The sequence below is a fragment of the Syngnathoides biaculeatus genome, chromosome 5, assembly GCF_019802595.1.
Source record: "Syngnathoides biaculeatus isolate LvHL_M chromosome 5, ASM1980259v1, whole genome shotgun sequence".
Taxonomy (NCBI): domain Eukaryota; kingdom Metazoa; phylum Chordata; class Actinopteri; order Syngnathiformes; family Syngnathidae; genus Syngnathoides; species Syngnathoides biaculeatus.
Genome location: NC_084644.1, coordinates 9,154,847 through 9,299,025, shown reverse-complemented (window position 1 = coordinate 9,299,025; position 144,179 = coordinate 9,154,847). Strand labels below are relative to the sequence as shown.

Sequence of the window (144,179 nt, the reverse complement as noted above, 5' to 3'; positions counted from 1 at the left end):
CAACAAGCGACCGTCTCAATTCATCTGAAAGGGGTTTAAGATTACGAAATAACCTGGTTGCGGATGAGAATAGCGGTTAGCCTTTCAAGCGTTGGTTATTCCCATCACCACTCGTCTTAAATATCGGGACACTTGTGTAACTAACCACCCTATGAATGCTACAAGCATGTAAAAACATGTTGCTAAAAATGAGACTGACTGGATAAAACCACAAATGCAACTTAAACAGTGAAACTGAGAAATGCTTACCATAATTCCCGGCCTACAGAGCGCACCTGGTTATAAGCCTCACCCAGTACATTTGTAAAGGAAATACCATTTGGTACATACTATGGCCGCAGCCGTGAAAAGCCGAAACAGTCATTGAAACACGGGATATTTACAAAGAAAGACAGTAAACAGCGAGTTTAACGCGAGCACCGCTGTGCTAATTCTAGTGCCGCCGCGCTAACAGGGCCAGTTAAAAAAAGCATACTGGTAAAAATCACAGAGACACGGCAGTAACAGGCTAGCGCAGCGTGAACAGTGCCGGGCCGGTAAAAGTCACTTCCTCGGCACACATAGGTCTCACTCTTACCTTTTCCCCTCGTGTGTCCCTTTGCGGCCGTTAGAAAAAACGCACAAATTAGCCGCATCACCGTATAATTCACAGGGTTGAAAGCATGTGAAAAAAGTCGCGCCTTATAGGCCGGAAATTTTGGGTGATTTTTTTTTTCTACGATGTCCCCCCCCTTACAACAAGCTATGCTATGGAACGCAAGATGAGACCGGCCTGTTTGTTGATGAGAAAAACGCGCATGGTGTCCACAAGGTACAACTACATTCAGCATAATAGTGAGTTGCATTTTTAATCTTTTGTTTTTGTTTATTTCAATGTCGGTATGTCAAAATATGTATGTAATTGAAACTGTTCCATGGCGCACAAAATGTTTGGGAGCAGTGCACTGGAAAAGGATCAACACTGTAATCTACTTTAACTCGACTTTCATAAAATTATATAGTTGACTACAAACGTCTTCAGTTATTCAAGCCTTAGTAAGTAGTAGAAAGTGCAGGCATCTGTTTTCAAACGCAGGGAGTAAAATTAAAAAGTCATCAGAAAAATAATGAAGTCCACAAATTATGAAAATTCTGCTTAAGTCCAGACACAAATTATACGCTTTGCCATAATTTATCCTCTTGTTTCCAAATGGCTGGACCAATGCAAGCTCTCTGTGTACATATGGTGCTTCAATGGCAAAGCGCGGGGTATGGCGTCACGGCAACAGATGGATGGAAAGCAGTGGAGGACAACAAACATGCGCCTTAATGCTCCCTATATTAGAAAAGTGGCGGCTGGGATCTGACGGCGAGTGGCACCCGTCAAGGCCCAGGCGCCTGTACCAGAGCAGCCATTAGCATGCGCCGCATAGCCCAGGCGGGCGCCCACCGGTCTCTGACAACCCCCCACCCGCCCGTGGCGGCACTCGTGGGGCCCTCGCCTGTCTCGGCGAACAGATGTGCCACCCACTCGCAACAGTTGTACGCTCTCCACGGTGGCCTTGTGGGAGCCGGAGGCCCCGAAGACGATAGCGCGCCATGTTGTTGGCGGCGACGGCGGTGCACATTTACGGGATCAATATTTACCCAAAATGCTGCACCTGCTGCATGTTTGCAGGAAGTTGGCGGAAGGAAATCTGTCGGAGTTTTCATTAACAAGCACCAACTTCTTCTTATCATACTTCATTTTCCATTTTTTGATTTTTCACATTTCATTATTAAAACACAATGCGATGAGTGGTAGTCCTTACCGGCTGTCACTTTTGTCACTCCCAATTGATGTTCATTGTAGAATTGACACATAAAACAAAACAAACAAAAAAAAATATGTATTTTAAGGTCAAGTGTCATCCCTATAAACTAAAATAGTGAAATGAAAAATAGGTGTAACATTATTCACTTCAATGTCTATGCGAAAAAATGAATATGAGCGGAGAGTCCGTCATCCATGCGCAAAGTTGCGGAAGTGTCATTCGATGACATCCAAGTGGTCGCCATACTGGCTGCATTTACTGTCCGTGACGTCACACTGGGACATTCGCCATTGAAAACGCGCCGTGGCCCCTACTGCGGGAGACCAACACGCCCCTTCTGACACGGAAGCTCTTTTCGAAGAAGAGAACATCTCGCAACCGAATGAAGTGACCGGGGCAATATTATTGTATCATTTCGAGCCATATTTAGATTATATGCGGATCATTTCAAACTAACAACAGACTCCCCGACAGTATGACTGTATGGAGCGTACTCGGCCGCGAGTGATGACAACAACGTAAAGCGGTCCGGCTCAGCACTGTGATAAGCCACCGCGGCGCCGAAGATGAGCCACCCCACCCGAAGCCGTGACCGGTGGACGCGGCGCCGAAGCTGACGGAGGCTGCTGCGTCGTGCCTCGCCGACGAGCTATGAGCCAGCCTGGCCGAAGCCGTGCTCGTCGGTGAGGCACGATGTGGCAGCCTTCGCTGGTGAGCCGACGCAGGCTAGCCCGACGCGGAAGCCGTCCGACGTGCACATTGACACATTTAGCACCCCTGTCATATGTACGCGGATCTTTTATTATGAGAGACGGATTACGTGGTCCGCCCCAAACTATTGTTTTTTTTTAGTAGCTCTATACAAATCTACCTGTCATTTGGAACCCACAAAGCTCTCGCCCTTTGCACCCGTGCAATCAATTTTTTCACGACGAACCGGGTCTCTTGCAAACTTATGAAGAGTAAATCCATCCTCCCGAGCGTTCAAGCAATGTCCAGCAATGCAACGAGCCGGCATTTCGGCTAACACGAAGGAAGAACGAGCTTCCTTCCCGGAGGTAAAACTAATAGAAACAAACGAGTCCACTTGAGGGCGGTGCTGCCATGTACGTTACTTTCTACTTCTTTTCAAAAACGAATCCCTTGAGAGGATTTTCATGGGTGGAGTTACAAAAAGCTGTATACGTCAAAATCATGTTTTGTGGTGAAAAAACGCATGGGTATGTTGGCTGCCGTTCTTTTCATTAACAACATACTAAAAATCATGCATTTCACGACAGTGGCACTTTAAACACCAAAATGTTCACCCAAACTATAATATCTTGTCTAATCAACGTCCACTTACTAGCCTAACGCTAGGATAAACGTGAAATGAACATATATCTATCAGTAATTCTCCCCCTTCATTTAATCAGTTTTGGGTACCACTTATCGTACTCGTGTCACAGGTGTGCTGGCGTCAATCCCAGCTGACTGAGAGAGTGGTTGAAAATGAGCGGGTATGTCTCGGTTTTGATTTTTGATTGTCACTTGGAAATGGAATGAATGGTACATGGACTCTTCTATTCCTTCTGTTAATTTAAGAAGCTAATGATAACCGTTAACGCGCAGGCACTAATAACGCTTAATGAAGAACTCTGTGCGCTCACCGAACAAAACACAGCCCGCTTGGTTCATTGTCAGCTAATGCAATAGTTCATTTTAATTGCTTTTTAATGCACTGCCTCCACTATAATGTCGCACAACTTTCATTGATTTTTTTTTAATCCACTATATTGTCTTGATAAAATAAGATGAAAGTTTATTAATCTCGCATGGGAAGGAATTTACTATTTGGAGCGGCGGATCGAAAAGGAAGAAGCGCAATCTGAGAAAATGCTTGAAAACAAATATATACGGTAATTACATAAATTCTTATCAAACCTATTATTTTGAGAAGATGACAAATTACATTTAAAAAATAATATTTAGTAATAAAAAATTAAAGATCTATATTTGTTTAATGTAAATCTTAAAATGTGAGAATATTTAATAGATTTCATTAACAATAAACCATATATATATATATATATATATATATATGTTGTATTTATTACATTGTTTTAATTGTAGTAAAAAAAGAAAATATAACATTTGTGTTTTGTGTTGTAACATTTAATAGATGTTTTTTTAATTCTTAATAATGAACCAGAAATATGTAATTAGTGAAAAAAAGGAAGAGCCACAATCTGAGAAAATGCTTGAAAATAAATATATACAGTAATTACATAAATTCTCATCAAAGCTATTATTTTGAGATGACAAATTACATTGGATTGAAAAAAATAACATTTAGTAATAAAAAAAGACATTTGTTTAAAATAAACGTTTGAATATTTAATATATTTCATTCATCAATAATAACCCATATATATATATATATATATATATATGTGTGTGTGTAGCTATATTTATATAGATAAGTTGTATTTATTAAATTATTTTAATTGTAATAAAAAAATAAATTATTACATTTGTGTTAAATTAAATGGATGTTTTTAATTCTTAATAATGAACCAGAAATATGTAATTAGTGGGGAAAAAACAAAAAAATACGGATTACAGATAATACTAATACTGTATCAGTAATAATAGACCATATACCTAATTTATGGGTTAACGGGTTAGACCAAAAGGAAACTATGTACCTTGCACAGTATTGTGCTTTTTACTGCTGTTGAGCTGTCTTGCTTACATCACCTTAATAAATTTAAATTTATTTGCTGGTGCGGATGTAGAATAGGACCTGTATGGGGTGGACATGAGTTGATTGTCGCATGGAGTAAGGCCACAATAAACATCAGAGTGAGTGGCATCCCATAATAGTGTGAAAAGGAGTCCATTTGAACTCACAGCTTGCCTCCAGATCAAAAATCAACATCTCGCATGAGGACTTTGGCCCCAAATTCTCGTGTCAATACGTTGAGTCAACAGCAGCTGATCTGGGAGCAGCTCGGTTGCCGTCTGGACAAAAAAAAAAAAAAAAAAGTACGCAGAGCAGAAAAAAGAAAACTGGCAGTGCCATCTTTGGGTTGCCTTTTTTATTTTGTCTGTCTGCTGCTGTGAGGAACTGAAAATGTTCTTAGTCTGCTCTTACAAAACTGCTTTTGTCAGAAAATCAGGAGGCAAGACTCCCCCAAACATGACATAGTGTATGTTTGTTTTGTTGTTGTGTACGTCTTAACATCTACTGTATAGACGAGTGTGGTATTGTGGGCCCCTTCCATGGGTATGCGAACGAATCCCTGAATTCAATATTCAGTGCACATCATGTTACAGTGCCGTAATGTTTTTTTGGACTCCAGTAAAGTACATTAAAGTAGTGTTTAAGTTTAAAGTACAAAACCTATTTCCATTTCATGTTTAGAAGTTTGTTTTTTAAAGCTTTTTAAAAATGTATTTACGGGAAATTTGTATTTCACTCAGGTGCGATGCATTTTAAGTGCGGTGAGTTCAAAGAGTTCAGACGTTTGCAACTTCTTTGACTCAAACTTAAATTATTTAATTTAATTTATTTAATGTTTTTCTTTTTTTGGATACGGATATTTTATTTTTCATTTGTTTTAGTTTTTGTTTTAAAATTCAATACGGACATTAGAATTTGCTACCAACTGTTTCTCTTGCCACCTAGGAATCATGTCAACTAATTCCACCAGGGAGACGGATGACAGATCATCTCATATTCTCCCTTCAAGTTCTTCCAAAGTTCTTGCCATGGTACACGGTAGACTTGTGCCTTTAACCAACCCGAGAGAAAGATATCAAAGGGTGTCAAGTCAGAACACCTGGCTGGCTACGACCCGTTCATCTCGCGAGGATGTGGGCATCCGGCCATCCCCGAGAACGAGGTGAAAAATGGTAAAATGCGATGGGGCCCCATCTTGTGTGAAAATCAAATCTTCAACGGTCTCCCATGCACTGATAAGTGGCCAGCTCTCCTCCGCGAGTAGGAAGGTGTCAGCCCGAGGGCGTGCTCTGCGTCAGCCGATAGTGCGGCGGGTGGGCCCCAGGGGGGAGGCCCGGGTTGGTGCGTCGGGGGCCGGCCGCCGCTGCCGACGGTCTCTTGGCATTTTGGCAGCGTCGGGCGGGCGAAAGCGTGCCTAAGCTGGTTTAGGATATTCAAATATGGCCATGCTTGGCGCCATCTTGATCGCCAGTTGGCCCCCAGAGGTGGAAAAGGGATTCGACGGAGGAGTGGAGCGTCTTCTCTGAGTGCTGTTCCAAAATTGCGTTCGCTACCTTCTCTCCCTCCAGATTGCCACAATATGACACGGTGGCGCCTTGAGGTACGGGTTTAATTCCTTCCGTGACCACATTCTCACGCTTCATTCACTCAAAACACTCTCGAATCATCTTTCCCCGTTGAAATGAATGGAAATGCCATGAATCCGTTCCAGCCTTCCCACAAAATCCCACAAAAAAAAAAAATCAAAAGAGTAATCTTTGATTTAGGAAAACAGCACTCAATAATATTTTACAGTAAGAAAGAAAGAATTTTTTTCCATCGTAACTCATTCATTACTGCTCCTTCTTGTGTGTGTAGCTTGCCCACCATGGGGTAGTAGAATTATAGTCATCCAGACACAAACGGATAAGAGTTTCTTAACTACTATAAGTGACTCAGTAAACTGCAGTAATATTAGTAGTTTTTACATTAGGAGAACATGTGCTCGTGAGTACTGTTAAATTTTCCTTTTATGTGTTGCTCCACCGTTTGTGTTCTGTGTTCTGTAGATATACTACATTAAGAAACCGCAACATCGATCCTAATCATGTACTTGTCAATGGGGTTTTGCGTTGCTTTGTGAGGATCAGATTTGGAGGAAATCAAACAAAGTTATGCATGTCACATGATGTGATTTATATACACAGTGTAATTATCAATGTTCTATTTATTATTTGGAACAGGGGCGGGGGGATAGAAACTTTCAACGAGCAGTGGAGATAAACACCTAGAACAAGTGGAAAAGCAAAAATTATAGACTAGTATATGCCCCCTAAAAACTTATGTCATTTAAAATTACATTATCAACTACTGAAAAAAATTTTGTTTTTCACAATATTCTAATTCATCTAGATTTACCTTTAGATCCTGGCCAATGTGTACAGGTAACAAAAAATAAATACATTAAAATATGAACATCCATTCCAGTACATTTTAGTTCCATTTTTATTACTTGTTTTTTAATTTTATTATGATTAATCCAGTCCCAATTAATTTACGAATTGTATAATAAACTTGAAAAATAACTATTTGTAAAAATCTGTTCTGTACTTTTTACAATAGATCAATGAAATAAAGAGAAATTTGTTTTAAAAATAGACAAATATGAATTAGTTTTCGCATGTAACTACAGAAAAAAATGAAGTTTTTACACTAATCTTTTACAATACGCCTTTACTGAGAGGTACTGATTCAAACATTTCTACACTATGCATTTTTTTTTATTATCATTGTTTTGTTTTTCTTTGTGTAAAGTGACTGTGAGGGCCAGGAAATCATTATTAGCAGTACAAGTAGTTTTCATAGTAGTGCTAGTGCCTCACTGATAAGTGGAACATACTTTTATTCCCAAGGTTTTTTATTTAGGGGATGCGTTGAATGAATTGACTTTTAAAACAACAGCACGCTGATTATCGGCGGCGATAGGTTTGATGGCGTGACCTGATCTGGTCCCAAACACACAATATGGGCATTATGTGATTATTTGAGGCTCAACAAAGTCTATTGACATCGTCACAATAAAAGTCCCTGTGGGCCGCTGATGGAATTCTATGATAATAAAAATTCCCCATATTTCCCCCCAAAATGGCGTTAAAAAGAATTCATGAGGTCACGGCGAAGGAAGCTCGGCTTTCGCTGACCGTGGCAGCAAAAGGGCAACAGATGGCACCGAGATTACGACATAGTCTGTCCGTACGTAGAGGTTCAGTTGTGAAATTAAAGCAGCTACTGTATTTCTGTCATTTTGTCCACAAATTCCAGGCCTTACTGGGTGGCATGAAGGCTAACGGGACATTTGTCTACCTCTAAAAGATGGTTGAAATCAAATCATATGTTGAAGTGACGTGTGTATGTATGTATGTTGAGGGAGAGCTACGTTTAGCCTGGGTTGTTAGTGGAAGTGTCCCCTTTAAGCGGCTGTGAATGGATCTTTCAGTACTTGGGCCCTCAGTGGGGACTTACCCTGATTTAATTATTTAATAGCGCCTCTATTATGAAAAACATTATAGAAAACATCAACACTATGCCGAAAAAATATGTAATTTGACAGCATGCAACTTTGACACATACTGTACATCAGGGCGACGTAACCTTTTTGCGGCAAATTTCAGACTCAGTTCATTACACGCACATAAAATATTTTCGTTTTAATTTATTGTAGTAAATGACATTACGGGTATTTTAAAATTTTAATTCACGTAAACAAGTCAGATTCAGAATTTAAAACACAAATAATAGTCACAATTTCTGGCCTATGGTATTTTTAGAACATACCTCGCGGGCTACAATTCGCCCGCGGGCACCGCGTTGGTGACCCCTCCTGTACATCATCTGGTCAAATTCAAAATCAATATTTAATTGTTCAAATTAAAAGCGTGATTGCAGTTTTTTTTTTTTCGAGAGTATGCTGAAATCTATTTTATTTTATCTTTTGGGGTTTCCAGGTGAGTATTATTTCTTCAGGGTATTTTAATCGCAAAAAAAAATTGATTGAAAACGTATTTGATATTCTTCTATAGAAAAATCCGACAACTCCAATAACATGACTTACAAATACATCATAGTCCCCAGAGATGCTGATTATTAAATGTGTCAATATGTGCACACGGCTACAGACATGCCTCACTGGAACAGTGACCAACCAATCAGAGAACGGTAAAGCGCTGACATCATCGTGGGTCGCCTCCCTGGCCTTGTGAGGATCGATTTGAAACCTCATTAGTCAAAAAAAAAAAAAAAAAAAAAACAGTCATATAGACTCCAGACTGTTGTTATAGTTTTATTTTTATTTACTTCAAAGCGTTAAAACAACTTGTTGAACGCTCACGTTTTCCATCTTCACAAACACGCGAGAGCGTTCCCAAGGTGATGTCCAAGCTCCGGCATCAGCTCACCCTAATTTCATTGCGGCGAGCGCGGTCTCATGGAGGAGGCCCATTTATTAGAGATTGCTTTTAGTCTAATTCAATCAGAGCCTTTTTTTTTTTGTACTCGTTTATTTCCGCGGTGAAAGTCCGGCTGAGGAAAAGCAGGGCCGTATTTCCCTCATTAGCCGTAATAATGGGCGTAATAGCAATAATGGCATTTAATGCAATCAAAGGCAGAGATGCGGCCCATCAATGTCGAAGGCAAAATATACAAGCGACTCTGAACATTATATTGGAACACTCAAAGTGGAGGGGCGGGGGTTGGGTGCGGATCGGTATCGCTCGCACAGTAAAAACTGGATTTGATTTCCCCCATTCAACGTCATCAGCCATTTGTAAACATCATTTCAAAAAAGAAAAAAGAAAAAAAACGCCAGCCGTGACTTTCCGCCACTTCATATTCGTCTGGATTGAGCACGTCTTCAATCACGGCGCTGCTATTAGTAGTCAGGAAGGTCCACGCCTCTTCTTGTTAGCTTTTGACCCTCACTCACTCGTCACTTGCCTTTTAACTTCAGTTAATATCGAGACACTTTACAAGTTACAGTTTATCAGGGCACGTAGTTTTGTTTGAATAAAATACGTACACAGTGAACCGGTTTATTGCGGAGGATACATGCTAGACCAGATATATAAAGTTTTTTTTACAGTCTCAGCCCTGTACTGTAAATATCTGACAGCTAATGAAGTTATTTTTAAATAAAGTAAGCATCATGGTAGAGAATGTAGCTGAGACAAAATGACACAAAATGGCAAATTTGCTCTTTCACCACTGCAATAAAATCTTGTATTCCGATTCCACCACATCCCGTTTTTTTTTTTTTTTTTAAACGATCGTAGGGCATTATCTTGTCAACTCAAATGCAACCGGATAAGCTCGGCACTGTGAGGATAGCGCCGACTGTATTATATGAAGAAAATGGTGGGGTGTTGGTAGTCACTGGTGCCGTTGGTGTGTCAGAAGAATTTAAGGTGGAGGTGGGACTGCATCAGGGATCTGCGCTGAGCCCCTTCCTGTTTGCAGTAGTAATGGATAGGCTGACAGATGAGGTTAGACTGGATTCCCCTTGGACCATGATTTTCGCAGATGATATTGTGATCTGCAGTGAAAGCGGGGAACAGGCAGAGGAACAATTAGAAAGATGGAGGTACCCACTGGAAAGGAGAGGACTGAAGATTAGCCGAAGTAAAACAGAATATATGTGCGTGAATGAGAGGGGGGGGGGGGGAGTGAAGATCCAGGGAGAAGAGATTTCGAGGGTGGACGACTTCAAATACTTGGGATCAACAATACAGAGCAATGGAGAGTGTGGTAAGGAAGTCAAGAAACGGGTCCAAGTGTGGTGGAACAGTTGGCGGAAGGTGTCTGGTGTTCTGTGTGACAGAAGAGTATCCGCCAGGTTGAAGGGCAAAGTTCACAAAACAGTGGTGAGGCCGGCCGTGATGTACGGATAAGAGACGGTGGCACTGAAGAGACAAAATGAAGCAGAGCTGGAGGGGGCAGAGATGAAGATGTTGAGGTTCTCGCTCGGAGTGAGCAGGTTGGATAGGATGAGAAATGAGCTCATTAGAGGGACAGCCAAAGTTGGATGTTTTGGAGACAAGGTCCGAGAGAGCAGACTTCGATGGTTTGGACGTGTTCAGAGGCGAGAGTGAGTAAATTGGTAGAAGGGTGCTGAGGATGGAGCTGCCAGGCAAAAGAAAGGAAAGGAAGGACAAAAAAAAAAAAGGTTGATGGTTGTTGTGAAGGAGGACATGAGGACTGTGGCTGTGAGAGAGGAAGATGCACGAGATTGGCTTAGATGGAAAAAGATGATGGTGTGGCGACCCCTAATGGGACAAGCAGAAAGAAAAAGAAGAAGAAGCTAGTACGAGCCCTCGTGGTTGTGTGTAAACATGCTGCTGTTCTGTTGAACAGATTATCCGACCAGAGCAGCGAATTCAAACCTTTTTGGAGCCGAGGCACATATTTTACAATTAAAAAATCTCACAGCAGACCTATAAACAAAAATGTCTAAAAAAAAAAAAAAAGTAGATACACGAATTGCTCTGTGCACTTACTGTCTTCTAATAAAAGACCATTCATTTGTTCTGTCTGTCACTATGCCTCAGTGGAGTAAATTCTCACAATGAACAAAGATACATTATTTATTGTAAATATATCCTTTTTTGACCAATTAAGTGCACAAGTTTATACAGTAAAGCAACACGTCATTCATTGCTCAATCTTGTTATCGGATCGGTGATAGCCCATCGTTTTTCTGTACTTACTTTTATACTTTTACACTCCATCCGTGATCGTCCCAAAAAATCCTGACCGTGTAGTCAGAACAGAGCGTTTCAATTCTCAAAAATGGCTGCCAGTCATTGTCATGAGCCAACGGTGCGGGGGCGGACTCAAATGCAGGTCTCTCTGGCAATGTTTGCTGTGGTTTTATTTCGGAAATAGGTCGGTAACAAAAAGCAGTCCAAAACAAGGCAGAGGTACAGATACGCTAGGCTAGGCGGGATCCAAAAGACGTAAAGCGAGGTCCGATGGCTATGGGGCAAACTAATGAACATTACAGGACGTGATTAACCAAAGGACACAGAATCGCTCGAACTTGCTCATGACAGTTATCTTTAGAATGTATTTTATAGTTGGACTGGACTGGACCTTACTTACTGTATGTATATAGTTCTACTACTGGCTTACAAATCACTAAATGGTTTAAATCCTGAATTTGTTAAAATCTGGAAAGTATCTCGCTGCCATAACTGAGCGTGCACTGTGTTTAGAAAAAAAAAAAACACATCTTCCCAGAAACTTTTGGTCATGTTCCTTCACAAAATCAAGCGTGTTAGCGATGCACTAAGGATCCATGTGCTAGCCACGAGACTCCCGCCTCCTATCTTGTAGTCAAACCGGCTAACGATGAAAGATGATATCGATCCATCATGATATTGGTGCTCTTGACATGCAGACACACCTGGACTCTTGTATTCTTTTCGTTCTGTTTTTGTTTTTCTTGGGGGGGGGGGGGCAGTTTGTGGATGGCTAGCGAAAGAAGTGTGAGTGCTGCTTTAATTACTGCTGCTGCTGCTTCTGCTGGTTAAAATATTAATGGGGCACGGAGTGTTGCATGCTCATTTCTGTTGATTTTTAATTAGCGGTAATTCATTTCGCACAAAGCATGTTGATGCCTGCGCCACTGACATTAGTAGAGAGGCTGCAGAAACATGTTTTGCAACAGGGGTTATTTAGGCAGCCAGCATAACCACTTGTTTTTTTTTTCCCAGAGCCAGATGACCAAACCCCCATCCCCAAAAAGGACGGCCAGTCAAAAACAATCACGTGTGACAGACGTCAGGCCTATTAGCGTACTAGTCATTAGCACCTTGGCAATTAGCTCAGTCGCCATTAACGCATGCTCAGCGATTAGCGGTCTAGGAACAAAAGCGGCATCATCAGGTAGAATTTGCCGGCCTGGCACGCCACCAGACATCTCCATTAGCCCGCTTTTGTTACCCAGAATGCCTTGCTTTGGCCGCCGCCATTCCCAGTGTGCGTGCTACGCCAGAGTCGTTGCTGGCATCTGGGCGGCTCCTGATTGAGTAGCATAAATAAATAATAATCGCTGGAAAGGCGAGTGGCACGTCAGCATCTGCTGGCTTCGCTGGCTAATAGTTTTTAGCGCCGCATGATGCCAGATAACGCGTTTGTATTCGGGTCAAAGGAGGGCGCATCAACAACAAAAAAAAAAGACTATCTTATTGTCACCTTAAAAAGCATCAATAGAAACAAAGATTTTATGTGCAATTGAGACAGAAAAGAAAGGAGACTATTTCGTGTCTTGCTGAAATTAGGCCGCTTTGAGATTGTGGTTCTATTTCCCATCAAAGAGCACCACAGATGCATTATTTGTCTTGGGGATGCTCGTGGAAAAGTCCAGAGAAGGTCAGGAGGAGCTACATTGTGTCTTTGTAGACCGAGAGAAAGCCCATGACTGTGTAAGAGAGGAACTCTGGTTCTGCATGCGCAAGTCCGGTGTGGCAGAGAAGTATGTTAAAATAGTACAGGACATGTATGAGGACAACAGAACAGCGGTGAGATGTGCCGTCGGTGTGTCAGAAGGATTTAAGGTGTAGGTGAGACTGCATCAGGGATCCCCCCTGAGCCCCTTCCTGTTTGCGGTAGTAATGGATAGGCTAACAGATGAGGTTAGACTGGATTTCCCTTGGACCATGATTTTCACAGATGATATTGTGATCTGCAGTGAAAGCAGGGAGCAGCCGGAGGAACAATTAGAAAGATGGAGGCACACACTGGAAAGGAGAGGAATGAAGATTTGCCGAAGTAAAACAGAGGAAAACAGGAGTGAAGCGCCAGGGAGAAGCGATAGCGAGGGTTGACGGCTTCAAATACTTGGGGTCAACAATACAGAGGAATGGAGGGTGCAGTAGGGAAGTGAAGAAACGGGTCCAAGTGTGGTGGAACAGTTGGCGGAAGGTGTCTGGTGTTCTGTGTGACAGAAGAGTCTCTGCTAGGATGAAGGGGAACGTCTGTAAAACAGCGGTGAGGCTGGCCATGATGTACGGATTAGAGACGGTGGCACTGGAGAAACAACAGGAAGCCGAACTTGAGGATGGAACTGACAGGCAAAAGAGTGAGAGGAAGACCAAAGAAACGGTTGATGGATGTGGTGAGGGAGGACATGAAGACTGTGGGTGTTTGTGAGGAAGATGCACGAGATAGGCTTGGATGGAAAATGATGACACTGTGGCGACCCCTAATCAGGTCAAGCTGAAAGGGAAAGAAGAAGAAGAAGAAGTTCTATCTCCCATCAACAGTCCGGCAAATAGAGAACAATAATCCCTCACATATTCGCAGTTGACTGCAGTGTTCAGATGCATATTTGCAATTTGCTGTTTACATTTATGGGGGGACCTGTTGTCTTTTAATTGGCAAAAAAAACCCACATGTAACATGTTGATCAGGTTTCAGTTTTTGCTGATTTTGTACTCAGACCCGACCCCTGTCTAGTTTGGCGCTGGCACTGTGGGCGACTGTTTATCACAACTGCCTCACAGTTCTGAGAACTGAAGTTCAAATTGCCTGTGTGAAGTTTGCATGTTCTCTCTGTGTTTCCTCCCACATCCCAAAAAATGTGTGGTAGATTGATCGAAGACTTTAAATTGCCTGTGACTGGCAGTGCGAATTGTTGTTTGTTTATGCTTTGCTTTATGTTGTTTATCGCTCGAAGATAGGCTCCAGCACACATGTGACCTCGTGTGAAGCTAAGCAGTACAGCAAATGGATGGATGGTTCGGCGCCATATTGTGGCACCTTGGTGCAAAAAAAAAAAACTTTTAGTGAGGGGAGGAGCTTCATTTTTAAACAAGACATAGCCCTGTCAAATAAAAAAATTGTGCTTAGCTGCCCTCCTCGCTCTCACTTCACTCTGTCCGGCCATGCCCATTAAAGTTCACACCAACAAAGTGCAAAAAGAATATAAATACTACAGTCTTCTTCTTTTTCTTTCGGCTTGTCCCATCGTAGCCTATCTCGTGCATCTTCCTCTCGAACACCATCAACCCTTTCTTTGGTTTTCCTCTCGCTCGTTAGCCTGGCAGCTCCATCCTCAGCATCCTTCTACCAATTTACTCACTCTCTCGCCTCTGAACATGTCCAAACCATCGAAGTCTGCTCTCTCGAAACTGGTCTCCAAAACATCCATCTTTGGCTGTTCCTCTCATGAGCTCGTTTCTGATCACTCCGAGCGAGAACCTCAACATCTTCATTCTGCTACCTCCAGTTCTGCTTCCTGTTGTTTCTAATCCGTACATCGTGGGCCGGCCTCACCACTGTTTTAGAAACTTTGCCCTTCATCCTAGCGTAGACTCTTCTGTCACATAACGCACCAGACACCTTTTGCCAACTGTTCCATCCCGCTTGTACCCAAGTCTGGGAGAGATTAATCTGATTAAAACATTAATACAGTGGAATCTTGGTTTTCACTCAATTTGGTTTGCAACCAAATTTTTCATTGGAATTCGGTCCCAGTTTTCGTAATCCACTCTGTTTTCACGCCAAAACCACGTGACTTGGCCGCTTATTTCCCGGCATCGAGGCCACTTGCACCAGGCCATGAGCTTCCGACTGTGTGCATTTGCCTTGCTTGGGATGGGTGCTATAAAAACTCTCAACTTGCCTTGCCAATCCTCGTCAGGCCTTGCTTATTTTTGTTTTGGGTGCAAAAAAAAAAATGGTCAAAAGATGTTTTGCGGACGCGACGACGGCGAGCTGACGGCCGCATAAATAAGGCATGTGGCAACATCTGGTCTTTGTAGTGCGGCGAGCGTTTTAATGCGACACATCGGCGGTGAGCACTCCCGCTCCCGCTTCCTTTTAGCACGGAATAATCAACCATCTTTGGGGAATTCAAAAGCCTCCCGTCCCCCGTCTAGCTCTTCATTTGGCGTCTTCCCTGCCTCCCTTCACGCCATCACCCCATTTAAGGAGACTTTCTTTCTTACTTAGTTGATTTAAAATTTTTATACCTTAGGGAACACCTCCGTGTATGTGTGTGTCAACATCCGGCGCAATTAAAATTCACAGACAGTCTCTTCCTCGCGCGAGATGGAAAAAGTTGTACATTTGTTATTATATGCACACCAGCACAATTAAACACACCGGAAACACATCAATTAAACACATACGGACTCAGCACCAGGCATACAAGACCCCATTTGTATTTTAGGAGTCCTGAACATGCCACCCCAAAAACTCACTCAGTAGAAAGGGGGGGGAAATAGCCCCCACATACCAGTGTCACCATTGGACACAAAATTGTGTCAATTGTAACAGGTAGCACCGAAATGTCTCAAGGACTCACAACCAGTCAAACAGGTATTTGGTCATTTTGGGTTGGCGCAGCCATTAAGTGGCAAATTCCAGGACTTGTGCTAACTTTAGAACAGGGGTGCCCAGACATTTTTACCCTAAGATCTACTTTTCAAGCAGCCAGTTTCTCCTGAGCTACCGACGACGGGGTTGATGATGATGAGGATGATGCTCCCAAACCATTTTAAGGTTAATGTTATGTTGTAAAAAACACGCAGACACGGGGAGAACATGTAAATTCCACATAGGCGGGTCTCGAATTGAACCCGGCACCTCAGAACTGTGAGGCCAACGTGCAAACCCCCCAGTCTAACTTTCTTTTGTAATGGGATGCACAGAAAAGTCTAAAGGAGCCATGCCAGAAATGAAACTGGTCAACAAATTCCATAGCTCGTACTCTTGACGGTATCCAAGATGGATGGTTGATGTTAAATTGGCGATCTTGGTTGCCTCCAACATGTAAGAGGAAGAAGCATGGCGCCAAAGTTTGATGGTCATTACGAGAATTTGCCCCGAAAAAGGAGGCGTGAGGTCTTGTTTGTCAGGTCCGCTTTGTAGAAACATTTTAAAAGTCGTTTCTCAATTTCAGTACGACGCGCCTATTTTTGGGAGTAAGTGATGACGTAGGGCCGGCCTCCGGGATGGTGGAGAAAACGATCATTCTGTCCAGATTTCAATGTCAGGAAGTGGCGAGGGACAAAAGGCATTCTTTGGAGGTGCCGGGTTCTGAAAGTCGCGGCCGGGTCACGGCTTAAGCTCAAATGGTGTCGGAAGACTCGCTTTGACGGCTTTTATTCCGTTAAATCCAAATCTCATGCTATGTTGCGTTCTAACTTCATGAATTACATTAGATTAACTTCAATTTAGATAAGGTTGAATTTAAGTTTTATTTTTCTGTACTCGAAGCATTGCCCATGCTTCGAGTACAGAAAACAAAACATTGTCAGCATGCCAAACGCGGTCATATGACCAAATCACCAGGACTAGTCAACTTTGCTGAAACCGACAAATTCACTTGAAATGTGGGTTGCAACATTTTTGAGGCCGAGGATAATTCATGATTGCCGATCGTATGACCTACTTGACCCGCTTGCGACAAACTTCCAAAATCAGAAAACTCCTTATACTTTACAAATATATAAATACTTTATATTACACGACATTTGAAATATTTCATTGAAGTAAGCAAGGCGGATGCAAAATTTAAAGCACAAATAATCCATCCATCCATTTTCTTTGCCGCTTATCCTCACGAGGGTCGCGGGGAGTGCTGGAGCCTATCCCAGCTGTCAACGCGGAAGAAGCGGGGTACACCCTGAACTGGTTGCCAGCCAATCGCAGGGCACATAGAGACAGACAAACAGCCGCATTCACAATCACACCTAGGGGCAATTTAGAGTGTCCAATAATGTTGCATGTTTTTGGGATGTGCCCAGAGAAAACCCACGCAGGCACGGGGAGAACTTGCAAACTCCACACAGGCAAGTTTGGGATCGAACCCGAGTCCTCAGAACTGTGAGGCCTGCGCTTTACCAGCTGATCCCACCGTGCCGCCCAGCACAAATAATGTTAAGAATAATTTTCGACCTGTGCAATTTTTTAGAAAATGCATCGCATACGCCTTAAGTGGTCCTCGTGGGCAACCATGCGCCCCCGGGCACCGAGTCGGTGGACTGTAGACCACTTTTAGTGTTTGAACATAAAGGGTCTGAAAATGTACAGAAACCATTGAAAGGCAAATATTGTTCTGGAAAAAATTAAAAGGCCCAAAAAGTACTTTGTCTGTTCGATTTTGGCTGGGGCTCTTTTCTACTGTTTTGTTTTGAAATGCAATTTGTGGAGTTAATAATATTTAATTATCACACTTATCATCTACTAGGACACATGTCAATAATCTAGATTCATTCATTGCAAAGATTAGATAATTTTTTTTGAATGAAGTCCCACCTTGAATATATATGTGTGTGTGCTTGTGTGTGCATGCGCCACGATCCAAGGACATATATCCCAAACGAAAACGCATGACAGAACATAATTGTGTATGGATATTTTGTAGCCAACGTTTTTTTGTTTTTTTTTTCCTCAAACTCGTGTTTTTGATGTGGCTTGAAAACGTGCATTCATTTTCCCGGTATGTGGAAACGAATTCGCTTCTATCAGCCATCTGTCAGTGCGTCGTCGCGATCCCAGAATCCGACGGCCGCGCCGCGACTTCCCTCGGCTCGGCATCTCGCCGACTCCCAGGTGCAAAATCCCGCTCGCTTTCCGTTCAATAAGGTTCAAATGCTGCGGAGGTTCAGCTCGGTTTAACCACGTTTAGGAAAATCAAAGATGGAGGCTGAGGGGGGATTGCAGGGGTTTTGCGGGCAAAGTCAAGTCGAAGCTTCTGCCGCGCACGTTTTAAAAGTGCCGACGATCCAAAGGAAAGATCCAATTTTACCAGATGGCGCCACGGCCGCCTTCCCAAAATGTTTTCGATATTGTGTCTGTCTCGTGGAAATTTCTCGTCAGTGTTTATCTGACTTTAGTTGGCCTTGGGGCAAAACATATTATGCCCACGTGAATTCTGCCTAGCAACCATTTCAACAATTGCAGTAGCTGGAGTTGATGTTATTGGCTGTTGCCTCAATAATCAGAAAATAAAGAAAATAAATACAACTCAAACAGCGTTGTAATTTACAGTCTGAATTTCAATGTAAAATTTTCCCCCTCTTGAAAAAATAGATAAGCAGAAATTACAGGGACAAAGTCATATTTAGAAATAAAAATGGAATTCATAATTGAAAGAAAAAGAGCAGTTTTGGAGTGTTTACAAGAGCAAATCTGAGAATTAAGTGAGTTTGTTGGTGTTTTAATGAAAAATGTCCAAGTTATTTTCTGAGATTAATCTGTTTTTTCCCAGAGGAGTATTTTTTTTTTTTTTTTTAGAAAAAGTAGTATTTTTTGAAAAGTAAGTAAAATTGTTCAGTAATTTTAGTGTTTATATAAGTCATAGCAATAAATCTATAAACGTAATTATAAAATACATTTCAACTTGAGTGGCAGTCAAGTAGTTTTCCATGTCCGATGCGTACCTGAGTCCATGTGTGAAAAAGTAAAATTGTAATTTTAACAGTTTATTAATTTTTATGATTTCATTATTTTTTAAAACATTTTCTTCTGAAAATGACTTTGGTGCGGGCAGCGTGGGATCGATTCCCACTCAGTGACGCGACCAGTTCAGGGTGTATCGCCCCAAGTTAACTGGGATCGGCCCTGGCTTTCCCGTGACCCTTGGGAGGATAAGCGGCTCGGATGATGAATGGATGGAAAAGCTTTTTTAAGATTTTTCAAGATTTTTTTAGTAGGAATTTGTGAGAAAAAAACAACAACAACAGCTAGGATAAAAACAAAAAACACCCAAAGAGTGAAAAGAGTAAATCAGAAAACGAGAGGCAGTCGAGTAGTTTTGCGAAATGCTTTTGACTTATTTATTTTTCAAATCAAAACGTTATTGCACGGTCGAGTGGCACCTCAGCGCGACGAGGTCGTCGCGTCTGTTTTGGTGAGCGCGGCGACGAGTGGCGTCGGCGCTTTTTCGCCCAGGAAGTGAAAAAGCGGCGAGGACGAGCGTGACGAGGACCTCGGGGGAGGTGGGGGCTGGGGGGGTCAACGAGTGACGAGAGGACGCTCGAGATGACAACAGCGGCGAGCTGCCGGTCGTGTGTGGCGCGAGAGTTTTATTAATAGCGCGATTCCTGCTTGCTGAAGGACTTTGACTGACTTGTTGCCAGCGAAATGTTCAAACGGAGGATGGACGAGACCGTCCAAAGGCCGATGTGAGATTTGCTTAGTGAAATCTTAATTTATACCCTACATATTTTTTTATTATTTTATCCATTTATGTATTTATTTATTTATGTATTTATCTGTATATTTATTGATTCATCTATTTATTTATTATTATTATATTTTCTTCATTTCAGAGTTTCTCTTGCCTGGACTACTTCCAGTACATATTTTTTGGATGTTAGATTTTTTTTTTTTTTTTAATTTATCAGCCAATCACAGAATTCGTTCTCACCTTTTTGAAAGTATGAAATCATATTTTGGGAGAAAACGATCATTCCTTCATGAAGTCATATCTTTATGAGAAGTGATAAGAAAATGTTTTATTTTTTTATGCAAAAAAAGTCAAGAATAAGTTTTTTTTTCTAAAATTACCATTTTGACAAATTATATTAAAAAATTTTTAAACTACTTTTTTTTAAATATCTTTTAAGAATATGTTTTAAAAAGTTATAATCTTAAAAAACGATAAGAAAATTACCAGAATATTAACATTTTCAAATAACTTTTTGATTTTTTTTCATTAAAGGTCCTACGCTTTTTTGGGGGGGAGGGCTCTACCTTTGAAGAAAAATAACCCTCCACTCTTACAAATTGATATATTCAGATTTTTCAGGGAAATTGATTTTTTGGGGGGTTTAAAATGTCCTACACTGAGTAATTGGAATCTTATAAAAGTACAGCTTTTAATATTATATTTTAATATTATGTTATGCAAATTTTTTATTTGAGTGAAGTTGTATTTTTATCGAAAAAATATGTACTCTTACTAGAATAAATAATATTTTTTTAGAACAAAAAAGTCCTACTTTCCGAAAATGATTTTCTTCTCAAATTAATTTTTCCTAATTTTTTTTTTTAGGATATTATCTTAAATATTGGTGGTAAATAATAAAACTCTTCTGTTTTCATTAAAAAAAGCTTTTTTGATAGGGGAAGTAAGTCAATATTACAAGAGCAGTCACATTTTTCAGGAGTAGACATTGTTCTGGGGAAAAAAAAAAAAAAAGTAGTAGTTGCCCAAAAATAAACTTGTATTTTTTCTAAAAAAAATTGCAGTGTAGTTGTAGTTTGAGAATCATAATTCAATCAAAAGATCTAAAATTACAAATTTTTTTTTAAAGAAAATCTTACAAGACTTTTTTTTAAAGACAGAATTCATGAAGAAAATTTCAGAGAATTTTTCTTTTTAAAATGTCATACTCCATGGATTGGTTTTTGTTTTCTAAATAAGGAAAAAACATGTAATCTTAGAAGAATAAAGTCGTTTTTTAAACAGGACACTATTTCTAGTTAAGTCATATGTCCTCAATTTTTTATGTATTAATTTATATGAATTAATATTACCATGTTGAGGGTGTACCCCGCTTCCTGGCCGATGGCAGCTGGGATTGGCTCCTCTCGTGAGGATAAGCGGCTCATAAAATGGATGGAGAAATGGATATTATGCAAGAAACAAAAAAAGAAAAGAAAAAACAATTTCCATTTCACTTTGAAATTCATAGTCCTGCCATCTAGAGGGCTGGGGTGGAATAGTATCTGCGTCGCGGTTGCTACTAGGACGAGGACTGTTTGGCCTTGTTGGAGGTCACCCCCGTGCATGAGTCATGATGGAGCGCAGGCCCGCCAGAACCTGCAGCAGATACACTTCCTGAGGCTTTTATCTCCAGATCAAATCAAATAATGCAGGTAAATGCGACGTCTGCCGGTCTGCTCCTGGCCGCACCACCGACAAGCCCTCGAGGCTGCGCCGTAAATCCAAAAGAGAAGCTCCGTGTCGTTATGATAGACATCGTTGTCCGAGGGAGGGACCGCTCAAGCCACGCGTGGGAATTACCGCTAAACACTTAACGTACTGTCAGTACTTCACTTGGAAGCTTTGACCGCAACAACAAAAATTACACCTTCCTCTATATGAAATGAAAACAAAAAAAAAGATCTATTTATTTACAAAATAACATAATATATGTGTGTGTGTACAGTTAGCCAGAAGTTTACGTACACTGTGCAAAAACACGCATTTCATTTTTTTGTCTTACTGTCTGAAGTCAAATGAGACTAAATCTCTACTGTCTCAGGTCAGGTCACGGAGTTTCAGCAAAGATTTTTCTATTGGGTTTAGGTCTGGAGAGTGGCAAGGCCACGCCAGAACCTCGATAAGCTTCTTACGGAGCCACGCCTTGGTTTTCCTGGCTGTGTGCTTCGGGTCATTGTCATGTTGAAAGACCCGGTCACGACCCATCTTCAGGGAAAGAGGTTGTTCCCCAAAATCTCACAATACATGGCCACCGCGGTCATCCTCTCCTTAATACGGTGCAGTCGTCCCGTCCCACGTGCTGAAAAACACCCCCAAAGCATGATGCTCCTGCCCCCATGCTTCACAGTAGGGATGGAACTCATCATTCGTCTTCTCCCAAACTTCGTTAGTGGAATCATGACCAAAAAAGAAGTTCCATTTTGGTCTCATCTGACCACAAAACTTTCTCCCACGACTCCTCTGTATCATCCAAAAAGTCATTGGCAAACTTAAGACTGGCCTTGACATGTGGCGGGAACCTTCCGTGCCATGCATGATTTCAAACCATGACGTCTTAGTGTACTACCAAGAGTCACCCTGGAAACGGTGGTCCCAGCTCTTTTCAAGTCATTGACCAAGTCCTGTCGTGTAGTACTCGGCTGATTCCTCACCTTTCTAAGGATCATTGAGACCCCACGAGGTGAGATCTTGCATGGGGCTCCACTCCGTCATGTTTAGCTTCTTCCATTTTCTAATGATTGCTCCAACAGTGGACCTTTTTTTTCACCAAACTGCTTGGCAATTTCTCCGTAGTCCTTTCCAGCCGTGTGAAGTTGTACAATTTTGTCTCTGGTGTCTTTGGACAGCTCTTTGGTTGTGGCCATGTTACAAGTTTGAGTTTTACTGATTGTACGGGGATCAGAATTCTAGCTGTCCAAATACTTATTTGCAGCTGTATCACACACATAATATGCCGCCCACTATGGAAAGCTGTCAGCCCGCGTCTGACTTTTTCTTTCAAAGAATAAAATGGGTTTGTGAACTCTCACCTGGTTTAGTTTGATTGATTTATTTATTTTTATGTTTATGTTGATACTGTTAAAGAATTTTTTTTTCATTCCCGCAGTCAATCATCATTACGGTGTGCTCTCAAGGACCAGAAAGGAAGATGGTGATCAAACCAGTTTTGCGGTTGAAGCGCATTGTTCACAGGCACATCGTAACGTACTCAAATTACACAAGTAATAATAGCCTCAATTGTCCTATTAATAACCTTTTTTCTTTTTAATTATATGTCTGAAGTGGTGACAATGGGCTGAGGGAATTTGCATAAGTGATACTCAGTGGAATGCAATTTTTTTTTTTTTCCAAAAAACTCAAACTCAACAGACAAGTTTGGCTGCACTCTTCGTCAACAAGTCCAGAAATGACACATTGTTGACAGAAAAAAAAAAAGTTTTTCACTTTAAAGGATACTTTATCATTTTAAATAAATAAATAAACCCTCCAGATTTTACCAAAATAAACTTGTAATTTTAATAGGATAAGCATCTAATTTTCTGACACTAAAATGGCAATTGTTAGGAAAGAAGATGGATTTTTTTCAATAAAGTTGAAAATCCTGTAAATTATTTTTTCATGGTTGACATTTGGGAGAATTTTGCGTCATTTCACAAGAATGACAGCATATTCTTTTGGAAATGTTTTTTCTGAAAAAATATTTTGAGAGTAAAAGTTTTTCAAGAATAAAATCATGTCTTTTTTGGACCAAAATAATTTTGGGGGGACAAAGTTTTGTATTAAAATGATCATAAAAATATTTTGTAATAACTTTTTTTTCTTAATGTCTGTGTAATAATTTTTTTTTTTCAGGAAAACAAATGAACTCAAACAAATTGTATTTTTTTTTTTTTAGAAGTCATATTTCTGTCCTATTCTGAAGTGTTTGTAAATATTCCTGACGGAAGTTTCACTGTCAAACAAGACAAAGTTTGATAACTGTATATGAAAAAAGATCGATTTTTGTGAGGATTTTTTTATGAAATTGTTTAATTTTGCAAAAGAATTTGAAAAACAATATTTCAGAAAATAATCAGACTTATTTTGGGGGAGTTGGCTTCCCCCCCTCCCTCCAAAAAGACCAAAATCAAGTAAATTTAAATGAAGAATGTTTTGAGTGGAAAAATGTATTTATTTTTTAATCTAAAATGGGACAGAATTAACATTTTTGGGTTGAAAAGGAAAATGCCCAGCTTCTTTTTAGATTTTTAAGAAAATAAATGGATGGATGATGAAAATATAATGATTTTTATTTCACTCATGATATCATTATTCACGTGTATTATGTTTGATTCGTCGCTATTGTTTTACGTTGAGTCATTTCACATTTTATGCGTCGATGCTCCGCAGTTATTTGCGCTTTGCACTTTGACCTCCGGCCCGCTTTGTCATGCGCTTGATAAAAAAAGAAAGTTGCACGGCGCCAATTGCGCAAGCCTCCCCGAGATAATGACGAGCTTCCCAGGCCGTTATTAAAATGTCAGTTACGCAAGCGTGCAGGTGTGTGTGATTATTTGGCACTTTGCTAACCCCGCCGTAACCCGCCGAGAAGGACGGCAGGGACAAAACACCCGCTAGCTTCTTTTCCGGCTTTCGGCGAGCTCCCGTTTTCAATTAGTGAACGGCTCTCTCGCCGGCAAACAAATATCAGGAAATATCTGTCAATATGAAGAAAGCGACGAGAAGACGCCACCAAACAAGCCGAGCGGCGCCGAGGCGCTCGTGCTCATTAAGTCTGTTTTCCCTGGGATCGCTCGTGTTTGCTTGGGCGCCGAAGGTTTAAGACGCGCAGATGGCTCCCGACCGCCGCCGTCGATTGCGGTGGCGGGAGGGGGGGGGCACTTCTTCAAACACATTTTGCATTCCTCAAAGAAGAAAAGCGGAGCTTTTTTTTCCACGAAAATGGGGATAGTAGTGGCAGAAAAGGGGTTCAATTGGCCTTTTTCTGATTTAAAAAAAAAAAAAAGGTTAAAAAAAAGTTTTATGAGTATTTAAAAAAAAACATTTGAATTTCAAGAAATTGTCATAGATTTAGTGTGGATTTTTCAGATTATGGGGGAGTTGTGAGATGATAAAATAGATGAAAGTTTTAAAATGTTTTTTTTTTTTTTCAGGAAATGGCATTATTTAATAAAATATTAAAAGTGGCATTTGAAAAAAAAAAAAAAAAAAAAAAACATTTTAGTTTCAATAAAGGCCAATTTTGTATACATTTTCAAAAAGTCAGTCTCCAAAACGTTTTCTGTTTTAGGGAAAAAAAAAAGAAAATTCAGTAAGTCATATTTCTGGGATTGTTTTAGTTATAGTTGTATGTCTTTACATGGAAGTTTTTGCAGAACGTTAATAAAATTGCATTTTCTGTCCATCCATTTCTAACTAACTGAGGTCGGTCGAAGGAGGGAAAGCCAGACCTCCCTCTGCCCGTCCAGTTGGTCCAGCTTTTCCGAGGGGATCCCCAGGCGTTCCCAGGGTAGCCGGTAGACGTCGTCTCTCTGGCCGGTCCTTGGTTGTCCTCGGGGTCTCCTCCCGATGGGAACGTGCCCGGAACACCTCACCAGGGAGGCGTCCGGGAGGCATCCGAATCTGATGCCCCAGCTACCTCATCTGGCTCCTGTCAATGTGGAGAAGTCCGGGCAAGTCCGTATCCAGGAACTTGTTCTTTCTTCCAATGGCCACCACCCACAGTTCTTGACCATAGGTGAGGGTAGGAACGTAGATCGACCGGTAAATTGAGAGTTTCGGCTTTCGGCTTAGCTCCCTCTTTACCAGAACGTATCGATACAAAGTCCACATCACACCAGATGCTGCGCTTGTCGATCTCTCGTTCCAGTCTTCCCTCACTTGTGAACAAGACCCCAATATATTTGAACTCCTCCACTTGAGGAAGAATATCATCCCTGACCTGGAGAGGGCACCACACCCTTTTCCAATTGAGGACCTCGGTCTCAGATTTGGAGGTGCTGATTCTCATCCCAGCCGCTTCACACACTGTTGCGAATCGTTCTTGTGAGAGTTGGAGATTACGGCTTGATGAAGCCAACAGAACCACTTCGTCTGCGAAAAGCAGAGATACGATACCGAGGCCACCAAACTGGACCACCTCTATGCCTCGGCTGCGCCTAGAAATTCTGTCCATAAAAATTATGAACAAAATCGGTTACAAAGGGCAGCCTTGGAGGGGTCCAATCCTCACCAGAAATGACTCCGACTTACTGTCGGCAATGCGGACCAAACTTTGACACCAGTTGTATAGGGACCGTACTGCCTTGATAAGGCAAGGGGTTCCGTACCCCATACTCCTGAAGCACCTCCCGCAGGACTCCATGAGGGACACGGTCAAATGCCTTCTCCAAGTCCAGAAAACAAGGCTCCAGTTACCCGAGATAAATTCCTTGTGTGTTTGACATACTTGGCAAATCCAGATGATTTGAAGAACCTGCTGAGTTTGCAAAGCGAGTCCACTGTTCCACGGCCAGAACCAAAACCGCAGTCCTCCTCTTGCATCAGAGTATTGACTTCCACACGGACCTTCCTCTCCAGAACCCCAGCAAAGACCTGACCCAGGAGGCTGAGCAGTGCAATCTCGTATTGTTGGAGCACAACCATCCCCCCGCAATTCAGTCAAGATTTTTATTCAAAATTCATCATAAAATTGAAGTTGCATTTTTTTCTTTCCTGATGAAAACGTCCAGAATGTTTTACTTTTCAATAAAATATTTTACAGTGGAAAGAAAAAAAAGCGCTGTTTATTTATGTTTTAAATCTATCTCTCTCTCTCTCTCTATATATATATATATTGGGGGGGGGGACTTAGACACTTTTTGGTAGAAAATGTTTTATTAATTTTGAAAAATCTTTTTCAGAAACAAATCATTTTTTAATTAATTTTGAAAAAGTTTAATTTGTTTTTCTAGAAAAAAATATTTTTAAAAGTATTTTTCTAAAAAAGTTTTTTATTGCTATATTAATATATATATTTTTTGATAAAAGCTAACAAAAAAGTCACTTTTATTTTTTTTATTTAAATAAAAAATTCCAAAGAAAAAAATTGACTAAAAATATAGTTTCCTTCTTTCTAAGAAAAATGCCATGACCTATTTGTGTAAGTTGCATCATTCAAAAATAGCATACCTGTATTTCAAGTGAAATAATATTTTTCAGGAGAATTTTATTTTAATATTTTCAAGAAAAACATTAGCAAAACAATGTGTCACTGTGGCTTTTTGTTTATTCATGAAAAAAAAAAACAAAGAAAAAAACTGCAGAACATCAAGAGAAGGCCAGCCCAGCCCGACCCAACGGGTACACACGGCGACGGCTACTAAACAGCTGAAGGGTGCGGGCATATCTGTTGACCCGCGAACTATCCAAACGCCGTTTCCCGGGCACAAAAAGATGCAGAAGAAGAAGCTGAGTGAAAACGAGGCACCACAGACTTTCTTTCTTTTTTGTTGTTGTTTTTTGCACTCTATTTACATCAATGAGAAGACACGCACGTCTTTTGTCTATGTGCTATGTACACTTTTACAAACATCAAAAGTCTGTTGGCCAGCTAGAAGAGCGACGAGTGCGTCGCAAAACAATCGGTCAGAATAAAACGACGACAAAAACTCAATTGTTGTACGCAATTAGCCTGTTAACCAAACAAGGAAGACAGACATGATTTCCACACAGATTGCATAATGTTTTCTTTTGTTCTCTTTCTCTCTCTCTCTCTCTCTCTCTCTCTCTCTCTCCCTACACGCTATTTAAGCTTATTTGCATGATCCTTGTAAAAATTGCATACAACATGAAATCTTGCGCTATTATTATTTTTTTTTTTTCTTTCAGGGATTAGAGGCCACCTTTAAAGCACATTTCTCCACGGAAAACGTTTTAAGACACTTTTTGTTGTTGTCTGTCTGTCCATTTATAAATAAAAAATAAATGAGGCGGCGTGGGGGGAATATGTAAATGTAAAAAAAAAAAAAAAAAGTTGTATCGTCAACACTGCAAATAAATAAGAAAGATGGCATCATTCACATTTCTCATTGTGTGTTCCAGTGGCAAAAGGAACCGTGTGGTACAAGGCATTGTTGGCATAGTTTGATCAGAATATATCACAGATATTTATTTATACACATAAAAGTAGAGAGAAATTTTTCCATAGATTCGATTCCCTCCCCGACAGGACACGGGCAGCTTGTTGATCGTCGTCGTCGTAAGATTGAGAAGAAGAGCACGTGGCCTTGTGGTCTTTTAAGGCCTTGTCAAACAACTTGGTCCTTGATTTTTGTTTCAACAATTAAAAAAAAAAAAAAAAAAAAAAATCACGCCCGTGAAAAACACACAAAGGTCCTCCACGGGAATTAAAAAAGTAAAATAAAATAAAAGACCCACATGGATTTTTATACGTTCTGACCGAATCAGGACCTCCAAGATCAGTGAGAGGGCGTGTCCACACGTACGCGTTTATCTTCTAATAGGGATTTTTTAAAAACATTTTTAGATGCCTTTGGTCCGAATAAAAATTCTGATTTCTAATTCATTAGAAAAAGGAAAAACTTGGCAAGGGTGAATACTATCCATAATTTCGTCCTCGGTATTTGGAAAAAAAAAATCTGAATCTTGCATGAATAAAAGATTTAGAGGAACAAAAGACAATTTTATGAAAAAAAAATTAAATTCTTATTGATTCCAGAATAACTATAATTTGCAGATTTAAAAAAAGTGTCTCATGTTAAAAAAAAAAAAGAAAAAAAGGGCAAAATGTTGAGGAAAAAAGTATCTTGTGTTTTAAAACAAATTGGTTATTTTTTCAAATATATATCCCAAAAGTATTTAATTCAAGGAAAAGTATTTGGATTTTTGGCCCATCTTTTAAGTGATTAAAATCACAATCTTAAAAGATTTTTTTTTTTCCAGAGCCAAAAGAAAAACAATCTTGTGGGAGAAAAAAATAATTTAAATATAGTTATAGTATTCAAGAACTTAAAATGTAGTTTTACCACAACAGCATAGTTTTCAGAAAAAAATGTATTGTGTGGAAAAAAAATATTGGAAATCTTTTGAAACCCTCCTCTAAAAAAGTTATTTAGAATAACTTCATCTTTTTGAGGGGAAAATGTTACTTTTACAATAGCCATATTCAAGAAAATGTCCTTGGAATGAGAAAATCGGCAACAAGTCATAATGTTGTGACATTTTGTTTTCTTACAGTAAAATTCAAAATCTTACAAAAATAAAGTCACATCTTGGGAATGGGAATCTTGAAAGTAGTGACGTCTTCCACAAAATATGTTTTTACAGAAGAAAAAAAACTTTGTATTTTTGGGGGGTAAATAGTATTTTCTTTTCTTGGAAATGTTATCATCCTACAAGAATAAATTTTTTTTTTTTTTCCGCAAAGGAATCCTTTGGAGAGAGAAAGGGATTTTTAGAAAAAACACAATTTTGTTATGAGAATATTTTATCTATAACCTGTATGAAAACTTTATTTTTCGACGATGTTCAAACCTCACGAGAATAGTATTTTTTTTTGAGAAAAAAAATTATTTTATGAGTCCAATTTTCCTAAAAAAGCTCGACATGTACAAATTAGTTGTATATTTTTTGTAAATCGATTTCTCAATATTGAATAATATTCTTTTGAATTGAAGAACTAATTTTGCATTTTTGAGAGGAAAAAAAAATCACTAGAATTATGGCTCTATGTGGACAGATTAAAAAAAAAAATCCTGTTATATATTGACGATATTTTTAATGGTGTGAAAGAGTTTTTTGAAACAACTGCAGTACGTGTGAACATGTCCTTAAAGCAAATTGTTAGCCTGATAGCATCATTGCTGTTGTCATTTTGAAGCCACAAAAAAATTAACGACGTGCTTGCTCAAAAAAAATGCGTATTATTTTCCTTTGTCTATGAAGATTGTCAGTCATTCAGGTCACGGGAATCCACAAAGGTTGAATTGTAAAATCGAGGGCAGGACGAAAAAAAAAAAAAAAAAAAGAGGGATTGAATTTATTATTTATTTATTTTTTTTTTAATATGACTGGCGATTATGCTGTTAGGCTAACGATTTCCACTTGTTTTGATTCTTTGTGCAGGTTATGAATCGATGCAGGAAGAGTCTTTACAGTGAATCATCATCATCATAATACAAGACTTTTACAAAATGCAAAACTGGAGAGTCCAGGCCAGTATCATATTTTTTTTTTGTTCCTTTTAGTCATCGGCCTGCTCCGTGAGGGACGCGGGGCCCCCGCCGCTTCGCCCCACCTGCTCCTCCGTCTTGACGGCGAAGGCGCTGCCGTTGGTCTGCGTGCTCTGGTCCGTCTCCTTGAGGGCGTCGCCGCCCTCCCCGGGCTCCGAGGGTTCCTCGTCGAAGGCGGCGGGGCTGCCGCCGCTGCCGCAGCTGCTGCCGCTGCTCCTGGCGCTGCGGGCGGGGGGCGGCGTCTCCTTGGGCGCTTTGGCGGGGTGGTTGACGTAGAAGCGCTGGTTCTGGAAGAACTTGATGATGGTGAGCTTGGGGAGGTCCAGCTGGGCGGACAGCGTGTGGACGGCCTCCTCGTCCGGGTACGGCCCCACGTCCTGGATGAAGCTCTGCAGGATGCCCAGGGCCTCCAGGGAGATCTTGCCTCCCCCCGTGCGCGACTTGACCAGGCTGCGCACGACGTCGTCCTCCGTCTCGGCCGGGGAGGCGGTGGAGGGCTGGCGGGGCGGCAGGCGGGGGCCCGAGGGGGGCTGCTGGGACGGGAGGGGCTGGGACGGGTGATGCAGCGTCAGGGCCGACTGGTGCTGCTGAGGCTGTAAACGAGACGTGCAAAAATGGCAGAAGTTCACGCGCGGAAATTCTAATTTAGCCCGTTTAAGCGTCGCATGCACACAAAATTTCCTCAAGAACGGAGACAAACGCAAATTGACGCCGGGGAATAAATAAGATTCCCATCTCACATCCATGTTTTGATACACCCTTTATCGATCCTGTCAAGATTAGTGGCGTTTGGGAGTGTGTGTGTATAAAATAAAATTGGTATAAAATCTCATTTTGAAGAAAAAATTTGTTTTTTCAAGAATAATATTTTTTGTAGATGAGAATTTGTATTTAGAATCTTTTTTGTTACAATGGGGAAAAACATTTGGTGTTGGAAAAAAGTATTTTCTTTTCAGAAAAAAAATCATATATTTAAAACAAAAGTGTATTTTTTTTTATCAAGGAGAAAAAAAATTCTCAAAATATTCTTGGGGAGAAAATATTTTTTTTCTTGAAAATCCAAATAATTATACCTATTTTAAGTTGTTGAAAAACATTTTTTTAAATTTTTTTATGGCGGAAAATGCAGGGATTTTTTAATTAAATCATATTTATATGAGAGAAATTGTATTGTAAATAAATAATTTAGTTTCCAGAATTATGTTTATTTGGTTCATAAGCTTTAGAGGTTTTTTTTTTTGAGAAATTTTCAGAATTTTTTTTTGCAAGAATAAAGTGGTCATCGTCCCCAAATCGAGAAAAATATTAATTTTCCCTCAAGCGAAGACCTAACTTTGTTAATTGTTGCCTTTCTTGTCAGCCGTCCTCGTTATTGCCGAGTTTTACCCCCGGCCGATGAGCCGGCATCGTGCGCGTTTGTTCCTGAGCGTAAACAAACGCCACTCGAAAAAAAGTCCTTTCGCGAGCGAGTGGGCGAGCGGGCGAGCGGGGTTGCCTGTTGACCCGGCAAAACACGCCCGCTGTGATCTTCATGAGTGGAAGGACATGAGGAGATGATCCACAAGAGCGCGTTTGCACAACAACACTTGACAAGCGCACGCACGCAACACAACAAGCCCAAAATGCTGCCTTTGTCATGTTAATAATGGGATTTTTTTTTTTTAGGGCTTCAATAACTTTTAAATGTAATACCTAAATTTTAGGTAAAGGGTATTAAAGAATTTTTTAAAAATATTTTGGAATAAAAAAGTTTTTTCTAAATCTAAATAAAATTATATTTATTAATCCCCCCCAAAATTGAGGAGAAAATGTAGCCTTTTTCTTGAATATAGTTTGATTTTCATGTTGTTTCCCAGAGTAAAAAAAAAAAAAAAAACTTTCCTCCTCATCATAAAGTGATATTTGTCAATAATTATCTGTAAAAAAAAAATTTTATTCTTTTTTTCAATGCAGCTGAGTGACTGGCCCTGGGAGTAGACATTTTTCTCCCTTTAGTTTTAAGTTGTAACAAGTGAGCCTTTATGGAGTCTAGCGCAGTCGCATCAGTTAATAATCGCAACAGAGCACCTGGCACCAGGACGTCAGGTGGCACCGGTGGGCGGCACCCATTTATCGGAATATTACTGAATATGTAAATATGAATAATAGTTGACACCTTTTTCACAACCCCTTGGGGTATAAATCTACACAACGTGAAATATTTTTGGTTGATTTTCATTATACCTATGTATAATGCTCGTTATTGATTTTGGGTGATTTTTTTAGGAGGGGGGGTGCACATTACATAAAACAAATGACAGTAAATGAATCATTAAACAATGATTTATTTAATATTTTTTGAGAATTTTAAATGTTAATGAATATTTAAAAATTCAAACAAAATTGCAGATTTTTTTAAAAGTTCAGTTTTGTTTTGTTTTTTCCAGAGAATTTTTTAGAACAAAGTTTTCGATTTATTTCCACCAATATTGACCATTAAAATAAATGTATTCTTTTCAAGAAATAAGTTATAGTTAGAAAATAGCATTTTTCAATATAATATCCATTAATTTTCAATTAATTTCCTGGTTTGGGGCACCGGGCTCTGGAGCCGAAAGGCATCCCTGAACTGGTCGCCAGTTAGTCTGTCTTGTCAGGGGAGTGTACCACTGCACCATCAGTGCCTGAAAATAATATCCATCCATCCATTTTCTTAGCCGCTTATCCTCACGAGCGTCTGGAGCCTATCCCAGCTGTCAACGGGCAGGAGGTGGGGTACACCCTGAACTGGTTGCCAGCCAATCGCAGGGCACATTGAGACAGACAACAGTCGCACTCACAATCACACCTAGGGAAAATTGAGAGTGACCACTTAATGTTGCATGTTTTTTGGGATGTGGGAGGAAACGAGAGTGCCCGGAGAAATCCCACGCAGGCACGGGGAAAACATGCAAACTCCACACAGGCGGGTCCGGAATTGAACCTGGGACCTCAGAACTGTGAGGCCAATGCTTTCCAGCTGACCCACCGTGCCGCCCCTCACAAAACAATAGATTTGGGAAAAAAAAGTTGTATTTATCCAGAGTGAAGTAATTTCCCAAGAAAAAAATGATTCTGTCCCACGAAAAACACTCAATTAAACAAAACACGGCCTCGAACTACAGTTTTTTTTCCCCCCGTGCGACAGTTTTTACCTGCAGCTGCTCGGCGGAGACGTGCGAGAAGTGTGACGGCCTGTCGGCGGCGTTGCCGTGGTGCTGCTGCCCGCTGCTGCTCTCCTGCTCGTAGATGGCGTCGCGCTCGGCCTGCGACAGGCTGAGGAAGCGACGGATCATCGACAGATTCTCCCACAGCGTCCGGTTCTCCGGAGACGGGTCTTCCTTCCAGCGGAGGAGCTCGCACAGCCAACCCTGGGGAATGAAAAAAAAAAAAAAACACGCAAAGGTCATACAAAAGGTACTGGGACTCTATGATGGAGGTAAATTGTAACTAAAACTCACAATAGATGTGAAGTACTTGTGCTGGAAAGATATTTTATACACACACACTGTATATGTTAAGGTTGGGACTTGAGGGCATGTTGTGCATTTCGACCTACAAGGACCCGTTTGAGTCCGATGGCAACTTCTCTTCCACTATGCGCCTTAAGAAAACGCAGGGCGGGTTCCGCCACGGTCGTAATCTGGCGTCCGGTGTTAGTCACCATCAGATTACACGGCCCGCTCGCCGGCTCGCTCGCTCATTGGCTGGCTGGCCCGTGCCCGCACGCACGCGCGGTGCGCGCGCCCGACCGTGGCAGCCGAGCGCACACGCTGCACGCGGGAGATAACTCAGCACTTTGCGCGTCCCATTCCAGATCCTCCCGTAAGCCTCATCAAACCGTAGAAAAAAGGGAGGAGGAGGAGGCGGGAGAAAGGAAGAGAAAGAGAGAAAGAGGGGCCATAAAGCCTGCGTGCCCACCTTGTTCCTTTGCCACATTTATTGTTGCCTTCTTAATTTGCATGCAGAGGGATTTGGACCGTGCTCCAGTTGGGCCGTCTGTGCTTTCAGCTGATTCGGCAGGGAGGGAGGACACACACACACACACACACTCTTGTCTTGTCCAACGCGAGGCTGCAACAGCGTAATCCAACTCAAACACTCTGCAAAGCAGCAGGATTAAACCCAAAGTAGCAGAGCCAATCAAAGCCCACACGGTGGGAACTCCCCTTCCCTGCCAGGAAGTCCATTTTCATTAAACACAAAGTCCAGGTTACATTTAGTAGCGTGCCGCTAGTCACGGTAAATGTGTTTTTTTTTTTTGTTTTTTTTTTAGCTCTTGTTGATTGTACTTCCTGGAACCGCGATAGGTTTACAGCCTACCCCGAAAGTTCCTGGCCCGCTTCTCGCCAGTCTTTAGGCCTCACTGACATTTGGGCTATTTGTCCCGACTGTCCCAAACAAGGTCCTTGAAAATTTTTAGGTTTAAATTTGCCCCTTCAATTCCAGAAAATTTGAATTTTTCTTATGTTGTATTTCCTGAAGCGTTGGCGTCACAGTTCTGAGGAACCGGCTTTGATTCCGGACCCGCCTGTGCGGAGTTGGCATGTTCTCCCCGTGCCTGCGTGGGTTTTCACCGGGCACTCCGGTTTCCTCTCACATCCCCAAAAACATATATTAACTGGAGACTTTAAATTGCCCATAGGTGTGATTGCGAGTGTGATTGGCTGTTTGTCTCCATGTGCCCTGCAATTGGCTAGCAACCAGTTCAGGGTGTACCCCGCCTCCTACCTGTTCACAGCTGGGATAGGCTCCGGCACTCCCTGTGACCCTTGTGAGGATAAGCGGCAAAGAAAACGGATAGATGGATGTATTTCCTGGAACTAAAATAGGTCTCCAAGTCATGTGGAGACCCTACTCTTAAGCAGTGATGGCCGGTCAACAGAGGGCGCTAGGGGACTGCCCCACCAGGCATGGCTGTCACCACATTATATTCATTAAAGTTCCAGGAAATATAATAATATCTTGAGGTTTCTACTGCATTTGGAAAAAAAGTAGATTCTGAAGGATGTGCAGACCCTTTTTCAAAGGTTGCACTACAAAGTACCATCTCACAATAAATTATGAATAAATTACGATCATTGACCGCAGTACTAAAAGTTAGACAATACTTGTAGTTCTTGCCATCCACATGTGGTCCTCCAAAAGTCCTTGTATCAAGATCAAATTCCCACCTTAGGTTTTAGGATGTTTTTTTTTGTTGTTGTTGTTGCCATTAGCTTGTTTTGCAGATCGATTTCTGGAATGCTATTGAGAAAAAAAAAAAAAAATTCTCCAGAAAAAAATAAAATGAAAAAGACGGATGGGACAGATGTTTTCAAAACATAAAAGTAGATTTAAGTTGAAAGAGCGGAACTTGATTTTGGGAATAGTGAATGTCGTGAATTTGGAATTATTTTAATCATTGAGAAATTGTGCATTTGTATAAATAAATATCCATCCATCTATTTTCTGAGCCTTTCTTAGCATTTTCTTAAATTAAATTAAATAATATAATCTAATCATTTAATGTTGGAACAAAGAATTCTAATCATAAAAATGTCAAATTTTGAAAACTAAGGATAAATTTAAAATCACAGTAATATGAACATAAAGGTGTATTATTACAAGAAAACTCTTATTTATAGTTACAGACATCATACAATTAAAGTCATCCATCTACACATTTTCTTAGTCGCTTATCCTAACAAGGGTCGCGGGAGTGTCGGACCCTATCTTAGCGGGAAGGTTTTTTTTTTTTTTTTTAACTTCAATAAAAGAGTTCAAATGCAAAAGTTGAGATCTTCATTTTTGTGAATTGTTTGTGTCTAAGTGCCCTGCGATTGGCCCGCAACCAGTTTGGGGGTGTACCTCGCATCCTCCCTGAAGATAGCTAGGATAGGCTCCGGCACTCCTCCGACACTTGTGAGGATATGCGGCTCAGAAAGATGGATAAGATGAAATAAAATGAGTTTTGTATTCTCTAGTCTTGTTTCAAATTAAAACTAATAATTTTAATTTATGGTATTCTCAGCTAATATCCATTCATCCATTTTCTTAGCCGCATATCCTCACAAGGGTCGCGGGGAGTTCCAGAGCCTATCCCAGCCGTCAACGGGCACATTAGCCGATTTTCCCCAGCCTGCCTCCCTCCTTTCCCAGTCGTGGTCGATTTCAAAGTCCTCTCTCACTCCGCAAACGTTGTCATGTACCAGCGGTAAACGCCGTCCCCGGCAGCAGTTGAGTAGCTCAAAGCCCCCCCCCAGGTGACATCCCAAGGTATGAAATCCTCCCCCTATAGCCGAGCGCCCAGATGCTGTAAACAGGTTCGTCCGAAGCAATAATCAGCGACAGCTCGGGATTATCGCGCAATCTTGCCGCGCACCTGCCAAAATATTAGACTTTAATCCCCTGCCTCTGGGTCACCGGCACCTAATTAATAACCGAGAGAATCAACGTGGGCTGTTTCGGCGGCGGAAAAGCAAGAATGGAGATTTCCGTGGGACGCGGGAGCGAGAAGCGGCGAACTCGCTCGGTCGTAAAGCCATCAGTGGCTCTTTTGTGGTTCACATGGCACAATAGTGCAATTCATGGTGTTGATGTGCTGTGCGAGAGGTGAAGTCACAAGCTGGCCAATCACGCACGCACCTTCCCATCTAATCTCATTTGGTCGTTATCGTGCCCATCCTGCTGACCCCGGCCGGCGGATAAATGAGAAAAAAAAGTCAACAGATGTCCATCGGTTTGCCCTTTTCTGCTGCTAAAGTGAGTCCTAAAAATAAAGACAAAGTCCTCTGGTCATTTGGGTCACAGGCCCAAATAATGATGTCACACATTAAAAAAAAAAAAAAAAGTATTCGAAGGCCAAGATATCACAATGATAAGACGATAACAAAGAATTATTTGAACTTAGTGGCTAACCAAAACATAAGACAAACATAAACAATAAACAAATAAGAGAAGATGCTCATTAGATTGTCTTTTTGACTGCTCGAGAAAAATCCGAGGAAAAAAACCCCACAATCGTCGAACGTGTTCTCTTTTTTAAAAATTTATCTTCAGTTTTCAAAATGTTACATTTTTATGATTAGAATTCTTTTTTCCAACATTATATGAATATATTATTTAATTTAATTGATATTATAATAATATATTATATAGTTATATAATAATAATAATAATAATACTATATATATATATATGTAGTATGATTATCATATAACCATACAATATATATATTATTATAATTTAAATTAAATTAAACAATATAATCAACCATAAAAATATCATATTTTGAAAACAAACTGAGGATAAATAAAAATAAATAAATACTATATATATATATATATATATATATATATATATGTAGTATGATTATTATTTAACCATACAATATATTATTATAATTTAAATTAAATTAAACAATACAATCAATCAGAAAAATATTTTGAAAACAAACGGAGGATAAATTTATAAAAAAAAAATCTGAATTTTTAGTATCACGGTAATATGAATGTAAAGGTGTAATATTACAAGAAAACTCTTATTTATAGTTACAGTCACCATACAGTTAAACTCACCCATCCATCCATTTTCTTTGCTGCTTATCCTCACGAGAGTCGCGGGGAGCGCTGGAGCCTATCCCAGCTGTCAACGGGCAGGAGGCGGGGCACACCCTAAACTGGTTGCCAGCCAATTGCAGGGCACGTAGAAACAAATATCCGCACTCACAATCACACCTCACAATCACACTTGCATGTTTTTGGGATGTGAGAGGAAGCCAGAGTCCCCGGAGAAAACCACGCAAGCATGCGGAGAACATGCAATCTCCACACAGGGAGGGCCGGGATTGAACCCGGGTACTCAAAACTGTGAGGCCAACGCTTTCCAGCTGCCCCAACGCGCAGCATGACCAAAGTCAAGGCCAGAAAAGCTTCTTGAAGCTATAAACTGAAATGAAACCAGTTTGCTTTCTTATGCTGCTACAGCGAGTCCTCGGAAGAATAAAAAAAAAAAAACCACACAGCCTTCCGTTCCCAGACTCAAAGGATGACGAAACGCAAGGTCCGGACGAGCTTCTCCGAGGAGAAAACTGAAATGAAATGAGCCCATCGTCACTTTGTCTTTCTTTGGTTCCCAGGTTCAAAGAATGAGGAAAGGAAAGATGAGCCTCCTCCAAGGTACACCGACAAAAAAAAAAAAAAAAAAAAAAAAAAAACAAGATGAGGACAAAGACAAAGCGCTCCATTGTCTCCCCAGACCTGGCCGGGCTCCAAGCGGAGCTCAGTCAAGATAAAGCCGTTTGATTCGATAAAAAAAAAAAAAAAAAAAAAATGCGTGAACCGGTCGGTCCTGCTCCGGCGCGAGCTTACGTGCGCTGCTTTGGAAATAGATTCCGCCACAGTGGACGCCCATCTGCCGAGGATGACCGCCGCGTACGCGGCGCACCATATGCCAATCTCCCGCCACAATAAGCAATAATTGTGGAGGAACGAGGGGGGCGTTGGGGGTGCATTTTCATCTTGCTACATGAACGTCGGTTCCGCTGGCCACAGAAGGAGGAGGGCGGTGGGAGGGTTGGGGGGGGCATGAAAATAGAATCGAGTTGGCCTTAAATGAACTGCAGAGGCAGCAGCAGTACAATATGATATGCCATAAATAACAAATTGTTTCTGGACCGAGACCCCGATTAGAGCCAAACCAAACCCACCAGCGATACCCAAAAATCTGCAACACGGAGAAGAGAAACTATAAAAACTTGGGTTTTTTTTTCTTCAAATTTTACATTCCCATGCTTCTCCTGTATTCTTGGCCAGCAAATGTTTTACATGCAAATATTTAATGTATTTATAATTTTATTCTCAATCTAGAATGTACCATAACTGTGGACTTCAGCACAGGACAAAAACATTTTCTGAAAATAATATCATATAATAATATAAATTTAATCTAATAATAAAATGTATGTGGAATGTGGGGAAAAAGAATTCTAATCATAAAAATATACAATTTTATATAATATAAAATAAATACATGTATATATAAATTAAATAATTTAAATGTTAATTTAAAACTTTTTTTAATTTGAATTTTCAGTATCACGGTAATATTATGAACATAAAGGTGTAATATTACGAGAAAAGTCTTATTTATAGTTACAGATGAAAAGTGTTATTCATAGAGATATTTACAGTAATTATTACTTCACCACAGCGACTGCGGTACGTAGAAATTGTGAACCCTTTGCAAATGGAAACACGGTGGAACTCCATCACACCCACATTTCGAGGGGGTACGAAATACCCTAGCGAAGTTGTCCAATAAAGGGATTCTGCTGAGTTTTTAAAATTGTGCAAATAGTCGTAAATATTATTTGGGATTTACTAGTGCATTAGTGTGGGTTCGCGATAGATTACGACGCGTACACCATCGAGAGGTCGTGAACTTGAAGCCAGGGTGGGAATATAAAAAAAGACGTGTAAATAAAATCTTGCGGTTGCTTGTAAAGAAGCACCAAGGACGAGCGGAAAATAACATTGAGCGTCGGAATCCTGACTCATGACAGGGTTAAACCGTGAATCATTCCAATCAACTTATGGTATTTATGTACAATATGTCTACATAGTGATCTAACACTGAGTCAAGAGGTGGACAGACTTGCGCCTCGCTGCGCGGCGTGACAAACCATCCTCCCCCTCGACCGTTCTCGGCCGTCCTCGAGGGGGGAAGATGGTTGGGCGGGGGGGACAATGGGCTGACTTGACAACAATGACGCCACGGCGTGACTGCGCAGGAAAGTGCGACCTCCACGTGTCACCGCTTGCTCCCGGGAAAACAATGGCGCGCCGATTCGACCGGGCCAACGCAACACATGCGCGCGTGCGTTTGTGCAAGGGAGTTTGGGTTGGGGGGGGGGAGAAGGGGGGCGGGGGTTGCGAGGTTTAGGCAAGCAAACAGAGGCAGATGGAGCATAAAGAATAACCAAAGGCAAATGACCAGTTCATCTTAAATGGAGCACATTAAACATCTGCGTGGCTCCGCTTATTTTGAAGCACATCTTTTTATTCCTGTGCAGCTCACACAAATGTTCGCAAGACTGTCACCTTCAAACCTGAAGATGAGCAATGGAATTTGGATTAAAATCACAGAAGTAGACACATGATCATTTTTTGACCGATTACAGAGACAGGGGTGTCTTGAGATATGAGTGACCGGACTAACGTTGTTACAAAGATCTGAGCTGTCATTTGGCCAATATTTATCTCTGACTTTCAAGCAGAAATTTGAGATATAACAGTAAACTCAAACGAACTTTTCTCACAGGAAGCAACAGTTTAAACAACTTAAAAAAAGAGACTTCAAACTGTTTTTTGCCATTCCATTCCAGTTTAAGTTTAGCTTAAGGCTAACATACAATTCAAAATTCCATAGACAGGCTAATGAATAGCATAGATAATTGTGGTGCTATGGTGCTAAATATTTGAAATAACAGTACATTAACACATCAGACGTATAACACAACAATACTCTAGCACAGTGGTGGCCAAATATTTTTACCCCCATATATTTAAAATACAGAAGTAGCTTTCATCCACACCATCTCATGCTGCACTTTCTACTTTGGCTTCAGACCAGACCCTTCCCACTCGGAAAAGAGAAACTCTCGTCCAGTTTAAACACTTTTTCTTTGGTTATTCACATACTCTGACAGTCATTGCATCTTAAAACAACAGCATTTCCTCTTTAACTTTCCCCATTAATATCAAAAGTAAATATAAGATGCATGTCTAACTCGTCTTTGCTCTATGTTGGACAGACTGTGTTGCTAACTAAAGCAGTGGTGCTGGTGGACGCTGTCATTATAAAACTCATTGATGGGCTGCGTAAGTACTGTAACATTTGAAATTATGAGTGGCGGGGGGGGGGGGGTGTAAGGTAAACTAGGAAAAAGAGAGTGTGGCGGAACAGCGGTTGTTGTTAGAGAAAGTTCCGTGTGCTGCCTAAAAGAAACCAGTGGCTTCTTCTTTCCATTTTTTACAGTACGTATGTGAATTGTGCCACTGGATCTAACAACCAGTCATCCCTCACTCATTGAATCACATTGCAAAATGCCACAAACTGAACACCTGTATGTTATACTTTCAATTTGCATTGGATTATTTTTTTTTTGCACGCAACGCAGAATATCTGCGAAGAGACTGCATTAGTGATGTACATTTGCGCACAATTTAGAGGGAACATTTGCTGACGTCTTTTTATTTATTTTTTTTGCCACGCCGTCCCTTGATCGACCAAGACTGCCTCCCGATCGATTGACGCATTGAGCACCCCTGCTCTAGCATGTCATGTTATGATTTGGCTAGTAGATTTAGGGATCGTACTGTATTTCTATTTCTCACGGGATAAATCCTGCTTTGAAATTTGACTTGGTGAAATCCTTTCTTGCATTTACCTCAAAAATATTACCGTGAAAGTCCAAAAATGGCCGCACAAAGACCTTCGATAGTAGAATGTGTATTCAGGGAACATTCTGTTTGAGATAGTAGAAGAGTCAAGACCCACTTGTCAGGATTGGATTGACCATCACCTTATTTGTTTACAAACTGAGTGTTTTGATCTCTACAAGTCAAATATGACTATTCTTCACTTTGCACTGTAATCTTTTTTTTTTTTTTCTGGGGGGGTACAAGTTTTTTGGAACGTCTTTTGTGCTGCTGCAGCGCTCGTCGGGCAGATGGAGGATAAAACTGCACCAACACTGCGGCGGTGAAGCAACAACAACAGCGGCAGCAGCTGCATTTCAAACGCACAAACGACAACGCAAAGTCTGATTCCGTCAATTAAGCCACGGGTTGTGATTTAATCCAAATACGGGCTTTAATTGCTAATATCAAAGCGTAATTAAGATGATAAATCGTGACTGATCTTATTGAATTAGAAGCTGGCGCAGAAGCAGCAAATTGACTGTCAGCTAAATAAGTGTTTGTAATTGGCTGACAAGTTTGCTTCCAGTGCTCAGAAACTATTCTCATTTTTTTGGAAATGGTAATTCAATAGAATTAACGGGGAAATTCCCTTGTTTTGGGGGGCTTTCAGGAAGACCCTCCTTGATGAATGTGTCCATCAAGCATTATGTTACGATTCTTAGAATTATAAATGTTGGGCAAAACGACATCAAGTCGAAAAAGGAGAGAAATGTGGATTCCCATCCAAGCGATGTCGAGAAGCTTCTGGTCAACGCTTAAGTGGCAGCATTGCGTCTTGCGTGCAAGTTCTTGTGATTTCACCACAGAACAGAACAACGTTAAAACGTCCCGCCAGGCCGATGGCCGTAGAACTATGATCCTTTCTCCAAGTTCTAGTCAGCAATGGAGTTGTTTCTACATGGATGGATTTTGGATTGAAGTTAGGACATACCATCCTACAGTTCTTGATGAAAAAAATAATAATAATACTTTTAGGAACTTTTTGATCCTTCTTTAGTTAAAAAGTTTTATGTTAGTCAAAAAGTCTTATGTAAGCTTCGTACCATTCTAAATGTTGGGGGAAAATGCACCAAGCCGAATCCAAATTTCAAGATTAAATATGTGGACCGGTTATGGAGGAGAACAAAACTGTTGCAAAAAACATCAGGCCACAACTTCTGGTTGGCACTCAAGTAAGAGGTTGTGGTTTTTTTGCGATGCCACCACAGAAGATTGGCAAAGCGGAAAAATGGGATTGTCTATCTCGGACTTTAAAGCAATTGTTTTGTTTTGTTTTTTTACAGGATACATGCAAGTTAGAATTTGAAGTGCAGTACCAGGTTGTGTCACAACATGCCAGGCAGCACTGAGGTCTACTGGTGGAAGTCGATAAGTTTCCAACAAACTGGTAATATTCATCATTCCTAAAGAGCAGAAAGAATTGTGTTGATTATACTTACCCAAACATCTATGCTAATTTCTGTTAAACCTTCAATGGGGTATGCAATTACATGTTAGCATTTAGCTAGTAAACTTAGGTTGTACTGTATTTCTATTTCCTATCTTCATTTCAAATTTGACTGAGAGAGCTCCTTGTGGCATTTACTTCCAAAATATTACTAAAATAATATTAATATCATCTTCTTTTCCTTTCGGCTTGTCCCGATTCGGGGTCGCGCCTATCTCCTGCATCTTCCTCTCTCACCCCAACTGCCCTCATGTCTTCCCTCACCACATCCATCAACCTTCTCGTTGGTCTTCGTCTCGCTCTTTTGCCTGGCAGCTCCGTCCTCAGCATCCTTCCACCAATATACTCACTCTCTCGCCTCTGAACATGTCCAAACCATCGAAGTCTGCTCTCTCGAATCTTGTCTCCAAAACATCCAACTTTGGCTGTCCCTCTAATGAGCTCATTTCTAATCCTTTCCATCCTGCTCACCTCAACATGTTCATTTCTGCCACCTCCAGTTCTGCTTCCTGTTGTCTCTTCAGTGCCACCGTCTCTAATCCGTACATCATGGCCGACCTCCCCGCTGTTTTATAGACGTTGCCCTTCAACCTAGCGAAGACTCTTCTGTCACATAGAACACCAGACACCTTCCGCCAACTGTTCCACCTGCTTGGACCAGTTTCTTCACTTCTTTACCACACTCTCCATTGCTCTTTATTGTTGACCCCAAGTATTTGAAGTCGTCCACCCTCGCTATCTCTTCTCCCTGGAGCTTCACTCTTCCCCCACCGCCCAGTGGAGGTATGGAAGCAATTTGGAGAAGTGGCTGTGGAGTTTTTGACCAACATATTCAATAGAATACTAGCGGCAGAGCAGATACCAGAAAAGTGTACTAGTTTCCTCTTTTTAAGAACAAAGGCGATGTTAAGAACTGTGGAAAGTAAAGAGGAATAAAGATGATGAGCCACACAATGAAGTTATGGAAAAAGAGTAGTGGAGGCTAGACTCAGGTCAGAGGTAAGTATATGCGCATAAAGAGTACCAAAGATGCATTATTTGCCTTGAGGGTACTTGTGGAAAAGTACAGAGAAGCTCAGAAGGAGCTCCATTGTAAACCGAGAGAAAGCCCATGACAGAGTACCAAGAGAGGAACTGTGGTACTGCATGTGCGAGTCCGGTTACTGTGAAAGTCCCAAAAGGACCGCGTCAAGACCTTCCAGAGTACAATGTGTATGCGGGGAACATTTTGTGTAATGATTTGAGACAAAAATCTGATGATGATGATGATGTTAAACGGGGAAAGAGGAAGCGTGAGCGGCAGCGAGCGAGAGAAAGAGAGAGAGAGTGGACACAAGTACCAGCATGAGCACTTTTATCGGCCTTAATATCTCCCCAAGAGCGCACACACAAACACACACGCAGACACCGTACACACACGCGGGCCGTAGTTAAATTGAAATATTTGCCGGCGTGTGTCACAAGCATGCAGCATGGTAATTATGACAGATCTGATTAGGCGGTTCCGAGTCGGGCGGCTTCGGGCTGCAGGTGCGACCTTGTGCATTCCTGCGTGTGTACATAAAATTAATTACAAGCGTTGGGGGTGTCGGGTGGGGGTGGGGGGGCTGTCAGGGAGCGTGGTGGTGGGGGGAGGGGGGGGCGCACCCGGGTGGGGCGGGGGCGGCCACTCCCACTGGGAGCACCCTAATGGAATATTTTCCCCGAGTCTAATAATACAGTTGGTATTGACTTGAGGTAATTAGGGGGATCATTAAAGCGCTTTTCCCGGCGTATTTGCCTGCCTGATCAGATTAGCGGGAATGGGCTTCAGAACAAGCCCTGTGTGGTCTGTCAGGAGGAGTGGCAAGGAGGAAGAGGCCTAGCCAGCGATGCTAAACCAGCGACGGGCCATGCATTTGGTACCGGCGCCTTCTGTAGGGACTTCATCAAGATCCCAATACCAACACTATCGTGTCGCAATTACAAAGAAATCGTCAATGCAAGATACAAATACAACGGAACACGACGCAACAGTGCCACAGACATCACCTGGGCTAGCCTGCAATCGACATTTATCTAACAGCATGGTAAAAGCATAAATGATTTCAATAAAACATGTTTTATTAATCAGAGATAACTGCTTGGAATACATTATAGAAAAAAAATCAACTTCTTCTTCTTTTCCTTTCGGCTTGTCCCGTTAGGGGTCGCCAAGTCTTCATGTCCTCCCTCACAACATCCATCAACGTTTTCTTTGGTCTTTCTCTCGTTCTTTTGCCTGGCAGCTCCATCCTCAGCTCCCTTCCACCAACATACTCACGCTCTCATGTCATGTCCAGACCATCAAAGTCTGCTCTCTCGAAACTGGTCTCCAAAACTTCCAACTTTGTCTGTCCCTCTCATGAGCTCATTTCTAATCCTATCCAACCTGAGAACCTCAACATCTTCATTTCTGCCACCTCCAGTTCTGCGTCCTGTTGTTTCTTCAGTGCCACCGTCTCTAATCCGTACATCATGGCCGGCCTCACCGCTGTTTTATAGACTTTCCCCTTCATCCTAGCGGAGACTCTTCTGTCACATAGAACACCAGACACCTTCCGCCAACTGTTCCACCCCGCTTGGGCCCGTTTCTTCACTTCCTTACCACACTCTCCATTGGGCTGTATTGTTGACCCCAAGTATTTGAAGTCGTCCACCTTCGGTATCTCTTCTCCCTGAAGCTTCACTCATATACTCTGTTTTACTTCGGCTAATCTTTATTCTTCCCCTTTCCAGTGCGTGCCTCCGTTTTTCTAATTGTTCCTCCACCTGCTCCTTGCTTTCACTCCAGATCACAATATCATCTGCGAAAATCATAGTCCAAGGGGAACACAGTCTAACCTCATCTGTCAGCCTATCCATTACTACCGCAAACAGGAAGGGGCTCAGCGCGGATCCCTGATGCAGTCCCACCTCCATCTTAAATTCTTCTGACACACCAACGGCACACCTCACCGCTGTTCTTCTGCCCTCATACATGTCCTGTACTATTCTAACATATTTCTCTGCCACACGAGACTTGCGATTTGGAATGACAGTTCGAGAAATAATGAAAGTTCTTCTACTGGTTCTCGTCAGTACCAAGGTAGCAACATCCTGGACCAGATGGTCATCTGCTTGATGAATAGATTATTTTATGACATGCATGGGAACTTTTTTTTTTAATTTCTTATCTCCTTTTGATTCTCCAGAAAGAAATGTGAGTGTAACACTGCCTTGGAACTTTTTCCTCTCTTGTCCGGACTATTTCTTCCCTCCCCCGTACGTAGTATCAGGCTGAACAGGAAGTCCTTCCGGCTACTGGCGTCCTCCGAGGACGTAGGTAGGCGAGGAGTGACGCGCCAAAGCCGACAGATGGGGTGAGAGGTGGCGTAAGCGAGATGACAGGGGAGTCGCAAAGTGCTCTGAGCATGCTCGGTGTCGGCGGGAGGAGGAAGATGAGGAAGAGGAAGAGGGGGAGGAATGGAGTGGGGGGGGCAAGCTGGTGGGAATTCCACCGTCCATTAAACAATTTAAAGAGAGGCTCATTTTCAGAGGGAAGGGGAGGATGCCGCTGTTTGCCAGATAATTCATTCCCTAAATTAATTATTCAGACAGCTGCCTCTCTAGTTCCGCAATAAGAGACATTTGGTTCCCATGGCAACCTAATAAGCAAGCGAGCAATAAATAAATACATGAATAAATTAATAAACAGACGTTGCCTCTTTCTGAACCCCGCAGGCCTGCCAGCTCTCATCTGCCTCAGTTTTTTGTTTTTTTTTTTAGGAGGGGGTTGTTGGTAAGCAAACAAGAGAGTGACTTTCAACTCAAAATAGCAACTCTGGCTCTTATTTTATACAAAGAGCATCAAAATGTTTTCCTAAACAATCCCGACCGCTCTGACTCGACAACGAAGGCCACTATGAGTATCTTGCAGAAAATAATAATTAAAAAAAAAAAAAGAGTTCAAGGACATAACCCTTATCCCAATTAGCTCTAAAGTCAGCACACACTAATATATGTCACATGAAGAAGGAGGGGGAGTGACTTTCTGCCTTTCTCTGAGAACATTTTATTTCAGTAGGAAAATTCTGGGTTGGTTTTTAATATATAGTAAATATACAATAATATTTGGGAGCATTTTATTTGCTTAAGCAAGTGCTATGTTCTTTAAAAAAAAAAAAAAAAACATATTCAGGGTCCTAGCGAGTTCATCACTGAGGCCAAAAAAGGTCTTTGCAGATGAAAAAGAGTTAATCAGTCCTTTCAAGCATTGATGCCACACACACACATGCAGACATGCACACACACACACGTACACTAAAGCTACAAATCACGTCGGTCCACTAAAGTGATTCCAGCCAATTAGTCATTTTCAAAACAAGATGGCAGCAGTTGGAGCTATGTCGTCACCCTACAACACTCACCCCACCTCCCCACCCCAGTCCGCTCCCCCCACCGCCCCACCTCCACAGACCAACGGTGCCCCCCGCGCCGCTCTGCCCGCACCCTTCCTTCTACTCCTGGGACTGCGGTGCCAGGCGAGTGGAGGGCGACAGATGGCATACCCCCACCCCCCTGTACTACTGCGCCACAACGTGCCCCCCCCCCCCCCCCCACATCCCTCTCAACCTAACCCTCCGCCCCCCGCAGCTCTCGCCTCCCTCGCCCACCCCCTCTGGTGGACCAGATCACCGCCATTCTGTCTCATTAGAGCCTGGCTAATTAGCGTAGCCTCTTCCAGGGAGAATAAGCAAGGAAAGGGAGGCATGGGGTGGGAGGCGGGGGTGGGGGTGCCTGGCGGGGCGGGGCGACGGTCTCCACTGGTCATTGACGAGTCGGAGGGCTTTGAGCCCGGGTTCCCAGGGTGCTTGTTTATGACAGCAGGGACTCTGATTCCATCTGTTGTGAAATTCCTCTCAGGAAGTGTCAGGAATGTTGCGAGATAAAAGTTGTGTCAAAGGAATGAACCCCACTCGACCCCCCACCCCCACTCCCACCCCCGGACTCCCGATGACAACCTGTTTTGCCCCGATACAAGCCTGCCAGAGAACAAGTTTATCCTGTTTATGTCAATGACAACATGGCGCTAGATCACGAGTGCCAACTGCCAATAGGGGAAGGAGCCTATCTTGGAAAGTCATAATGTTAATTTATCAAAGCAGAAAAATCAAAGGGGTTGCGGTCCTTGCCTGACTTGGTGCTGCTGTTTTGGCTGACAACAACAATAGTCTATAGTATACAATTACACAATATACTAAATATTCCATCGTCATTTTTTTTCTGCGGAGCTGCACTAAAGGCTCTATATTGATCTATATATAAGGCGCACCGGATTATGAGGCGCACTGTTGGCTTTGAGAAAATTAGAGGCTTTTAGGTGCACCTTACAGTGCGGAAAATATGACAGTTTATGAGCGCACATTTATGAGATTTATGGTCACGAAAGAACAAGATCCCAGATACAAGCGGCCGAAATGAGTTTCCTCCGCAGGGTGTCCGGGCTCTCCCTTAGAGATAGGTGGAGAAGCTCGGTCATCCGGGAGGGGATCAGTGTCGAGCCGCTGATCCTCCACATTGAGAGGAGCCAGATGAGGTAGCTGGGGGATCTGATTCAAATGCCTCCTGGACCCCTCCCGGATGAGGTGTTCCGGGCATGTCCCACCGGAAAGAGACCCTGAGGATGACCAAGGACACGCTGGAGAGACTATGTCTCTCGGCTGGCTTGGGAACGCCTGGGGATCCCTCTCGAAGAGCTGAAGGAACTGGCTGGGGAAATGGAAGTCTGGGTATCCCTGCTGAAGCTACTTCCCCCGTGACCCAACCCGGAAAAGCGGTAGATAATGGATGGATGGTCACGCCCGATGACAAAGAAGTGCATTGTTGGGCCATTCATTAGCCAGAATCGATGAAGATTCTGTCACGACTAGCACACGGGGTCAGACCCAAATGCACGACTCGGGAGACGTAGAGGCAGCTCGGGAAACTTATTTTATGTATTTATTCAGTCCGGTGTCGGGGATCAGGCAGGCAGTCAACGGGAGCAGCAGTAACAAGAACGTCAGGCGTAGGAGGCAGATCACAGGTCGGTACACGGGAGATCAGGAACGGGATTACGAGAGTGCGGGAACGAGGCACAAATGAGTAGAGGGACGGCTGCTGTTTGAGGAACGTATGCGAATACAAATCAAAGCTGAAGGTTGCTGTTTACTCCAAACAGGATCTTTCAGTTCTGTACGGTACTGATTTTTTGGCACAGTTGTTTCCATTGTCCAAAGTCACGAAGGCTATCAAAATGAGCATTTGCCATCGTGTTCCCAATTGCAGTGATACAAGCCGTGCAGTATTTGCATTTCAAGATGGAATTATGTTAAATCTATCAGTCGACTGTTATTGCCACTCTTCCTGCAATGTCCTTTTCCCAAAAAAAAAAAAAGGCGATCTTGGAGATGCACATTTCAGGGATGACGAGGATGAGGGTGGAGGATGGGCCCGACTGGCAAGAAGCCCAGACAGAGGTCCTGGAAAATAATGGTCGAAGGGGGCGGGGCGGATGCTGAAGGGGCCTCGCCATTGAGTCTGGGCAAGGTTCTGTTACATCACTGTGTTCGGTTCTAGAGGATCCCTGGTCTGTGTCGGTGGTTCTAGCGGGCTAGTGCTTCATCCGGCGAGAGGGAAAGTGAGGCAGCGTAGCGGTCCCTGGAGTAAAATCGCAGTAAACACTGGTTTACTGATGCGTGCAACTGTGTGTGTCAAATATATGTCGACGCGCAGGCCTCTCTGAATATATTCCGTGTGTGTTTCGAGAAAAGAGGGGGAGGGAAGGGAGGGAGAGCTGGAATTCTGCCATCCTGTTCCCTCTCAGGGCTCGTAACTATCGCAGGCCTCTGCCAGCCTTTAACTGCACCCCTCACCCACGCACATTTTGATGTGGCATTTCCACCCCGCTTTAAAGACCAGGGAGTTCTTCACATCACCTTCCGAGTTTTCCCAGTCGAGATTCGCAGTCGTTCAACCATCATGAATCATCGGGAGCGACTTCTGAATTCACTCAACATCTTCCAGATGGGACATTTGGTATCTTTGACGTAGATAAGGGTTCCTTATTCACAGCTCAGGTGATATTTTTAGGCGCTTTTACAGGATAGATGCAAGTCCGAATTTAGCGTTTCTTGCCTTCAGTTCTGTACCACATTTTTGCCACAACATGGCAGGGAGCACTGAGGTCTGTATTTTTTACCTCGCTGGCTGCGATTGCATTTGAAGAGTTTGTTTTCAAAACGAGACATAGGCATTTTTTTCAGATTTACGAAACTCGCGCCAAAATTATCCAGCTCCGAATGGATAATTTTGGCACGAGTTTCGTAAATCTGAAAAAAAATGCCCATGTCTCGTTTTGAAAACAAACTCTTCATTTTATTGAATGAACTCCCTCTACCACGTGAAGAAGGGTTGAGAATGAAGGGTTTATTTACTTTAAGTTACGGACTGTAGTTGTAGCACAATGACCTGTTTTGAATTTTCAAGTCATTCAATCAGTAAACTCAGTCTACTTCTACACTTATGTCAACATTTTAGAGTTGTCTGTTTTTGAATACAATTATTTTCTTGGAGTTGTCTGATTTTGCAATGAAATTACATCAAAAACCTTTTTGAAAAGCTTTTAAGTTGGACCCCCAGCCCAAATTAGTCTTAGAACCTCTTCACTTCTGTTAACTTAGAATATCCTGAATAAAAATTATAAGCATTAAGCTGGAACCTAGAAATCAAAACGCAAACTCATTTTACTCGATTCACGAAAAATGGAAATGCTTGCATGTTCTCCCCATGCCTGGATGGGTTTTCTCCGGTTTCCTCCCACGTCCTAAAAACATGCAACATTAATTGGACACTCTAAATTGCCCCTAGATGTGATTGTGAGTGTGGCTGTACCCCGCCTCCTGCCCGTTGACAGCTGGGATAGGCTCCAGCACTCCCCGCGACCCTCGTGGGGATAAGGGGCAAAGAAAATGGATGGATGTTTGCATCTGTTCGAGCACTGTGTTACAGTAGGGGTGGACAACTTCAAATACTTGGGGTCAACAATACAGAGCAATGGAGGGTGCAGTAGGGAAGTGAAGAAACGGGTCCAAAGAGGTTGGAACAGCTGGCGGAAGTTGTCTGGTGTTCGATGTGACAGAAGAGTCTCCGCCAGGATGAAGGGCAAAGTTTATAAAACAGTGGTGAAGCCGGCCATGATGAACGGATTAGAGACGGTGGCACTGAAGAAACAACAGGAAGCAGAACTGGAGGTGGCAGGAATGAAGATGTTGAGGTTCTCAGGTTGGATAGGATTAGAAATGAGCTCATTAGAGGGAAAGCCAAAGTTGGATGTTTTGGAGACAAGGTTAGAGAGAGCAGACTTCGATGGTTTGGATATGTTCCGAGGTGAGAGAGTGAGTATGTTGGTAGAAGGGTGCTAAGGATGGAGCTGCCAGGCAAAAGAGCGAGAGGAAGACCAAAGAGAAGGCTGACGGATGTTGTGAAGGACGACATGAGGACTGTGGGTGTTAGAGAGGAAGATGCAGGAGATAGGCTTAGATGGAAAAAGATGACATGCTGTGGCGACGCCTAACGGGACAAGCCGAAAGGAAAAAAAGAAGATTGTTGTATCGCTCTCTTACTGCAACTGAAGATGCGATTACCAATGTCTGATTGTTTCACTATTTGTTGTGAGATTTTGGGTCATTTCTCACGGGTTTCCGTAGTGGAAATGTGCCCTGTTATAGGCTAACCCGTCACCATTTTCAACTGTTTACTTACAACCTGCTGCTACATCATCTTATGAGGTTTACTGTTTCTTTTGCCATATGGAATTAGATTGCAGCGATATTGCTTTCTTACCACAACCAAACGATGCTGCAATTCGACCAGATCACTGTGTTCAGACCTGACCAAACGAACAGCGTCGACGGGTGTAAAAGAAAAAAGAAAAGGGGACCAAAAGGGGTCCAAGCGTGAAGTTCAGAGGTGCTGACGAGAGGAAGAGTTGCTAGGCTGGCGTGAATGTGACAATGCCGGCTGGGTTGGTGGATGGGTGGGAGGGTTTGGAGGGTTGAGGGGGTGGGGGTGGGGGGGGGGCGTACCAGCTGCCCGGGGAGCGCCCATTACGAGATGGAGGCAGCGATAAGTGCTCTCCCAGGCCCCCTTTCGCAGGCATAATTAGCGCACTTCTTATCTGCTCCTCAATTCACATTCACAGCCGCCCGCCATCAATGAAGCAGGCGGGAATCGGCGGCCAGACACAACTGCGTTCCCCCACAAAAATGTCTCATACGCCCCTTTCTCCCCCTCATTTTTTTTACCGCCCCCTACGTTCCACGCAGTCTTTGAACCCTTTGACAAAAAAAACAGCGGTTTGTGCATCAAACTGCAATTTGGTCAAACAAAGCTATCTGCGTGTGTAATCATGCTAATCAGCAGGAAAAAAATAAAGTCTTTGCAGATATTTCAGGATGATTTCACCCCCGGTGATCTATCTCTCCCCCCCCCCCCCACCTCCTCTGCCTCCTAATTTTTTTTTTCCATCAAGTGCAATTGTGGAAATCTTCCCGACTCGGTAGAAACCTTTAATAATAACTTTATTGGCTCACTTTTTTTTTTTTTTTTTTTTGGGTGGCGGGGATGCCTTTTACGAGTTTTTAACAAATGCGTGATGGCAGTCATCTCTGTGGGAAGATGATTTGAACAATTTCAAATCCAAAAGGCTTCAATTAGAGGCTCACTGTGTGTATTTTATGATATGATACAAATTTGCGTACCTGGCTTTTGGAGGCAGCAACTTTGGCGAAGAGCGCCTGGGACACTTTGGCCCTCTTCATCTCCTGCTGGATCTCATCGTAGATGTTGGAGTTGATGTTGAGGATGCAGCTCTCCGTTTTGCCGTTCCACTCGCTCGGCAGGGGCGAGGGCTTCACCTGCTCCCACGTAGAGAACATTTCGAAATGCTCAGCCTTTGATTCGATTCCGGGAGAGATATTTTATTATTGTAGTGGTGCCGTGCCCATGCGGATTACTCAAATGACAATCTCAAATCTCCTTTTCTAACTGAAATCAATGGAAATACTGTTAATCCGTTCCAGGCTCTGCCAAAAACCCAATGAAAAACTTTGTAATGTGTTAAGAAGGAAAGTAGCATCATATTACTGTACTTTAGAAAAGCATGTATTTATAATGTAATTAAAGAATGTAAATGACTAAACAGTTTCTGCATTAGGCGTAATTCATTGCAGTTCCTTCTGGTGTGTGAAATTTATCCACCGAGCAGCAGTGTTATCGTCATCCAGACACAAACGACGACTAGTTTTACAACTATTGTAAATGACTCAATTAGATGTAAAATTAGTCACATAGGATGAAGAATATATCTGCTTGTGAAAATTATGCTGGATGTCGATACGTGTCGATGAACCGGCTGTGTTCAAATATCCGTTGCTATTCGGTAGGACTTTTATAATGTGCGATACCCTAAAGACATGGGAAGGCAACGTTGTGTCGTCGTTTTAAATACACAAAGTGTGATTCTCTTTGTTTTATGATTAGTTTGACAGGAAACAGAGAGAGAGACAATGAAAAGCTCAAAGCCCGTATTTTGAATAATTGTTTACCATCTGCCAAATTGCTGCTTTTTGGAAATTGAGTCGAGTTCCCTGCCATCATAAAGCTTTCATGTATTAAAATTTACACTCGCCAGTAAATGCAAAATAAATTGGCTAAATGACAGTTTGCAACACAGTCAGAAAGCTCACAAGTCGGGTCACTCGTATCTCAAAGAACCACTGTAAGTTATTGATTTATGATTTGCTCACAGGAGAAAGGCCCACAGGAATCCGAGGGTTCCAATCTTCGGGCCGCACACTGTTGCAGTCTTCCCTCCGCGGCTGCACAAAAGACAACTGTGTCATTTATTTCAAATACGCCACCGTGCACACAAACACACACACACACTCACACATTTTCAAAAAACACTTTGATATGTTGTAGCCTACTCTGATTTTGATCTGGCATAAAGGCAGAAGGATTAAAAACAAAATCAAATCATCTTCATTCACAGGCATGTTGCTTCTTGACACGATTCCTTTGACGAGGCAACAAGTAGCCTGATAAAAAACTGAAGCACTATTAGCAAATGAATCATCTCCTTGTACGGGGGGAGAGGAACACAAATTGGTGTCGGATTTGACTTGTGAGCCTGCGTTTCAGTTAGGACAGTATACGATTTGAAGTAAGGTTTTTGTTGCGCTAGAGTTGGGATTTGAGTAAAGTTAGGGGTTAGGGTCGTGTAGGGTTACAAGAGTTTGTATTAGAGGGTAAGGGTTAGGGTAGTGTAGGGTTAAAGTCGGGTCTGGGTTCATGACTGGACCAGGCAATTGGAAGCAAATTGCAGTCGACAATTCACACCCCCACACGGGGTCATTGACAACCACTGAAAAACAGCAATAGCCAAGGATGAAGCGGATTGCCCTGGCTGGAAATATTCTAGATATGAAACAAGAAGAAGAAGAAATAAAGGAAAGCCAGTCGGGAAGAGTTGGGGTAAGATCGGACTATGGGTAGGTTAGGAAAGTTTAGTGGGATAGGATGGTCTAGAGTCAAAGGGTAGAGTAAAACTTGGGTAGTGTTGGGGTAGGGTTTGGTTTATATGAGAGTTAAATATGGTATGTTTAGTGCAGGGGCGTCAAACTCATTTTTTTCGCGGGCCACATAGTAGCTCTGTTCTCCCTCAGAGGGCAGTTACAACTGTGAAACAAAAATATTGAATCGTCTCGTCATATTTACATCAGCAATTTATGAACTAGTTTTGGAATCAGAAATCAAGTGTAATGTATTTTTTTTTAACTTTTCATGTTTGGTAACACAAAAAATCTTTGCAGTATCTCAACTTTACCTTTTATGATAACTGACAATTTGAAATTTTTGTCCTGATTTTTACGAGAATTGTGGAAATTGACACAGTAGGTTTGGCTGCGCGAGCCACATAAAATCATGCGGCGGACCGGATCTGGCCCCCGGCCCTTGAGTTTGAAACCTGTGGTCTTGAGTAAGAATTAGGATTACAGTAGTGTAGTTTTTGGAGTTAGGGGTATGATAAAATTGAGGTCTATAATTTTGTTCTTAACACGATGAGTTAAAAAAAAAAAACATTTCAGCTAGTGCAGCAATTAGGATAATGCCAGGTTAGGGTTACGATAAAAAGCGGTACAAAAACTCGTCATTTGGAGCTAAGTGTTAAGGCGGCGGCGTGCGCGGTCCGGCCATCATGCTGCATGAGTGCCGGCACATACCTCCGCATGTGGATTTTACAAGCCGATGAAAACCTTCCTCTGTCTTGGCCTCAATTGCCACCTTGCATGATTTATGTGCACATATTCACGCTGCATCGCGCCATATATGAGGCTGGCAGATGGCCAAGTGTGTGCGTGTGTATGCATGTGTGCACAAGCGCATTTGTGTGTAGGAAAGTGTGTTTGTGGCTTGGCGAGAATTGCCTCATGTAGGTCTACATGAGAGATGTCAGCAGACCTTAAATCACGCAACTAAATGATATCAGCCTGCAGATATCCCACTGATGTTGGTAATTTGTGAATAAAGCCACAAATTAAAAGAAGGTAGATTACGTTTCATGTTGCCACACGCCTGTTTGACAGCTTGCTAAAATATTTTTAACTGTAACGGTAATATAAATTGTTTACTAGATTCAGGGAAGGCGGGACGGTGGGTCAGCTGGAAAGCGTTGGCCTCACAGTTCTAAAGCTCCCGGCTTCGATCCCGGACTCACCTGTGTGGAGTTTGCACGTTCGCCCCGTACCTGTGTGGGTTTTCTCCGGGCACTCCGGTTTCCTCTCACATCACCAAAACATGCAACATTAATTGGACACTCTAAATTGCCCGTAGGTGTGGTGAGCACGGTGGTTTGTCTCCATGTGCCCTGCGATTGGCAGGCAACCACTTCAGGGTGTACCTTGCTTCCTGCCCGTTGACAGCTGGGATAGGCCGTGACCTTTGTGAGGATAAGTGGCTAAGAAAATAGATGGATGGATTTAGGGAAGGTGTAGGATTCTGGGATGTGCTCCATCTGCCACTGCCACTGGCAGCCACTGCATTTTTTAAGTGGTTATGGAACATGAGGCCTAACATTCATTCATCTTCCTTCCTGCTTATCCTCACAAGGGTCGTGGGCATGCTGGACTCTTTCGCACTTATCTTTGGGCGAGAGGTGGGGTAAACCCTGAACTGGTCACAAGCCAATCGCAGGGCACATGTACCAAAACAGCCATTTGCACTCACATTCAAGAATACAGTCAATCAGTATTCGATTAACCTACCCTGCATGTTTTTGCGATGTGGGAGGAAACTGGAGTAATGCCACAGAGGGACGGGGGAGAACGTGCAAAGTCCACACAGGCGGGGGTTGGCATTTTAACCGCAGTCCAGAGAACTGCGAGGCAGATGCGCTAACCAGTCGTCACTGGTAAAATTTTCAAGTGCAATTTGTAATGGTTTTGATAAGGAACTTCATCATCAAAAAATGACATTTTCCATTTGTGCTTTTCTCAAAGTTCCTAAATATTGTGACAAGTGGAGTGCAGCAAGAAAACAACCAGGATTCACAACAAACTGCTTGGGTGTTCTCTCCCGTTGACTGCACTGGACACTTCAACGCATACTGAACGTGAAGATGCGCTTTCAGCCGCAAAGCGGTCGGGTCCCGCTGAAGTGCGGCTCCGCTGCTTCACAATCGCACTTTTGACATTCTGCGACGGTGCGCAGCCATTAAAAAAAAAAAAAGAGGGGCGGGCAGGGGGGTACGGTTTGCAGGCGGGTGGCGAAGCGAAAACAAGACAGAGGAAGTCATTGTGGGCTGTTCTGAGCGGCAGGACGATGCTGACAAATGCACTTCTCCTCGCATGTACTCTTCCTTTCAACACGGCTCACTGACTTAAGTTGTGTAGTTGTAGGTTTGGGCTTAATTCCCTGAGTGAGATTCAGCAAACTGAAAATAATGCCAACATGTAACGATTCCCCCCCCCCCCCCCTTTTGCAGGGGACCTACAAGTCATGGTATGCATTATGTCAAAACAATGTTGGATAAAAGCTGGTCCACTTCACATCTGACAAATAATTCAATAAATGTACTATTTTGCCTTTTAAGGGTCATTTTGGCTATTTGAGTTTGATGACCCTTAGTAGCGCTTCAGCCCGGAAGTCAGTTTGACTTAGCAGCATAACATTTGGTAAACATCATCATTGGTCTACCAATACCAAAGTCCTGATGGCAAACATACAGAATTGCCTGCCATTTTGTTTCGAAGCAGACATTTTGGTCGTTTCTGGAAGTCCATCATAGGTGAACTTGTCGAGATTTTCACTGATTGCTACCATAGATGAACCATGCAAGTTAAACAGGAGGGTCACACTAAATTGTGAAAGATTTTATATACTTTTAAAAAGAAAAAATCCCCTGGAGGCCAGTTTCACTGAGCAACATGAAGATTAGACGGAATCTCTACAACCTTTGCCTGTGGTCTTTTAGAGTCATTCTGGTCATTTCCAGGCGTCCTTCACAGAGCAACTTGTCCTCAAGATTTTGTCTTGGTTATGAAATTAGAAGCCTTTATATTAGATCAGTTTAGTTTGAAACAGTTACTGAATATCATTGTCAATTCCAGGAATCCTCTAAATCAAGGGTGCCCAGACTTTTTTACCCCAAGATCTACTTTTCAAGCAGCCGGCCTCTCGCGAGCTACCAACACCGGGGTGGGGAAGGGAGGTTGGGATGATGCTCCCAATGTTATGTTATTCATGTTATGTGATATATTATACTAGATATAAAATTATATGTATATTGACAAGACAGAATTAGCTTTTTGTGGACTGTATTGTCTGTGCTTTCATCCTGGATCAGGCTGTGTCCTGTGTGGAATTTTAAAATGACACCATCTCATCCTGCACTTTCTACTTTGGCTCCAGACCAGACCTTTCCCACTCGGAAAAGAGAAAATCTCGTCCAGTTTAACCATTTTTTCTTCGATTATTCACATACTCCGACAGTCATTGCATCTTCCTTTTTTAACTTTTTCCATTAATATCAAAAGTAAACATAAGCAGCACGTTTAGCTCGTCTTTGCTCTACATTGCCCAGACTGTGTTGCTAACTAAAGCAGTGGTGGTAGACGCTGTCATTGTAAAACATATTGATGGTCCTGCGTGAGTACTGTAACATTTGTAATTATGAGTGTACGTCTTTAATAGCGGGGGAGGGGGTGTAAGGTAAACTAGGAAAAACAAAGTATGGCGGAGCAGCGGCCGTTGTTAGAGAAAGTTCCGTGTGCTGCCTAAAAGAAACCAGTGGCTTCTTCTTTTCATTTTTTTACAGTATGCATGTGAATTGTGCCATTGGATGTAACAACCAGTCATCCCTCACTTCATTGAATCACATTTCAAAATGCCACAAACTTAATAGGGGTATGTTATACTTTCAATTTGCATTGGATTATTATTTTCTTTTAAATTTGGTATGCATATCCATCATGACTAGACCAATTTAAAAAAATGTCTCAAGAACACTAGCCTAAAAAAAAAAAAATCCAGGAAGTCAATCTTTTGGTTTGAAGTGGCAATTTTTGTGTCATGTTTACAAATTTGCTGTATTGGAAACTCTAAAAAAGTCAGTCAACACATCAAGGAATTGAACCCACACACCTGAACAGGCCGGCTGGGTGGCGTGCTGATGAGCGGGGCAGCCCCCATAGCGGAGGCGGCGGTAAGGCTGCGTTCCCTCTCCTCCTGGTAGATGCGGTCGCGCTCGGCCTCAGGCAACTGAAGGAAGTTCTGCATAGCACGCAGGTTGACAAGCAGGGACTGCGAGGCCGTCTTCGGGTCCTCTTCTTTGCGCAGGATTTCAGACAACAAGCCCTGTGGGACGCCCACGCAGGGAGAGTTAAAGACAGAGAAGAATAAGTAAGTGGTCAGGGAATTAATTGTTCAATTTTAAAGGGCCACTGTCATGAAATGCATGATTCTTAGTCCGTTATTAATGAAAAAATGGCAGCCGACATGGACCCATCCGTTTTTTTTTCCACCACAAAAAAATCCTCTCGAGGGATTTGTTTTCGAGATGAAGCAGGAAGTGACATACATGGCAGGACCGCCCTCAAGTTGACTCGTTTGTTTCCATTAGTTTTACCTCCGGGAAGGTAGCTCGTTGTTCCTTCATGTTAGCCAAAAGTGCCGGCTCATTGCATTGCTGGACATTGCTTGAACACTCGGAAGGATAGATTTAGCCTTCATAAATTTGCAAGAGACGTGGTTCGTCGTGAAAAATGGATTGCACCGGTGCAAAGGACGAGAGATTCGTGGGTTCCAAATGACAGGTAGGTGTGCATACAGATACTAAAAAAAATAATAGTCTGGGGCGGACGACGAAATCCATCTCTCATAACGTAACAAAAGATCTGCGTACGTATGACAGGCGTGCTAAATGTGTCGATGTGTGCGTTGGACGGCGTCGGGCTCGCCGGCGAAGGCTGCTGCGTCGGCTCGCAGACGGCAGCGGCTATGAACAACACTCCCGACAATGACGCACTCAGCCGCGTGCGATGACAACGCTGTAAAGCAGCCCGGCTCGGCTCTGTGGTAAGCCACCTCAGCGCCGAAAATGAGCCACACCTTGTCGGCCGCGGTGGCTCGACGCAGCCGGCTGCCTTGTCGGCTGAGGTGGCTCGTCACGGCGCCGGGCTGCGATGGCTTATCTCCGCCGCGGAAGTGGATCGGACGGTGAGGCGGTTTAGCCGTGATCACATATCATCTGAATACGGCTCGAAACAATAGGGTAATATTGCCCCGGTCACTTCACTCGGTTGTGTGACGTTCTCTTCTTTGAAAAGCGCTTCCGTGTCAGAAGGGGCGTGTTCGTCTCCCATAGTAGGGTCCAGAGCGTGTTTTCAATGGCGAATGTCCGGGGTGACGTCACGGACAGTAAATGCAGCCAGTATGGCGACCACTTGGATGTCGTTGAATGACACTTCCGCAACTTTGCGCATGGATGACGCACTCTCCGCTCATATTCATTTTTTCGCATAGACATTGAAGTGAATAATGTGATATGTATTTCTCTTTACAATATCTATATTCAAATGTTTATAGGGTTGACACTTGACCTTTAAGGTGCTATGGTCTTTGCTTGCAAGTACTAGCTGTGCTGCTTGTGTGACGACAATGTACTGCAGTCTTCACAAGACTAAATAAAATTGGTCAAAGTGACAGGACGTGCTGGGCCTACAAAAACGAAGGAGCTGCGTGAATTGGTGGCAACTACTAGCTGTGTTTAGGAGAAAACAATCTCCCTTATTCTTCATATGCCATAAAAACGGTCAAAAGTAGTGAACAGAAATCAGACTCACAAATAAGTAATATCGGGTTTTTGAGGAAAAAACTGACAATTAATGATAATTACTGGCAAACAAATATATGTGAAACTTGTTCCAAAGCCTCCTGGGTAATTTTGGATGTATTCTTAGGCCCGCGCCACAGCTGGCAATCAGCGCGTCGTCTTGTTTGTGTGTCAACAGGGTTCCGTGCAGCGTTAGTGGGGACTTTTTAGTCGCCTCTCAGCTGCGCACTGCGCCGATTCTGTTGCCGTCGACAGGTGTGATTCGCTATCAAAACAAGGTGACGGGAAATATGTCCTGAATTTTAGCACCTTTTTAATTTGTCAAACACTAAGTTGCGATTTGTCATTATGTAATGTGAACTTACTGTAGGATTATACATTGGTACGTTGTTATGACGTGGGTGATTTAATAAATAAGGTGAATTTTTCATTATTCTAATAGACAGATAGAAGCTTACTTTTTAATTTCTATTTTACTTATTTTCCATGTGGATTAATTTCTTTTGCAGGTTAAAAAAAAAAAAAAAACTTAGAGAGTTTTGGTGGCATACTACAGGGTTGAACAGCGGTCAGTTATCAAGTTTTTGGTTCCTGAAGCGTTGGCCTCACAGTTCTGTGGTTCCGGGTTCAATCCCGGACCCGCCTGTGTGGAGTTTGCATGTTCTCCGTGCCTGCGTGGGTTTTCTCCGGGCACTCCGGTTTCCTCCCACATCCCAAAAACAAGCAACATTACTTGGACACTCTAAATTTCCCCGAGGTGGGATTGTGAGTGCGACTGTTGTCTGTCTTCATGTGCCCTGCGATTGGCTGGCAACCGGTTCAGGGTGTACCCAGCCTCCTGCCCGATGAGAGCTGGGATTGGCTCCAGCACTCCCCGCAACCCGTGCGAGGACAAGGAGCGAAGGAAACGGATGGTTGGATGGTTCCTGAAGTGTGCAAACCAGTTGAAAGTCATAGGAGAATGTCAACTGTATATGGTGTCACATGTTTCAGCCAAAAAAATGTCTACAAGTGGGGTAAATTGTTTAAAAGCATGACGAATCCATTCTTAACACACGTCATTTTATAGGATAATTTTACGAGATGTAAGATTATCTGCCATTTTACGTGCTTGATCGGCAAGGAGCAAAATTAGCAAAACACATGCCCTGCCCAAAAACATAGGGAGTCAGCCATTGGAGGTGTCATTTTAGGTTTATTTTGGGTGTTTCCAGGGTGTTCTTCATGGGGACACTTGGACTACATATTTTGTTAAATTGCTAACTTGAATGGAACCATGTATACAAAGCAGAAGGACAATGCTAAATTGGGTACATTTTGTTTTGTCATTGTGCGTTGCCATGTTCGAAAAGATAGACATAGTTATCTTTTTTGGTTAAATGATGCCATTTTATTATCAGTTTTGCCATTTCGAGCCTTGGGCTTCTTCAAAGATGGACTTTCCTAGAGATTTTGTCTCACTGCGACCCGATTTGAAGCATATACACTAGACAGATGCGCAACAGTAAATTGTGAAAGTTTTGAGATTTTGTCGTTGCATGTGGGCAGAGCAGGACAGCCAAGTTTGATGACTGGCTATAAATCCCACCCTCAGCTCTATCCTCCACCTGCACCCTTGCTGCAACATTTATTAAACAGAAAAACAAATCAAAATAGTTGATAAATTATCCCAGTAAGGTCAAGGCCACATTCCTCTACTGGCACAGATAACAGATTGTTGTTTTTGTGACATAGTACATATTGAACTATGGGGGGAGGGGCGGTAGATAACAAGGATTCTCATTATTCTCTGTCTTACTGTCATTGTTATACTTTAAAGTGGTGGGGAGATGTAATGGACTTGCGGTGTGATAATTTTAGTTTTGATGTGACACCATAAGTGTGAACAACATGTTGACTCATGACTTGCCTACACTGTCATCGTGTGGGGGAATGTAAGCGCCTTCTGCGTACAAAAGTAACATTGCAATTGTTCCTCACTGCCTTGTCAGTGTCATCTTATAGGAGAAAATTTAAGAATTTTAGATACACACCATGGTTGCGAAAATATGGTACATTGTGGGGGGAAAAAAACTTTGAAAGCAAAATCCGCGAATATGCGGGGCCGCTAACGTGACCCGCGAATGGGCATGGGCAAACTGTACTCCCTGAAATTGTAATTCTCGCAAAAATAAAAGTTCTGTCCCTAAATATGATTACACGACTAGGGTTATGATTGCTTTTTGAGGTAAAACTTTTTCTGATTTGCTCACTTTTTTTCTTGAAAAACAACAATTAATCTAAAATCAGCAGTATTTCCCAAATAAATTAAAACTTTGTCTCCAATATGATTTGTATTTCAAAAACTGATTATTCTATTAGCGCATTCGTGGGCAGCGTCCCATTTTTGGGACATCATGATTCTCAGGCATCATATCCTTCAGTATATCTAAATATTTAAGTGTTTTAATCTGAAGCCATAATTTGGTATCAGGAGAGGATGACTCATCGGTCAAAGTTAGCACAGAGTTATTTCCCTTTCCTTCCTGACCCAACATGGATGCCTCAAGTTATCATATAACTTAACCATAAACAAAACAGAAGCGTTATTTCCTTGATTGTGGCCTGTTAGAGGAAAAAATTGCCACCCTGCCCATGAATGAGTTAAGCATACAACTTTACAAAAAAAAAAAATTCCCTCTCCAAATGTGTGGGCGTCTTATTCTTGTAACAATATGACTATATATATTTTTTTTTAAAGTACTAGTGTTTCTCAGAATCTTATTTTTATTTTCAAATATGAGTATCTAATAAGATTTTCCTCCCCCAAAATAAAACTTGATCTCAACAAACAAGTAGATTAAAAAATATTTAAAATCTTCCAATAAATTCTCATTTTTTTTTTTATTTTATTCTAACTTTGTACATTTTTGTGATATTTTCAACAACAACATTTCAGCATGGATGGAAGCCCAGAAGCCATCGCCTCCTCATGCATGCCAGCTCACCTGGGTTCTGTTGAAGGCCACTCGGGCGAAGACGGCCTGCGAGATGCCGGCCCGCTTGAGCTCATCCCGGACCCATTGGTAGATCTCGGAGGACACCTCCGTGTTGGATCCCACTTGGGGCTCCAGGGGCTTGGCGTGCGAGCTGCGGTTGACGGGCGGGTGGTTGAGGTACTGTTGAGACAGCGACTGCTGCGCCAACAGCCGGTTGACCGCGTACTGCTGATTGAGGATCTGCGCCATCACCAGCTGTTGGTTGACCAGCTGTGGGCTGATGGGCGTGGACACCAGGCCCGGGTGGTGCAGGCCGGGGGGTAACTGCGGTTGCCGCGCGCCCGCTTGGGCCCCTCCGTGCTGCGGGGGCGGCGGCGGGGCGTGGGACAGCGGGGGCACCGGGGACGACGGCGTCTGCTCCGCTGTGCTACCCGGGATGGGCTGCTGTTGCTGGGAGAAGCCCAGGTGGTTGTGGTTGTGGTTGTGGTTGGAGCCGGGCGGGGACAGGTCGGACAGGCCGTCCATCTCGGCTGCGGGGAAGAAAGGAAGAAGGTGAAGAGAAAATATGGGCACAACACAGAGTTCAAAATTGTAACTGGAGTCAATAAATGGGTCGGAAAACTGGGATTGGCATTTGGAGAGGATTTTTGTCTATGAGCAAGGCACCAACTCAAAATATTTAGGATGGACATCTCTATTTGGTGGGGGCCATTATATTTTTAATAACTAAGCGGGTCTGAGAACCCAGTTTGCCACAACGTCAGTCAATGATAATTTTGTTTCAAAGATGTTCCCAACTCGTCCCGTTGATTATCAATTCTGCAAATGATGAATGTTTGCCTTTTTGTCTTTGTAAATGAAATAAAAACGAGGGGACGGCATTCAGACGCGCACACCTCCGCACGCCGCATTCACAAACCCTGATGAAAACGCCGTTACGGCGGAGAGGAGCGATATGTGTTTTAAGCAGATGAAGGAGATTAAAAGCGCGTGGACCTTTTCCAAAGATCGTCTCGCCCGTTTCTCGACTGTCAGCGAGCACAAAGCGAGCGGCCGAGATGAGTCTATTGAGCATTTGTCAAAAATAAATGACGACAGGAGGGTGTGTGTGTTTGTGTGGAGGTGGGGGGGGGGGGTAAAGGGTTAGTGGGAGGAACAAAACAAAAAAAAAATCATCTTGGTAATAATCATGTCTTCTTTTCCCCATAATCCCTGCCATTCCCGTGTCTCTGATGGTATGACTTGTATGTGAATGTGTGTGCGTGTTAGTGCTGGGGGGCACTGCCATGAAAATTGAATAGAGGAGAGGAGGATGCACGCCGTCCCTAAAAAAGGAGGGGGAGGAGCAGTGGTCCCCGTGTGGGATGGTGCGACAAAAGAGCCCGGGATTAAAGGGACAATGGGAACGTGATGTGGGCCGCGGGGGTGAAGGAGGGATTGAGGGGGTGAGGTTAGGTGAGAAATGAGCAGGGGAGGGAATTGATAAGAACTGAATCATTTCGATTCCATTTTTAATGCTGCTCCAAAACTGCCCAGTTGACTGTCACTCTGTAAAGTTTTCATTTCTACCCTGAATAATTATGGTTATATAATTCTCATGTTGGCGGCACCGTGGGACAACTGGTGAGAGCGTTGGCCTCACGGTTCTGAGGATTGGGGTTCAAATCCCAGCCCTGCCTGTGTGGAGTTTGCATGTTCTCCCATGTGCCTGTGTGAATTTTCTCCGGGCACTCCGGTTTCCTCTCACACCCGAAAATAAAAAGCATTAACGGGAGACTCTAAATTTCCCCTAGGTGTAGTAGTAGTAGAGTGCGACTACTTGTCTGTCTCTACGTGCCTTATGATTGGCTGGCAACCAGTTCAGGGTGTACCCCGCCTCCTACCCGATGATAGCTGGGATAGGCTCCAGCACTCCCGGGACCCCTGTGAGGATAAGCGGCTTGGAAAATGAATGAATGTTACTCCCCCTACCCCACAAAAAAAATTCCTCATAATATTCAATTTTTTCAAAAAGACGATGCTCTAAAGTTACAACTGTTTGGGATCATTTAGTCGTTCCCTATTCCCTGATTACTACAGAAAATTGAGATTTTGATTAAGTGGACTATAAACTTTACTCTAGGGATGAATCAATTCACCAAAGACTCACTAATCTTTCTATAAGAATACAGTGGACTGTATAGTACACACATCAGTCAGATAAAAAAACTGTTTCAAACACAACAATTTTGTCATTGCCGTCACATTGATTACAACGTAGTGCCTCAACATCAAAGTGTGGAACAAATAAATGGGTTAGAATTATTTTTTTTTTAAGATGAGTGCATTTTACAAAAGGACACAAAGCACTTTTTGTTCCAGTGTGTTGATTTTTATCTGTGTGGAAAGCATCATGGGATATATTGCTTTGGTAGTGACCATTGGTGCTTTGCTATTTTCCAAAAATGCATTCTGGGATAAATATACTGTATAGGGAACAAGCGAGACTCGCTACACATTTGAGGAGTACAAAAAAAAAAATGGCCGACCCACTATATAGTGGAAAGGGAGTGAATCCCAACGCAGCCATAGGCTTAAAATAATCCATCCGTCCATTTTGTGTTTCTCTTCCATCCAAACTGACTCCAAGTGAGCGCAGACAACCAAACTGTGGCGTTATTTGTTCACTTTCCCACCCATTTTCTTTGCCGCTTATCCTCACGAGGGTCGCAGGAGTGCTGGAGCCTATCCCAGCTGTCAACGGGCAGGGGGCGGGGTACACTCTGAACTGGTCGCCAGCCAACCGCAGGGCACATCGAGACAAACAGTACACTCAGAATCACACCTAGGGGCAATTTAGAGTGTCCAATTATTGTTGCATGTTTTTTGGGATGTGGGAGGAAACCAGAGTGCACCGAGAAAATCCACGCAGGCACGGGGACAACATGCAAACTCCACACAGGCGGGGCTGGGATGGAACCCGGTCCTCAGAACTGTGAGGCCAGCGCTTTACTAGCTGAGCCAACATGCCGCCCGTCATTTATTTCTTTTTTCACAAATGTGTTTGTGAGCAATTAAGCACAATCAATGCGTTAAAGTCCTACCTGTAATTTAAACACAATGGCTTCCTTCATCCCAGTGTTTTGTGCGTCGGTGTGCATGCTTGTGTGTGTATGGACAGATATGTACACATGCTAGAACATACCTAGTGCATTAGCACGGGGGCTCTCTCGAAGGACGCATGTGCCCAAGTAGCCTTCCAGCTGGGAAGGTTGGCGGATGCCTATAAGGAGGGCACACACACACACACACACACACACACGTGCACACAGACACACACAAAGTGGCACGGTGAGGAAACAGATCACAGTTTAGATATGCCAGCCAGCCGCATCAATGAATAACAGCTGCAGGAAGTATTGCGCAATGCTACGCTATCTACGCTACGTGTGGGCGCGTCGAAAAGGGTGTGCCAAATACTGCATTGTTCCTGCGGCTTGATGAGACAGCATCGCAACACCTTGTTGCTTAAGCATTTTTCATTTTTCACGCTGTCATCTCTACCATGAAAAACAACAAATATTAGCCTTAGCAATCTGTAGCGCAATTTCTTAGCATCGTGGCTCACATGAATGATTTTTTTTTTAAACACAATAAAATCTCGACAAACAATTCAGTCTCATCAAAAAAATAAAACATATTTCGGTGCTTCGTGCAACAAAGATCTGAAGCAGTTCTCAAAAACCGTATATAACAGAATTTTAATTTCGTAAAAGTAACGCTAAAATGGCCATGTATGGCTAAAGGTTTTCCAGAAGTTGGATGGGGGACTCCATGCAACACAGATTTAAAACAGCGTTAAAAAAAATGTTCATCAAAATATTAGCTTGGGGATTTTAATGCTGTAATGACCCTAAACAGCTGACGGGTGCCAGATGTCGGTTGATGGACTCTTTGCAACACAGAGCTGTCAGAAACAATACTTAGATAACTCAATAATATTTCAGTGATTTTATGACTATGAGGAGCAGATCCAGCGCAACGGTCCTGGGCTGGACTGGCAAGTGCCAGAAGTTGGTGGAGTCGATGCGACACAGATGTGAAGCAATTATCTAAAACAGTGCTCATACAGACAAATATTACATAAGTGATTTTCATCCTATAAAGCAATTGTTCAACCTTAGCACTTTACGCTGTATCATTCCAAGACTTTTTAATTGATCGCAAACCATAGTACATTACTGTAGTTCTATATACTGTACAATTGAAGCCAGACATTTACATACACTGTGCAAAATCACACATTTCATATTTTGCTTCACTGTCTGAAGTCCAATCAGACTAAACCCCTCCAGTTTCAGGTCAGTCAGGATCACAAAAATTATTTAATTTTGTTAAAATGACACAACACTAAGAGAGAATTTCTTGGAGAATTGTATATTTTTTTAGGGCAAAAGTTTGCATACACAATGCACTTTGCATACACGTGTACCATGTACTTAAAGAACCTGGGGAAGCCCAGATGATGATCGCTTTGGAAGTTCCCGATAGGTGAACTGACAACATATGATTAAATTGGTCACACCTCAAACACTCTGCTTCCTCATTTGAACTAGAGGGAAAATCAAAATGAATCGTTCAGGAAATTAGAGAAAGAATCATAGACATTAGTCTGGCTCATCCTTGGGTGCAATTTCCAGACGAAAGTGCCACGCTCATCCGTTCAAATTATTATACGCAAGTTTAAACATCATGGGAATGTGCAGCCATCACACCGCTCAGGAAGGGGAAAGCCTCTGTGTCCCAGAGATGAACGTGTTTTGGTCCGAAATGTGCGGATGAACCCCGGAACACAAGCTAAAGACTTTGTGAAAATCCTGGATGAAGCTGGTAAGAACGTGTCAGTATCTGTAGTGAAACGAGTTCTCCGAAAAAAATAAAAAAGACAGATTACAGTTTGCAGAAAGAGAGCAAGACAAAAATCTTAACTTCTGGAGTCATGTACCGGAGATGATACTCGAGAAATGTACAGTATGTAAGCTCTAGATCCTCAAAGGAAACAAGATAAAATTCTCTAAGAAATTTTCTCCGTCATTAGTGTGGCACTTAACAAAATTAAATAATTTTGGTGATCCTGACTGGCCTGAAACAGAAGAGGTTGAGTCCGATTTGACTTTCGACAGTGAGACAAAAAAAATGAAATATGTGTGAGCTTCTGGCTTCAACTGTATGCACATAATTGGACACAAATGAGAGCTCAAAAAGATCCAGAAGCCTCCGTTGGTTGGTGGCGTGATTGGATCAAATCAAAGCAAAGTCAGATCAGCTGCTAAACAGTGCGGCGTAATCTCAAATTATTAGATAACAAGATAAAAATGTGTCGGCCACTTCATGTGACAGCAGCGAGACAAAGGCGCACTTAGTCAGACAACATATTGTATTAGTGCCTGTGTGCGAAGGACAAAAGTGTGCGTGTCACATTTTTGCCGGAAACCCGCCCCGCCCAGTTCTGCTTACCCATCATATCCTTTGTCTTCTTGAAATGTTTATACCAGCGCCCAAATTCTTGACACTTTGCCGCCGACACATTTGCATAGTAAGTGCTGTTGACAATGGAGGAAATCATACTCTGAAAGAGAGATTGATTGAGAGAGGCAGAGGGGCGGGAAAAGAGAGAGATATTAGAATCTCCTTGTGGAATAAAAAAATAAATAAATGAATAAGAAGCCGACAGAACGCTCGGGGGCGAGGAGAAATAAAAGGGACGGTTACAAATATGGTAACCCGAAGTTAAATTAACAGTTCGCAGATGCCAGAAGTCGGTGCTGACGCCATTCAACATAGATGTGAAGCAGCTGTCAGAAACTGCTTACAAAACTCATTAGTTCCGTGATTTTAAAGCTAATACGGCCCTCGCGGTTCCAACATTCCATGCAACACGGATGTCAAGCAGTTATCAAAAACGGCGTTCATAAAATTCAATGTCAGCTAAGTGATTTTAATGCTGTGGTGACGATATTGAGTCAAACGGTCACGGGATGGAGTATCAGTTCGAAACTGCCGTAAAACACGGATGTGCAGCATTGCTAGAAAAAAATTGCACCTACAACTTAATTTTGGTTCTGTAATTTTCATGCATTATTGACTATATGCTGTCAAATGGTCATGACTATAAAAGCACGCAAAGTTTTTGTCCCCAAAGCAGCACAGATGTGAAGCACATGTCAGAAACAGGGATTCTAATGTTATAATGACTGTACACAGTTCAAAGGTCACAGACTGTTCATGAGTACCGGAAATTTATGTTGACGCTAAGTAACACTGGAGTCCCCGAAACACTGCTTTTGCACATAAATATTACTGTTTTACAGTTATTTTAATTGTAAAATTGGAATATACAGTCAAATGGTCCAGGACTCTAATGGCAGGTACGCCAGATGTTAGTCTGCATTTGCATTTGTGTTGCATGGACGTGACTAACTACAGGATTACTCCTGTGCTTTTAAACACACCATGACCGTACTCTACGTAGTCAGATGGTCCTGTGACGGAACACCAGTTCACAAGTGCCACGCAACGCAGATGTGAAGGAGTTGTCAGAAACAGCGCTTCATCCAAGTAAACACTTTAAAAGATTTGTGATTTTAAAAGCAGTCCCCAGGTGCCAGACATATGACGATGCAACACTAATGTGAAGTACCCTATTTTCCGCACTATAAGGCGCACCTTCAATGAATGGCATGTTTCAAAAGGTGTTTTTCATATATAAGGCGCACCGTGTTATAAGGCGCATTGAATAGACGCTACAGTAGAGACTGGGGTTATGTTATGCATCCATTAGACAGAGCTGCAGTAAAGTCTTAATAGTGATCCATATATAAGGCGCACAGTCTGCTTTTGAGAAAATGAAAAGCTTTTAGGTGCGCTTTATGATGCAGAAAATACAGTATTTGTCACAAACAATGCTTAAAGAACTAAGTATTCAGTCATTTTAACGGTCCAGTGACCATCTGCAGTCCAATGGTCTAGGTTGTTTTAGGAATTCGCTAAAGGGTTGGTGGACTCAGTACAACACATTTGAAGCAATTGCCAGAAAAAGTGCTTAAAGGGGAAATCCAGTGCTGAACAGAACAGAATGAACAGTGTATCCAATAAGTCATGTAACATGTACCCAATTTTGACAACATGATGTTAAATCACTCTCATTTAATAGTGTTTTGAAAAGATTTGATCAACAATTACAAAATTTTTAGGGGCGCTGGCATTTTCGCGAGTCACATGACCTACGTGCGCGGATGTAACGTGTACCGTGCCGCAACAAAGACTCGATTACATGAGACACCATTTATGCCCAGCGCCAATTTCTCATATTTATCCTCATCTGATGAAGAAACAGCAGTATCGGTTGATCAGGAAAACGGAGGAATACTTCCATACGGATTTGAGATTTCCGGCGGCGGAGCCCATCCAAAGAACCATCCGCGGCTGCTCCCGTGGGCCTACTGCTTCATTAGCCCGGGACGCCGAAGCTAGGCTAAAGGCCTCCGCCGCCACCGAAGGCGGGCCACAAGCTCCGGCGGCGGGCCTTTAGCCAAGCTTCGGCGTCCGGGGCTAACGGCCTCCGAGTAGTCAGACTCCGCGTCATTCCGTCCAAAGAACCATCCGTATATTCAACATTAATTACAGCCACAGGGTCAAATCTGGAAGTATTCCTCCGTCTTCCCGATCAACCGATACTGCTATTTCTTTATCAGATGAGGATAAATCAGTGAAATCAGCGCTGGGCATAAATGGTGTCCCATGTAAGCCAGAGTTTGGAACGGCATGGTACACGTCACATAGATCATGGGACTCGCAAAAATGGCAGCGCCCCTGAAAATTCGCAATTGTCGATGAAAATCTTCTCGAAACACTATTAAATGAGAGACGATATAACATATTACATGACCTATTGGATACATTGTTAATGCAAACCACTGGATTTCCCCTTCAAAGATGGAGCCTTGACACGCAAAAAGGCAACGACAGTACAACAGAGGACGGCTGCACTGTGACAGCAAGGAAATCGAGAAAAAAAGGCAGGTGAAACACATCAGGCATGCAAGCAGATTGGGTCTGGTGCAACAAAGTAAAACTGACACAAGGCCTTTGTCTGTTCTCCTTTTTATCAAATGCCACCGAGTTTGTCTGGAGTTTTTCTTTGTTTTTTGTTTTTTTAATCACGAGGGGAAGCTGTGCATCTGTTGAAACGAAAAAAGAGATCTTTACCTTCAGAAGGGCAGCACATAGTCCTTTAATAATAATAATTGCAGCAGCTGGCTCGGTTTGAACAATCTGTCGGGAAGTCGGACTTAAAGGAGCCGGCGGGTCGCGGCGAGCGTGTCGGCCGCACGCTCCCGTCTCATCGGACCGAACGCCCCCCTCCTCATCCTCGCCTTCCTCGTAGATAAGCAAAGAGATGCTTCTCCTCCTCCATAGTGGCTCTTCATTATTAAAATGAATGTTTTAACACCTCGCTGGCCTCCGGGTGAATATCAAGGTTCGCGCGGGAGGGGGAGGCGGAAAAAAAAAAACACTTTTCGATCGTCATACATATTCAAAACAGCCAGACCATCTGTTTTCAAATTACAGGTATAGGCCTTCTTTATCATTTTCTGTAATGTATGCGCTGGGGGAGGTTGTTGGCAAGAGCGGCAAGCTCCGCCGCGAAGCCGGCGATGCTCCTCGGCAACAACGGGAGGTGATCCCTCGACTCCTGACCTCCCCGTCACCCCCTCGTTTGTGTTATTTTTTTATAACGCATAAGGGTGGAAATGCGTGCCGATTGTATGCAAACAAAACGGGGCGGAAAAAAAAATCCATCAGCTGGTCCAGAATGTGCTACTCGAGTGACGAGGAGAACTGCGGTACACTCCACTGCTATTAATAACAGTGATTCAACTATGAGAACATCCAGTCACACTTTGGACGAGAAGAGTAAACAAAAATGGGAAAATAATCCATCCATATAGCAATTTATGCAAAATGTTGCTAGCCAGGTGCAAAGTCAAAGTCTACACTTCCCTGGTATTAAGAACAGTAGTTCAACTATGAAAAAATACAATCACACTTCGGACAAGAATTGCAAACAAAATGGGTGGGAAAAAAAAACAAAACTCCATTCATCTCACAGCTGGTCCGGAATGCTGCTACTTGAGTGTCGGTGATAAATACACTCCGTCGCTATTAATATCAGTGATTAAACTGTGAGATCATAAAATCGCATTTTGGGCAAGAAGTATAAACAAAATGAAGAAAAATTGTAATCTATCTTTGCAGCATGTCCAGAATGCTGCCACGAAAGTGCCGACTAGAATTGCACCCCACATAATAGTGATTTAAATATGAGAACATAAAAGCACACTTTGGGCAAGAAGTGCAAACAAAATGGGGGGGGGGGGTTTCCATACACCGAGCAGCTGATCCCAAATGCTGCTTTTCGATTGCTAACGAGAACCACGCTACACTGCAACCAATGTCCCCTCTAAGCTGCGCAACTGCGCAAATGCGCATTTGTCGCACATTCTTACTCAGAGGAAAACAGATCCAGCGCAGTTAACTACAGCCTGACGTGTTTTTTTTTTTTTTAAACACTAGCTTGGCCACACCAGGCCACACACTCTACTTCCTGGTTTACCTGACACCGGCCCCTCCATTTTAAAGGGGTACACTCATAATTACAAACACTGGGATATGTGAATAATAGAAGAAAAAGTGGTCAAACTGGATGAGATTTTCTCTTTTTTTGAATGAGAAAGGTCTGGTCTGAAGCCAAAGTAGAAAGTGCAGGATGAGATGGTGGATAATTTTAAAATTCCACATTGGCACAGCCTCATTGATGATGAAAGCGCAGACGATACATTGCCCAAAAAGCTAATTCTGTATTTTAAATATAAGAGGCAACATAACATTAACCTTAAAACTGTTTTGGAACATCATTCAGGTTTCAACATGCATTGGGAAAGATATTCTGCAAGCAATAATTCAGTTTTATAACAAGAAAAACAGACGGGAATAGCATTGTGGGTTAAAATAAAAAATGAAACAAAGTTAGAAGCGACATTTCAAATTTATAGTTCATAGTTGGCTTGGTTTGGTTAGCAATGTATTTTTTTGTTTGTTGACATTTTTGATGTAAGTTTGCAAAAAACACAAAATTGTTCTTAAAAATGTTCTGATGGAAATGTAATCTGAGGTGTGCAACTTCAATGGATGTCTCTGATGTTGTCAGGAATTAATAAATAAAGACGTTTTATTTTCAAATCTATCAGATGAGCAGCTGGTCTTGAATAAGGTCACCCGAGCGATGACTAGATTGTGAGAGAGAATTTGGCGACTTGAGTGGCATTTCAAACTCAAGTACACCGCTAGTACTAACTGACTGCTCGGTGAGAACTAAAAATCGCACGTCAGACAACAAAGTGTCTTGTCGTCTCTAGCGTTAATGTTCCCGAGAGTCACTAATTTCCTTCAGAGATCAATAAAGTAGTTTAAGTTTGAAACTTTTGGAGGCCTAACTGATGCAAGTTTCTCAAATTCAGTAAACAATTTTGCGGAAAAAAAAAAAAAAAAAAATATATATATATATATATATATATATATATATATATATATATATATACGATTAGATTTGTTTGTTTGGGCAGAACGGTTGAGCGACTGGTTAGAGCAGAGGTGCTCAATGCGTCGATCGGCAGTCTTGGTCGATCGCGGGACGGCGTTCCTCTAAACTCTCGCAACTCTCCTTACACCCCTCCCCCGCCCTTAAAGCCGTACACTCATAATTACAAATATTAGTGGTTATGCAGCCCATCAATGTGTTTTATAGTGACAGCGTCCGCCGCCGCTGCTTTAGTTAGCAACACAGTCTGGAAAACGTAGAGCAAAGACGAGCTAGACATGCTGCTTATGTTTACTTTCGATATTAACGGAGAAAGAAAAGAAAAGAAAGAAATGCCGTTTTTTTAAAGATGCAATGACTGTTAGAGTATGTGAATAATGGAAGAAAAAGTGGTTAAGATGGACGAGATTTTCTTTTTTCCGAGTGGGAAAGGTCTGCTCTCAAGCTAAGGTAGAAAGTGCAGAATGATCCAGGATGAAAGCCCAGACAATACAGTGCACAAAAAGCTAATTCTGTATTTTAAATATAGGAGGCAACATAGCACTAACAATAAAACGGTTTGGGAGCATAATCATCATCTCCCAACCCCGCTACCCGCACCGTCGGTAGCTCGTGAGAGGCTGGCTGCTTGAAAATTAAATCTTGGGGTCAAAAAGTCTGGGAACCCTTGGGTTAGAGCATCTGCCTCAGAGTTCTGAGTGTCAGGGTTCAAATCCCAGCTCCGCCTTGGTGGAGTTTGCATATTCTCCCCGTGCCAATGTGGGTTTTCTCCGGGCACTCTAGTTTCCTAACGACATCCCAAAAACATGCAGGGTAGGTCAATTTAGCACTCTAAATTGCCCGTAGGTATGAATGTGAGTGCGAATGGTTGTTTGTTTTGGGCAACCAGTTCAGGATCTACCTCGGTTTTTACCCGAAGATAGCTGGGATGAGAACCAGCTCTCCCGCGACCCTTGTGAGGATAAGTGGCTCAGCAAATGGATGGATGGATGGATTTGTTCTTTATTTTAATGCTATAATGACAATATTCTGTCGATTGGTCGAGGGCCGTAATAGCAACTGATAGGTCCCAGACGGTTGCGGACTCCATGCAACACTGATGTGAAGCATTTGTCAGAAACGCTGCTTCTACAATTGAGTATTTGTTCTATGAATTTCATTTTATAATGACCATGTGCACTTCTACTGTACACACAATGGGTCTGGGCATAAGTTTAACATAATGTTCAATCAACGTATATGGAGCGACGCCTGGGTAGGGCTGGTTGCCAATTATTAGCATTTAAGCGTTCGGGGGGGTTCCGAAGGACATTTGGTGCTCAAAACTGGAGGCGAGCAGGAAGAGGCCCATTCGGACATGCGGCGGATTACAAAGCCGTCTTTTGTGGCTCCGTTGAAAAAAAACAAAAAAAAGTCTTCATTCAATTTGAGTTGAGTTGAGTGGAGGGTTAGCGAGGCAAAATATTCCTTTTAATGCCTCATCCATTTATGCATGGCGGCCTTCTTTATTTTGTCCTATTGGATTTTGGCCCTTTTTATCTCGAGCTTTTAATGGAGTGAATCGTACCGAGCCCGCCGCTACCTGCGCTATCTCCTCGCTTAGCCTCCCCCGAATTCTCCTCCAGCCACCTGTCCATGTTTTATTTACAGTGTATCTGGGCTAGGGGCTCCCTCGCTCTCTCATATTCGCTCTCTCTCACTCCCCCCCCCCCCCCATGCTTTTCCAAGGCTGGCTCGTCCTCGCCGCCATCTTTGACACAGATGTTCGAATAAGCGCTGCTCATTAATCAGCCCTCTCCCTCAATACATCACGGGTCTCTCACGGGGGGCCCGGCCTTGTGTTTGTGTGTGTGTGCGACATGACAACAACGTGCACAAACACACACACACACACACACATAGGATGCAGCGATGGCACCTTGGTGCCATTGAGAGGGCTCTGCTACATCATGTCAACAGGTAACATGGTTCTGGACCCACACGTGTGCGTTTGAGTGTGTAGTGCATTGTGTAGCGTAGTGTAGTGCAATGTGTGAGTGTTTGTGTGTCTGTGTGTGTGCGTGATAGCGATCTGGAGCTCACTGCGCTTATCAGCGGGACCAGGAAGTGGCACTGGGCGACTATCGGCCCCCAACATCTACTCCGCTCCCATCAAGGGAAACAGGAAGTGTGCGAGGTACAGCGTCTCACATACGCACACGCATAAAAATGACAAACGGATTCACACACTTTCACAAAACGGACACGCATTCCAAATCAGGCAGGAAGGCATTCGTGACTCTCGCCGATATAACAGATCAATTACACCACAACCACCTCAGCTCGAGCGACCCACACGTACATATACGCAAATATATACACACACATTGACACACACTAAAATGGCATTTTGATGACTGTCTGCAGCTGGTACATAAGTGTGCGACTCGATTGAGGGGGTGGGGTGAGGGGTTCCGAGCTCGTTTGTTGCCATAGTTTCTATCAAAGTGGGCAAAGGGGGGGGGGGGGGGGGGCTACCAAGCTCGGTACCAACCAACCACAACACTAAGCTCTGATTGGCTGGATGAAGCAAGCGGGATTAGCACGCTTTAAGCCTCTGATGTAGCGGTCGGGACGAACTGTACATCCCATTTGTGGATGTTACACCTTCGACATTGCTCTCCAGCGTGTAAACAGCTATACCTTTTCCTTTCGGCTTGTCCGGTTAGGGGTCGCCACAGCGTGTCATCTTTTTCCATCTAAGCCAATCTCGTGCAGCTTCCTCTCTAACACGTCCTCCCTCACAACATCGATCAATATTTTCTTTGGTCTTCCTCTCGCTCTTGTGCCTGGCAGCTCCGTCCTCAGCACCCTTCTTTTTAATTTCTGCCACCTCCAGTTCTGCTTCCTGTCGTTTCTCCCGTGCCACCATCTCTAATCCGTTCATCATGCCCTTCCTCTTAGCGGAGACTCTTCCGTCACATAGAACACCAGACACCTTCCGCAAGCTGTTCCACCCCGCTTGGACCCGTTTCCTCACTTCCTTACCGCACTCTTCATTGCTCTGTATTGTTGACCCCAAGTATTTGAAGTCGTCCACCTTCGCCATCTCTTCTCCCTGGAGCTTCACTCTTCCTCCTCCGGCCCTCTCATTCACGCACATCTATTACTATTTTACTTCGGCTAATCTTCATTCCTCTCCTGTCCAGTGCGTACCCTCCATCTTTCTAATTGTTCCTCCGCCTGCTCCCTGCTTTCACTGCAGATCACAATATCATCTATACCTAAGGGCAGCAAATGTATGAAAACTGTTTCTTGGTCCATTTTTTTAAACCATTGTTTTAAGCTTAAAAAATATAACTTAAAAACATCTTTTTTGGAGGGAAAAAGAGCATTATCATACTGCCCATGGACAACATTTTCATGATCTACGAGGGGGTATTTGTGAGCTTGTAAGCTCAAATTCTCAACTTAACCAGAAGTAGCGATCAAACCTCTCCCATTCCGGCATAACCAGTCCTCAGTCCATTACAGAAAGCTACAGTAAACACATACAAACTGGTATAAATAAGAAAGCAAAACGTTTCATCAGTAAAACAATCGAGAATGCTTTCCCTGCAAAGCCTGGTAATTGAGTGCCGAATAGAACTGGAAAAATAGATCATAGTTCTCCATTCTAGCATACATATAGAAAGCTACAGGCACCACCTGAGAAATATTAGAAAGAACTTATAGATCTATTCTACAAAACTGTCTACAAGGCTTTCTCTTCATACGCAAATCCTGAGTGCTGAGTAGAACTAAAAAGATATTGTAGCTCCCCTGTAGTAGTTTTTTTTCATTTGTTTTTTTAAATCTCGTGTGATTCTGACCATTTTTTTCCCAGGGCAGCAGTGTTTTGGGAAGATATCCTTCCACCCTTTTGCAACCCCAGGTGGGAAACATCCTGGACTCACCACGAGCCAATTGCAGGTCAAATAAACGCAAAAAAAACCCCAAAAAAACAGTCACATTCACAACTATGGACAATTTAGCATTTTCAAACTAAGCTAACGTGCATTATTCGGAGATGTGAAAACCTACGCAAGCTCGGGGAGAGCATAAATGCGAACACCCAGATCGCAGAACTTTTAGGCAAGCATGCTAACCGCTAGAACTATGCTTCCATCAAAGAAGCACAGATAAAATAAAATGAAAAAAAATCAATGTCGAACACGTGTGTCTCACTCCCTAACTCACACCGCGGGCCGCGGTTACACAGAAGACAAGCCAAAAATGTGTTGGGTCGCAAGGAACCCTGCCGAGATGACAGATGGCAAAAAGCGTGTACTGTAGATGTACGCTGCGTAGATTGTGACGAAGGTGCAAAGTCAGAAGAGAGCGCGTTCTCCTTCGTGACCCTGGGTTGCGTCGATGTCAAGCTACACACAAGCTGTTCCCTCTGAATAATAGAAAAAAAAAAAATGAACTTCATATGATGTGAATCATCAACCTCTCTGCCTCTATGCAATTGGTTTATTAAAACTAATGATACCTGAATAGCACGCTGAACATGACTGATATGAGATGGGACAAACTCTCTCTGTTGCTCTATAACTAGTAGCCGAGTGCATCCCAGATTTGAAAAAAATCAGCCCTCCAAAGTCAGTTTCGCTTAGCAACATTAATTTTTCTAGGAATGCCCGTCACGAGTTAACCCACAAAAAAAAAAGTCTTAAGAAGCAAAACCTCAAAACACACAGGAAACTGCAATTTTAGTGGCAATCCTTCAAAAGTGAACTTGTCTGGGAGGTTGCACCCTTTGGAATTCAAAGAAAAGTCATGAAACATGGAATGTACTGTATGTTTTTTCATCATAAGGAGACCAACAAAAATATTTAGAAGAAAACCACGTCTGAATAGACATGCCAAGTTAGCTATGTCATGTGGTTTGAAATCGCCATTTTGGGGTCATTTCCAGTGGTCTTTAATGACAAATTTTGGGGAGATTTTGTATGTTGCTACCAAATTTGAAGCACATACGGTATATTAGATAGATAAACAACACTTTATACCATTTTGAGGACTTTCATATACTCCCCCCCGCCTCCTCCAAAGGGGGGGGGGGGGAATCATACAGTTTCACTTACAGTAATTTCCAGCCTATAAACCGCAACTTTTTTCATACGCTTTCAACCCTGCGGTTTTTTTGTGCATTTTTTATATCGGCCGTAAGGGGGCACTCAAGCGGAAAAGGTGAGACAGACCAGTGGAATATATGTGTAGAGGAAGTGACTTTTACCGTTTTTTTTTTTTAACTGGTTCTGTTAGCACTGTGCTAGGGTTAGCGCTGTGCTGGCATGTTGCCACTGTGTTACAGCCGCGTCTCTGATTTTTACCGGTATGTTTTTCTTTAACCGGCCCTGTTAGCACTGTGCTCGTGTGTTGCCGCTGTGTTACTGCAGCGTTTCAGTGATTTTAACTAGTATGTTTTTTTGTTTTTTTTAACCAGCCTTGTTGGCGCCGCATGAGTGTGTTTCTGCTGTTGCAGCAGTTTATTTTTTTACCAGTATGTTTTTTTTTAACCATCCCTGTTCGTGCAACTGTGTTGTTGCTATGTTAACACAAGCCAAGGTATTAAAACTTTGAAACTCTTTCTGTATACTGTCTTTCTTTATAAGTATCTCACGTTCCAATGTGGGTACTTGTGGGTTATACATAGGTTCGGCTTATGTATGTACCAAATGGTATTTCCTTTACAAATGTACTGGGTGAGGCTTAAAACCAGGTGTACTCTGTAAACCGGAAATTACAGTAGTAGTTTGAAATTTGGAAGATGCTGTTTATTATGAGTAGACACATTTTCAATATAGTATTATTATTATTATAATATTAGATATTTTGTGGTCAATTTGGCCTTTACCAGGGATGCTTCAGTGTTTGCCCCTGAAGTCATTTTCACTTAATGACGTGAAATTTGTCTGATTGCTCCCAAATTTGAAGCACATACACTAGATAGATGGGTGAGGCTAACAATGGCCGCATCATTTGTGGTTTTCAAAGCTTGACGAATTATCATAGAACTCAAATAAGTCAGCTACAGAAGGTCACATTAACCAGACGTCACAAAAAACAAAAAAAAAAACCACTAAAATAATTGAACAAACCCAAAAATATAGACACTGCTCTCCAACCACACAAACAAGCATAAGAATAGAAATGTTGTTAAAGTCATAAAGAGATAAGTTGAAGCGACTGGAAAACTGAAGCATTCTTCAATTTAATTTGAAATTAGTGTGTATGTGATGATAAAGTGTGTGTGTCTGTGTGAGCATGCATATGTGTGTTTACAAGCGCGTGTGTGTGTGTGTACGTGCACACACGTGCGCACTCTCTTCTGAGCCTTCTTCACATATGGACAGTAAACAGGGTGATTACCAGACTGGGCTGGGCTCCGCCTGAACGCCACCCGGGGACTCTTTACATCATCAGCACACTGCTCCTGCCCAGCTAAACACACAAATGCGCTGCCGCAATGCTAAGGCGCACACACACACACACACACACACCACACACACACACACAACCAAAGGCATACATAAACTACAATCATGCACGCGTTGCGCACACACACACACACGCAGACACAGTGCACAAGAGAGTCTCCAGGTGAGCATATATCTGCACTAGCTTGAGAGGAGATCTGGTTCCGCATACACTGACAATATGCAACAGAACGAAACACAGTTTGGACTCACATTTTGTGTACGTGCATTGAACTAACTTTGCATTGACACGCACACAGACGGACAGACAGACAGACAGAAATGCAGACAGAGAGATATACGGCCATTTCATTGCAAGGAAGTCCAGATCTGCCGCCGTGTTATCGCGACTGGAGGGCCTGTTGAACACGAATTATGCATACTCAACACACATACCGAGTGTGTATGTACGGGCAGCCATTGCAGAGTAAGTTGCGATATTTTGCCAACTATAATAACACGTTTGCGAGATAATGGGATCAAATGGAAGAAAAACATCTAATGTCAAGAATGTTCGATTAAGATTCTAATAAATCAATTCTTCTGAAGCTGGAGTCCGTGAGCCATCATTTTTATTTGCGGGTCCGAAATTATTCACATTCAATTATCTTGTTGTATAATTTTAAGTGCATACATAGATTTGGGGAACAGTGGGCAAAATAAAATAAACAAAATAAACCAATGACTCCTCCTACGGCGGTTTTGGGCCAAGAACTAGCGATGTATTTGTTCTTTTTTAGACAGTAAAGGGTTATTTTCATAATAAGAGGCTTAATAGGCTAATAAAGTTGTATTTTTGAAATTCACTAGTTTAAATGATACTCTTTAATCATTAAATTTAGACTTTGTCATAATGTTATGACCTTATTAGAAGTATACGGCTTTTTGTTAATACTACGACTTTTCATCGCAACAAAACAAGTGTCTGTCTATGTAGGACTCACCCAAAAAAGATTCGAACTTCTACCCGGGAGCTTCACTTCTGGTTTAACTGTGCATAATAATCCATCCATCCATCCATTTCCTTTGCCGCTTATCCTCACAAGCGTCGCGGACACTAAATTGCCCCTAGGTGTGATTGTGAGTGCGGCTGTTTGTCTCCACGTGCCCTGAGATCGGCTGGCGACCAGTTGAAGATGTACCCTGCCTCTTGCCCGTTGAAAGCTGGGATAGGCTCCAGCACTCCCCGCGACCCTTATGAGGATAAGCGGCTCACAAAATGGATGGATGTTCTTTTTTTCATTGGTTTTTACAGCATACAAGCACGAATCAATTGAGAAATGTGAAAAAAAAATGGATGGACGGATAATAATAATGAGAAATTCGCTTATTTCTGTCTATCAAATGTACCTTTCTTAACAAAAAATTAACAAAACAAAAAATGAAGCTGTTTATTGACGTAACTGCAATGAGTTAGGTTTTCAGTGTTTCTGGAAAAAACAAAAATGTTCAAAATACGCTTCATCGGCCGTTCGGCGCTATTGCAATAGATCAAACTCGGGGCATTTGATAATACTGTAATAATAAATCAAGGATAAAATCGAGACAGTGGTGCAGGTGTGTGTGCTTTTGTGCAGCAAAGCCAGGATATTGAGCTAATATTATTTTTTGGAAAGGGGGGGGTAATAAGCAGACCGGGCTTCAGCACCTGTGATAAGGGGCATTCTTTAGCCAGAGAGCTCTGATTCATGTCTTTGAGTAACTCCTTGAGGGCGTTTCTTACTGTAGAGTGGCTCCATTGCTCAGGTGGCAGGTCCTCCAGCTTAGGACAACTGTGGAGGGGAAAAATAAAGAGAAAAGTGGGGTAGGGGGACGGGGGAGTTGGGGCGGGGAGGGGAGGGGGGGCATTTGAGAAGATAGGAATAATGAGAAACAATTCAGATGGAGAGCAGGCAGATAGCACGGATAGCACTGATTCTATCTTGAATTAAATTACATGAGGCGCAATTGAATGTCCGACATGATTTAATCTTCATTTAAGCGTTGGGACAATTCCCTGATATGTGGGATAATAACAGCAATCTTTTGAAATCTGCGGAATAACACTGACCAAAGACACGACACGGTCACGTCGTGTCACCCTATGATGAAGGAGACTGTAGTTTGCCGAAAATAAGTGTCGGGTCAACCTTGTTACTAATAATATCAAGTTGTGCCTTGACTTAAAAGTTGAATTGCTTGCATATGCTTGTATCTCAAATCACCTTCCCCTATGTATATGAATCACAAGAGCATCAATTCGTTCCAGACACCAATAAAATCCCAACAAATTCTGAACACATTTACTTATTTATATTTTTTAATAAAGGCAAAATTGCACTTAATAGTATTGTACTTGATTTTAAAAATACAGCAATATCATATCCATTCATCCATTTTCCGAGCCGCTTATCCTCACAAGGTTAGCTAGAGCCTATCCCAGCTATCTTTGCGCAGGAGGCAGGTTCCACCCTGAATTGTTTGCCACGCAATCGCACGGCCAATGGAGACAAACAAGCATTCACACTAACAGTCACACCTAAGCAATTTGCAATTTGGAGTTTCCAATTAACACGGGTTTTTGAGGTGGGGGAGGAAACTGGAGCACCCGGAAAAACCCACGCAGGCACGAAGAGAACTTTGAGAGTGTTCGCCTCAGAGTTCTGAGGACCGCGGCTCAAATCCCTGCCCCGCCTGTGCGGCATTTGCATGTTCTCCCTATGCCTGCGTGGGTTTTCTCCAGGCACTTTGGTCTCCTCTCCCGTCCCAAAAACATGCAACATTAATTGGACACTCTAAATTGCCCCTAGGTGGGATTGTGAGTGCGACTAGTTGTTTGTCTCTATGTGCCCTGCGATTGGCTGGCAACCAGTTGAGGGTGTGTCCCACTTCCTGCCCGATGATAGCTAGGTTAGGCTCTAGTTCTCCAACGACCCTTGTCAGGATAAGCAGCTCAGAAAATGGATGGATGGATGGATTTTTCCTTTTGTTTTGTGTTTGAACTTCAAATGGAAATGGCAGTGAACACTTGACATGCTTTTATTACGTATTGTTACTAAAGGAAAAAGTCTCTCATGTCCAGTCCTTATTTAGTGTTTGTGAGTTTGATTTATTTATTTGTCACCACTTCTCTCCAGCGGCGTTACATGAAAAGCTTGGCAATAACCAAAAATCTAACCTGCAACTCGAAACAGAAAGCCTTTTTTTTTTTTTTATCAGAACTCGAATATATCATAAATTGGGGTATTGAATCCAACGTACCACTGTACTTTCAAGAGTGCGTGTGCAGCATGAGTGGGTATGAAGTGGCAGATTGAGCAGTAAAGAAAGAGAAGCACCACCACTACCATCCACCCCTCCTTCTCTTCCCCTCCTCCTTCCTTCCATCCCTCCTCTCATTTTTCCTGCTGCAAGCGCCCCTCCAAGACAGACAGATTTCATTTGGCGCATCAAGCAGATGCATCTGGAGATTACTCTCTCTCTCTCTTTCTCTCTCTCTCTCTCTCTCTCTCCTCTCTCTCTCTCTCTCTCTCTCTCACACTCCCTCTTTCCCTCTTGCTCACTGGCTTTCATATTCTCCCTCTCCCTCTCCTGATTGTTCTGATTAGTTAATTACTTTATACAACACATCTGCTGGATTGATGCATGAATTATACATCAGCTGCATGTGGCCACCGCCGCTATTATTTTGTCTTACTTTTACCTTCTCACAGTGCGCTGCCAAAATATTGGCCACATGTCTTCAACATTCAGGTGGGGGACGAGGATGGTTGAGATAATGGGAAAAAGAACAACAAGGTGCAGGGAATGTAAACACAAAGTCGATTAGCATGTTGGCTCATGCTAAACTGGTGTCGGTTTTCCTCCTACTGGGGTAGCTGCGGGATTAAGGGAGTCAAATTTAAGACCTTTACTTTCTTAAATGGGACTACATGGAAAGAAATTTTGTTTTGATATATATACTAATCCCCCACAATATCACGGTTCACTTATCTGGGATGTAGTGTAACATATTCGCCACCACAAAGGCGCCCGGGATCGATAATGTTTATCCATGCCAATAAGTGCTGCTCGTAGCCGTTGCGGATTCTGTTAGGAAACTGTTAGGAACTCTTCAGTTTACAGGACTTCTCCACAGGTCGCATGCCGTTTCTGATTGGTGATCTTGGTGGGACACAGATTATAGAGCTCGTGCATGTGACGTCATCATTTTCACGGCGCCATATTGCCGGTCAAACAGAGCTGCTCGACATTGTTTGAGACATTGAACCGGAGGAGAATATTTACAATACCCGAGACCTGTTGTGCTGTTGGTTGTCACAACAGGCGTGACAGATATTCAAACAGATCATTCTATAACATTTCAGCTGAAAAGACCACAAAATATCGATGGATTTCGGCAATTAAACGTGACGGATGGGGCCCAACCAAAATGCACACACGCCTGTGTGGCGATCGCTTCATTTCAGGTAAGTATTATTCTTCTCAATCTCAAATGACCAAAAAGTATTTATAATCCAAAAGTGGCTCATTTGAGAACAATGCGTATTAAAAAAAAAAAAAGTGTTCCGCAGAGGTTTACGTAAGTTAAGTGTGGCTGCAATCGGTTCCGTGTACGTTCCAGGGAGACCCTAACTCCGTCCATCTCCTTTTTTTTTTTCAATCATAGTTAATGAATGAGAGTTTGTGTAAAATTGGGGGTCATTTATTTAAATATTGGTATTTATATTGACTACTAGCAGAAAAGATCGATGGATTCCGGCAAAGGTTAACGTGTGGCCGAACACGCTTCCGCGTTCACGAGCAGTCAAAACCGTCACTATGTGGGATTTATTCCTGATGAGAACAGATCCAGCAATTGTTTGTATGCATCCAGAGATTTAAATGCTTTCAAACTCTTCCGTGTAAATCTTGACGACTTATTCACCAGATCCATGTATAGATCGAGTTGTCCAAGACAAACAGAAGTGGGTTAACAGTCCAATTTCTTATCGGCGAAAAAATTTACTTCGGCATTAAATACCGGTCCTCTATACCGACTTTATCTAATTTTTCCACGTACCGTCATTTATTTTCACCTTCTAAATGTCTGACGGTATCGGACAAGACTGGGCGTCGTTCTATAAAACGTATTTTTGCGTCATCTTCAACCGACTTAGCACTGAGCAATGCTTAGCTTGACCGGCAATATGGCGAGGTAAACAAAAGTCACGTGATTTTACGACGGAGGTGCACGAGCTCTATAGGTCAATTGGGATCGCTACAAAAAAAAAGGATTTGGTGATCACATAATTCACAAATCTGAAATCACAATTTTGATCTAAAATTATAAACCATCCAACCCAACCCCTGAGTTGAGTTAATTTTTGTTTATAAAGGAATTTTTTTTCATGGATTTTCAAAGCATACTCTTTAATTGTAATGGCCTCGCATGTAGAAAAGTTGAGCCACTGTTGCCAATACACTTTTCAGCTATTTTTTGAACACCGGGGGAGCAGTAAAACACAATCACGATGAGCACACTCACACAAGCGTTGCTGTCAGGCAAAACTCACACCCAGAAACTCACATGCACACTCACCGACATCACACGGCACCCCACTAGGCCCCACCTCTTAAAGGTCATGCATACACCCAGACGCTACTATACATAGTTCAAACACATTTATTTGTGTTTAAATATATTGGCAATGACTTTAAAAAGAATTTTAAAGAATAAAAGGTAAATAAAGTGAATTATTATTCTATTAAAATATTCTATGCTATCACGGCGCTTTACAGAGGCTCACATTCACCCATTCATAGACGACAGGCGACTGCTGCCATGCGAGGCGCTGCAGAGCCCACTAGGAACTATTTAGGCTTCAGTATCTTGTCCAAGGACAGTCTGACAACGGGCACTAGACAACACACTCTACCAACCAAGCAACAGCTTCCAAAGCTTCTTTTGATATGGGTTGTTTTCACTGACGTCACATTTTTTGCTGAATTACCCATACACCACTGCGCGCCACCATTTAATCTCCCTACCTAATGCCTACCAGTGTGGTCGCCTCCGGACTGCTCTCCGTTCCTGTTTGTGTTTTTGTGTTTCACGGGCGTCTCGGGACCCAAGTACACAAGAGAGGACTTGCTAACCATCAGATAGTCTTCTTATGACTTTGTTTTGACAACTCTCACCAATTCGCTGAAGCTTTTTCCAGAGTTGCTAGCCGGCGTGCTATTCAAAGCCTCGTACACAAGTTCTGGTGCGGGAACGGGGGCGTCGTCTAACGCTGCCGACAAAAGACTTTGGACGTTCCGCGGCTCTGTCTGTTTTTCACGGAGACTTGGATTTGTGGACGATTGCCCGACGCTGCTATCCCGCTAACCCGGTCTCAACCTCCGTCATGCTGATGTGTGCTAACAAGCTTAATTGATACTCTTTTCAGAAGGCCAACATTACAGTTAAGATCTTTTTTTTTGTTCATCAATTGACAGATTTGATAATTTTGTGAAATACTGGATTTGTTTATTCTTTTGTCTTTCTGCCATTGTCATCAAATTTTAAACAAATAATAAACATTTTGCTTCGCTTGTGGTGAGCTAATATACAGGTTTTACTTTTTGAAAAAAAAATGGAATAAATGGAGTCTGCCTCAATGTTAAAACAATAATATTCCACCGCCTTTCGTTTTCCGTGTTAGCATACAGGTAAGTGCCCATATATATATATATATATATATATATATATATATATATATTTTTTTATATGGGCACTTATTTGCATGCTAACACAGAAAACAAAAGGCGGTAGAATATGCTTTTATATCATCGGGGAACGGTGCACGGACGTTACAAGCTCTAAACACACTTTTGTTGGCTACAAAAACTTAACTATAAAAACTAAGACTGATAAGACTGAACGAACCATTTACGAAGTGTCTTGAGCAGACAAGTGTCCGATCCCACTGCTCCTCCTTCGTGATTTCTGTCACATAGAGTAAAAGATCAAGGGCACAATACTGCGTCTTTGTGACGCAGTCCTGAGTCCCATGATGTGTGTATGCCACGTAGCCTAATAGTCAGTCTGGGCTTGACGTGCTGTCGGTCACGTCTTCAATAAATGCTGTTAAAAACATAATGTCATCCACCTCGCGTATGTACGAGTAACGGAGCTCAGTGATGAAAAATGGCCGCCGTCCGAGGCAGCCCAACGGGTGACGTCACGTGAAAACAACCCATTGGATCAATGGGAATTTTGGCCCTCGACATAATGCGAGTGTGTTCGTATATGGGTTCCCAAAACTGGAAGGTGAGTGAGAGAGTGCCGACACCTTCCACGCGCACACAACACGCGCGGTGGGTATTCCGCGGCAAATTGGCGAGAAAAGTCTGGAGGGGAGACGGAAGTGAGGAAGAGGAGGATGGCTAGTCATGCATTGAAGGCCAGCATGGTGGAAATAAACACAACCTTCTGTGTTCCCGCTGTGTGTGTGTGTGTGTCTTTGTTGATGAAGGTGGGAGACAGAAAAAGGAGGGAGGCAAGTGATGGGGAAAAAAAGGGGAAGAGCCGATCTCCAGAGCCCTACGGAACACTGGCTAAGCATGCAGCTGGCACTGGTTCAACACCAGTACCACTTGGATGATTTTACGTGTGTGCGTGTGTGTGTGTCTCACACCTACATTACGCATACATGGCTGGACATGCCGTATTTTAGCCTGTTACAAACGATTTAGGGAAACGATTGGAAATAGCCGCACAAGGTCACATTCCAACTTCAGACCTAACCTTGTTATGTTTCAAAAGAAAAGAATACAAATGAGGCCAACGGAAGTTATTTCCGAATGTTTTGAGAGATTTTTTTTTTTTTCACCCGCAACATAAAAGCAAGCTTTTGAGTGGACAGACATGTTTAAACTAGTTATTTCATTCAGAGTATTTTTTTGTGTGTCACGCGCTTCAATTTGTCGTGCTAAATCAGTCTTTAAATGAATGTACTGACAGTCATAAAAGACACCACTTGATGGTCCTAAGTCGCGCTCCATTGAAACACACCTATTTAAAATTTTAAAAAACAAAAATTCTAACAATACTTTCTACATTATTAATTCTTAATGAATGTCACAAAAATGTTTAGTATTCAGAAATGACATTTTAATAATATCAATATCTTATCTATATTTTTAATTCATTAAATTTACTTCATTACATTAGAGGAAAGCAGACTTGAGTTGACATGAAAAACAAATTTATTTTCTGACCACTCTAAAGAGAAATATTTACATTTCGAATCAGAATCATCTTTATTCGCGCAGTATGTCAGAACAGAGAAGGAATCTGTCTACGGCAGTTGGAGCCGCTCTGGTATGACCTAAGTGACGACAACAGACAGACAGTTGATTGAGACATCCAGATATTGCGGTAACAGTCACGGCGCAACAAAGACTGCTTGTAATCTGGCAATGATGGAACTCTTTTTTTTTTTTTTTTTTGAGTCCTCTAGCATTTAGCGCAGTTAGAGTGCCTACAAGAGCACGAGTCCAATGCAATGACTATTGTGCAAAGGGCTTCAAGAATTCAAGGAATCCATACAGTTTAAAATAAGTCTACATTTACAAATAAATAAATAAATGAAATACTTTATACCTCAAACAAATGCATTCCTTTTCAATTCAAATCCATTGTTTGGTGCAAAATACAGGGTGTGTGTGTATGACACATATGAAATATAAGAGTGTATAACACTATAATTATACTATAATTTCAAAATATTTATTTCTTAAGAAATGTATAGAAACAAAACAACAAGGTTGGAAAAATAATCTAGCAGTTTGCATTTTAGGTATTCTACTTTTAATCAAAATGTCAAAATAATGACTATAGCATATATATATATATATAATTCAAATGTGACTCAATGAAAGCTACTTCAGCTTTAATTACATTTTTGTTCCTCTATTTATTTATTTTTCTAACTTTTCTAACTTCAAATCATGACCCACACCATGAGAGGAGGATTGACAGGGGTGTCTTCACTTTATATATCTCCTGTAGTGAAAGTGTTGTGAAAGGTCAAGTGTGTGTGTGTGTGTGTGTGTGTGTGTTTGTGTTTGTGCGCGGATGTGACTGTGCATGTGCTAACCTGTGCAGCTGGATCTTGAGCGTGACCACGTGGTAGACATCCTGCAGCATGTCAGCCACTGTGGCGTCGGGCGCATCTGTCACGTATGACAGAGGGATGGGGTTCCACTTTCCCACCTGAATCATACCTGGTGGAAGATCAGGGCACAGTTAGGACCAGCTATATTGGAATATCAAATTTAAACTCGACTTGTTTTTTCACCAGTGGTTGATTTTGACTTGTATACCAGTTAACACTAGTCAACTGTGACTTAAAACATAACGTACAGTTAAAGGCAACATTGTTTGTTTGAAAATGAAAAGGTACACCCTGAACTGGTTGCCGGCCAATCGCAGGGCACAACGAGACAAACAGCCGCACTCACATTCACACCTAGGGGCAATTTAGAGTGTCCAATTAATGTTGCATGTTTTTGGGAAGTGGGAGGGAACCGGAGTGCCCCGAGAAAACCCACTCAGGCACGAGTAGAACATGCAAACTCGACACAGGCAGGTCCGGGATTGGCTGGTTGCCAGCCAATCGCAGGGCACATGGAGACACACAAGCCTCGCATTCATAATCTTTCCGAGGGGCAATTTAGAGCCTCCAATTAACAAGTTTTTGGGATGTGGGAGGAAACCGGAGAGCCTGGAGAAAACCCACGCATGCACAGGGAATACAGGTGAGGGCAGGATTCGAACCCCGGTCCTGAGAAATGTGAGACCAACGCTCTACAACTGCACCACCTTTCCGCCTCACACATACATATACATAATTGGTTAAACTAAGCAAATGTAAAAAATGGGAGTAGATGAGGAAATTTTACCGTAAATATTTGTGCAGTTTGTTCACCTACAGCCCGAAAACTGAAAAACTGAAAGGGATTTTGTTTTTAATGACAAAATATCCAAGTCTACGCCTATCCAATTTTTAAAATTTATTACATATAGGATTTAATACTCCCCAAGAGGGGTTGCGTCAGGAAGGGCATCCGACGTAAAAACTGTGCCAAACAAATATGAGCGTTTCATCTGAGATAACGCGGTGCAACAAAAGCGAGACAATGAAGAGACGACGACGGCGCTTACCTTTGGCCTGGGCGGCCGAGCTGTGCGAATAGCCTAGCGAGAGGAGCGCCATCTCGATGAGCTGATTGAAGAGCATGTCCTTGCGCACCAGCACGAACTCAGCATGCTCCTCCTTGCTGTCGAAATCCATGGGATTCTCGTAGTGCTCCACCACGCAGAAGACGGGCAGCATGTTGCCTGCCGTCCACACCACACACACACACGGCAAACCTTCAATGACCGATTGCCGGATCAAGATCATAAAAAAAAGAATTTATTTTCTTTTATGGGACAATTTTTACCTTGACCCGACGACTATTTGTCTCGCTGGCAAAGCGAGGAATCAAACACACTTTGGCAGAGAACCAAGTGCAAAGTAACACATACTGAAGCTCATTTAAAGGAAAATTCCGGTGGTTTGGAGTAACAATGTATCCAATAGGTCATGTAAAATGTACTCTATCTTGATAATGTCATGTCAAATCTTTTCTCATTTGATAGGGTTTTGAGTAGATTTTTATCGACAATTAAAAACTTTCAGGTGCTCCGCGAGCTCGGCGGGGAGTGAGCTTGCTCCCCACCGAGCCCCGGAACGAGCTCGTCAGACTCGGCGTCATTCCGCCCGACGAACCATCCGAACATTCAACATTATTTACAGCCACAGGTTCAAATCTGTATGGAAGTATTCCTCCGTCTTCCCGATCAACCGATACTGCTATGTAGGTCATGTGACTCGCGGTCAATAAAAATCTTCTCAAAACACTTATTAAATGAGAGAGGATTTAACATCACATTATCGTTACATGACCTATTGGATATATTGTTACTCCAAACAACCGGAATTTTCCTTGACTTGATATTAGTGGTTTTTAATGCTTTTTTTGTCAGTGTAAAATAGAGGAATAGCAGTCTGCGTGTGTGACAACAAAGGTTTTGGAAGACCAACAGGATGTGAAAATTGGAGATACTGTATGATGTTTTCAGATACTTTTGCCAATATTCTGGTGTCATTCGTCAGCTGGCTCATTAATTGATTCCTATACCGTATATTTTGAGAGATACATATTCTTGCTGTTGGGGTGAATTATTATGGGATTAGTGGTCTTTCCCCAAATTGTTATTTACCATTATTTACACGCAATAATAACCAATACAACGTGTTGAAAATAGCTCGAGGACAACTATTAACTCTTGAACTCTTGACTGTCAGTGAGGTGCTCTAAAACTCCGCCTCATCCTCACTCTGTGGGAGCCGTGGGGCAGAATGTCGCCTCAAAACTGAAAGTAGTCTAAATAGAAAATAAATAGTCAGCCTATCCTACAGAAGTACAGTGGTCACCCAAGAAGAGAGGCGTGTGCTGGTTAATTTCCAGCTATTAAACCGCTCAGTCAGATCATCGTTTTAGCGATTTCTCATGGACATAAGATCTTTGAGAGTTTAGGAAGATGATGTAACTGGAGTGAGTTGTGGAGAGCGCCACTATTTTGTTAATACATTCATGCTATTCAGTCTACCTCTTAGTTCAGGTACTACCTGATTCTTGGAGGATGACGAGGGACGACGGAAGCGTAGCATTTTTTTTTTTAAATTAAACAAATGCTTCACTTGCGACTCAAAAGGCTAAAGAAGTGGACGTTGTTGGGAGCGCTACGATTTTGTATGTCAGCAGGCTACTTCCTATTTCTTGGAGGATGACATAGGACTCTACCAATTTGGATTCTGGAATAAGGGGAAGGTTTCTATTGTGCCGCTTATCCTCACAAGAGTCGCGGGAGTGCTGCAGCCTATCCCAGCTGTCAAAGGGCAGGAGGTGCGGAACAACATGAACAGGTTGCCAGCCAATCGCAGGGCACATAGAGACAGACAAGTAGTTGCAATCACACCTAGTGGCAATTTAGAGTGTCCAATTAATGTTGTTGTTGTTTTTGGGATGTGGGAGGAAACTGGAGTGCCCAGAGGAAACCCACGCAGGCACGGGGAGAACATGCAAACTCCACCCAGGCAGGTCCGGGATTGAACCCAGGACCTCAGAACTGTGAGGCCAGTACCTTCCAGCTGATCCACGTGGCGCCCTCTATTGTGATTCAAGCAGTAAAATTTTACAATTAAATTTTCATCTATTTCCTAGTTTTTGGATTGCACTATATGACAATGAGACTGCACAATTTTGGATTCTTTGGCAGGACGAAGAGTATTCGTGAGAATCTGCTGTTGGTAAAATACTGGCCTCTTTGTCGGGATAACCTTTGGGTCCTTGTTCAAATGTGGCTAAACGGTCAAATACTGTGCAAATATCACTACAGTTGAAAATTAATACAAAAGAAACACCGTTCCCAAAACCAGATAAGTACTTTTGAAACACATTCCGATAAAGCGTTGAGTAAATTAGACCTAGTCCGTGTTCTCACACTTTTTTTTGTCCTCTGCCTATTAAACTGACATCACGTCCTAATATTTTCCAATCCGTGGCATTCCAGAAGATGCTCACAGAGCCCTGGTAAAACAATCAATCACCCCACAGATGCCAGGGAATGTGCTGAAAGGGCTGCTTTTCCTCCTGCCTCGATTTTAATAGATAAAGATCTAACAATAAAGACTGCTGTGTAGGTTCATTTGAGAGGGGCGGGCGGGGGGGGGGGATCAATACCGGCTTTGTTTCCCGGGTAGCCTGCAGACGGGCGGCGGTAAATATTGTTCCGGCGCTTGGACACAATGCCCGCTGCGGGCCCTCTCGCCAAGGCTTCGGCGAGGCCCTTCTGCCAGCGATGATGGAGGTGAGGAATTAGGCTCTCTCAGTTGGAGCGCCGCAATCACGGATTAAAGACGAAAAGGTAAAACAGCCCATCCGAGGACGCTTTCCCAGCCGACGGGTGCTAAACAAACCCAATTTTGCGGTGTAAAAATTCAAAAAGAACAAAAATGACGCTAGCGGAAGGAGTTTCATTTCAAATTTCTGTTAGACTTTGAAAATATCTTTCTAAAAAACAGATATTTCTAAACACAAAACACAAAAATTGGATAAACATAACTTCGATTGGAATAGAATAATTACATTTCCATTGCTTCTGTTTCGAACAGACACACATACACACATAGGGGCATTTGTCCGAAATCAAATACAGTAAAGCCTCAGCTCTCAAAAGTCCCCGTTTTCGGAAAAATCGGTTTTCGAAGGAAAATTTCGAGATTTTTTTGCTTCTGTTTTCGAACAAAAATGGGTACTCAAACCCCCCCGACAAAACCCGGAAATAACATACTGCGCGGCCATACCAACTGACCCACGACGGGCTTTCCTGTGAATTCCCACGCCGCCGAAAAAAACCGGTAATAACGTAATGCGTGCGGCGCAAGCAGCTGATCCACCCACGACGCGTTTTGTTATTGTCAATCGAACGCCCCCCGATTAAAAACCCGGACATAACAAACGCGTGCGGCGCAACCAGCGCATTTTTGTTATTCTGTATAACCCAGCCTCTGTACGCAGACGTGTACCGGTAGTGAGTGGTAGTTTTTCTTCTTATCGAGGACTCCCGTATTTACCCCCAATCATGGCTCCAAAGAAGGCAAGTTGCTTGTTTAAAGTTATTCTGTACTTTTATCAATAAAAAAAGTTTACAAGGCCGGGGGCCGAGTCGCTACAGATACGGCAATGCACTTCGAGCCTAGCGTAGTCTAATACTAAACCATACATTTTCAGAAAATATATATATATTTCTTAAATTATTTTATTATATAAGGTATTTAAACTTTACATGTATTTATAGTATGCAGTTTTATTATCAGGAAAAGCTAAAAAAATGCTTTAAAAAAAGACCATTATTTTTTTTTTTATTTTTAGGCTTGGAACGCATTATTTCTTTTTCCATTCATTGTAATGGGAAACATCGATTCGGTTTTCAAACAAATAACTTCTCGAACTTTTTTCTGGAACGGATTGTGGTCGAGAACCGAGGCATCACTGTAATCTGTAAACCATTTCAATGTTAAGGATGAGAAATAATATAAACGGATTGGTCACTGATGGAGTAGTGGTACGCACGCCGGAATTCAGTGCGGGCAGCTCACTGATGGTGTCAATAGCTGCCCTGCGACTGACTGGCAACCAGTTCAGGGTGTAGTCTGCCTTTCGCCCGAAGCTAGCTGGGTTAGGCTCCGGCTCTCCCGTGATGGATGATATCATAGTTGCTAGAATAGTTAAGGTTTAAACTCAAGTTATTCATGTCTTTCCTGTATTCAATTGAATACACTAGAAAGATAAGTTAGTAAATGTTCACAAATAAATATATAATGTTCATCAAATTAAACACAAAATGTCTTGTTTTGGTGGCACGTTAGGTCAGCTGGAAAGCGTTGGCCTCACAGTTGCGTGGACCCGGGTTCGATCTGGGCCCCGGCTGTGAAGGGTTTGCATGTCCTTCCCGTGCCTGCGTGGGTTTTCTCCGGGCATTCCGGTTTCCTCCCAAATCCCAAAAACATTCAACATTAAGTGGACACTCTAAGTTGCCCGTAGGTGCGATAGCGAGTGCGACTGTTTGTCTTGATGTGCCCTGCGATTGGCAGGCAACCAGTTCGGGGTGAACCCCGCCCCCTGCCCGTTGACAGCTGGAAGAGGCTCCAGCACTCGCCACAACCCTCGTGAGGATAAGCGGCAAAGAAAATGTATGGATGGATGCATTTATTTGTTTGTTTTTATTGTTTGTTTGTCTGTCTGTGATTGGTTGGCAACCGGCTCAGGGTGTACACTGCCTCCTGCCCGATGACAGCTGAGATAGACTTCAGCACTGCCACGACCCTTGCGAGGATAAGCGGCTAAGAAAATAGATTGATTGGGGGGGGGGGGGTTCTCTCTGGATGGGAGAGTTTCATCTATCGTAGATGCGCCTGGAATGCCCCCTCTGTGAGGAACAAGAGTTCAGTGCATTGGCATTCAAAAAACAAAAACATTCTGCCACACAATTCCTGCCGTGGGACCTTTTCTCAAAGACGGTGGCGGAGGACTTGGTCCTTCCACTCAGAATGATGGAGGTGAGGAATTAGGCTCTCTCAGCTGGACGGCCCCGGTCCCAGATTTAAAAGGAGCTACGGCGGGGGGAAAAAAATGGCCCATCGGAGGACGCCTTCCCAGCCAAACAAAAGCCACAGTACTTGCGCCAAGTGCAATTATGACTCTCGCAACCTGCAGGTTTTTCAAACTCATTTAAAGAAGGAAAACAGTGCAACTATTAAAAAAATAAAAACGTTTTTTTTGTTTTTTGGACAGCTTTGGCGGAGTAGAAGAATAACGATGTCATAATCGCAAAATGGTTCTTGGAGGATGGGAAAATTGTGGGTGGCCAAACAAAGAAGTCTTTGTTCATTTGAAAATTATAACCTTAAGTAATTGGTGTAAACAATATAGATAGATAAAAACAATACCTTTACAGTCAATAAAGGAAAATTTGCCATATTAATTTGGTCTGGAAAAAATTAAGAGACCTTAAGAAAATTATTGGGTTTATTTGTTTTACTTTTGTGTTATATGAACATTTTTGCTTTATCCTATAAACTTTTGAAAACATAACTCCCAAATTTAAATTCTGAAATTTACAGCATTGTTTCTCAACTTTTCATGCCAAGTCTCATTGAACCACTGGAAAAAAATACATAGACCAAAATTAAAATAACAGAAGAATATTTAGCTTAAGTGTTAAAAAACAAGACAGATGTTTTATTTCCAAAAGGTCTACTTAATATAATTGTTAGTTAACACTGCACTTAAATATAGAGAACCAAAAAAGTATATATGTAAGACTGATTGATTTTATGCACTGTAATATTGCAAGGGATATGTAATAATGATTCGCTTAAAAAAATTCTAAAAGTTTAAAAAGAAAATGCACTGAAAGATTAAGAGGTGAGGTCACCCCCAAATGTGAATGTTTTTAAATCCATGTTGAAAACTCTTCTTTTATTCTCATATTTTTTAGAATACATCCACTTTTTGATCATATTACTTGCACTGTATGCAGTTTTAATTGTCATTTTTTAAAATATTTTGTTTTGTCATTTTTATTGTTTTTATCCCGTTTTAAATGTTTTATCTCTGTTTTCAAATGCCTTTAATCGTGTAAACCACATTGTGTATGAAATGCACTATAGAAATACATTTTCTGTGAATTGTACTAAAAATGTTAATACATCTGAATTGGACTTGGGCAGTAATTCTATCAACCAATTTTTTAAAATATTTTTCAGACCTGTACACACACAGTAACATTAATGAGGAAATATAAAAACTAAGACCAATAGAAGAATTGTTACCCCAAAAATTTCGAGCCCTAGAACCAGCAAATTTTCTGAACTCGATTTGAAAAAACAAAACATTGCGAGTAATTTTTAAAAAATCTGCCCCCCCCCCAAAAAAAACAAAAAAAATTTGGAGAGCTTTGGCGGAGTTGAAAAAAAAAATAACAAAACAATGTTATGATCACAAAGTGGCTCTTGGGGGACGGGAAAATCGCGGGCGGGTAAACAAAAAAAGTCAGAGGAGCGATGACACAGCAGCAGCGGCGGCAGCAATGCAGCACGACACGGGGATGATTCTCACAGTGCTCCTCTGTTTGCCGTTGTCTGCCACAATAAGTGTGTGTGTGTGCGTGTGTGCATGCTGCGATGACTAAAAGATCATTGTGACGAGGCTTTAAGAGTTTTGGAGCGCATGCATGCAGGGCACTGTTGAATTGGGGGGGGGGGCGACGGGTGAGAAGTGGATGGGGGCGACTTTCGCTGCCAAAAAGTACCATTGGATTCCACTCTGTGGCCTTCTTCTTTTCTTATTTATGGACCAAATCTTTATTAAATCTACAAATTGTTGAGGCCATAAACCCCCCCCCCCCAAAAAAAAAAAAAAGACTCGGCTCATCACACGTTTCCAATTAACAGTAAATCTCAGCTTGTTTACGCAAAACAGCTGGGAATTTTTGCAATTTATCATGGAGTCAGTCACACTGTATAGATTTTAACCATATAATCATTGGCGTACTGTTGATAAAAAGTTGGCTTTAAAAGTGGTTTTCCACACGATGATGATATTAGGGTGCAACATACAAACAAAAAAATCAATATGACAATAAATTGTATCATTATCTTTTCTGATACATTTTGGGTACTACAGCATCAAATTTGGATTTCATGCTCTGAATTTATGTATTTGGCATAATTATTATATATGGACACAAGATTTCTATCATCTTTCTTATCTTTGCTTTCATGTTGAATTATGTGACACTGTGATTGCTTTTCATTTCTTCTCAATTACAGTGACAGTCCCTGGAAAGTGAATTCTGAGATTTGTTTCGAAAAACACGATGCTTGTTTAATGTCTGATGAAAACATAACACTATTTCAGTTTAGTAGATTTTTGAGGCGCATGACTAAAACTGCGCGCAGTGATGGGCATCCAGCATAAGTTGCCCCTTCCCCACTATATCGAGCTCATGCATATACGTCGGCGAAGTCACGTGACTGGGCATACTGCCGGGCAAGCAAGGCATTGCTCAATGCTAAGTCGGTTGGAGACGTCGCGAAAATTCATCTTATCCCGCGATACCCAGAGATGTGTCCGATTCCGTTAAACATTTAGAAGGGGATAATAAGCGAAGAAACGTGGAAAAATGAGAGACACTTGGCATAGAGGACCCGTATTTAATGCAGAAGTCGATGTTTTCGCCGATAATAAATTGGACTGTTAATCCAATTCCGCTTGTCTTGGACAACTGGATCGACACGTGGATCTGGTGAGTAAGTCGTTGAGATTTACACGGAAGAGTTTGAAAGCGCATAAAAGTCTGGACGCATACAAATACTTCGTTGCTGGATCTGTTCTCAATCAAGAATAAATCCCACATTGTGATGGAGCCAGTCAGATTTTTTTTCAATACAAATACCAATATTTAAATAATCGACCCTTTGTTTTACACAAACTCGCCATGGAGTCGGCTCCTCCGTACACGAAGCGTGTTTCGGGCACACATTAAACTTGGGTATACGTCTCTCCGTGACAGCTTTTTTTTTTTAAATATGCATTGTTCTCAAATATCTCCAAGGCATATATACAAAAAAAAAAAAAACCGCTGGGATAGGCTTCAGCCCCAGTACACAGAAGCGTGTTGCGGCCACACGTTAACCTACGTAAACATCACTGTGACCGACGGTTTTCTAAATATGTATTGGACTCCTTTGAGAACAATGCATATTAAAAAAAAAAAAAAGTACACAAGTCACAAGTAGAAGCCACTTGCCTAGTTGCAACATTCTAGCTCCCGCCCTGGTTGGCATTGTCATGAAAATCATATTAAACTTGCATCAACTGCAGTAGTGGGCAGGGGTGAGGTGTTGGTCATGAGACGGGACCGCACCCCTCAAAAAAAGCTATGATTTGTGGGGCCTTGAGATAATGACGTGTACAGACGGGGTGCAAAAGTATGGCCCACTTCATTCTTTAATCAACACCAGAGAGCTCATTTCTTTGTGTGAATTAATGTCATTGAATAATCTGTTAATTGGTTTACTGTAAATACAAAGTACAAATGTGTCCCACTTATAAAATTTTAAAAATCCAATTGAAATAAATAAATACACAATTTAATATACATTAAAGGTTTTGTTTTTTTTTACTTTGATGAAAAAAATTCAAATGCAAAAGTTGGCATCTTCATTTTTGTGAATTGTTTGTGTCTAAGTGCCCTGCGATTTGCCCGCAACCAGTTCGGGGTGTACCCTGCCTCCTGCTAGAGGATAGCTGGGATAGGCGCCGGCACTCCGACACTTGCGAGGATATGTGGCTCAGAAAATGGATAGATGAAGTAAAATGAGTTTTCTATTCCCTAGTCTAGTTTCAAGTTAAAACTAATAATTTTCATTTATGGTATTCTGGGCTAATATCCATTCGTCCATCCATCCATTTTCTTCGCTGCTTATCCTCACAAGGGTCACAAGAGTGCTGGAGCCTATCCCAGCTGTCAACGGGCAGGAGGCGGTGAACACCCTGAACTGGTTGCCAGCCAATCGCAGGGGACATCGAGACAAACAGCCACATTCACAAACCCACCTAGGGGCAATTTAGAGTGTCCAATTAATTTTGCATGTTTTTGGGATGTGGGAGGAAACCGGAGTGCCTGGAGAAAACCCACGCAGGCACGGGGAGAACATGCAAACTCCACACAGGCGGGGCCGGGATCGAACCCGGGACCACAGAACTGTGAGGCCAACGCTTTACCAGGTGATCCACCGTATCGCCCTAGGCTAATATAAAAGAAGCAATTATAAGGATAATTTGAAAAGATATTTCCAAAAACGTCTTTGATGGCCTTTCATTGCAAAACCAGACAACTCCAAGAAAACGTTTTTTTTTTTGTTTTGTTTTTTTCCAAAAGTCCAAAACTTTCCCACAACTATCAAATTACACTGAAAATATGCATTACGCTTTGTCAATAACAATCCACAACATGACTTTTTAATGAGTTAATGACAAGTCTTTGTTGCGCCACGAACCGCGACAATGAGCGGTGTTGAAAGAAAGTCATCCATCCGGTAAAAGCAACATACCTCGCTTGTGGCAGGTCTTCAGCAGGTGATTGGCAGGCTTGTAGGGCAGCCCCGCCAGCTTGGCGCCGGTGCTGCCGAGCCTGGCCCGCCCCAGGGGGCTGCCGTTCTGCTCCATGCGGGGCAGCTTGGCCGGCGGGGGCTTCCCCTCGGCAATGCTGTTGACCAGCTCGGCGTTCTCCTTGCCCAGACACGTCTCGCTGAGATGGTCCATCATCATCATCTCAGCAACCCTCGACTCGCTGCGGTCACCTGCGAAGACGCGAGAGGGATGATGCCTGCCGCCAGGGGTGTCAAACTTGTTTGACGTGACGGGCCACAACGTAGTTACTGTATAGCTGCCAAGAGGTGGCAAAGGTGTTTGTAATCCTTGCTAAAGTAGAAGTACAGATACTTGTATAGAAAAAAAATTAGAACAAAATACTGGTAACAGGAGAAGTACTGACTCAACCTGTGTACCTACTGTAAGATTAGGACCACTTTAAACTGTTAGCATACTGTCTGTTAGCATATTGTTTGCCCGTTAGCAACTGAGCTAGTAGCTTTTAAAATAGTTCCATACCATAGGGCACAAAGTAAAATACTTATCACTATGACCTCTGTTACCATTAGAATTGCATCAATTCTCATAACAAATGGAATATAACCCCAAGGGAAAATACAAATACCTTATCGTGTCCCAGCGTGTTCATCATTTAAAGGTCAAGTGCCATGAAATGGATGATTTTTAGTGTGTTATTAATGAAAAAACGGCAGCCGGTATGGACTTATCCGTTTTTTCATCACAAAACATGATTTTGACGTACACGGGTTCCTCTCGAGGGATTTTTTTCGAGAAGAAGCAGGAAGTGACGCACAGGGCAGGAGCGCCCTCAAGCGGACTCGTTTGTTTCTATTAGTTTTCCCTAGCTCGCTGTTCCTTCGTGTTAGCCAAAATGCCGGACCGTTCCATTGCTGGATATTGCTCGAACACTCGGGAGGATGAATTTACCCTTCATAAGTTTCCAAGAGACCCGGTTTGTTGTGAAAACTGGATTGCGGGGGTGCAAAGGGCGAGAGCTTTGTGGGTTCCAAATGACAGGTATTTGCGTATACAGCTACTAAAAAAAAAAAAAATAATAGTTTAGGGCGGACCACGTAATCAGTCTCTAATAACGTAACAAAAGATCCACGTACGTATGACAGGCGTGATAAATGTGGCGATGTGCGCGTCGGACGGCTTCCGCGTCGGGCTCTGTTGTTAGTTAGAAGTGATCCGCATATCATCTAAATATTGCCCGGGATACTTCACTCGATTGTGAGATGTTGTCTTCCTCGAAAAGAGCTTCCATGTCTGAAGGGGCATGTGCCATAGTTAGGGTGCACCGCGTGTTTTCAACAACGAATGTCCCAGTGTGACGTCACGGACAGTAAATGCAGCCAATATGGGGACCACTTGGATGTCGAATGACACTTCCTCAACTTTGCGCATGGATGACGCGCTCTCCGATCATATCTATTTTTTCGTGTAGACATTGAAGTGAATAATCTTATATGTATTTTTCATCTCAATATCTATTTTAGAATGTTTATAGTGATGACACTTGACCTTTAAGTTCTCTTGGTAAATGTTAGCATCATAACTGTTAGCATGATATCAATTGTAACTAGCAATAGTACGCAATCTCAGGGGAAACTTTACAATCCTTATCTGTGCCTTTGGATTTTGTTGGTACTCAGGACGCTATGTTGCTATTTGTTCATAACAACAGTTAGCATTTTTGCAAAAGTCATTCAAAATTGGACTATCATAAGTATCATGAACTATCATCTTTTAGTTGAAGTCAAACTTTAAAACACTTCCTATCATTTGTAAAGTTTTAACAGAAATCAAGGAAAATTGTGGGAAGATTTTCGCACGGCACGTAAAATGACGCAGTGGTCCGGGTAAGGCCCGTGGGCCTTCAGTTTGACACCAGCGTGTTAGTACAGCATTCGGCCTTGTCTTTTCTGTCATGTTTTTTTTTTTTTTTTTAAACAGTGCATTTGTTATGTACAGACATCCACTGATAACGCCTACAAGATGTGGGCCAATCAAGCCTTCTTTTTTGTTTTTAAAGCGAGAACGCTTCATTGACAGGGCGATTCTGCTTGGATACGCACAGCACAGTGCGAGGTTCTGCAGCCGAGCACGCAGGGTTGAGGCCTGGCTGGGGTTTGGTGAGGCTGAGCATAAGTTGTTGAGTCACCTCGCGAGGGAATGTTGCCGTGTCACAACTTTATAGGCGTGGACTATAATTGTTACTTCTTCAGTCAGGTGGACGCTGAGTGCGCATAAAAAAAAAAAAAAAAAAACATACCACGAAATCTTTCTTTTTCGCTTTTCAGGAATGGCGGAAATGCAGCCCGCCATGCACTTTTTGGGCGTGCGTCCATCATGTTGGAAAGAAAACATCTATTATTTATTATTCATGTATTTTTTTCGGGGACCACAGAAAATGTTTAAATCCAGAGGATAGCTGCTCTGCACCAGATTTGAGCTACGTGGCTAATTTCCATCTGCAGTCCCTCTGGCAGGCGAGAAAGAAAATTAAGAAAAGTGTAAGAGAAGGTAAAGAGATTAGGAGTGGCAAATTGTAAAAGCACGTATGCAGTACACGCACATGTTATATCAGTCAAGCCTGTACAGTAATTACTGTAGGATCCAGATTAATAAACAGTCGTTTTAAGAAATGTTAACTCCTTGCAACTATTTTTATTTCATTTCCAAGATTTAAAAAAACTTTGACCCACACCATGGTTTCATTAGCAAAAAAAAAAAAAAAAAAATCAGAAATTTAAATAATCCCTCAAATCATTGTTGCTTCAAGAAGTTTTAAATACAGTCATTTTTATTAATCATATTTGATAACTTTCTAGCTTTAAAATGTGTCCATTTCACCTGGACTGAAAAAGCTGATAAATAAATTCAATGGCAATTTTGTTTTAGGGAGTTCTAATTACTTTTGACTATTTTTTAAATTGTAATTCTATAACTTTTAAATGGGTCAATTTGACTTGACCACTTATTATTATCCAAAAGTGTCAGATATTTTAAGAAATAATAATGAAATAAATGTTGTTTTAAGAAGTTTTAACAATGTTTAACTTTTTTTATTTCAGTTTTTTAACTTTCAAATGGGTCAATTTGACTTGAGCCCTTATTATTATCCAAAAGTGTCAGAAATGGTAAGAAATAATCATGAAATAAATGTTGTTTTAAGAAGTTTTAACAATGTTGAACTTTTTTTACATATTTATATATTATATATATTTTTTTTTTTACTTTCAAATGGGTCAATTAGAATTATAACATGACAGAAAGCATAAGTGGAAAAAGTTAGGTAGGATGGATCCAAACATCATTGAGGAGAGGTCGAAACTGGAAATATGTTTTTTTTTTTTCCATACTTCGAAGTTATACAAACAAACTAGGCTACTTTAAATATGCCCTGCGATTGGCTGGCAACCAGGTGTTGTTGCATAAAGTAGGGGTGGGACCTATTAACTGTGATTAATTACTTGCAAACAAACTAAGTCATTTAAAAAAACACATTTTAATTGCATTTTGTTTTGCACAATACGGAACACTTGTCAGTGCACGATTTCCTGGTACACCGATTACGCTGGCGCACACATAAGACCTCGGCTCCATAAATGCAGGAATTGGATTAAACTCGGTTGCTAGGGCTGATGGGAGGCAAATTTAATTTAAAGAAAGAAAAAAAAATAAAAAAGTACCCGATGGAAGCCTTCATAAGCGTGGTTTTGTGCAAATTGCAAAAAAGGACTTTTCATACCACCAAAACACATCAACCGCCCAACATGTGATCCAACTTTTCAACTGAAATGCAGAAAAGAGTAATACTGTTCTTTAAAAATTGTCCGAAAATGGCGCTTTAAATTCAAGTCTGTTTGATTATAGACGGGAATATTTCCCATTCATTTTTCTACTGTTTTGCATTGAAATGCAACTAAAAGCATTTTTCCAGAATTAGCAATATTCCCGTTTCAATGATTTGATTCAGCCGTCTGCTAAAATCCATTTGAACCGTGTCGCTTTTTCAGAGAAATATTGTTATACGATTAAAATGCACATTAATTGGTGACTCTAAATTGACCCTAGGTGTGATCGTGAGTGTGACTGTTTGTCTCTATGTGCCCCGCTTATTGGCTGGCAACCACTTCAGCGTGTACCCCGCCTCCTGCCCGATGATAGCTGGGATAGTCTCTGGCAACCCCCGCGACCCTTGTGAGGATAAGCTGTTAAGAAAATGCATGGATGGGTTAAAATGCATTTAACCGAGATTAATTCACAACAACACCTTTAATCAGTTCTCCCCGTGCCTGCATGGGTTTTGTTCGGGGACTCCGGTTTCCTCCCACATCCCAAAAACATCCATCCATTCATCGATTTTCTTTTGCTGCTTATCCTCACTAGGGTCGTGGGGAGTACTGGAGCCTACCCCAGCTGACAATGGGCAGTAGGCAGGGTACACAATGAACTGGCCGGCAGCCAATCGCAGGGCACATAGAGACAGACGACATTCGCACGCACGATCACACCTAGGGGCAATTTAGAGTGTCAAAATTAATATCCCAAAAACAGGCAACATTAATTGGAGACACTAAATTGACCCTAGGTGTGATTGTGAGTGCGGCTGTTTGTCTCTCTGTGCCCTGCGATTGGCTGACAACCAGTTCAGGGTGTACCCCGCCTCCTGCCTGTTGACAGCTGTGATTGACTCCAGCACTCCCTGCGACCCTCGTGAGGATAAGCGGCACAGGAAAATGGATGGGTGGACCTCTAATCAAACAGTCCAACCCAGAGTATAAAAAAAAAAAAAAAAAAACAAATCAAATAGATCACAACACACCCCGCTACCTGCCATTTAGACAAACAAGCACACACTATATTATGGCAGGTTTTCCGTGTTTGAATACATTAGTGCCTTGCTCGGATGTGGTCATCGGGTCGTTTGTTGGGGTTGCCCGAGTGTATAAAGGGTCGCGGTGCATGCGAGTGCATCGTGTTAATTCACCGCTCCTGTCAAAGAGGACAAACTCGACCGAGCCCCCGCGTCCAAAAGATCATCAACTCCCCCATTCATGACGCGCAATGAGCCAAGTAATTCCCTGCAATTAGGGCAGAAAAGTGAGGGGATGAGGTTGGGGTAGTGGGGGGGCAGTGGGAGGGGGGGGGCAAAAGGGCCACTCCACGCCCAAGGGATCGACACCAAATCCACAGAAAAATTGCGCTCCCCTTGCGCTTCATTTCTAATCATAAAAAAAGTTATGTATTCGTCTAACATCGTGTTTTATTGCATTATCTCCCGGCAGGAAATGAACAAAATGACTAAAAATGTGGATTTTTAAATAATAATAATAAATCGGGCTTAGTTGTAATAAAGGAGTTAAAAGTTAAGGTAACCAACCTGAAAAGCAGCCGCCTGACACCACTTCGATTCCTCTTCAAGGTTGGCCAGTGTAGAGTGAAAAATGTTCAAAATAACAATACGGTAATAATGAATAAACGGGGGGGAAAAAACTTCCTGCTGGCAGGTGACTTATTGGAGGAGGGAGGTGGAAGGGGGGGGGGTGGCGCAAGTCAAACCGGCTTCTCGGAGGCTCCGGTGGGCGAGAGGCGGGACCACCGATCGGTGTTGCGGCTGGGTGAGTGTCTGCTCTACGCTAGATTACGACCGTCCGGCGACACGGGCACGCGCAAACAAGCCGAAAAACAACAACAAACATGGGCAAAGTGAGCGGTTAGCCGCTACTTCCCCCAAAACTGATACAAACATGGCCGTGGGAAGATGGGTGGGGAGGGAGCGCGGGTGGGAGGCTGCCAGCCTGCCCGCTAGCCGCCGCCGGGAAGCGGACAGCGTACGGAACGGAACATGGTAGCCGCCGCCGCCGCCGCCACAACCGCCACAGCCACCGGCGACTCGCCGCTTCAAACCCGGGGGGTGGGCTTGGAAACTAGCTAGCGAGCGCAGAAGAGCGAGCCACCGTCCCCTCGGCGGTCGTTGGTTGCGGGGAGCCGGAACGCGGTGGGGAGCACTGAGCAGGTTCGCCACATTAAAAACGAGGAGAGGGGAGGTCAAAAAGTGCCGTTCACTTTCTCTGTGTCGCGGATGAACGTCGCTCCCTGGCCGGGTGCTCATGCGCGAGCCTGGCCGCGCCGCTGCTGCTACTACCACCGTCGCTGCCGCCTGGAGGTGGAAGAGGAGGCGGAGGAAGGTGTCCTGCTGCTCGGGCTCGGAGCTCCTGTGCCTCGGCTGTCCGCCTCTCGGTCTCTCCCCCTCTCTCGCTCCGGCTCTCCCTGCGTGTCCCCATTAAATTATTAGTTGTATTGACTCATCGCCCTCCTCCTCCTCCTCCTCCTCCTCAATCTCTCTCTCTCTCTCTCTCTCCTCTCTCTCTCTCTCTCTCTCGCGCGCGCTCTCTCTCTCTTCCCATCTATCTCTCTTTCTGCCTGCGTCCCCCCTCTCTCTCTCTCTCTCTCCTCTCTCTCTCTCTCCCTCTTTTTCCTCGTTCTCTCTCCCCGGCTGCTCTCTCTCCCCTCAGCGGCCACATGGCGAGACCGAGCCGAGGGGGCTGCAACATTTCCGGGGCGGTGGGGGCAAATTGACGGTAAACTAATCCCTGGAGAGGAGCGGATGTTTCCACCTGCACAACGGCCGTAAAAGTCCCGATGGAGTTGGTGGGGGGGGGGGGTGGAGGTGTTTAAGAGTGGTGGGGGGCGTGGGGGGGGGCAGTACGCGTAGGAATTTCTAATCAGCTTGATTGGAGTGAGAAGGCCCGCTTCTATTTATTAGCAACAGTGGCGACTGTAAATCAGTCATTCACATTAAAATATGAAATGTTGGAAATGTCATTTCCACTGTTGGATTTACAAATCATCCAGAAAGGAGGAAGACATTACGTGAGGGATTTGCCCAACTTTTTTTTTTTTTTTTTTTGGAGCTCAATTTCACCCTAGGTTGTAAAATTAGCTCATATTGTGCCCCCCAAAAATTGACATAACATGTATGTTATAATAACATGAAAATAACAGAACAGTGTTGATTCACTACAACAAATATGAATTTAAAAAAGGAACCTTTCTGGCTTGATATTGATATTGGACACAAGTACTTGGCCTCTCGTCAGGAGGAAAATAGTAACCAAATCGGTAAAAATTTGCAACAGAAAATATGAATATAAGATTTAACATATTTTGAACTATAGCAAGAGCAACGCAAATATTTTTGCCTCCAAAACTGAAATAGACCAATTTCCAAATAATCCTTTAGATACTCATTTTGTCATCGGAACAGAATATCACAATTAGACATGCACGAAATCAGTTTTCAGTAATAAAAATCTGTAATATATTGTCATAACTTTTGGTATATGCTTTGGATAGGTAGATAAATAAATAACATAACAGCAGTTCATTCATAACAGGGGTCACAAATGCGGTGCCCGCGGGCGAATGGTAGCCCGCAAGGACCATATAAGGTGCCCGCGAGGTATGTTCTAAAAATACCATAAGCCACAAATTGTTACTATTATTTTTGCTTTAAATTCTGAATCTGACTTGTTTACGTGAATTAAAATTTTAAAATACCTGTAATGTCATTTACTAAAATAAATTAAAACAAAAATATTTTATGTACATGTAATGAACCGAGTCTGAGATTTGCCGCAAACAGGTCACGTCGCCCTTCATACGATCGGTGCTCGCGAAGTAGCCCTCGGCCTCAAAAAGGTTGTTGAGCCCTGATTTATAATAATTATGAAACAAAAAGTCCATTTCAAAATGTAACATTGATATAACATTTTGGAAAGGTTTCCATTTAACATCTAGTTATTATAAAGTTTTCCACAAAATGGAAGAATATTAACAGAAAAAGCTGTAAGAGTTCATGCATTTTTGAATAAAATTCACAAGTACAAAATATTTGCATACAGAGTTGAAATAACTCTCTCCAGATACTTTAAACATTACTATTAAATCTTTTATTGTAATCTGGACGAAAACCCAGAATAAAACATGCATGAAAACAGATTAATGTATAAATCGCTCATCTTTTGCAACAGGGTCATCCTACAGGATCCTTCTAGATTTTACAAAATAACCAAGCAGATGTTGATTTATGCCAATGAATATAACTTTTAAAACTTTGACCTTGCATTTGCCAAAAGGTCGTTATAAACACTTATCTAGTCATCCTGAAAGGTAACCATGATTATATATTTTACTAAACTGTATTTAATTTTTTTTTATAAATTCATTGCTAGGCATGCTTACGTTATTTTGTACAATAAATCTATAAATACAACATCTCGAAACGTCGTATTCTCAGGCAGAGCACGAAAATCAGGTGAAAGGCCATCCAAGCAGCCTAAAAAGTAAAAGTTTTCCCCGACTTCCTTAACGTGTCATTTTACTGCACCGCCGCTGTCAACACACAAAGGCCACATCAGTCGCTGCGACGTTCCAAGTAGCGCGGCGTTATCCAACAGCCAAGTAAACCTGCGTAGCAGGTCATCGTAAAGCGACGGAGCGTCGTTACGCCGGGTGAAAAACATTTGACGAGCTCCACAAAAGCTCCAACCGTCAACGCCAAAGAGGAGTCATTCCGTGAGAACGCACGCCGATTGCGCAGACACCCGCAAGCTGACACTGTAATTAATGAAGCAATCCCTTTTTTATATACTGGCATCTGATGTCTCTTTGACATGTCAATAAATCCAAAGCAGATTTCATGAGGAGAACTCAACTCCTAGAGTTGCTTCCTATGTGTCGAGATTTTATCGTCGTTTCAAAATCCGTGTAGGATTTAATGTGTTGGTATGCTGGACCATTGATTTCTGAGTTTGGGGGTTTAAATTGGGCGTATTCCCACATCCAAAACGCGAGTCCGGTGTGGCGGAGAAATATGTTATAATAGTACGGGACATGTATGACGAGCGGTGAGATGTGCCGTCGGTGTGTCAGAAGAATTAAAGGTGGAGGTGGGACTGCATCAGGGATCCACCCTGAGCCCCTTCCTGGATAGGCTGACAAATGACGTTAGACTGGATTCCCCTTGGACTATGATGTTGGCAGATGATATTGTGATCTGCAGTCAAAGCAGGGAGCAGGCGGAGGACCAATTAGAAAGATGGAGGCACGCGCGGGGAAGGAGAGGAATGAAGATTAGCCGAAGTAAAACAGAATATATGTGGAGGGGGAAGAGTGAAACTCCACGGAGAAGAGATGGCGAGGGTGGACGACTTCAAATACTTGGGGTCAACAATACAGAGCAATAGTGAGTGTGGTAAAGGAAGTGAAGAAACGGGTCCAAGTGTGGTGGAACAGTTGGCGGAAGGTGTCTGGTGTTCTATGTGACGGAAGAGTCTCCGCTAGGATGAAGGGCAAAGTCTATAAAACAGCGGTGAGGCCGGCCATGATGTACGGATTAGAGACGGTGGCACTGAAGAGACAACAGGAAGCAGAACTGGAAGTGGCAGAAATGAAAATGTTGAGGTTCTTGCTTGGAGTGTTTTGGAGACAAGTTTGGAGAGAGCAGACTTCGATAGTCCGTAAAACCGTCGTTAGCATTTGAGCTCCCCCGCACAACGCGTGACGTTGCCAACCACGACTGGAATACAAACAAATTGAGCCATTGCGACCTACACACCTAGAAATGCTCTGCAATGGAAAGCGGTGACTCTCTTTTGAGTTTTGAGCTGCCACATACTGCATATTGTATATTGTACGGTATTACTTTTAATGAACCACAAAAACATAGCGCGATTGTCAAAGAACAAGCGGGTTGCCACAAAGAGAGGACGTTAGGAAGAAAAAAGGAGAGCTTGTGGATACTTTGAGGAGCCGCCTTGCCCCGTTTACTGACTGCACCCGCTGCGCTTAAAACATCGCTTGCATACATTTCGGTGAGATGGACTGCCTGCGTCACTATTTTATTCCTAGATACATATGAGATAATAAAAATAGTTAAGTATTGTAGTAAAAAGAAAAAGCAATTTTTATTATGTAGACAGCACGATGGCTCAACTAGTAAAGCATTGGCCTCACAGTTCTGAGGTACCGGGTTCAATCCTAAACCCACCTGTGTGGAGTTTGCATGCTCTCCCCGTGCCTGCGTGGGTTTTCTCCGGGCATTCCATCCATCCATCCATCCATCCATTTTCTTAGCCGCTTATCCTCACAAGGGTCGCGGGAGTGCTGGAGCCAATCGCAGCTCTCGATGGGCAGGAGGCAGGGTACACCCTGAACTGGTTGCCAGCCAATCGTACGGCACATTTAGACAAACACCCGCACTCACAATCACACCTAGGGGCAATTTGAGTGTCCAATTAATGTTGCATGTTTTTGGTATGTGAGAGGAAACCGGAGTGAACATGCAAACTCCACACAGGTGGGTCTGGGATTGAACCCGGGACCTCAGAACTGTGAGGCCAACGCTTTACCAGCTGACCCGCCATGCCGCCCCCCAAAAAACATGCAACATTAATTGGACACTCTAAATTGCCGCTAGGTGTGATTGTGAGTGCGACTTTTTGTCTCGATGTGCCCTGCGATTGGCCGGCCACCCCCCGGCTCCTGCTGCTGGGAGAGGCTCCAGCACTCCCCGCGACCCTTGTAAAAAATCATAAATCATAAGCCGGAAAGAAAATGGATGGATGTATTATGTATATATACTGTACTTGAATAACCTTATACAACGGGTCCTCAGTTTAGTACTTACTACTTGATATTTGGTGTTTTGGGACTTGGGGCGAGGGGCTACACGCCCCCCTAAATTGTGGTTCGATTCTGATTTAACTTTAGAAGTTCCCACACAACTATTTAGACCTTGGTTTTATTTGAAGGATTAATACATATATTGTATTGTGTACTTAACCAAAAGTGTTGAAGAAAGAATAACAGGAAACCGACAAACAGGAAGTACATCTTGTAACCAACAACAAAAACTCGAGATCGCAAGCCGTCCCGGGGTGGTCAGGTGCATGTGACAATATTTTCAGTCCGCAACCATAAACACCGTCATCATCTCTTCTTTGAAAAGCTGCTGTTTGATAAACACGCTAACCACAGAGACTTTCATGGGAAGTCAGGGGAATTTAAAGAAAGAAAGAAAGAAAAAAAAAAACGTGTTGCTTCGAGGTTAACCCCCGATAGTTGCTCCACCCACCCGTGTGAGGTCAAAAGTTGGTCCGGTCCTACTGAATTTCCTGCAAGAGGCGAGAAAGGAAGCTTCGAGCAGGAAACTACGAAGCAAGTTTTGTCACCTGAGACGGAACGACGCCTGACGTTTTCGAGCGTGCGGCTGCAAGTGTTTTAAATATCACACGAAAACTGTGAGGGTGTTTTTTTTCTTCTTAGTATTCTAAATAGAAGTGAAAGAAAAAGATGGTTCGAAGCGGGGGATGTCTGGTGGATTCCTGGGGGGGGGAGCAGTATCATTTTTAAGACTTTTATTTTTCGAATGAATTCTTCAGAAAGCTCAAACATTTTTGCAAGCGTATTTTAGCGGTCCCGAACGTGACCTCGGCAAAACCCTTTCAAAAGTCCCTCGTGGAAAGATGATTCTCCGACGTCAGTGTCATTAATCGGCACGGAATTTGGTGGACACGGCATTAACGTTTGGTGATCGTTTTGACGAATCTCAGAATGTTTAAAAAGAGGAGGCCCTAACACCAATTTCACCGATCGACATGAAACTGTCGGGGTTGTACGTCATAGCAGGCCGAATGAAAAAGTCGCAAGGCCCCAAGCAGGCCATTCGATTTTAAAGCAGCCATTACGTTCAGATTTCAGAGCATGTACTTGTAAGAAGTCCATCCATCCATTTTTTTGCCGCTTATCCTCACGAGGGTCACGGGGAGTGCTGGAGCCTATCCCAGCTGTCAACGGGCAGGAGGTGGTGGTACACCCTGAACTGGTTGCCAGCCAATCATAGGGCACATCGAGACAAACAGCCGCACTCACAATCACACCTAGGGGCAATTTAGAGTGTCCAATTAATGTTGGATGTTTTTGGGATGTGGGAGGAAACAGGAGTGCCCGGAGAAAAGCCCCGCAGGCACGGGGAGAACATGCAAACGCCACACGGGCAGGGCCGGGATTGAAACCAGGACCTTAGAACTGTGAGGCCTTTACCGGCTGGTCCACTGTGACACCACTTTGAAGAAGTCCGGCTAGGAAATTCGATCATTGTCATCATCGATTGTCTGAATCAGTTGATTGGACATGTCAATTATAAAAGGCTGCATGAAAATGTCTAAAACACCCTTTAATAGAAATTGTATATGAAATCGGGCAAAATTAAGGCTGGTATAAATTGAAATGCAAGCAAATGAGCAAGTAAAGCAGACAAATGGCGACGTATTGAATCACTAAGTCAGGGGTGCGCAATGCGTCGATCGCGATCGAGGCAGTCCTGGTCGATCGCAGGACGGTGTGCCAAAAAAAAAAAAAGTCGTCACAATTCACATACGCACTGTAAAAAAAAATGAAAAGAAGAAGCCACTGGTTTCTTTTAGGCAGCATATGGAAATTTGTCTAACAATGACCGCTGCTCCGCCACACTTTTTTCCTAGTTTACTTTACACCCCCCACCCCCAATCTTAAAGATGTACACTCATAATTACAAATGTTACAGTGCTTACGCAGCCCATAAATGTGTTATATAATGACAGCGTCCGCCACCGCTGCTTTAGTTAGCAACACAGTCTGGGCAACGGAGAGCAAAGACGAGCTAGACATGCTGCTTATGTTTACTTTCGATATTAATGGAGGAAGTTAAAAAAGAAATGCCGTTGTTTTAAGATGCAATGACTGTCGGAGTATGTGAATAATCGAAGAAAAACTGTATAAACTGGACGAGATTTTCTCTTTTCCGAGTGGGAAAGATCTGGTCTGAAGGCAAAGTAGAAAGTGCAGCATGAGATGGTGTGTCATTTTAAAATTCCCCCTTGGCACAGCCTGATCTAGGATGAAAGCATAGACAATACACTGCACAAAAAGCTAATTCTCTATTTTAAATATAGGAGTCAACATAACATTAACCTTAAAACGGTTTGGGAGCATCATCATCAGTGCCGTCGGTAGCTCGAAAAGTAGATCTTGGGGTAAAAAAGTCTGGGCACTCCTGCACTAAGGTGTGAAGGCGGAAAAGACCATAGATCAAAAATGGCGGGACTGCGCGTTTTCCTACTCGTGATAGACGTCTACCAGATTTCACGTCGCTGAGTGAAGCTGGAATCGGGGACTGAATTTTCAAAAACGCCCACAACCCCGATTGTCGTATTTCCGTTTGCGCCATCCCGATAACTACCTCACAAAAGCCGGTGAAAACGCGAGCAATTTGGCGGCGCTACTAAAAGAAAATGCGAGCGGGAGACTGAGCATCGCGCTCGTACGCATTTAAATCCGCAAAGTTGTGTGTCGGCATCCTTTTCGCTGTGTTTTTCTTCCCTCGTTTTTCAGCCGTTGTGAGGAAAATTTCCTCCTTTTCTCTCCGCGGCGTGACGCAAGCAGCCGCAGTCATTTCCACAACGATTGTCGGAGAGCGTCGATAACCCCTGCCAGGCCTTGGCACGGCCAACAGGTGGCGGCGCTTGCCAGCCAGCCGGCTTGGCAGTGACGGAAAAAAAATAAGAATAAATCTGACATCCAGAAGGGCCGCAGCCTTGCATTGAACGCACCGGCGAAGCAACACTGCTGATTATCAATTAACGTGTAACGTTTTTTTGTGTGTGTGGCGTTTTTTTTTTTTTTTTTTTTTGGTGGGGGGGGGGGGGTTATGGTGTAGAGGGGATTGATTTAAAGACAAAAAAAATAACCGGGGTACAATTTTTTGACAAATTGCATGTGAACACTGACACTGAACGTCGAAATAATTGAATTGTTGAAATGTAAATCTCGAGACTTGAAGTTGGAATGCTTTGAAAGACGTGCGGAAGGTGGGGGTGCACGATTAAAATGGGAATTTGGGGGAATGTCAGCAACGCGCTGAATAGTTTGAATTTGGAACGGTTTCAGTCGGTTGAGAAATGCTGAAGGAAAAGGTCAATATGGAAATGATTTCATGACGTAAATTATGCCTTGTGATGGAAGATGTGGAATGATGGAGAATCTGGGGAACGCAGAAAAATGTCGGGAACGTGCTGAATATTTTGGAGTCGGGATTGTTGGAATCTGTGAGGAAATGTGGAAGGAACGCAACGGTGAAAATTGGCGGAAAAATAGTAATTCCAAGACAAAGTAGAAAATTTAATTTCTGTAGAAATAGAGTCCGAATGCTAAAAGTGCTGACTGAGCTGAAATTCTGGTGAATTATTTGTCATGAGTGGGGCTGCGGCACGGGCAGGAGGGGGCGTGGCCTGGTCACCTCTCTGGGCGGTGCCACCTCTGGCGCTCATCACAGCTGTTGCGCATGTTGACTGACCGTGTATTTATCGTTTTTGAGTTTTTGTCACGGGCATTTGCCAGTTTGTTGAGTGGGTGCGAACACTGCTTCTGAAATAAAACCCACTGGACATCATGCCTTTGTCTCGGAGTCCTGCATTTGAGTCCTCCCCCGCACCGATGTGTCGTGCCATTATTTCAGTTGTTGAAGTATAAAATATGGGACTTAAAATTGGAATTGGTCAAGCAATATGTAAGGAGGAGTAAAATATGCAAAATATTGCAACATTTGGTATTTAAAGGGGTGCGAATTTGGGGAATCTGATCAATATTTCTTCACATTTCCTGTATAAGCTTCATGGTCTTGAGTCGGAATGGTTTGAATTTTAGAGGTCAATCGGAGGCGGCACGGTGGGATCAGCTGTGGCCTCACCGTTCTGAGGTCCCGGGTTCAATCCCGGACCCGCCTGTGTGGAGTTTGCATGTTCTCCCCCGTGCCTGCGTGGGTTTCCTTCGGGCACTCCGGTTCCCTCCCACATCCCAAAAAACATGCAACATTAATTGGACACTCTAAATTGCCCTTAGGTGTGATTGTGAGTGCGACTGTTGTCTGTCTCGATGTGCCTGCGATTGGCTGGCAACCAGTTCAGGGTGTCACCCGCCTCCTGCCCGTTGACAGCTGAGATAGGCTCCAGCACTCCCCGCGACCGTCGTGAGGATACGTGGCAAAGAAAATGGATGGATGGAAGGGCAATCGGTAGAATGTCTGGATTTGTCGGCATCAACGTTCTCACGGGATATTTGGACTCGAGCTGTTTGAACAACTATTTCACCGCAAAACTGAACGCCGATTTAGCTCAAGGTGGATTTGCAACATTATGGCCCAGATTACACGCAGACACAAAATACTCACGTCGTGCCGTGATTGCGGCAGGCTGGATTTGGTGCCGCTTGGCCGCGTTTGCGAGGAAAACACAAAGAGCAAAAGAGGCCTCGTTCGCCGCCGAAGGCGTTTAAATGTCACTCGTCATTACGCATTTGGTACACCTGGGCACGCGCGCTCCAAACCGTGGGACAAGAATATTCCGTCTATTTGGGGGGGGGGGGGGGGCGAAAAAGGAAGAAAAAAACAGACACTAATGGGAGAGGAGACGGGAATGATTATGGAAATGCGGAATAGTTGGCTCGGCGCAGAGGAAGCGTCTTTATTTAGAGGCTGAGTGCACGTAGGTGTTGTAATGTCTTCATGCTCGCCCCTCGCCTCGCTGCTAATGGGCATTAATACCATTATTTGCGATCACTAATACAAATTAGTCTGAGTGGTGGGCGACGGGGCGGCGGTGGGGGGTCTTTAGCGACGTCTCAGTTCAAATAGTATTATCAGAGGATTTAATAATCCCTACCGCCCCCCACCCCCTACACCAAAAAAAAAAAAAAAAAAAAACATCCTGCTGGAGTCAATTAATCTGCCGTACTGATGCCGATTTGTTGCGTGTTTACGGTCACTCGACACAATGTTGGAGCTGGTGGAGGGCACTGGGGGCAGGAGGGGGGGGGTGGCATTTCACCCCCCAATCCATAAATTGTTACGATTCGTCTTAAACTGGCAATGCCATCACAAAGAATCCCATTGAAATTCTTAATTATGCTTATTTTTAATGGCTTTGTTCTGTAACATTGAGCGTTTTTAGTTTTCAAAGGAAACAAAATATTAGAAACCGTCAGTGGGAGTCGAATTAAAGGAAATAGTGGAATATTTTTAGAATATATCCACTTTTTGATCATAATACTTGGACTGTATGCAGTTTGAATTGTCTTTTTTTAAATATTGTGGTTGTCATTTTCATTGTTTTTATCCCGTTTTCAAATGCCTTTAATCATGTAAAGCATATTGTGTATGAAATGCGCTATACTAGTAAATTTGCTTTGCTTTCGAAGGCCCCCCCCCAAAAAAAAATCATCCCTCCCCGGCCTCATCTTGTACTTTACCTCTCGTTTGATTTTTAAGAAACTACCAATCAGACAGAAGTCATTTTGCCCTACGCTCACAGGCACGCCCCTGCATCTTAGTGCCAGCATGTTTACTTGGGCTTCGGGAGCTTTGCCGACTCTATGATGAAATGTCCGCTTCCAGCTAGCAACAATTTAAAAAATGGGAATTGGATAGGTTAAATTGAGGGACTTCAAGCATAATCCAGAACCATCACTGAATTATCATTTGTCGTTGACAAATTAATCACATCTTTTTACATTTTTAACTGATAGTTGAACTTATTATCCAGAAACTTCCAGAAAGCAAGCAAGCCCACTGTGAATGCGATGGAATGTAGGACATTGTTAAGTTCAAGCCTAATTAATAATTATTCATGTAACAGAATATTGGGCAGATGATTATAAATAAGCACAATAAAAATGGTAAATGAATCCTTTTAAAAACGGCATTACTGTTGCACATTTTTGGATTTGATTAAATGCTAATATGTTATGATACGTGCTATTATTAAATGCTGAAATTGCACAATTTTTCTCATCTGAGATTCAAAAGTTATTCAGAAAGCTCAAACATACACAGCGGGATTCATTATGATCTTCTTTTGGATAATTGTCATACAAAATATACAACAACGGCCCAAATGTACAGTCGTTAAATTGATGCAGCAATATTAGAAACAGCTCTCAATATAGTCATATAATGTAATAATACATTTGAAAATCACAATTTTAACATAGTGTCTAATTCAAAACGGGGGCTTTATTAACTTTGCAAATGTGTTTTTTTTTTTTTTTTTTGTATTTACTTTGTTTCCAGATGAAAACAAATGACAATGTCAGTAATCGAAACGTGACATCCGTCGCACAATTAATTTAACAATGACCAAAAAGTGCAGCTAATTTATCATAATCCGGAATACAAAATAACAAAGTAGAATTTGTACAACCACAATAATAAAGACATTTTTTTTGTTTGCTTTGCTTTGATTTTAACATGGTTATTATCATCTTATTAATGATTGAATTTCATGGCATAATACATCTGAACCTAATGTTATGACCAGTGGTCGTATGAATGAATTGACAATTTCCAGAAAACTGTATTCTGGGAACAAACAAAAGATTTTACGTGTAAGTGTGTGTGTGCATGTCTGCGTGCGTGTGCATGCGTGTGTGTGCGTGGGCGGACAGGTTTCACAATATGTAACAAAGCGAGAAACCAACATACAGGAAATGCAAGACACTTACGACAATTGTCATCATTTCATATCACGGCTTTTGACAATTTAGTCATATCAGTCACCTTGCACACGCACGCACGCACACATAGACAGACTTTATGAAGTGGATTCTTTCATGATTTATTAACGCGTCGTGTGAAGAGCATGACCCGTAATCGTCTCGTCAATGTTAAGTGCGGAATAAGATGGGCAACTATTCCGGAACGTCTCTTCCCCTACAAATGCAATTAGTCCTGCTTTTTTTCCGCAACCAAAAAAAACACTCCACCGCATGGCGAGCGCGGCTTTCAATTAGCAGTGAAATCAGGTGAATCCTTACTCCTCCCCCCCCCCCCCCCCCCCGCATGTCCATTGTGGGAGGCGAGAGGAGATGAAGGAGAAGGAGACGAGGTGTAATGAACACACAGTCGTCTGCTCAGTGCTTGATTGTTTTCTAATCGCCCGAGGCGGACACAAATAGACGACGCGCGAGCCAGAGAGCGACTCTGGTGACGCCGCCGCGACCTGATGCCAAGTCAACTGGCACCTTTTGCCCACATCCTGCAGCCCACGCCCGTCACCTGATCCTCATATTGGTTACACTGTATCGTACTTTGAGCTCGTGCAAAAAGTACAGTGTTCCTTGCTATATTGTGGATTTTGATGTTTGTGTTTTTGTTTTGTTTTTTGAAATGGGTTTTACAATGTACAGGCAAACTCGATTGTAGAGTCACGGGCTTTAAATGTAGTACCACGTTGCCTGGTGTGTGCCACAACATGCCGGGCCGCGCTGAGCTCGACTGGACGATAATTAACAGCAAGAAGACGAGGCTGCGAAGGTCCCCAACTAAACTCTCGTAATCATGCCTGCGATTATTGTCATATCCTCTGTTTATATTGTGTTCTGTGCGCCACGTGTGTTACAGAAACAATTGTTTTAAAGATTATAACTACTGTAACACCTCTGCTAATTTCAGTTATCCCCTCTATGGCATTTTGCACTACAGTAGTCCCTTATGTTCCAGGCCACGTTCGTGAGGAATATCTACGAAGCAACGGCCACGTATTTATTTTATCATTCACGGCATGTATACTTTAAAGCGGAGTTTTCATGTTCTCCGCCCGTGCCTGCGTGGGTTTCCTCCGGGCACTCCGCTTTCCTCCCACATTCTAAAAACATGCAATTAGACACTCTAAATTGCCCCTCGGTGTGATTGTGAGTGCGACTCTTGTCTGTCTGCATGTGCCCTGCGATTGGCTGGCAACTAGTTCAGGGTGTAGCCCCCCCGCCTCTTGCCCGTTGACAGCTGGGATAGGCTCCACCATTCCCCGCGACCCCCATGAGGATAAGCGGCAAAGAAAATGGATGGATGGATGAATAATTACTGTAACACCTACAGTATGCTAATTTCAGTTAGCCCCTCTATGGCATTTTGCATTACAGTAGTCCCTTATGTTCCAGACCACGTTTGCAAGGAATATCTACGAAGTAACGGCCACATATTTATTTTATCATTTACAGCATGCATACTTTAAAGTTCTGTACAGTCACTGATGGTGTAGAGCAGGAGTGTCAAACAAATTTTTGTCGCGGGCCCGATTGTAGTTACGGTTTCCTTCATAGAAAACCTGAATCATATTTACACGGGAAATTTATTAGCTAGTTTTGGAATCAGAAATCAAGCGTAATGGGGTTTTGCACCCATTGTTCATGTTTGGTAACAAAAACGCTGATAATATCTCAACATTATCATTTATGATATATAACGATTTAAAATGTTGGGACATATTTTTTTTCAAGAATCATGGATTTTGACACCGATGATTTGCCTTCGCGGGCCACATAAAATTATGTGGCGGGCCGCTATCTGGCCCGGGCGTTGAGTTTGACACCTGTGGTGTGCAGGTACATATGCCCGCCTTTGGTGCGGGCAGCGTGGGATTGATTCCCCCTCGGTGATGGTGTCGATAGCTGCTCTGCGACTGGCTAGCGACCTGTTGGGGGCGTAGTCTACCTTCGCCCGAAGCTAACCGGGATAGCCTCCAGCTATCACCCTGGAAGGAAGGGCGTCGGGCGTAAAAACTGTGCCAAACAAATATGACCATTCATCTGAGATGACATGCTGCTGTGACCCAGAACAGGACAAGCCGATAGAAATACATACATACTTTTAAAACTTTATGTGTAACACCAATATGCATGTGAGGTGCAGGTATTATTTTTGTCCACTTGGAGTTCCCATTATCATATTCTACGCTGTAGAATATGATAATGATTTTCCCGTTTGAGTGGCGGGCGATTCAGCGGATGAGAATGTAGCAATGGCTGATGTCAGCTAAGGATAGCAGCGAGCTGTTTATCAGCGATCCATTAGCTAGTCTCCGTGTTGCGGTTATTTTGTTACCATTTGTTCAGTAACGCGTTTAAAAGTGCACTGTTAGCTGTATTGAGCACCTTCTTTCTAGCTAGCAGCGGGAGATTATCTTTAATTAGCTAGCAATGTTTACATAACCATCGTGGCTATGCTAAGCTAGTTCTGCTTTGCAGTGGACACATTGTACGTCATCTTCTTTACTCTTTTATGTAAAAATAATCTTAATTTATGTAAACTTCGGACAGTCTCTGTCTTTTACGCACTTTTTCCTCCTAGCTTGCACTTTTTTAAAGATCTGCAAAACAGTGAGAGCGCCAAAAGTGAACCACCATACAACCACGAAAAAGCTACATCTGTTAGGATTAGGCTAGCAGACTTGCGCTGGAAGAAATAATATAGCTCGGTCGCACATTTTGGAGTTTAAATATACAATGCTTAATTCTGTTTTGTTTTATGCGTCAGTTTTAGAATAAACATCAGCTGTGAGTGACAAAAAGCTTAAGCAAGACTCTTATTTGGGGAACTTAAACTAAACATTTATAGCTCCCTGTTGCAGAATCTCACCTATGGATTCAATCATTGAAATATTATGAGAGGATATTGTATTGTAATAGGATATTATTTCATTTTTATATTTTGGTCTTAAGGCTGGTAAAGCATTGGCCTCGCAGTTCTGAGGACCTTGGGTTCGATCCCGGCCCCGCCTGTGTGGAGTTTGCATGTTCTCCCCCGTGCCTGTGTGGGTTTCCTCCGGGCAATCCGGTTTCCTCCCGCATCCCAAAAACATGCAACATTAATAAATTGCCCCTAGGTGTGATTGTGAGTGCGGCGGTTTTTCTTGATGTGCCCTTCGATTGGCTGGCAACCAGTTCAGGGTGTACCCTGCCACCTGCCCGTTGACAGCTGGGATGGGCTCCAGCACTCCCTGCGACCCTTGTGAGGATAAGCGGCAAAGAAAATGGATGGATGGACGGATTTTGGTCTTAAAATGTTTGCCTTGTTCGTTACATCGCTGCATGTCTTTATTGTTGGCAAAATATCGCAAGATGATATCGTATCTGATACCCCTCACTTTTTGTGTTTACCCCCAAACATCCAGCCCGTTGCGCTCCAATGAACCCTTGCCAACATATTTACCGCTACACACGAGTCTGAACAACAATTCCAGGGAAAAAGAAAATCTACTAGACCTTACATTTATGAGTATTGCGATGAAATTTCAACTTGACTTTAATTTGACCTCGTGTAAACTTTTGAATGTCAAATTGTTCAATGTTTGAGTCCTTTTCAAACAACCTGCTGTTCTCTAACAGGAGCTGAGCGAGTTACACGGCAGAGGGAGACCAGAGGAGTCACAGAAAGGCACAGAAGTAAAAATTCTTGAACATATTCAAGGATGGCAAAAATGCAATGGTGGCCATGCACCTGGAATTGGAATTCCACAACAATGCAGGGGAGCACGACTGGAGGAGATGCAGCATAATTAACAGCAAGAAGAAGAGGTAGAGAAGGTCCCAAATCTGACGGCAGTAACAGTCGTCGTCGCCGCAGAGCCGAGAGAACGTGTAATACGCCTGTGAGTATCGCTCCATGCTCCATTCATATGTTTGTGGGCTAATATCGCAGTTGCGTGAAGGTTTCTATATCAGGTTTACACACCGTAACATCTCTGTTCATTTCTGTTAGCCCGTCCGTGGCGTTTCACATTACATGCCTCTTATGCGGAGAACCGATGTGATGTTTTTACGATGGTCTCCCATTTATTGAGCGCGGGAGAGTGAGAAGAGACGCAAAGGGGTAGTTTTAAAAAGCGTGTTTTAATAACTTTGAATGCTTCAAGCGCGTGGGAGGAGTAAAACGATTTTAAAATGTTTTTTTTTTTTCATATTGCGGATTTTTTACGGGTGGCTCTTCAAAGTATCCCCCGCGACGAACAAGGGTTCGCTGAATTTAGTTGTCAAAGGGCATCCTGGCCTCCGTTCGAAGCGTTGTGAAAAATTAGGAAGATGACAGGACGGGGAAAAGCGTCTCCGGGGAAAAAAAATAAGATAATAAATAAAAAGAACGCGGGTGTCGACTTAAAGACGCGTCGCCCTTTTTATCGGCGTATTTTTCTTTGCCGCTTTAATCCCCCGTCAAAGGAGGCGTCACTCATCCGGCGAGAAACAAAACGCTCGATAAGGACGCAGTGTGTGTGTTGCGGTACGTGGGTGGGTATTAACAACCTGATCTCAGACGGATGCGCTTTCCCGCAAACTCGCCCTCCTCCTCCACGCGGGAAAGAAAAAAAAAACAACAACAACAAGAAAAGGATTCCCAAAAACCTCCACAGATGGGATAAAGACAAGCATCGGAACGCGGGACAATGAAGTGAAGAAAATAAGCCCTGAGCTAATGTGATTTGAATCGTGACTTCAAACTTGTATTAAATTGTATTTGCCACGCTGTAGCATAACCACAGAAGAAGAGCGCGCATATCGGAGGGCTGTCACGCCGTGCAAAAAAGCGTGACAAAACCGACATGACGGACTTTGCTTTTGTTTTCGCTGTTTTGTTTTTTTATCTCGCCTGCGAGGACTCGCCAACCTTTTGAGGACCCGCAGACAATAAGCTGAACCCGGCAATGACGATCGGACAAGAATTGGAGGGGAAACAAATGTAAAACGTATAGAAATAAACACTACAAGCGGATGAGAAAATGAGATTTAGACCCTCTGTTATGCTGCGGGTCAAACTGACCCGTCGGAGCGCTAATCAAAACGATGGTTCAACTTATCTTGTTGGCCTTGTTTTTTGGGTGGCATTTTTATTTTGGAAAACAAATAAAATGAAAACTTCATTTGCATTGTTACCTTTTTGTATATATTTTCTTGATAAAGAAATATTGACCTGTGGAAGCAGGTGGTGTAGCCTTTTTATGCCGTGGGTCAAATTGACCCATTTCAAAATCAATACAAAAAAAAAGGATTCGTTTTTTTTAGGGCTTTATTTTTTTCCTTTTTAAATGTTTTATTACTAAAAAAAATGCTGATTTGCATTGGTAATTTCTTTCCGTATTAAAATGTACGGCGGGTCAGATTGACCCGTGAACACTGTTGCTGTAACTGCAAACAATAAGCTAAACTGAGCAAGAAGGAGGAGCTGGATGGAAATCATACAAGAAGGGAATGAAAAATACATCCTAAACATACACAATAGCAATTTATACAAAAAAGATAATTGCAAAAATTAGTTTGAACCCACCTGTCATGTCTTGGGTCAAATTGACCCTTGGAAAAGATGGAAAAAATATTATTGGCTGGCTTAATTTTTTTTCTTTTTCATTTAGTTAATGCATAAACTACATATTTTTGTATAACTTGTATGCTGCTAAATTGTGTTGGGGGAGAAGATTAATTTTTGACGGGTCATATTGACCCATGAAAGGTGAGCTATGTCAATCAATTCATATTATCCATATGTAAATCATACATAAAGCAGGGAAAAGACTAAATATATGTAGAAGAAAATGAGCTTTAATAAACGGTCAAATTAAGAATTTTTATATTGAGGAAAAAAAACAGATAAATGATATGAATAATCTAAATAAATTTATTCTCAGGGCCTTGTTTTTTTTTTCAATTAGTAATTTTGTAAAAAAAAAAAACATTTGTTGAAAAGCTTTTAGAGAAAGAATAATAAACCTACCTTGGTTTATATTGACATAAAAGAAAATAAGAAGTGATGATTTAACTTAGTGTTAAATTGTGGGTCAAATTGACCCTTCTGGGGATAAACTTTTCTTTTTTTTAATATATTACTGGCCTTACTTTTGTTGTTTTCATTTTTCTTTGAGAAAAAAAATGCCTCGTTATTTTCAAGCATTTTCTCGTGAGTAGGTGTAGGGTGGGGCAGTGGCGGAGGGGTGGTCATCTGTAACTTTTCAAGGAATGCGGCGTTCAAACGCGCTACAACAAGTATCCAAAAAAAAAAAAAAAATCAAATAAACCCCGTATGAATCATTTTATACCAATCGTAAAAAGTGGAGGTGGAATCCCCAAAAGTGCATGCGGTCGGCAGACAGGCCTCTTATTTACTGGCGACAGTCTCGTTAAAAGCATCTAAACAGGTATTTAGCCCGGTGCCTACCGCAGGTATAATTGGACTCTTTGCCACGCAAACCTGCCATCATCATCGAGACGCCAAAAGACTGCAATTAATGGTTTTAGCCAAGATATCATTCTCTCCAAAGTGGGACTATAATGTGCGCATGTGTGTGTTTAATAATCCTCATGGAATGTTGAGCTGCTTCAAAGTATTCATACCCAGAAATTCAGGAGCCCCCCCACTCTGGAATGTTTCGAAATTCAGCCCCCGGGAAGATAGTTTCACTTAGCGACGGGAAATTTGGTAGGTCCGCAACAAAAAGTCTTGCGAAGCCATGCGCGGCTAGCAAACTATGTTGCTTTGAAATGGGAGGTTTTATGCTAATTTCCGCTGATCCTTTTAAAGAAAAACTATTTGGGATTTGCCCATGCCGAACTCTATTCGCCGTATCGAGGTCTTTCGTGTACTCGGAAATCACCAAATCTTAAAGTTTGATCACCGTGAATTGGCGCTGGTGCCCGAAAAATGATTGAAAATTCAACCCCCCACCCCGAAGCAGGTTTCACGTAGCAGCACGAAATTTGGGGGGTAAATAAACTTACAAAAATATCAAGCTATGCCTAAATAGACGCAGCAGTCCTATGGAAGTAAATACGTGCCACCGGCATTTGAATTTGAAATATAAAATAGTTTCAATAGTTATATTTCAGTGTAACTTTTCAATGTTAACAATTCAACTGGCTACAATTTGCTGTCTGAAATTCACCAGGCAGGGTTACCTCAGGTCAGAACCAAACAGCCAGCCAATCCAGTGACGCTTTCTTAGTCATGTGATGTCACCTGATTAAGAAGGTGTAACTGGATTGGCTGGCTGTTCGGTTCTGACCTGAAGTAACCCTGCCCGGTGGCACAGACGGTGAATTTTAGACAGCGAATTGTAGCCGATTAAATTTCACACAGCGAAATGTAGCCAGTTGAATTGTTAACATTGAAAAGTTGCACTGAAATACAACTCTCGAAACTATTTTACATTTCAAATTCAAAATCCCGTTTTCAACGTTCGATGGCTTTAAAAATGCAGTCCGTGAAACCAGTTCAGCTTCGCAACATGGAATTCGGTTGACATGTCTATCACGAGTAGAAGAAAAAGAGCCAAAAGTCAGCCATTTTGGTTTGAAGTGGCCATTTTAGGATCATTAGCTCAACACATTGACAGGCGACTCCATTGGAAAAAAATGTGTAGACACAATGAACAGGGTTTATCATGACAGCTCCAGTTTTTTAAAAAAAAGTGTTTAAATATTAGAAACAGTCTCTACATACACGTATGTGTTTTGAGAACTTTTGATTGCCCCCCCCACCACCCCCACCACCCTACGCAGTGGGAATTAAACCCGACAATAGAAAAAGATTTAAGGGGAGCTTCATTTTCACTCAGACAAACCAAAGATGGAGAAGAAGAAAAAAAAAAAAACGCCACCTTGCAAGTGTTTGGCCCAGTGTGGTCATTTAAAAAAAAAAAAAACAGCACGAGACTCTCGGGCGGAGAGGAAGGCGGTGGGCGTAAGCGTCGGCTTATGAAACTCAACCGCCGCACGGTCGTTTCCGAAATAAGTTGTCAAAATCACCTTTGTACAAGAAGACGTCGCCATCAAAGGAGTTCTGACGCGTACTGTAAATGTGAAAAGGCCCACATGAATATTTGGGTTTCGGGTTTACGAAGTGAGAAACGAAACGGGGGAGCGCACCGAGATGGCCGAACGGCCAACCCCCCGCGCGGCGTTTTCTGAATCGTCTTTGCCGTAAGCCGCGCACGACGCACACGTCTCGATTCTCGGCACGTTCTTGATCCTCGTCGTGCCCCGCGACGCTCGTTTTGCGCCGAAAGCAAAACGCCGTCCATTTGGGCCCATGTCGCTTTATTTATTCCACCATTTTGTCTGGATTCATCTGAAAGTTCCCAAGGGTGGTGATTTTGGTCTGAATTTGTCATTTCCAACTACGGCTCCTAAAAAGAAAAATTTTATTGATGTTAAATTGTATCTTTTAGCTCAATGGTGCCCACTTATGACCAATCGGAGCCAATGAAAACTTAATTTTGTCATTACTTATTTACCGGTTTAAATTGTACTATGTGGCCAAAATGGAGTTCATGCTAGACTCAAGACATTTTATTTTTGAAAATGTTTCCTACCAGATTGCATCATTTGTCAATTTTTGGGAGGGCAATTTGGTCCAAACTTTTAACACCTTATATGTCACGCACTCCCTCTCTCTCTCTCTCTCCTCTCTCTCTCTCTCTGATTGGTTGTTTTTTCTCAGGTGCAGTGGTCTCGTCTTGTATTTAGGATTAGAGGAGTTTTTTTATTCCACACATTATCATATACTACTTATGAGTCATAAAGTCATTTTACGGACAATTGCTAAGACACCCTGACTGCATCGCAATGGCGGGAATGATTAGCGCAATTTGGACTTGAAAAAGTGCGGACACCCTTTGCTAAGAATGACATTTTAATTGAAGAAGTGGAAGCGCCATCTGCTGGCTGCCGAAAAATTCTACTTACTAGCGATATCAGAAAAATTTTGACTGTACCTAAAAAAAAAAAAAAAACATGCTGCAGATTGATTTACAACGTGACCATTGTCCAAAAAAACCGGACTCTGAAGGTTAAAAAAAACCCCACACAATTACATTTATCGTTTTTAGACTTTATAACAAGAACTGATGTCAGCTGAAACTTTCTGTCGGAAAAGAAGCAAAGTGCCGCACGCTAAAAATGGCCACAAACGAGCTGCGAGGGTGGCAAAATTCAACGAGGTCTCGGTTCAACCACAGCGTTTGTATTGTTTTATTGCGGCGGGTCGGCAGCTGCAGCGTTTTCTCAAGAAGTGGCACGCAAAACGTTTCGAGCGTCCAGACAAGCCGCAACCGAGATGTGTGCTGCGACCTGTTTAGACAAAGCCCCTGCTTGGCTCGACCCGTTTTCTTCCCCCCCACCCCCCCATTCACCACCCAAGAGCAACCTTATAATTATCTGATCCACATTCTAATTTCGTAGAAACTTGGACGCGGTTCCAGACATACAAAAAAACATGTTCAGCGACATGCTTTGTGTATCTGTGGCCCGGGACGCAATATAAAGAAAATATGTCAACTAACGTGAGGTGTGGTTGGACTACTTTGCAGAGATGTCCAACTTTTCTTTTGGGAGCAGTGCAGTTACACGCCTCAAAAAATGAATTTAAAAGACCAAAAAAAAAAGGGAAATAAATCAGTATCTGCTCTAAAATTCCAAACAAATGAGGAAAAAAAATGGTATAATCAATTATTTCAAAGGCAGATTTGTTACAAACAAATGTGGATGAAAAATAAGAATGTCAGGTATTAATCTCACAACATATTTATCAGCGTGATTATGATTTGAGTGTTTGTTGTGCACCACTGCAAAGCCCACCCCCTAAAAAAATTTGAGCTGTGTTTGTTTCATTTTAACGTCACTCGGCACCCACGCAGAGTGTAAGTTTCACATCTGTACGCCGCATCCACGTCCACGTCTACGTTCAACAAGGCAACCGAAAATCGCCATTTGTCTTTTTTTTTTTTTATCTCTCCGAAAGACAAAACGCCTCGTCAGCATCGTCGATGACCTCCAGGATTTTTGCACGTGTAGCAGATGAAATGAGAGCGCGAAAACGGTCTGGACGCATCATCCTCGCTCGTTGGGGTGCGCCGTACGCTGGTTTCACCCTCCTCGGCTGGAAATAAATGCCTCTCGTCGTCTATTAAAAGCCGAATCTTATTGGACGGTGTTGGCTGGCACATGCGTGTGTGCGTGATGAAACTTTTTATCATAAACACAAGAGACAAAATGATGACACATACTCATTTAAGTGTTCCTTTGCTCTTTGATCTCGGTCAAAATTTCACGCCTCCTCCCCAATAATCTCATATTGCTCTCGTACTGGATGGCGTTAGCTCGTTTGCAGCTGTGCGCAGCGAACGCAACGGCGGTTATGCAATATAATTACCGCCAAACAATTATTTTGTCCTTTGACCTCAGTCGAGTGAAGGCCTCGTGTCAATTAAATGTGACCCCGCTCTGGCATTGGATGTCAGTGAGTCGTGCAGGTGTAGCTAATGACATAGCCGTAGGACCAAACAACTTCGAAGAAATGAAAATCGTAACAGCCTTTATTTGGTTTTGATCTCTTATCAATAAAACGTCAACGTCGGTGAAATGTGATCCCGCTCTCGTGTCGGCTCGGATTACACGTTGCGGGCGTACTTAATGAAGTGAGCCGAGATCCAAACGTAAACGTAATCCGTGAACCTCGCCGGACTCCGAGCGAGTGACTGCGATGGCGTCCAGATACCCTGGAGTGCAACTTTGAATATAAAATCTACATCTTTGCATTTCATAAATTGCAGTTAAAAAAAAAAAAAACAATACAAATTGAATGCCTCGTGTCAATTAACAGGTCGCGTACTGCCTTTGCGCAGGTGTACCTAATAAAGCGAGTGTGTCGCTCCAAGCAGACGATCGCAAAGTCTACAAAAACGGAATCCACGATTAGACTCCGTTTTCTTGGATCTCAGTCATAAAAATCTATTTTTAAAAAAATGAACGCCCGTGTCGATTAAATACAACACAGCTCCTGCATCGGATCTCATTGAATCGCCCGCAAGTAACAAGTGAAGAAGAGCGTAGATCTTCACAGTAGAGCATGGGTGAAACTTTGACCCCCACCCCAAGAAAACACATTTATGCTTCACTTTCATTTTATATCATTCAATAATGAATGCCTCGTGTCAATTAAATATGCAGATGTAGTATCGGCTCTCACTGGAGTCAGATACGACACTACAAGAGACGATAAAATCTGGATTCTACATGCAACTTCGACAATATATATATATATATATATATATATATATACATATAATTTTTTTTTAGATTTATATGAGAATATAACGCCTCAGTCCATATAAGTACACATCAGTTGTATCGTCGGCTGTCATTTCCGAGCGCTCGCATCCGAACTTTGCCGATAAACAACAAAATCCTAACCTCGTTCATCTTTCTGGGTTCGCCTGCCGCGTGTCCCGTAGACTACATCCCCCGTGGGGGGGGGGGGGGGGGGTCTACCGGCTCCAAACCCGCTTTCGAGCAAACGGGAGAACTCTTTCACCTCATTCGAATTTTTCCCATCGCGGGCGCCACGCCGCAGCGAAATCGAATCGAGCCGATACGACTTTCGCCAGACAGCCGAATCGTGACCGTCTTTAACGCTCGTTTGAAGCGTGAAGAACTTTCCGCAAAGGAAGTGACATTTGTCATCTTCTCCATCCCGAAAAACTGAAATATGAAATACATATTCATGTTGAACAACTTCTATAAATGAGCACCTGTGTGTTCACGTTCTCTTATGCCCCCCCCTCATTTTTATTCAAATAAAAATGAGATGTGTGCTGAAAGCCACCGTTTATATTTACCATTAAAGCTCACATCCTCTTAAGTTTTTAATTCATTTTCCCTCTCCACATCTCTTTCTTTATAAAATATTAAAATCCCAGAAGCAGAAAAAGCCACTTTGGGTCCGTGTGGGTTTTTAAGTGGAAAAAAAAAAAAAAGTCTGCCTATTGCTTTTCACGTTATTTATTTTTCATAAGTGGACTACATCCTTGAAAATGCACTTATTAGCTTTAACACTATAAAAAAACATATATATATATGAAAGATGAGGAAAAAAACTCATTAAAAAGACGATGAAGCAAATAGAAAAGCAAAGTGAGAGCTGCTGAACGTACCTGTCAAGTCAGCAGTGGCTCGACCTCTTGTTTTCCATCAAAAGTTCCACAGAGGAAAGTGAATTTAAATTCAAATTTTAAAAAAAGCGAAAGAAAACAGCTTTTTTTTTCTTGATAGGATTTTCTTTTTTAAACAAGGCTGAAGTTTGAGGATGCGACGGAGTGCTTGGATGCAAAGAAGAGGATGATGAAGAAGAAGATGAAGGAAGGAAGGAGGAGAGGAGGAGGAAGAGGAGGAGGAAGAGAAGAGGAGGAGGAGGAGGAGGAGGAGGAGAGGCGAGCGGCGGCGGCGGCGCGCGAGTGGCACTTGGCGGAGAGGGGCGGCGGCAGGTATACCGCGCGAGCACCGCCCCTCCCCGCTACGCGGGTGCGCAAATCGATCATTTGCCAGCTGTGCCGCGGCTTGCCCCACTTTGCGGTGACGCGCGCACACGCGCGCGCTCGCGGACGCGCGTACGCAAGAGGCGAAAAAGGCGCACCTGAACGCAACACCCCCCCCCAAAAAAATGACGTCCGGTGTTGTTAAATATGATTATTAATGCACTTTTATTATAGTCGTTATCAAAGGGCTTTCATCGATTCTTTTTTTGTCTTCTTGCATTCCGCCCAACATTCTTACTCAAAATGGTCGATGACGCCAAACGAACATAAATCAGATCAAAAAATTATTCAATAAAGGGCAATTAGAGTAAACGGTTTAGTCTCGTTTTGCGACTTATCTTTCTTTTTTTTAAATAAAGAAAAAGAAATCAAAATAAATCAAAGATGGCTCGATGAGAAAGGGAAATTGTTTCACGTCCCGTGGCAAGTCCTTCAAGGAGACAAGACGCCGACTGAAATTCGGGCGTTCAATTCAATTTCATATTTATTGACCCGATGGGCAAGCACAAACGAGACGCGAACGTTTCATGTGGCATTCAAAAAAAAAAAAAAGAAAAGATAAACTGTGTGTTTGCGCGCAGTTTTCCCTCTGCGTCAATACATTCTTAAATTGAATATTCCAGTTATGGTTCTGATCTTCATCTCGACAAAGTGCGAAATTATATCCCCGATGATCGTTGACGTCACTTCAACTCTATTGTCTGTGCGCGTGCGTTGGCGGGTGCGCGCGCGGATGATTGACAGTTTGTAGGTGTGCGTTGCGAGCGCGCGATGACAAAAATAAACAAAGTAACAGCAGTGGCGGCCATTTACAGACAAGATCATACTAATAAGTAACATATGTTCAGAATATTTTGGGGGCAAAGGCACATTTTTTTTTTTAAATTCAGTTCACAACAAGCGAACCAGGGCGTGCGATTTAAAAAGATATAGATTGCTTTTAATAATCTTAACATATACGTTGTAATTAAATTACGAGCAAACAAAACGGGGAAAATGTTTGATTAAAACTAAATACATTTTAATTCATGCGCATTATTAACTTGAAGACATTCAAATAAAAAAATGGAAATAAATAAATAGTATAAGTAGAAATGTTTTTATTCAGTTAACAGCGAACTACCATAATGATTGGATTATTTGATTAATATTCAACTCAATTCAATTAATATATGCCATTGATAATGGCAAAAACGGAGTTGTAAAGTAATGTTTTATACATTTTCATCACATGTATTGACAGTAAACTAATGAGAAAAGGGAAAATTAATGCGTGATAATTCGTGTTTACATTTCATATAAATGCAATTTTCAAATTTTAAAACCACACTATCTTTTTTTCTATTTCTTTCTGTTTTAAATAAAGAGCAGAAAAGTTCCCATGTTGTTGTTTCGTCTAGCTGAACTAAACTTATCATAATGCGAATATCTATATCTGCATTTTTTAAAAAGAAATGAAAAGAAGTAAAAAGTTCTTCCAGTCCGAATCTGCGTCCTCGTTGCATACAGTTTTTTTTTTTTTTTCCTCTCCCTCTTGGGAGTCCAAATGAGAATGGGAACAGTTTAAAGAGATTCCAAATCATTATAAATTCTCCCTCGGTGTTTTCATCATTGTGGACAACAGCTGGTGGTTTCAATGTGTGTTTGGTGTTTTTTTTTTTTTTGTGTGTGTGTGTGTGTTGTTTTTCTTTCTCTCTTTATTTTAGTTTGTTTTTCACCGAGAAGCTCCTGCAAAAGCTGCTCGTGCGCTTCCCTTTGCGTCCACAAGATGGCCTCAAAGAGCGACGGTGCACAACGCTCCAAACCTGACTTTGGCTTTCATTCGGCAACTTTTTAGGCTTCTTTTCTTTTCTTTCCCGTTTTTTTTTTTTTTTTTTTTTTAACGGAGGACGCGACCACACAGCTGCTCGAACTAATTCCGCAACAAACTTTGACCTCCACACGCACCTTCCGAGAAGCGTGGACCACTTCCAAGACGTTAATGCAATATGTTAATGTGCACATTAGGCGCAGAAAGGGGCGAGAAAGTCCACGCGACAAAACGAAAGTGGAGCGACAACTATTTCAAGTTAGTTTTTCGAGAAGGTGTTTGTCTCATTTACTTGGACTTGCAACATTTGAATACTGATACAGTGAACCGGTGAAAGGCCATTAATCTGTTCCGGTAACACACAGGCAGACACACACTTGCAAATTATTTTGTTTTTGTTTAGTTTTAGAGGAGAAAAATAGCAATGTATTGGGTAAAAAAGTAGGCCAAAAGCCCCCTAAAAATACCACTTTTAAAATGCAGTGTTGGAGTAGAGCCGCTGTACAAGGGCTAACGGATAGCATCGAACCTTGAAACTACAAAAATTCTCCCACAAATGGCACAGCAGCACACGTAGACAGGCAAAAAAAAAAAACCTATTCACATGGGTGTATTCATTCTGCTTGGATCAGAGTAAACAACTTATGACATGTTTGAGAAAAATGTGCATTTTTTTAACCATATTTGGTTAAAATAAAAAAGGTATCATTACTGTTAAGAGTATTAACTATCAGTACTAACAATTAGCATCAAACCTTGACACTACAAATAACACACAAATGGCAGAGCAGCACATGTAGAGAGGCAATAAAACTATTCTCATGGGCGTATATTCATTCTGTTTGGATCAGAGTAAATAATTTATGACATGTTTAATAGAAATGAGCAATTATGAACCATATTTGCTTAAAATAAAAGGTATCGTTAACGTAAAAGGAATTAACTATCGGTACTAACTGATAGCATCAAACCTTAAAATGACAAATGTTCACACACAAATGGCAAAGCAGCACACGTAGAGAGGCAATAAAATTATTCTCACGGTCGTATATTCATTCTGCTTGGATCAGAGTAAACAAATTATGACATACTTAGTAAAAATGTGCATTTTTTAAACCATATTTGGTTAAAATAAAAGGTATCGTTAATTTAAAATGTATTAACTATCGGTACTCGGTTTCAAAATGAGTATTGGAGACAACTGAGAGTAAAAACATTTAAGAGTACATGTCAATATTTTTTTTTTTTTAACTACCGTAATTTCTGGCCTATAAGCCGCGACTTTTTTCCCCACGTTTTCAACCCTGCGGTTTATGCGGTGATGCGGCTAATTTGTGCACTTTTTTCTAACGGCCGCAAGGGGGCACTCGAGCGGAAAAGGTAAGAGTGACACCGGTGGAATATAATGTGCCGAGGAAGTGACTTTTACCGGTCCGGCCCTGTTAGCACAGTGCTAGCGTGTTACCGCCCTGTCTCAGTGATTTTTACCAGTATGTTTTTTTTTTAACCGGCGCTGTTAGCGTAGCGGTGCTAGCGTTAGCTTTAGCGCAGCAGCGCTAGCATTAAACACTCTGCATACCGTCTATGTAATTATCTCATGTTTTAATGTGGGTTTCAATGTGGGCGTTTGCGGCTTTTACACGGCTGCGGTCTATGTATGTACCAAATGGTATTTCCTTGACAAATTTACTGGGTGAGGCTTATAACCAGGTGCGTTCTGTTGGCCGGGAATTACGATAACCCTATTTAAGTAAAGGCGGCACGGTGGCTCAGCTGGAAAGCTTTGGCATCACAGTTCTGAGGTCCCGGGTTCAATCCCGGCCCCGTCTGTGTGGAGTTCACATGTTCTCGCCGTACCTGCGTGGCTTTTCTCCGGGCACTCCGGTTTCCTCCCACATCCCAAAAACATGCGACATTAGTTGGACACTCTAAATTGCCCATAGGTGTGATTGTGAGTGCGGCTGTTTGTCTCCATGTGCCCTGCGATTGGCTGGCAACCGGTTCAGGGTGTAACCAGCCTCCTGCCTGTTGACAGCTGAGATTGGCTCCAGCACTCCCACGACCCTTGTGAGGATAAGCGGCCAGGAAAATGGATGGCTGATTTAAGTAAGCTGAATGAAGCATTGTACTTTTCCAATCAAAAGTGTGTATTTGATTTAAGTACAGCGTGTGAGTACTTTTTCCACCTCTGCACTCAACACCGTCTCGATAACAAGTAGCGGGACAAAATTACAAGGGGTGACGCACACACAGCGGGGAATTAACGTTTGTTGTTTTTTTTTTTTCCCCCAAGAAGTCACTAAACGCGCAGACGCCTCTTAGCGGTAGTTTAATAACAGGCTACACATCAATATGGAATTTTCTTTTTTCATTCCGCGGTTTGGAACTTTCCACGGCGATCACGTTGTCTCCTGTAAGTGTTCACCTTGGGACAGCGAGGATTCCACGGCGGCGGCGGCGGCGGCGACTCACGCGCCGCGATGAAACTAAAATTAAAGCTGAGGTACACGCGTGGCGATCCCCACGACAAAGTGGGAGTATTTTTCCCCACTTTTTTTTTTTTCACAAGGAAATTCAGCCAAGGGTGATGATTGGATGTCTTTAAAAGATGATCCTGAGTGATTATCCTGTGATGCCGAGTGCGTTGAAAGGGATTACTTTTCTCCCTGATCTGCTCGAAAAACAGTTGCGGTTGCCAGTCAGGATGAATTTAAATAACCTCCCGCCCAATCCTGATCAAAGTCAGGATAAGAGTGATTATTGGGTATTTCTATTAAAAAAAAAAAAAAATATATATATATATATATATATATATATATATATATATATATATATATATATCTATATATATATAGCGATGCGTCATTTCTCCACCACAATCCGTTCCAGAAAACGGTTTGAGAAGGAAAATTGTTCGAAAACCGAATCGATGTTTCCCATTACAATGAATGGAAAAAGAAATAATACGTTCTAAGCCTTAAAAAATTTTTCTTCTTAAAGCATTTTTTTTAGCTTTTCCTAGTAATAAACTGCATAGTAGAAATACATGTATAGTTTAAATACTTCATATAATAAAATAATTTAAGAAATATACTTTTTGAATAACTTGTAACTATAGAACTAATAATTTAGAATAACTTTAAACAAGAAACTCGACTTCTTTGGAGCCATGATTCGGGGGTTAATACGGGAGTCCTCGATAGGAAGAAAAACAACAGTCAGTACCAGGAGACGTCTATGTACAGAGGCTGCATTATGCAGAATAACAAAAGTTATGTCATTTCCGGGTTTTTTTTTTTTCAGTGGGAAGCGTTTGAATTGACAATAACAAAATGCGTCGTGGGTGGGTCAGCTGCTTGCGCCGCGTGCATTATGTTATTTCCGTGTTTTTTCGGCAGCGTGGGAATTCACAACAAAGCGCGTCATGAGTCAGATGGTCTGGGCGCACGCAATATTTTATTCCCGGGTTTTGTCGGGGGTGTTCGAGTCCCGATTTTCGTTCTAAAACAGAAGCAAAAAAAAAAAAAAATCTCAGAATTTTCGTTCGAAAACGGGGACGTTTGAGAACCGAGGCTTTACTGTATATGTCATGTGGAAGGAACACGTTGTCTGATCATTTTTAAGATTTGGTGAAAGTTGGAAAAAAAAAAATCTAATTCAGCGCCTGACATCAGTTTCATCAAGACAAAAATAGCTTGAGGTCTCCATGGTAACAGGACGCACTAAAAAGCCTCAAGAAGGCAAGCCCGACTTTCGGCCATTTTGAATTGAAGCGATCAAGGTTCGGTGGTCGAAAACGCGGGTGCCGTGCATCTCGGAATTGTTTGACATTGTTACCGTAATTATTAGCGCTGACGCTTTTGTGACTCAAAACCCCAAAGACGAGTCTTCGCTTTCAGTTTCCTGTTGCATTTTGGGCGAAATCCCCGCAAATTTACAAAAGCGTCGCCGCGGTTTCCACTTTCGTTTTTTTTTTTTTTTTTTTTATGCCTGGTCCGGATCACCGTCTCACCGTTTGGGGGATCTTCGTTCAGTGTTTGAGCGCGAAGATGAGATGTCGACAAAAAAAAAAAAAAAAAAAAAAAAAAAAAGAAATCATGTGCAAAGTGACACACGGCGGTAGTGAAAACCGCAGCGAAGTTACAAGTGAGCAGGAAGCGGCGAACGGAGCGTGAAGTTCCTCTCAGCGTGGGTACAGAGAGAAAATCACAGTGGCAGCCCGCGAGTCAGGATTAGCGTTTGAAGGCTAAGCGCCGTTATGGCTCGTGATTAGCGCCCAATGGCGGCGGAGCTCGTCGGCGCCACCTCGGAGGCGACCGCCGATGTCAATGGGGCTAATTGGCTCATTAGCGCAGGTATTTAACGCCGCTCTAATCGCTCGGTGTCATCACTTAAGCCCGGTGCGGAGAGGCGCGTTCGATACCAGCCTCACCTCGGCAATAATTGGACATGAAGAGCCTCTTCTGACAGCGCCAACAGTCGTGATAGCTTGGCGCCATTGCCCCCCCCCCCCCCCCCTCAAACATTAAATTCGACGTTAACTTTCACTTATGATTGTCACCGAGGTATTCCTTGCAGTTTTCACAAGTAGGCGCCAACCATCCAGCGCTAAAGCGTCATTAAAGAGTTTCCATCCATCCATTTTCTTCGCCGCTTATCCTCACGAGCGTCACGTGCTGTCAACGTGCAGTAGACGGGGTACACCCTGAACTGGTCACCGGACAATCGCAGGGCAGATCGAGATAAAATCACAGTCACACCGAGGGGCAATTTAGAGTGTCCAATAAATGTTGTATGTTTTGGGGATGTGGGAGGAAACCGGAGCTCTCAATTTACCAGTCGATCTACGTTCCTACCCTCAGCTCTGGGCATGAGCTGTGGGTCGTGACCGAAAGAACAAGATCCCAGATACAGGCGGGGGAAATGAGTTTCCTCCGGAGGGTGTCCGGGCTCTCCCTTAGAGATAGGTTGAGAAGCTCCGTCATCAGGGAGGGGCTCAGAGTAGAGCCGTTGCTCTCCTGCATTGAAGGGGGCCAGACGAGACGGTTTGGGTATCCGATTCGAATGCTTTCCGGACGCCTCCCTGGTGAGGTGTTCCGGGCACGTCTCACCGGAAAGAGAGCCCGGGGACGAACCAGGACACGCCGGAGAGACTATGTCTCTCGGATGGCTTGGGAACGCCTCGGAATCCCTCCGGAAGAGCTGGAAGAAGTGGCTGGGGAAAGGGAAATCTGGGTATCCCTGCTGAAACTACTTCCCCCGTGACCTGACCCAGAGAAGTGGTAGATAATGGATGGATGAATGGAGGAAACTGGAGTGCCCAGAGAAAACCCACGCAGACACGGGGAGAACATACAAACTCCACACAGGCGAGGCCTAGATTGAACCCGGGTCCTCAGAACTGTGAGGCCAACCCTTGCCCGATTTTACTTAGCAGCGTGAAATTTGGTAGATAAGTCAAAGACTGTTTTGAAAATCCAGCCACTGAAACTGATTTCACTGATTAACATGAAATTTGTTCGGCGTGGGGATCATCGGTAGACCCGCAAAAAAAAAAAAAAAAGTCTCAAGAAGCCACGTCTGATAAGAAACAGGAAGTCTGGATTTTGGTTTGAAGAAATCAATTACTTGAGGTTTTGTCCAATTGGTACCAAATTCAAAGCGCCTCTCGGACGAGACCGAAAACTCCACAGAACCAACGACAAGATGGAAAAAGTTTTCAAGCCCTTTTGAAAGATACCAACATCCTGCGAGGAGAGCTGAAAATCAATTATTTCGTGTTCTTAAATATGTTTCCGAAGTGACAGAAAAAGGCTGTTGATTTCCTCGAAATGAGCTCGGCGACGACGACGAAACATTTGATGCGCACAAAGTCTCGTCCAAATTAAATTGCAAAGTTGCGATCCAACACTTCTTTTTGTTTGTTTGCTTTCTGTGCGAGTTCCTGGAATTCAGTGGAATCTTGCACTGCGGCTGCCAGCTCTGTGCTCAAAGGAAGGGCTGGTGGGGGGGGTGGGGGGGGGTGCCGCGGGCATCCTGAGGGCCTGTGCGAGCTGGCATGATGCTGACCAACGCCGCCGCCGTTTGCTCTGAAAGGAATGTCTAATGTGGCATCAGTCACTGTTGGCATCCTGGAGGTGGTCTGCCAGTCCCTCCACTCTGTGCCACACGCAGACCGAGTCGTGCATGTCGGCGATAGGCAGAGGACGGCGAGCTGGCATCCTTATCGACGCCAATCCAGATGAACCTACAGACACGCTTCCCTAACACCCCCAAACCCTCTCGCTACACAGTTGGCCACCATTAGCCGTGCTTGTAGCTAACGGCTAAGGAGAACGGCGGGTGGGGGGGGGGGGGGTCCGGGTGCCAAGGCGCCCTTCCCCCACCCGATTGGCCACACGTCCCCAGGCGTCGGGACCTCCGGGCGCGCTGGCCCGTGGAGACGTAAAAGCCTCGGCCTCCCCGGAGGCGCTCGGTTCCGAGCCGCGGCGCGTTTGGCACGGGGGCGGGAGCGCGGATGGGCCATGATACGCTCGCGCGCCGGGGAGGGTTCCGCGCAGCCGCGTGTCGACGGATGAATGGAATCCGCCTCAAAGCGGCTCGGGGGAGGCGTCGCGATCCATCTGGACGCCGGGAAACGTTGCGAGAAATATCCGAGCGTTCCGCCAAAAACGACGGGGAAATGTCACGGAAAAGTTCGCTCTTTTTGCAAAGTCAGCGTCATGCCAGGGTTCGGTTTTTTTTTTTTTTTTTTTTTTTAAAGATATGGTTTAAAATTTGGATTTGGGGAGTTTAAAGTCAGGGTTGGCTTTGCAAGCGTTTCATGTCGAGGTCTCAAACGAGGATTAAAGGTTTCACGATTGGGTGTGTATAGAGCGAGACTTTTCAAATTCGGGTTCTAACCCAGCATGGGTCAGGATTTCGAGTAAGGGTTTGGGTTTCAAACATGGATTTTGGTTTCAGGCAATGAAAAGGTTTCCTGGTATCAACCGGCATGTTAGTCATCGCTCACACTGCCGACGTCTAATCCAGCCGCACTCAAATTTGCCTTTGACGCCAGCTTAGCACTCGAGAGGGTGCGACGGAGCTCTGCAGGGGAGAGGGAAGGGCCGGGGGGATCCGCCCCCACCCCCTCCCCCGGTGGCGTCCGTAATTGCCCCCTCGCGATACAGCTTCATTAAGATCAGCATTGTGAGCCCCGGCGAAGGGGGCGGCGACCCAGGATGCAAATTACCGCCTCGCCCTGACAGGTGGGCAACCCCCCGTGAGTCATTTTTCACCCCCTCCCCCGTCATTAGCGGGTAATGATTGGATTATTTATCCGCTCGCAGACGTATTCATCAAAAGCATCCAGGCAGTCAGAAGCAGTTATGAAAACACTCAAAATGATGTCATCGCTCATCATAAGCCCTCTGACTGCGTGACTGTCACTTTTTATCAATCTAGTCATTAATGCAACGTACAAAACAATTTCGCACTCCCCGACTTCAACCAACAATGACAACAATGCTGCCACGTAAAGACCACAGTGAACACCCCAATATGTTTTTTTTTCATGGGGGCACAGTAGGGCAAACGGTTAGAGGGTCTGCCTCACAGTTTTGAGGACAGTCGTTCAAATCCTGGCCCCGCCTGTGTGGAGTTTGCATGTCCTGCCCGGGCCTGCGTGGCTTTTCTCAAGGCACTCCGGTTTCCTCCCACATCCCCAAAACATGCAACATTAATTGGACACTCTAAATTGCACCTAGGTGTGATTGTGAGTGCGGCTGTTTGTCTCGGTGTGCCCTGCGATTGGTTGGCGACCAGTTCAGGGTGTACCCCGCTCCCGGACTCCTGCCACCCTCGTGAGGATAAGCGGCTCACAAAATAAACGGATGTTTTTTTTCATTGGTTTTTACAGCATACAAGCACGTTTCAGTGAAGAACTGTGCGCTTTACGTGTAGTACCACATTCCGCCACAGGATGCAGGGCAGCACCGAGCTCTACTGGAAAAAATACTACATAATTGAGAGCAAGAAGAAGAGGGTTTTGTAATCCGGTAAACGCGCAGACTCGTTTGGCGTTCGACGAGATAGGTAAACAATATTTTAGCAAGTTTCACTTCATACAATCATGTAATCCATCCTATTTATGATTATTATTAGCGTAGCATACACAGGAAAGTGTATGCTAGTGACATTTATAATATAGCAAACGGAGCTAAAGTCATCCAAGTTGTCGACGTTTGCACAGAGCAGAGAGAATATGCAGTACGTTTATGAGTTTTGTTACCCTGGCTTGAAACCGTACTTTGAAACCTGAACTGACGTTTCCAAACTTAACTTGAAAGCGTGACCCAGCTCTGTCTCGAAACCCTAATTTGGAACCACGCCCTCTGATTGAGAACGCTAACCCCGTCTTTAAATCCCAATCTTAGGACATCGCCCTTTTTCGTGACCCTAACCCTGGTTTGAAACCCTCCTGACACTTAGTTGAAATCCGAGCCAAAAAAACCAAAACAAACTCACTTTGTGCTGAAACCCCCCAAATCGGATTAGGATCTCCCTTTCTGGATTTATTGCAATCTAAAAGTAACTTTTCCTGATTCTTTGCCTGCTGCCTGTCATGAAGCAAACTCGCCCGACCTCTCGCTGACCTTGTTAACGCCATTACGGTCTTCAGCAGTTCCGTTTGACCGGGTCACATCGTACTCACCGCATCACCTGCACAACGGGGACGCGGACGGGCTCGTGTTTCCCAATCTGCTCCCGCCTGATTAATCAACGCGATTGCGTGAGAATGGCTGACGGAGTTCAAACTTTATTTTTCCGATTTTGCGGAAGTTCAGCGTGTTCGCCGCGTTCCCGCCGCGCCGTCTCCGCCTAATCGAATCGACTGGCCGTTCAAATCCCGTCAGCGGGGCGCGGAGTCGCGCTCTCATCTGCGCTCGGCTGTCAGCGATTCACGGCGGGCCGGTTAGGCGGCATTTCCCCGTGGCGTTCCACCTGGTTTGGCGGCGACAGCTGCGGCTGCACGGCAACGCGACGCCTACGCGGCCACGCTAATTACACGCCGTCTATCTCCTATTAGCACTCATCCGAGTATGCGGGCGGGCGCCGCTAAGACAAGATAAAATAAACTTCACACGTTGCATGTTTGTTGGTACGCCTCACGCAATCTTTAAAACCTTAAACTCGGCTACATCTGAAACCCTAACCCTGGTTTGAAGCCTTACTTTGAACGCTGAAACGGCTTCAAACCCAAGCGTGAAACCCAAACCCTGGTTTAAAACCCTGATCCAGTCTTGAAACCATAACGTTAAACCCCAACCCTTGTGTGAAACTCCACTTTTTTTTTTTAAATCCCAACCTGAAAACTGAACCCTAATTTGGAACCTTAACCCAGTCTTGAAACCGTAACGTCAAATGCCAACCCTTGTCTGAAACCCTACAAATCACCACTTTTTTTTTTTTAAAAGCCCAACCTGAAAACTGAACCCTAATTTGGAACCTTAACTCAGTCTTGAAACCGTAATGTTAAACCCCAACCCTCGTGTGAAACCCTACAAATCACCACTTTTCTTTTTTTAAAACCCCAACCTGAAAACTGAACCCTAATTTGGAACCTTAACCCAGTCTTGAAACCGTAACGTCAAATGCCAACCCTTGTCTGAAACCCTACAAATCACCACTTTTTTTTTTAAAAGCCCAACCTGAAAACTGAACCCTAATTTGGAACCTTAACTCAGTCTTGAAACCGTAATGTTAAACCCCAACCCTTGTGTGAAACCCTACAAATCACCACTTTTCTTTTTTTAAAACCCCAACCTGAAAACTGAACCCTAATTTGGAACCTCAACCCAGTCTTGAAACCGTAACGTTAAATGCAAACCCTTGTGTGAAACCCTACAAATCACCACTTTTTTTTTTTTAAAAGCCCAACCTGAAAACTGAACCCTAATTTGGAACCTTAACCCAGTCTTGAAACCGTAACGTCAAATGCCAACCCTTGTCTGAAACCCTACAAATCACCACTTTTTTTTTTTTAAAAGCCCAACCTGAAAACTGAACCCTAATTTGGAACCTTAACTCAGTCTTGAAACCGTAATGTTAAACCCCAACCCTCGTGTGAAACCCTACAAATCACCACTTTTCTTTTTTTAAAACCCCAACCTGAAAACTGAACCCTAATTTGGAACCTTAACCCAGTCTTGAAACCGTAACGTCAAATGCCAACCCTTGTCTGAAACCCTACAAATCACCACTTTTTTTTTTAAAAGCCCAACCTGAAAACTGAACCCTAATTTGGAACCTTAACTCAGTCTTGAAACCGTAATGTTAAACCCCAACCCTCGTGTGAAACCCTACAAATCACCACTTTTCTTTTTTTAAAACCCCAACCTGAAAACTGAACCCTAATTTGGAACCTCAACCCAGTCTTGAAACCGTAACGTCAAATGCAAACCCTTGTCTGAAACCCTACAAATCACCACTTTTTTTTTTTTTTAAAAGCCCAACCTGAAAACTGAACCCTAATTTGGAACCTTAACCCAGTCTTGAAACCGTAACGTCAAATGCCAACCCTTGTCTGAAACCCTACAAATCACCACTTTTTTTTTTTTTAAAAGCCCAACCTGAAAACTGAACCCTAATTTGGAACCTTAACTCAGTCTTGAAACCGTAATGTTAAACCCCAACCCTCGTGTGAAACCCTACAAATCACCACTTTTCTTTTTTTAAAACCCCAACCTGAAAACTGAACCCTAATTTGGAACCTTAACCCAGTCTTGAAACCGTAACGTCAAATGCCAACCCTTGTCTGAAACCCTACAAATCACCACTTTTTTTTTTAAAAGCCCAACCTGAAAACTGAACCCTAATTTGGAACCTTAACTCAGTCTTGAAACCGTAATGTTAAACCCCAACCCTCGTGTGAAACCCTACAAATCACCACTTTTCTTTTTTTAAAAGCCCAACCTGAAAACTGAACCCTAATTTGGAACCTTAACCCAGTCTTTGAAACCGTAACGTTAAACCCCAACCCTTGTCTGAAACCCTACAAATCACCACTTTTTTAAAAGCTCAACCTGAAAACTAAACCCTAATTCGGAACCTTAACCGCGTCTTGAAACTCCAGTTCAGGACCTTCAGGACTTTCTTTCCTTAATTTCAACCGGAATTTGTGCTAGCAACTTCCGGCTACCCGGCCGTCTCTTTCGGCATCTTTACGTCAAGACTCCTCAATTTGCGACAATTCCCCATTTTGGTGGGGGGCTAATATTAAGGTGCTAATTGACGCGTGGGGAGGAGAGGGAAGGCGCTCATTACTCCGCCGCGGCTTGAGTCATAGGGCACGGAAATGTGCCGGTTAATTATTAGCGAGCAGATGTTATGAAATCATTTATGCTAATGCAATCATAATAAAGCTTTTTGCCGCTTTGATGGGAGGCGAAAACGCAAAGTTTCACGCCGTGATTCAAAAAGTTGACAAAGTACGAAGACGGTGAGGTACACATGTACATACATAATGTAGATGTTTTGATATATGGAGGAGAAGTACCGCATGCAAAATATAAATCTTTAGCTCAATTTCGCTATCGGGCATAATTTGCCTGATTGGGTTTTGAGTGAATGCAGTTTAAAGCAAATGCTTCCCAGCGAGAAAGAAAATAATGTTAATCAAAACACATATTGCAACAAATTAAATGTACTTTGTGTACAGTATTACTGTATATTATTGTATGTTCTAGAGTTTAAAAGCTATTTAAGGGTACAGAAACCGTTTATAGGAATATGGTAGAGGAGGGGGTTCAAACTACATTTTTCTCGAGAGCCACGTTGTAGTTCGGGTGTCCCTCAGAGGGCCATTTTGACTGTGAAACAATAAAAATATTTAATTGTCTCCCATTCATTTATAT

General features: G+C 42.7%; 1 protein-coding gene and 1 long non-coding RNA gene across 6 annotated transcripts; one reads left to right on the top strand and one right to left on the bottom strand.

Moving 5' to 3' along the window:
- Nucleotides 1-27,475: 27,475 nt before the first annotated feature.
- satb1b (SATB homeobox 1b) lies at nt 27,476-105,771 on the bottom strand. 4 transcript variants are annotated; one of them, XM_061820113.1, is made up of 13 exons: nt 105,632-105,771; nt 100,182-100,430; nt 90,617-90,793; nt 89,550-89,676; nt 82,094-82,217; nt 68,800-68,911; nt 66,488-66,565; nt 63,313-63,833; nt 58,636-58,848; nt 53,742-53,813; nt 52,695-52,886; nt 33,138-33,353; nt 27,476-30,557 (listed from the first exon to the last, which is right to left on the bottom strand). In XM_061820113.1, exons 2-13 carry the CDS (start codon nt 100,399-100,401, stop codon nt 29,976-29,978), a joined length of 2,634 nt encoding a protein of 877 aa, XP_061676097.1. In that variant the 5' UTR covers nt 100,402-100,430; nt 105,632-105,771; the 3' UTR covers nt 27,476-29,975. The 4 variants fall into 4 exon arrangements, with proteins under 4 accessions (XP_061676097.1, XP_061676098.1, XP_061676099.1 ...); XM_061820114.1 differs by having other exon boundaries at nt 52,695-52,850; XM_061820115.1 differs by having other exon boundaries at nt 82,169-82,217.
- Nucleotides 105,772-105,785: 14 nt separating this feature from the next.
- On the top strand, nt 105,786-131,834 carry LOC133500881 (uncharacterized). Of its 2 annotated transcripts, none has more exons than XR_009795048.1 (3): nt 105,786-105,869; nt 121,507-121,769; nt 130,230-131,834. It is a non-coding gene; the product is annotated as an uncharacterized LOC133500881 (long non-coding RNA). The 2 variants fall into 2 exon arrangements; XR_009795047.1 differs by having other exon boundaries at nt 130,210-131,834.
- Nucleotides 131,835-144,179: the final 12,345 nt, after the last annotated feature.

Excerpts from the sequence above, each read along its gene's own strand:
- satb1b (XM_061820113.1), bottom strand. The coding sequence starts at position 100,401 with ATGATGATGATGGACCATCTCAGCGAGACGTGTCTGGGCAAGGAGAAC. Across the intron at positions 82,218-89,549 it reads CTCAAGATCCAGCTGCACAG|TTGTCCTAAGCTGGAGGACC; the intron begins GTTAGCACATGC and ends TCCCCTCCACAG. Across the intron at positions 66,566-68,799 it reads GAAGACAAAGGATATGATGG|GCATCCGCCAACCTTCCCAG; the intron begins GTAAGCAGAACT and ends CCCTCCTTATAG.